Here is a 144,179-nt window from a genome sequence, read left to right as displayed (position 1 = left end):
ACAGCACACAAGCAGGAAGGTGGGATCCCTGGGGGACAGAGCAGCCTGCAGCGTGTCACCAGGCTGAGACACCACGCCCCCTGTTTCTCTAGGAGTCCGCATTCAGGCACTTTTCTGTGCCCAGAGTTTCCCTTTGGCTGTGCAAATAAGATAATCTCCACTGTCTCCCTCTCCCCTCTTGTGACCCTGGCTGCACAGGGAGTACGGAAAAGCCTTCAGAATTTAAAAATGGAGGCTTGAACCCTTGCAAAGCAGTATTCATGAGATAACTCCAGGTGACTTTTCTGGAAGGCTGTCACAGAAGGACTGAGTCTTAGCCAGCTGTGTGGGTGCACACGGTTAGTCCACGTACTAGGGAGGCCAAGGCGGCAGATCTCTGTGAGTTTGAATCCAGCCTGGTCTATATAGAGAGTTCCAAGGCCAGCCAGAGCTACATAATAAGATCCTGTCTTATGAAAGAAAAAACAGTAACAACAAAGACATCCAGCAGTATTTCACAACGGAACACAGACACTCACAGGGGCCCGAGGATGCAATGCTGAATCAACTCGTGGGGAACAGCAGCAAGGGTAGACAGTAGCTTTGACCTTCAACAAGTCATTTAACCTTTCTGACATCTGCTTCCTCCTCTCCGAAATGAAGAGCCTGAGCTACGTGATCCTTGAGGCCTCTTTGAGCACTAACATTCTTTGAAATAAAAGTCAGCTCACAGATTAATTGGATTTCTGAGCCTCGAGCAATTAATTCCGCCGTGGCCGCCCTTTGGCAGCCCTATCACAGGGGAAAATGAGACTCAGCCGGCAGAATGCAATCTACACCAACTCGCGTTCGTTTTGAGTTCAACCCTGTTTTTAAAACTTGTAAATTAACATGTTGGCAAGGAGTTCCAGGCAAGGAGTCGGGCCTGGTGGATAAATGGTGACGGCAAGTCCTCAGATCTTTCTGTTGAAACAGCGACTGTACAGACACAGTGTTCCCGACCTGGGAAGGCGCTTGAGAGGTCTGTAAGAAACGATACGGTGGCCTCCTGTAATTCTTCACCACTTTCTCCAGTGCTCGGGGCTACGGGTGCCCAGGGAGGCCAGTCCTCCTAAGCCTACCTTACTATGCTTTCCTTATTCTTTGCTTTTCTGTTTTGTCTGAGTGTGTGCTGTGTGGATTGTTCACGAGTGTGAGTGTGCAAGTAGCTGTCACTCCGCACACAAGTGGAGGGCAGGGTATCCGATATCTTCCTTTACCATTCTCTGACCAAGCTGCAGGCTTCCTGTCTAGGCGAGGCTAGACGGCCAGTGAACTCTCAGGGTTCCAGACACAACCAACTGTGCTCAACTTTTATGAGGTGCTGGGGATTCGAACTCAGGGCCTCATGATTTCACAACCTGCACTCTGTGAAGACCTAAAAATGTGAGCCTGATTCCACCCAGATAGACCTCAGGATATGCAAACGTGCTCCTGCTCCTTCTTTTGTAATGTGGGGTTGCCTGGGAATGGCTGCCTTCAGGATACTTGGTCTAGGGTAGCTTCATGGCCTAAACAACATAATAATGATGGCTTGATGTCTCAAAGTGTTAAAGCAATTAACTGTTAGAGTTGTCCTTTGTATCGTGTTAAAGAAGTCTTTTGATGCCTTCTTCCCCTTTTGTGTTGGAGTATAAAAGTGTATGGAAAATTAAATATGGATGATTTCATTATTCACTTAAATTATCCCATCTACCTTTTGCTTCTGGACTTTTCTCTATTTCTATCTTTTTTTGTTTGTTTGTTTGTTTTGTTTTTGTTTTTCGAGACAGGGTTTCTCTGTAGCTTTGGAGCCTGTCTTGGAACTGGCTCTTGTAGACCAGGCTGTCCTCAAACTCACAGAGATCCGCCTGTCTCTGCCTCCTGAGTGCTGGAATTAAAGGCATGTGCTACCGCTGCCCGGCCCTAAATTTTTTCTTTCCTTCTTATTCCATGTCTGGCTGGGTGGCTAGCCCCTATTTTTCTCACTCTCTGATCTTTTCCTCCCAGATCTCCTATTTATTCTCTCTGCCTGCCAGCCCTGTCTACCCTTTCTCCTGCCTTGCTGTTGGCCATTCAGCTTTTTATTAGCCCAATCAGGTGTTTTAGACAGGCACAGTAACCCAGCTCCAAAGAGTTAAACAAAAGCAACATAAAAAAATGTAACACATCTTTGCATCATTAAAACAAATGTTCCACAGCATAGACAAATGTAACACGTCTTAAAATAATATTCCACAACAGACTGGTATCATCAGTAAGCCGCTCTCAGCTTTGCTTCCTAGAGGAGATCCGTGTGTAATACGACTCCCTTGCATGCAATAACAGCATAGCATGGTGGCGCACACCTTCAATCCCAGCACTCAGGAGGCAGAGGCGGGCAGATCTCTGAGTTCATGGTCATCTTGGTCCACAATGTAAGTTCTAGACCATCCAGGGGTATACAGTTGCCCCTGATTTAAACACACACACACGTGCTTTATTAAATAAAAATGTGCTATCATCCACACTTTTACCATTGTTTCTTTTTGATGGTGGACAGTCTTGTCTTAGTGTTGATAGCTGCAGACTTGAAGGCTGGGATGCCAACGGCATCCTCGTGGGCAAGAGGGAATTACCACTCCTTTCAACTCGCCTAAAATCTATCATCAATTACTATTTTAGTAACTTAGTTGTATAAATTCAAAGTGCTTTCAGACTAGCCAAGGCTGGATGGATGCTCCACACTTACCCCAGAAATGGTACAAGTGCCTCTTGACATCATCCTATGCTTCTAAACTCAATCTTAGCAAATAACGACCCGTGTTGACTGGTTTTACTACTTGCTACCAGCAGTCCATCTTTATTATCTAATTTTACCCCCTAGCCAGGCTACGGTTAGGTAGCGTGGTTGTTGTCAGTTGAGAGTTGCAAAGAAAGACTGCAGATTTAGCATGTCTATGCTTACTCACCCATGAGGTGATAACGTTAGATTTGAGTGTCCGCATGGCAAGCCAGTGGGCCACACTGCCACCTAACAAAACACTGACAGCAGCGACAGGAACCGGAGGGAAGCAGATTAACCACCATCCTCATCTCCAAAAGCTTAGGGTGGTTCAGAGAGAGGAGCTTGGGATGAGGAAATGCTAGCCCAGATCAGAATTAGCTTTTTCTGGCAAGTAGATCATATCTTCACTGATTCTATGTCAGAAAGGAGCAGAATATACTAAAAGAAGCTACATAGGACTGCGTCAACAACCGATACGGAGTCTCAATACGGAACCCTGGGTGGCTTAGGTCTGAGGACTGCCCTCCCTGTACTGAAAGTGCTGTCAGCTGCCTCCAGACACTACCCTTGTTCCTGGGTGCTCTCTCACTGGGGGTCAGCTTACAACCAGTGATGTGAAGAACAAACACCCAGACAGAGCCAGCTCTGAGGGGCTGCTCGACTTTGGGGCTCCCACAGAGACGGCCTGAGGCTTTCACCGAGGCTGCACCGAGCCCAGTGTGCCTCCTTCCCATCCATGGACGCCCCATATTGCACATGTTCTGCGTACTCAGCTTCTTGGGAAGTCCAAATTGCTATTCTAGGCCAATCAGATTCTTTGTTTCTAATACATGTGTATGTTTCTTAATTACTTAATAATAGAATATGATACTGCTTGAATATTTTGGTATGGGTGTTCATGTGTGTTTTGCATACATCTGTGTGTGTGTGCGCGTGTGAGTGTGTGTGTGCGTGTGTGTGTGTGTGTATGGGTCAGAGATCAACCTCAAGTATCATTCCTCGGGTACCATCTAACTTGTTTTGGGGGGATGGAGTCTCTTGTAGGTCTGGAGCTCTCCAATTAGGCTAGGTTGGCTGGCCAGGAAGTCGCAGGGATCTGCCAGCAGGGTTCCCCAGCATTGAGATCACACCCACACAAGCCCTCTCTGTCCTCTATTGGCTTTGCACTTTTGTGGTCCACAGGTGTACATGGGAAGACATACATAAAGAAAAAACACCTGCAGTGTTTAGGGTAGAGGCTTGCAATACACTGGGTGCAGATTGGGATCATAGAGCATTTAAGACTGAGCCTGCATCTATCCTCAGGGGTTATGAATGAATAAGTTTGGGTTTGGATTGAACCCAAATGTTCAGATTTCAACTCCTCAGTAATTCTACCCTCTCTCCTTCAGTATGGACTCATGTAGCCCAGGCCAGTCTCAGACTTACTACAGAGCAGGGAATGTACTTGAACTTCCGACACTCCTGTCTGCACCTCCTGGCTGCTGGCATAGCAGAACATGCTACCACCTGTGTTGTGCCGAGGCTCAAACCCAGGGCTTCATGGATGCTAAGCAAGAATTCTGCCAGGTAAGCCATATCCCCAGCTCCAGCACGTCTCCTGTCAGAGTTCTCCAGTGCAGCCAAGGAGGAAGACCACTGGACTGTAGATGAGTGATGAAGCCCGATGGTTAGAACAAAAAAGATCCTTGAAGAGACAGAGAGAAAATGAGTACGGCTGTGTCCTGAGACTTTGAGAGGCCCGTGGAGGCCCAAAAATGTGAGCCTATTTCCACCTTGACCACAGGTCGGAGAGTTGGAACTTACCTCTATTCCTCCAAGGCTACTGTGTTCCTACCTCAAACAAAGCTCCCACCTAGGTTCAGAACAGAGAGGTCCGCTAGCTCAAGGTTATTGTCAACAGGTGTGACTAATAGCCAGACCTTGTATTTCAGGAATAGAGAAGTAGATATTTGAGTTCTACCTCAAACAAAAATCTAAGGATCCAACTAAAGTTCCAGTTCCTTATGGAGACAACACGGGATTCCACCCAGGGAGTGGGTTGCCTACAGAGTGTTTTGGTCTAGGGTGTGAGTGTGACTTGTTTTGTCCTAGCAACAGAATATTCAACTATGGATGTAGCTCGCGACTTTCAAGTGATCTGGTCTATCCACTTCCTTGTATTTTGTCAATGCTGTTTTTTATCTTACCCCTACCTCTTGGGGTAGGGGTATTTTAAGCAATTGGAAATTAAACGTGGGTGATTTCACTATTCCCCTCCCGGTACTATTCTATGTTTTTCTGTTTTATTATTTTCGTGTCTTCATATTCTTTACTATTATTTCTAAATCCCCACACCTCTACCCTGGGAAGTGGTATTTTTGTTGAGGCTGGTTTACAACAGAGACCTGTTCCATGGATAAAACGGTAAACAGAGCCAGATGTTGAGGAGATGCTAAATACAGTGAGGAGAAGGCCAGATGTTGAGGAGATGCTAAATACAGCAAGGAGAAGGTCAGGTGTTGAGGACACAGACATGCTTGCCTGACATGAACACAGCTGCTTTCTCTTGTGTCCCCTTCTGTCTCAGATCAAGATCACCTAAGTCCTGGACTCAGTTTTAGTTTCTCTGGTTGCCTTTAGTCCAAGAGCTTGGATACCCAAGTACCCTCAAATAAGACCATCTCAACAACTTACTCAAGCAACAGAAGTTTCTCAAACCCATTCAGAATGTTCAATTAGCTCATATTTCAAACTGCCATTGAGATATATATTTTCGGAGCTAGAAATGTGGCTCTACCGTTCAGAGAGCTTATCACTCTTGCAGAGGACCTGAATTAAGTCCCCAGTGCCCAGGCGGCTCACAACTGCTTGTAACTCCAGTTCCAGTGGATGTGGCACCCTCTTTTGGCCTTCGTGGCCACCTACACACAAGTGCACATATACACACATATAAATAAAAGTGAAATAACTTTAAAAAATAGATATACCTTTTTTGTTCTTATAATTTCCAGTTCACTGATACAAAACATAACAGCTAGAAGGCAATGATCTTGGTTCCATGCTCACTGCATATGCCTGTTCTCCACCCTCGTTTCCGCCAATCCATTTAGCAATGATGTCCTCACCTTCTGTTTCTATCCCCTCTGGCCTGCCTCACTAGTATAGCTAAAAAGCTATCGATGATTTCCTCTTTCTACAGCACAGTTTTGCTCATATAATTTTTTATTGAAGAAACATTAAGTGGGTACCTACTAAACACAAGAAGAAATTTTTAAAAATCTTCCCAATGTAGAGCTAATTTCTATTTCAAACATCTAAGTGTAATCAGATACAACCTTAGTAGGAATCTAGTTCATTCATGAATCTACTTTTTAGGAATCTCTTTGCAAATAAACATAATGCTAAATAAATGCACATCTACCTTAAACTGTACATGCAATGATGGGTATTTCCTTCTTTTTCTTTCTTTTTTCTTTATTGGAGACAGGGTCTCTCATAGCCCAGGCTGGCCTTGAACTCCCGATCTTCCTGCCTTCACCTTCCAGGCGTTAGGATTATGGGCATGTGATGCCACTCCTCACTCCATTAAAAAAAAAATCCCCTTTGGATCTGATGACAAAACTCAAGGCAGATGCTGCTGAAGCAGGCTCTGCATCCTCCCATCAGTAGAGCACAGACTCTGAATGGCTTAATCTGGAGAACTTGGCTGATCCAAGGACACTAGAGGGAGCCAGGGTACACAAGCTGGAGAGAAGGCTTCCAGCTCCGTGGGCCTCAGGTTCACTGACTCCAAAACATCCACTTAGATTGGCCAGGAAAACCCTCATTGTACATTCAAATGCTTGCTATTTGGGTCATTTTTATTTTCACTGGTGCTGAACCTCTTATGAGGAGACAAATGTTAACTCTTTGATGACTGTGCTGTTCATGATGGTTTGACCAATAGCTAAACCATCCTCCTGAATCTTAACCATCAACTAAACAGATATCAAACAACACCCTGCTAGGGGTTGTGAGGACTGGGAGCAGTCACTGTACCTCCCCATATAGACTAGCCCAGAGCTGGGCTATCCCAGTGTGCCTAAATCCTGGATGGCTGTACCCTGCAGCGCGCAACTCTGCCAGCAGAGAAGACGACCACAACAGGATTCTTCTTGGAACGTACTTTATTGGAGGGCAGAAGACTGAAGATAAGATGGAGGCGAAAAGACCCCGAGCCCGACCGCTCGGGGAATATATAGGCGCCTGGTCCGCCTATGATGTGTCATTGCTTGATTGGCTCGGCCCACACTGATGCGATCGCGTGAGCAAGACGTGTGAGCAACTGATAGGTGGATTCAAACCACTCTTGGGCCGGTAGCGAGCGTGCGCAGAAGTTGTTTACCACTAGGGACAACTAGCAAATGACGGCAACGGGCTTAGTGCCAGACCCTGAGAACATGACAGATGACAGCACCGTGGCGCGCTACAGTACCCTATCAAGCCGGGAGTCCAGGATGCATTCTGAAATGAAGCTTGCAAGACTGACGGCATGTCACCTTGCAGGGCTGGTGGCATGTCACCTTGCAGAACTGACAGCGTGTCACCTTTCAGGGCTGGTGGTGTGTTACCTTGCAGGACTGGCGGCATGTCACGCACCCCATTGCCTCTCCACACTACCCAAGCGCACAGACAGCCCTAGGCTATCAATGTTTCAAAGGACCTGGGCAGCAGGATGAGGTCAGCCTGTCCATCAGCACCAGACAACACTAATTCTGAGTCTTGATGAACAGCTGAGACCAAGGTTGAGGCTCCTCTTCATGGTCAAGTAACATAAGTAAAGAGCATTTGGGAGGGGAGGAAAATAATTGAGCAAATTATTGCCCTCCTTCAGAGTGCCACCTTAAGCAACAGGAAACTATATCTGCTGGAGCCTTTGATCATTATTTTTCCAACTGTATAATAAAGGCGGATTTGTCCTAAACCTTGAGACATAAAATAAAAGATAACATGGTACTCGGACCCAAAGTCCAGCTTCTTAAACTGTGGGCTGTGACCACCCACACAAGCGTAACTGAACGTGGGCTGTGACCACCCACACGAGCGTAACTGAACGTGGGCTGTGACCACCCACACGAGCGTAACTGAACGTGGGCTGTAACCGCCCACACGAGGGTAACTGAACATGGGCTGTGACCGCCCACACGAGCGTAACTGGGCGTGGTTGTGACTGCCCACACGAGCGTAACTGGGCGTGGTTGTGACTGCCCACACGAGCGTAACTGAACGTGGGCTGTGAGCAATGCGAGTTTCTCTTATGCAGCAGTCAAGAAATAACTCACAGGTAAACATATATTGCATCCACCTGCTTCCAGCAGTGATTGCCTTTGTTACTTCACACAACTTTGTCTTAGCCTCAGATCTGAACACACAGGGTGCCAGTCTGTACCAGGCGAACCTTATGCGTCACCCATAATTTCTGTCTGAGTCACCTCAGCTCAGGTCAGAGTTGTATGCTCTGAGTTGTGTTTTTTTCTGTACCCATACAAGGTACCCATAAAGGTCTCTTACAGAGACATAGCGGTTTGATTATAGGAAACAAGGACATTTAATGTTTTTGGTCCATAATACCTTACCATGCGAGTATCAAATTAGCATGTTGTTAGACAGTATTGTGTCAGAATGCTTGACTTTAAAACCTGTTCGTATCAATTGCTGGATTGAGTTTCATAAAAGAAACCGACAAAGACATTTTGGCTTCAACAACTTCTGAAATGGCCTTAATGATGCTTCTAACATTTTGGGCTACACATTTATGCAAAGTGACATTCTCAGCTTTTGACAATGATGAAATCAAAGGACTCACTCCACAGAGCAAAGCCTTCATGACAGAGTTCAGATACCACTGTCCCCATAAAATCAACCAAGTCCCTCGGCTGCTCTGTCATTTCCCTGCCTGAGCGCTCTCTGGCTGTCTTCGCCTTCCCTAGAGGGTTTCTCCTGTGGTTACTACATCCTTTTTGTCAAGCCTCAGAGAAAGGCCTGAGACCTTGGCTCTCCTCTCAGGTACCTCTGTATCCCAGCAGCACCCAGCAGAGAAACAGTTCCTCATGCTGCTAAAGGGAAAAGCTGCACAAACACTTCCACAAACGCTTGTGGAATGAGCACCAACCATATATTGGCCCTGTGTGTTTCGGACGTCAAACAAGGGACAATTCGATATTAAGACTGAGAAGAATAAAGGACTAAATGATCCAACCCTAAAAGGAGCCAGGAAACAGGAGCAAAGCAAGTAGTCCAAGGGAAGAGGCAGCTGCTGAGAGAAAGAGCCCTGAGCTGAACTTTTGCGTGTGGGAGCTGCGGCAGCCCTTGCCTCTGCTGAGCTACCAGTCCAGCGCTTCCCTGATCACTGATGCCCTTACCACTGAGAAAGTCGAAGGGCAGCCAGGAGCCCAGGGCAGCCCCTGGCAGAAGAAGACACCACATCCTCGGGCTGGGTAGTAAGCCCCCAGCTGAACTTATAGCCGTTATTGAAAGGGTCCAGCCTTCAAGGCTTTCTTGATTTCTCACACTGAGATCTTGAGGAAACTGGCATGGTCTGATACTTGGTCAGCACGATGGAAAAGTACCCAGCACAGGCTGCATCTTTGTCTGCAGTTCCTAGCAGGAAGCCTAGTCTTCAGGAAACAGCTTCTAGATGATACTGAATCCCAACGGAAATGCCTGGCAGGTGAGTGACACCCACCAACGCAACCTGAAAGGCCCTGCGCCACGCAATGATAAAAGTAAGTATCCTCTGCCTCACTTCAGACAGTAAATCTGAAACCTGTCTTCTGGAAAAGCATCATCTCCATTGAGAAGGGACCAATGGTCCTCTTTAACAGATTCTGCTGTGCGGGTGTGGGACGGGCACCTCCAGGTCACCTGTTTTCCCAAAGGAGTTCGGTCACGTCCAGTCACGTGCTCGGCTTGCAGCCTGTTTATCAGGATGAAGCCTGCTCTCTGGAGAGAGCCCGACAGCAGGATGGGCCAAGCTCGGATGACAGTTTGCCCTGTGGAGATTGACTTTAATGAAGCAAGAATAAACAGGAAGATTAAGTACAAGTACAAGCAGAGACCAGCGACACGCTCTGAGCTCACCTCTCTGCTGGAATTGAAGGGCTTTTCTGCAGCTGAGCTCGTCTCTGCTGGAGGGAGGCGTCGTGTGATGGGCACTAATGATCCCCTTATCCACATCGGCCCCTGTGCGAGCAAAGAGAAGTTTTCTCTCAATGTAGAGAGCAACTTCTGTGAGCTTTATTTAAATCTACCCACAAGGCATTTTTTTTTTAAGATCAGAAAGGTTGAGATTGATTAGGTTTGAAAATTTTATTTATTTTATTTTATTTCATTTTTTGAGACAGAGTTTCTCGTGTAACAGCCCCTAACTGTCCTGGAACTAGCTCTGTAGACCAGGTTGGCCTTGAACTCACAAAGATCCTGCCTGCCTCTGCCTCCCAAGTGCTAGGACTAAAAGCGTGAGCCACCATCGCCCAGCTGAGAAAATATTTTATAGACTGAAAATGACACCCTGTTAGGAATTAACAATCACTAGTATTACTCTGCTATCCACACATGCTTACTCCCGTGTTCAAGGCAAAAATGTGGCTAGTTCTGTAGGGACCCCTTACAGAGAAATGAATAGCCTTGAGTAAACAGACAGACCGGCTGATCTTCTTCATTAACAGTCACCTCAGAGGGACCTTACCCACCCCGGGACCCCACTGTTTGTGGCTCTTCATTTCATGTATGATTTTTGAAAAATAAACTTTTAAAAAGCTGTTTCAAGACAGCCAGTGGGCAAGTCCGAGATTCCCACCCACCTTTTGGAGCTTGAGGTTTCGCTTACCTCCCGAGTAGAGGAGGCCCTGTAGCTGGCGCTGCTTAGCGTTTGTGCCAGTAGATGGCACTCCGATCCAGACTGATGCTCTACCCTCCCTCTCAGAGGGTTCAGGGACGGCAGCTAAACAGGACTCTGTTAATCTGTCAGAGTGGACCTAACACATGTGGTAATCCCTACACAAATCAAACACTTCCCGACTCTTTTATAAACGCTGATGTGGACAGCCCTACAGTGCCCACATTTAGCAAGGTAACCAGAATGCCTGAAACCAGATGGGACTGGTCAGTATGCCTTTCCGGAAGGGCTTGGCTAACCAGCCTTCTCTGGATAGAACAGAAGGGACGTGATACTTCAAGGCAGACAGTCTGGGTAGTCAGGGCTTCTAGAAAGGTTTCGTGAAAGCCAGAGAAGTATGTGTGAGGAAGATGGAACAATTGGGGCCTGCTTTGAGCAAGCCATAGGGGACCTGCTCACAGTAGCCACGCTTCCACTAGTGAGAAATATGTGGAGAAGGGAAAGGAAATACACTCGAATAAAGTTTTGTCTTTCATTTTTGTTTTTGATTAGGAGGAAATAAAATTGAAATTAGCCAAAAGTACTTATATTTTTACAATATATAACTGGAATATATACATATACATATGTACATATGTGTAAATATATTATATTAAAAATTAAAATGTCTAATGAATGGCTGGAGATATATGGGGTTTTTTTTTGTTACCCTAACAAATGATTTCCTCTAACTGCCTCCTGCAATCTCCATGCTTTTTTCTGTGTGAGAGTACATGTGCATACATGCTCAAATGTGTTCACGTCTGTGATAAATATAATAAAAAAAAGTAATAAAACAGGAGCAGTCAGTCCAGGAAAATGGCAGATACACGGTTCCCTTCAGAGGACCCGTTCGTTCATTAGGAGAAAGCCAAGCTCAGACCTAGAGGTAGGGGAGAGCATCAGACAGAACACGTCAATATAGAGAGCTCGAAGCGTGATGGAGAGGGGCTTCCCTTTAAAGCTGAAAAGGGCAGGCTGGACGGTTGTTGCAGCATATAGGAGCACCTATTGCATCTGCAGAAGACCCAGGTTCAGTCCCCAGCACCCAAATGGTGGTTCACCATCCTTAATTCTAATTTCAAGTATCCAACATCCTCTCCTGACTTCAGTGGATACCAGGTGTGTCTGTAGTGCCCTGACATACATGTGGGCGAAACATTCACACATATAAAAGAAATGGTTTTAAGAAGCTTCATTACGAGTTGGTGGTGTGTGGGATGGATAGGGTGGGGGGAGGGGAGAGTGGACTCATTGGAAAGAGTCTCTAGAACGACTGTCCTGAACAAACTCTAAGAAAAATAATCACACTTTTATAAGTTTGGCGGAGCAGGCAGGAAGTTTCACATCATGTAATTTAGTTCAGCAAACTGTATGTGACGAAGACCGTGGAGGAGGCAGTTCTCACAAATTAAGATCTGTCAAGCTACTACACAAACTGTTTGTCACCTCTCTGTCCCATAGAGAGAGCCGCAGGGAGGTGTCCCCTGAGCTCCCCAGGCTGTGGATCTGGCCCTTTAAAAGCGACTATTGTCTCTCAGGGGCAGGTCTGTGTCCTAACAGTGTAGAGTCAGTGTGTCTGTGTGCACAGGCACCCGTGTGGGGAAGGGATGCAGGCCAGAGGTCAGTGCTCAATATCTTTCTCCTTTTCTGCTTCCTTCATTTTTAACACCAAGCTGTCCACGTGGAACGCAGAAGACAATCTGCAGGAGTCTAGTCTCTCCTTTCCACCATGTTTCTTCCATTTTTATCTCTCACATGCCAGGACGACAGACTTACCCCCCTGTGCTCAGCTTGTGTGGTGCTGGGGGTGGAGCCCAGAGCTTTCAGCGAGCCGGGCCAGCACCTGAGCCACATCCTAGTCTTGGAGGAACAGAGTTGGGACCTAAGCCACACAGAGTTTTAGTTTTGGCAGTTTGCTATGTATTTGCCAAAGCACTTGCAACCTAAAATTTTTATTTCCAACCGTAACCCACAAAAGAAATTGTACAGCCCCTAAAATATTCATGTTACTACCGCTGCTAGCATTTGATGGCTTGCTTTCGGCGATACCTAGCAGAAAAGACAACGACTGAAAATCATTGGCATGAAGCCATCCACTTGCTCATTTGCTGTCTTTCACTGTAAGACAATAAAAGAATTAAATGACGCCACATTTGCATTCTTAAATGTTTGGGTACTTCCCTGTTCAGTAAATGGGAGCCAGATAGGACAGAATGCTAGTGTGTAAATACTGAACATCCCCAAATGGACTCATTCTTTCTGGCTGTAGGTTATTAGTATTTTGAAGACAAGTGAATGGACTTTAAATATCCACTCTAGTCACCTGACGTCTAGAACTTTCTTACCGGTCGAGGCAGCGGTTCAGGGGTGACATGAGAGTTTTCTCTTCTCTGTGCTCAGCTGTCTGCTGGCATCCCCGTTCAGAGCTGAAGGATGACCTGTTCTGGCTCGTGAAAGGCACACATTCTTGTGCACACATGTGCGTACATACACTCACATGTGCCTATGCACTATGGTCTTTCTCCAGACTGGGTGGTAGCCACAAGTCTTACATGTAAGCAACTTTTAAACACTTTCTTGGTGGAGCCAGTGAGATAGCTCAGCCCAAATAAAAGTGTTTGATATGCAAGGATGTTGACCAGTTTGACCCCCAGAACCTATGATCCTGCATTCCTAAAGTGGAATGGAAGACAGAGATAAGACTACCCAAACTGTCCTCTGATTGCCACGTATGTGCTGAGGTACATGTGCACACACACACACACACACACACACACACACACACACACACGTTAAGCATATGTTTAATATCCTCTTGAACGCCCCTTGGAGACATTCAGTAAATCTTCTTTTTATCCCCTCCTTCCAAAACAAAAGACATAAAGCACATACCTCAATTTAGTGAGCTATCAGTGTAGCAGACTCAAATTGGATACAGGGGATAAAAATAAACAGAAAGAAAGTCAACTCCCTTCCCCACCTCTCAGCCCACAGCCAATGTTTTCTCCAATACTGAACTCTTGGATTGTGAGACTTAAGGTTCCAGAGGCCAACTTTCATTCAGACAAAAAATAATAATCAATATAAGGAAGACTCAAATAACAACACTAAGAACTTGAGTCTATCGACAAAACATTTGTGTTTGTTGGTCAGGTTTTGAGATAGACTCTGTACAGTGCTGACAGGCTCGGGACTTGCTATGTAGCCCTGGCTGCCCTGGAACTTGATTTGTAGTCCAGGGTGGCCTCAAACCTGTGTTGATCCTCCTGCCTCTACAGCTTGTGCTGGCTTACAGGTGCACTACCCCTGGCTTCAAGTTAGCTAATATGTATCTATTATCTCTAAAAGAAAATACACTTCTTTTTCTGTGTACATCTGAAACATTTACACATATCACTGCAGAACAGAACACAGAGAAAGCCATGATAAATTCCAAAGAATCAAATGATGTGTTACCTGACTAGAAGCAATAAATGCAAAATCAATATACATGCCTAGAGACTAAAAAAAAAAAAAGGTAACAAATCCCCTTGGAAAATGAAATAGTATGCACCAGAGAAAACCTGTAGGGCTCATCATATCATGAGTCAGAGAGAGATGTGTAGTTTAAGTGCTCATTTTGGGGAAACTGAAATGGGAAAGAGGGCGGAGTTGGCAATTAGTTGACCAGAATTAGCCATAGAGGCTTTGGAGAAGCCAGAATACAGATAGACATAGGAAGTAGTAGGGAGGGACTTAGATTCCAGAGCCCTTTGGATGGAAGAAGGAAAGAGGAGGTCACAGGTTACTTCTCTGACACTTCTCTGATCAATGATGTCTTTACCCTGAAATCGGACTCCCAACTTTTATTTAATAATAGAACAATATAAATAAATGCTTCAATGTGCTCCAGGTTTTGGGGTCACATGAAGTGTTGAAACAGAAATATAGCATGGTCTTTTTTCTATGTCACCTCAGCGTTAAGCAATGACAAGCCAACATCTCTATTCCTTGCCTCCTTTTCTTCCCCTGATGTCATTTTGGAGGACTGGGGAAGGCTTCCTGTCTCTTTCTGTGTTTTATACCAGCAAGACATTTCTAGGCAGACGGCTCAGTCTCGATGGATGTGTTCCTCACAGCGGGTGCAGTATAATGTCTGTCTGAGCTCCCTGGCAACCTTGCTCCCTACACGCTACATTCAGAAACTGCAATGTACTCTCTGGTCCATCAACCATTCTCAGGGTGGTGAAGCACATCCAGCAAGAACACACAGGTCTTAGAGGAAGATGACCCCACCAAAATCTACCCCCTGGACTTCCCAGCTTCACTTTCCTTCTGACAAAGTGGCCTTTTTTTTGTGTATCATATCACCCAGTCAGGGCAGGGATCAATGATGTTTTTACCCTGAAATCTGACTCCCAAGTTTTATTTAATAATAGAACAATAGAAATTACAGAAAAAGACACTCCATTCCACACTGCGTGGAGGGGGGGAGACGGTCACGTCGGGATCTCCTCTGTGTGTGCTCTACCTTAGCTTAGTTTTAGGGATAAGTCTTATCTCCCACAGCAGGAACAAAGTACCTGTTTTTCCCCAACACATCTGTGGCTCTGTCCTGTCCCTATCTAGGCACCAAGTGTTGCATACACCTGTCCTGGATAGATGTAAAACCCTCATTCGCTCCAAATAGGGTACCAGTGACAAACCAAAGGATTCAACCCAAGTCTGGCTTAACGAACCAGCGAGTTTTTTGGGTTTCCTTACAGGAACCAAGAGACCAAAACAACTGCATCACCAAAAAATCTTAACCCAGTATGGATAATGACTTCTCCACAGCTGTAATGGTGGCATTGTCCCCTCCTCCTAAATTAACTCCCACGCTACGTCAGTGGTCCTCAGCCTTCCCAACGCCGCAACCCTTAAAAACAGTTCCTCATGTTATGGCATGTCCCCTCCAACCACAAAATTATTTTTGTTGCTACCTCATAACTGTAATTTTGCTACTGTTAAAAAAAATCACAGTGTAAATATTTTGGGGGATAGAGAGAGTTGGCATAGGTGTCCCGACCCACAGGTTGAGAACCACTGCTCTACCTACTGTATAAGCACCTCCTGATACCTCCTGTAGCTGGGCCAGGATTACATAGAGCTGGACGCTGGGGAGGGACACGACAGAGGATCTGGAGTCTCAATTGAGGGCTTGATGGCCCTCCCCAGACTCTCCTAGGAGGAAATGTCAACAGGTTCAGATGTTGAGGGCCGCGTGTGGTAGTGATCACAACTGCTTTGATGACAACAGTAATTGCTGTGCTCAGAGGACAACATAACACATGACAAGGTATGTAGAACACAGGACACAACACTCATGACACATGACAAGGTATGTAGAACACAGGACACAACACTCATGACACATGACAAGGTATGTAGAACATAGGACACAACACTCATGACACATGACAAGGTATGTAGAACACAGGACACAACACTCATGACACATGACAAGGTATGTAGAACACAGGACACAACACTCATGACACATGACAAGGTATGTAGAACACAGGACACAACACTCATGACAAGGTATGTAGAGCACATGACACACAACACTCATGACACATGACAAGGTACATAGAACATGACACACAACACTCATGACACATGACAAGGTATGTAGAACCATACTGGGGCCTGCTCTTGTTACCACGTTACCTGGCTCTGAGTTGGGGCCCATGAGGGTTTACCTTGGAATTTTAGAGATGAGCCAAGAAACTTGTAGGGGTAGATGAAATAACGCCTGTGGGTGAGATCCATTTCTTTCCATGCTATGGGCAGCTGCTCTGGAGTTGCAGAACTGGGTGATTTCAGCAGAGACCATATAACCCTCCAATGCATAGAATCTCTCTTCTCTGACCCTTTGTGCCCCAGGCCTTATGAAAGTCAGCAGAACAGACAGGTGAGAGATGGAGCCTTGGACAGAGCAAGCCTAAGGAAACGGACTCCTTTTTCCAGTCTTGACATCACATAACAGAAGTCGGTGCCCTGCTGGGGACACACAAGTCTGTGAGGAGAGAAGCTGGGGTTCCTGGCCTGTCTGGCCCACATAGTGAGACCCTAAGACTGATCAAAGAGAGACTGAAGACAGCATTTCTCCCGACATATATGTTGTGCTGTGTAAAGGGGGTTACATTGTTTCATTGAGTCAGCCTGAATATATTTTCCCCAACCAAAGGGTGGAGGCTGCCACCAAGTCCAGGTCAGTAGCTAGGGAAGGAACGACAAGGCTATGAACCTTCCCAGGTTACTTACAGTGTACAAAACACCTGCCAGCTTGCAGCTTCTGAGACCTGATGGATGCCCTAGCGAGACTTCAAACCCCGTCTCTACTGTGCAGTTACAATGGGAATCTGATGAGGGCTGTACCCTAGAGGTCGCGGAGGGGAAGAGTCCATTTGCGCATCACAGAAGTGGGCATGTTTATTAGACTCTTTGCAAAGCATATTCAGAGTGGAATTGTGTGCAGGGCGTGCAATAGAGCAGAGTTTTAACCTGTTGGGAGCTAAGAAGGGGGGGCACTACCTGAGGAGTATGGGGGTACTTAGGAGGGAAGGCCAACAGGAGTAGAGAAGCACAAAGTAACTCATCCATGATGGAAAAACCAGGTGCGTGTTTGGGGGCTTTGCTCTGTTTACACTCCAACATTCCTGTTGTCTCAGTTTTCGTTAGCTGAATCCAGAATGCGTAGAAGCTCTGAAGAGCAGACCACAGAATCCAGCCTTCCTAGATACAAAAGGATGAAGTTGCACTGTGCGTGCTATGGAACCATGCGAGCCGTGACTGCAGGGCAGGAGACACGCCACTGTGTGTTGTGGGGTTGTGGAGGGGTGGGGGGTGGTGGGGGGAGTGGGGGTGAGGAGGTGGGTGGGTGGGGAATGGGGGTTCTACTGATTAGGAGACTCTCGTGAGGTTTTGTGAGATTGTTGCACAGTACAACATGCAGCAAACAAGCTGCTAATCCCAGAGGCAAAATCCTAGAAAAAGACGTTTCTAATCCTTTTCTTTCCTTCTCTTCCTCTCTTCCTCATCTCTTTCCTCCTCCATTCTCTGTCCTTTTCTCCCTCCCTAACTTTGTTTTTGTTTGTTTGTTTGTTTTGAGACAGGCTTTTGCTATGTATGCCTGGTTAGCCTAGCACTACTAGCTAGCTATGTAGCCCAAGCTGGTCTTGAACTCTAGGCAATCTGTTAATCCTAAAAATTTGAGGAGAAAGACTACCGACCCAAATCATCATGATCAAATTAATTAAGGCAATCAATTAACTAAAGAAAGATTTTTTTTATTTGCTTATACGGACTCCCTATCTCTAAGGTGGGGTTTGAGAGGCCAACCTCGGGTGTGAGGAAGACAAGGTTTTTGTAGCTCAGGGGTAAGGGTTTTCAAGTGGGGAATTTGTGGGTTAAAATAGACAGAGTTAGAGAAGCAGACAATAACAAGGTAATCTAACAAGGTGGTGGTAAGAATGTTTTGAAACAAAGGTAGGGTTGCCAAATGGTCATCGCAACTGTTTGAAACAAAGACACAGTTGCCATTCCCTATAACAGGAAGTACAGAACCATTTGTAGTTAAGGTTACAGGTGGGACATTGCCCAAATCTTGGGGGGGGGGAGATTTAATCATCAACAGGAATGAGCCTGGTTTGTCTTTACTATAAGATAACCTTTGAGCCTAAAATGGAGGCAGGCTGGTTCACCAAACCCTCCAGCCTCAGCCTCCTGAGTACTGCGAGTATGAGCATGTGCCACCATACCCAGCTTAAGACACGGGCTTCGGATTCCTGGTTGGATTTTTGTTTTCTGTTGCTGCTGAACAAATGACCACTAAGGGACGTAGATCAACAAGACTGTGTGGGCTCTTGGTCTGTGTGGGTTAGGAATCCAGGCACAGGTCAGCTGTACTGGATTTTCCTGCTCACTGGACAAATCAAGATGTTGACGCCAGCTGGGGTCTCATCTGGATCTCGGGGTCTTCAAGTTGTTGGAGATTTTCATCTATCTCCTTATGGAGAGAGAGCTCTGGAATGGCACCCAGTCCTCCCCTGCAGCTCCTGCATGTACCAGGAGAAAGGGCATGGATCAGAAAATGTGGCATTCTCTAGTTGCAAAGGATCCATGTTCTGGGTTGTCGTAGGTGTGGCTTCTTTGGCTGCTATGTCTGCAGCTCTCTGCTCAGCTTCTCTGGTATCTCAGGCATGTCACTGGCTCAGTACAGAGGGTCCCACAGCACCAGAGTCTAGAAGCTACAGCGACAGTGAAGAAATGGTTGTCACAGAATGATGAATAGCTGTCCTCTGACATTTTGATTTGATTCTGAAATGACATAGCCGGACCCACCAAGGCAACTTGGTCATTTTCTCCTCGGCTGCAGAGAGGCCTGCTGGTGAATACTGGGACACAGCCACCAGGCCTCTGGCGGTGGCTGAAACAGCAGCTGTAATTATAAGAAGCAGAGAGAAGACTCTAAAAATCTCTTCTGGGTGGCAAGAATTCTGAAAAATCAAGATAATTACAAGCCGAGCTTCGCCCTGATTTGCATGGCTATTTATAGCTGGGAGGCGCTGCTGGGGCGCTCTCCCTTCCTCCCGACTTTCCAGTTGCATGAAATCCTGTGTGGCTCTTCTCTGAAGTGTGTGCATATGCTGAGTCCGTGTGAGATGCCACCACGGGCACTTGTCAGAAGAATTAAATCCCTCTCAAGGTTGTTTACAGCTCAGTGCCTGTCATTCCGCTCCCTGGAGCTTCATGGCTGGCTGGGCTCTCCCCCACCCCCAGCTCTGCGGAAGATTTAATTTCTTTTTTTTTTCTTTTTTGTTTATGTGTGTACTTACCCTCGCAGGTGCAGGCTAGAAAAAAAAATTGCTGTACCCAGATGTTTTGAAGCTGCGGCAGCATACATACAATTCAGATTAAATAGAAAAATTGCGTAAGATACAGCAGGCATTTCTAGAACAGTAGCCTACAGGGTATTTAATAAGCGCATCGTGTTTTCTTGACAATAAGACTCTCAAATATAAGTTCAGCAGCAGAGGAATAGTTAAAGGTGTCATTACTTCTATTCATTTACAGGTGACTTTACAATGAAATTTGTCATTTCTGAGTGGGGCTCATTACACGGACCCCATTTTCACTTTGCAAGTATCTTCCCAGAACAGAACAGCCTGGGAATTGGGGGGAACCGAGGCCCATCAAGCTGTCGGAGTTCATTACTGCATTAGTTAGACCGCAGGGATCCCAGACCAGATTGCACCTTTGCTTTGGAACATAGCAAACATAATCCAAGCTCAAACAGCCCTCTTGCTGCTTGTTGGGATCTGCACTAATATGCAAGAGCCGCGGCCAAGCTGCAGATGGATAAAGCTGCAGTGGATCCCGCTTGGCTTCTCAGTCACCCAAGGCGCTGGGTTAACTTTGTACATAGCAACTGTCTGATAAAGGGTGAGACTCGTTCCGGAGGAGAGAGGCAAGTTTAGAATTCTCAAGGCGGTCTGCCAGCTTCCAGAACTTATTTCCCAGGACAGCACGGAGGAGGGTGCCTCAGCCCCGCAGCTAAGTGGTGGTGAATATTCCCTCAGGGCTGGACGTCAGGACATCGGAGAACCCCGTCCCTCCCCCATGACGTGCTACTGTATGGAATTTCTCCAAGGGGACCTGTTTAAGGTGTTAGTTTAAAAGATAGCTCTTTGCTCGTTAAGCAAGGCCCCTCAGGAGTCTTGGAGAGTGAGAATTTTGGACTTCCATGTGGCGGCGTAAATGAATGTAGAAAGATTATAAAAATATATACAGCTTTAATAAGGAAATAGACTTATAGGACCACAGGTTCCCGCGGAGAACAGGAAAGGCAGAGCAAAAAGGGGCTGCTGGGATCACGCCTGGCAGATTTATCAGTAAACATTAGCCCGAGGTGAACATGCCCCCAATGGGTGGGGCTATATCCCTACATCTCCTCCTTTTGTCTAAATAAGATAGAACTAAACCAAATACAACTATATACAATAATAACAAATAATAAATATAACAAACAATATTGAGAACAAAACTTTTGTTAAACATTTTATCTCAAGGAGTCTAAATAACATAGAGAGTAACTACAATTATATAATCTTTAACTTTGTTAAAGATCTGAGAAGGGAATAAATATTACTTAACAAACGAGAGATATCCAAAATGTGTAACAATTGACAGAGACAACTGACTACCTGGGCAATCACCCAAAGTCTCGTTTGTAATGTTGAGTCAACCAACTTTGGCTAAGGCCTAACATAACTGACATACCATTCTTAGAACTATCCTACCCTGTCTTGGCAGGATAAGACAATCCTGTTTTATCCATTTAGATATATTTTGTATCTTTGTTAGAAGTTGAGGTATGGGCTTTTTTTAACCCAAAGGCCAGTTCTGTCAAGAAGACAAGCTCCCAGTGGAGTGTCTTTGGTGCTCAACGTTTTCTCGGGAGTAGAGTGGTGTTGTCAGGAGTAATTGTGTCTCGTTGGCACAGAAATTTTAGGTTAGATTAAAGGCCATTTTTTATAGCTCTTCGAAGAGGCTGAAGATCATACTATCTATACTAAATATAATCTCTATGTAACTAAAAGACCTGATTAACTTAAAAATAAATATGACAAACATATAATTTTTAATACCTATCTAACTTGAAGACTAAAAGAATAAACAACTGTGCAATATATGAAGACAATGATCTTCAACTGTAAACAATGTCATAGTATCAGAGGTAGAAATGTACATTGTAATATGGTAGATGTATCAATACAATATAGACAAAGTTATAAGCATACTCATACAAAAATAGAGGTAGTAACATTCACATTTAATATTTAATATATCAATATACAAGAAACAGTACCAATACAATTTTCTATAAACAGTAATTTACAAAAACCAATCATCCCATAAAACCAGTTAGCCCGAGGCGAACACGCCCCCAATGGGTGGGGCTATATCCCTACACTTCCATTTCTTCATAGAAGAAAGGTAGTGGGAAAGGAGGAGAGAGCCGCTCACATTTCAACTTCAGCCTCTGTCCCGAGGCCCAGCTGGAAAAGTTGTTATTGTCAGTTCTTGGCCCACAGTTCTGCTTCTGCAAGATCAGAGTTAATTAGCATAATTTCTTACTGTGCCTCCCAGTTCTGCCAACCAGAGAGCACGCAGGGATCAGACTGCGGACTGAATGTTCCCTGACTGTCACAGAGCAGGTTTTCTGCTTGCACTGAGAGAGATCTGTAGTCCCCTTGGCATCCTAACAATGGTACAGACCCAGAATCTTTTCTAGGAATCTTCTAGAACTTCACTTGAGACTCACAGATGTTAGAAATCTCCATCTCCTGAGATGGCCACATGGGAATTATTATTTAGGGTTAGCCAAAGAAGGCAGGATGAGCCAGGCAGCGGTGGTGCACACCTTTAATCCCAGCACTCAGGATGCAGAGGCAGGAGGATCTCTATGAGTTCCGGGGCAGTCAAAGCTGCACAGAGAAGCCCTGTCTCAGAAAAAACAAAACAAACAAAAGTCATCAACAAAAAACCAAGATGGCAGGATGTGGGAAGCATCGAAATTCTGGCAAAAAAATCCTTCTGGCTGAAAACCATGGATCAAATATTGCAACAAAATCATCATATACATGTGTATGTTGTGTGCACATGTATGTTCAGATACATGCACCCGAGTTTGCGTGTCCTCAAGAGTTGCTCTCTACATTATTTTTGAGGTGGGGGTTCCCATACTGAACCCAGGGTTGCCTTTTTAGACTGGCTGGTCAGTAGCCTCCAGTGAGCCTTCTGCCTTTGCATCCCAGCACCGGGCTTACAGATCCACACCCCTGTACCCAGCTCGTTCATGGGTGCTGAGGACCCAACATCAGGCCCTCCTGCTTGCTTAGGAGGCATAATCACCCATGGGGTCATCTCTCCAGAGCTTTACTATAGCCTGAATAGAGCCCATTATAGGGATTTCAGACACAAGAACCTTTTACATCAAAGCCCATTCAAGCGTAAGTATTCACTGCCAGACAGGCTACAGGTGACTACAGTCTACAGGTGACTACAGGCTACGGGTGACTACAGGCTACGGGTGACTACAGTCTACGGGTGACTACAGTCTACAGGTGACTGGCTACAGCCAAATTAGACATCAAGATGGTAGCGGTTAGAAGGCGGCCCGCTCCTCACTGTGGCATGCACATCCAAGTGATGGATTCAGACCAAAAGTATCTGTTTCCCTGTCCCCAGAATATCTGCATGGCCACATGCAAAAGCTTGCATGCACCTAATTGCTACATCCAAAGTTTTATGCAAAGCAGCAAAGACTTCTGCTAAGATTCAAATGTACTGACTTCAAAGTATCACAGGGAAGCCACTGTGTTTCTTAATGCGCATCCAGATTCATTTCTTCCAGAGCAATGGAAGCCAGGGAAAGGGGGGTCTGCAGTTAGCTGACTCAGACCACAGAAGAAAAGGACCAGGAAAGTAAACTGGAGAGAGAGGACACGCTTGGGAGGATGGAAGGAAAGCAGAGTGGGGCAGAGGTCTCACTGAGCCAGGCAGGAGCTTGTTGCTTTGGCTAGTCTGTCTGGCCATCAAGCCTCAGAGACACACCTATCTCACCTCCAATGTGTTGCAATGAGAGGTGTGCTCTGCCAGGCTTTGTGGGCATGCTGGGGATCTCAAATCTGGTCCTTGTGCCAGCATCATAAGCACTGATCTTACTGACCGAGTCATTGCTCCAGCCCCCACGGTGCATGCCCTTTTTAAGAGACAGAGGATGAGGTATTAACAAGTGAGAAAGCATTGCTAAGGTGCCAATCAAAGCTCCAGCTTCTTTACTACAGCAGTTCAGTTTTTATCTCCAGACAGGTGATTCTCAACACTTCCTTCCACTTCCATGGCAGAACTCTATCCCTGGCAAGTACCACACAACCTGTAAAACCAGGGGAAAAGGCTTGAGATCCTAATAGCTTGGAGGTGGACGCAGCAGCATTGCCAGCTCACGTTGCTGCTTCTTGCATTTGATGGCGCATCTGCCCCTCACACCTGGCTGTGGCTTCGTCTCAGATCTCTTTCGTCCTTGCCTCAGCACCTGTTAACCACAATGGTGTGGTTCCTGTCTTGGCCTTGTCTTGCTCTCTGACTGTTGTTGCGGTGGTTTAACCACAGCTCTGCAGCTGTGATGCTGGCTGTCATCCCAGGTACAGGGATGCACAGACTTCAGGGCAGTAGATGTCTCCCTTCCTCTTTGTTCATTCTTACCCGGGATGCTCACCACACTTCGTCAGTTAGCGTAAGTAAACCTCCTCCTCCTTGACTGCAAATTGTGTGAGGGAAACAGCTTCTCTCACATGGACTAGTGCTGACATTGGGAGGAGGAAGGAAGAATGAAGAAACGGATAAACGAATGGATGGATGGATGGATGGATGGAGATGTCCTCAGAGCTGTTTGGTGAAACTATGATAACTCTCCATTTCTCCCAGCGAAATGCTATCGCAGATTGTCTTTAGTTGCTTAAGTTTTCCCTTTGCCCTTGCAAACAATCGCTTTTGATTATTGACTATTCATATCAACAGAATGAAGGACAAAGGCATGTGATTATCTCAATATAGACAGAGAAGGCATTTGATAAAAATTGAACATTTCTGTATGATAAAAAAATGAAGCAAAGCAGGAATGTAGCTCATCGCTTTAAACAAGGCCACATCCGGTAAGTCAGCATCCTGCTGAATACAGTGAAAAGCTGACTGCTTTCTTAACAAAGCCTGGACAGGCAGGGATGCCCGCTTTCACTGCTAATGCAAAACAGGACTGGAAGTGCAAGCCAGAGCAATCAGCAAAACAGAAAAGAAGGCATCCAAGGTGGAAAAGAAGCAGTCAAGCTGTCATGCTGCAGATGACAAGAACTCTGAGAACCCCACCAAAGAATTACAGAACTAATGCATTCCCCAACATTGCTGAAGGTGAACTATCTAGAAAAGACACAAGAAAAGCAACCCCATTTACATTATCTACAAAATGTATCCAGCTTTAAACTTAGCCAATAAGATAAAAGATGTCTTCAATAAAAACTACAAAAACATTGATGATTATTAGGAATATACATGAAAACATGGAAAGACCTCCTGTATTCCTGGGTTGGCAGTGTTGTTAAAATATTCATGCCACTCCAAGTGTGAAGCACAATTAATAAAAACTCAGAGACAGAAATTGGGGTTCAACCTTAAGGTCAGAAAAACAAAACAGCCAGCCACTGGCTCTTACCTCTACTTCAGTCTGAAAATGGCGATCCTGCCTCCAGGAATCACAGAATGATACTGAGATCTGTTTCCTCCTATTTTATAATCCTCTCTAGTTCTGGGATTATGGGCATGCAACACTACCATAGCCTGGTTTGAAGACAGTGTGGCTACTGGGATTAAAGGTGTGTGTTATTGTTGCCTGGTTTATAAGGCAGGCTAGTGTGGCTGTTTTACTTTTCTAATACTCAGGCAAGCTTTATTTATTAAAATACAAATGAAATGCCACTGCAGTTCCCCTTTTTGTCTAAAATAAAAAAGAAGACTATAACTAATACAAGAAAAATATATACAATATATACAGGCTGCTGCGGCCAGCGCAGTCTGGATAGCCAAGGTTGGCGGGGGGGGGGGGGGGTGGTGCCGGGATTGAGACACAGAGGCTTCTTTTCAGGTGGAAGAACAGCAACCTGTATTTTGCCCAGCAACCTTTTATACCTCTATTCCTTCTGTGGAGACCCACCAGCCAGAAAGAACACAAACATCCTTGTCAATTACAGACCACAAGGACGTTCCCCCGTGGGTCAGGGGGAGTGAGGGCAGCTGGATCACAACCACTCCCCCCATTTTATTTTATAATACCTTGCCTGTCGTGGGGAAGAGCCCTCTAATGTTCCCTGTCTTAGGTGCCCCCCAAGTATTGCCAGTCAGTCACTACACAGACACATAGCCCAAAACCAAGTATCCCCAGGACTGACAGTGCCAAGGAGCCAGACCAGCGCTGCAACCATCTAGCATGTGCTAACTGGGTGGTAAAATTAACAAAAGCAGTATTCCAAACCCTCTCATATGACGGTTGAGTTCCTTAACAGTAGCAGAAGCATGCAATACAGTCCCACGAGTAACACACATAACATGATTAATTGTTGAAAAGTCCAAAGATAGTCCACTTGCTCCTGAACCAGAGCCTCTTGTTGGTTCAAGGACAGTATGTCCAAATGAATATGTCCATTAAGATCATTTTTAATGTCCAAAGCATTGCTGACTCTTTCAGCCTGCTGGTTGACAGTCTCAGCCGTCTGCACAGTCTGTGAACTTCTGCCGATCTTCTATGGTTTGCTGATACTCCCACTGGGTCAGGGCAACATGCCTAGCAAAGCTCTGCTCCAGCTGCCTTCTGGCCCCAGACACACTCTCTCTGGGTCCAAACTGCTGCATGGAGTGGAGCAGAAGTCAGGGAAGCAGGCTCGCTGCTCCTGCTCCAGAACCATTGAAAGGGCCCCACTTTAAGAATCTTTTAGGGATGGGAGGCGGGGAGGAGGCGGAAAATTTTTTTTTCAATAAAAAAAAAAAAGAATCTTTTAGGGAATTTGGGCGTCGTCAACCTGTCTAGCTACTTCCTGTTGAGCGGGGGCGCTGCATTCTTGGGAGTATTTTACATCAACATTTCAGGGGTTCTCAGTGATTTAAACCACATAAATGTGCAATGAATCCACAGGTTCTCATCCTCTGTGGAGACAAAAGCAGAACCTCTTTTCCAAGGCATCAAATCCTTAGGTCTGTACTTTAAAGTCAAAATACCTTTCTTAGCAGTTCCCAGATCAAATGTCTTTCTCCAGTCCAGAACACAAAAGACAACACAATCAACACAATAACATATGTCTCTACACATTCTATCTTTTGAGGCCCTCAATTCACCCTCCTGCCTCCTCTTTATTTCTTCCCTACTGCCCAATCTTCCAGAGGGCATCCCTCAGAGCATCTCTGGGGATGAAGACACACATACTCCTTTAAATCTGACTTAGCTTGTTCCCAGTCTGGAACATTTAAACCCCTTCCTGTACAAAATCTTTGGCTGTCTTCCTTGTTGCTTTCGTGCCTTGTTGCTTTAAGAGTTTCAGTTATTTTTTGAGGCCTTTCAATTCACCCTCCTGCCTCTTTATACTTGCTTATCTTTTGGAGGAAGTCCCTCAGAATTATCTCCGGGGATTAATAATAAAAACACTTTACCTTCCCCAATACGCTCCTCAGACTGAGCGACCCCGTTCACGTGTCCCCACTTTCCAGATCTCGGTGGAACCTCCACTTGCTGCGGCCAGCGCAGCCTGGATAGCCAAGACTGGGGGGGTGGGGTGGGGGTGGGGTGCCGGGATTGAGACACAGAGGCTTCTTTTCAGGTGGAAGAACAGCAACCTGTATTTTGCCCAGCAACCTTTTATACCTCTATTCCTTCTGTGAAGATCCACTGGCCAGAAAGAACACAAACATCCTTGTCAATTACAGACCACAAGGACGTTCCCCCGTGGGTCGGGGGGAATGAGGGCAGCTGGATCACAACCACAGGCAATAGATATAACAACACTGTCTAGTCCATTTGCATTTGACAAATTCAGAGAAAATACTCCATATCTGTCCTATCTTGATGAGTCCAAAGTCTTGTACCTAATTTACTTGCTATCATAACTTACTTTCTGCATCAGGTGAACAAGGAAAACTATAACTGTCTAGTCTTCAATTCCCAAGAGAAGAGACCCAAGAAGGGAATAATATTAACTGAGTAAGCAGGAAGTGCAAACAAGTGACTTCCAAAAATGTGAGTAATGACAGAAACAGCTGGCTGTCTCGACAATCACCCAAAGTTCCTCTGTAACATTGGGGTATCTAAAATATATCTTTGACCTTGAAAATGTGACTACAAGTTCAAGTTCAATTATAATAGGAAATTAATTACTAACCTGCATTTCCTTATTTTTCTAGACAGTTGGAAATAATAACTTTCAAGGACTAGAAATTTGCATTATATTGTTAAATGAGCTGTATAGGTAAAATAACTTAGACAAGATTAGAAATGTATGTACAGTATGTTTTAACAACATTTATCTCAATATACAAAATTTGTGTACAATATACAAAAGTCAAATCCAATTTAAAACTAGTAGTTGCTTTTTAAAAGTTGATTCAATAATCTACCCTTTTATCCTATCATATCTGTACCCCCCCTTCTTTTCAAAACAAGAACCTTGAATCTAATTTCCTTTGTTTAGCTTTTTTCTGACAATTATCCATAACAACTTTTAACCAACACACTAAATAAAAACAAACATTCACAATTCATTTTGGGGGAATCGTGGATATAGTTTCCCAGGCTACTTCCTACTGATTGGGGGTGCTGATAATCTTATGGAGAAAACAAAGAAACTTTAGGATTATGGTCAAGTCCTGCCTGGAGTATTCTGTGAGGCTGGTCATCTCAGCCAGCAGCAGTCTTGAGGCTCTTCTGGATGTAGAACTCAGAGGGAACTGCAACAGAGGTGCTCTAAAATGTTGGATCATCTGGGCCATCCACTCCTATTAGAGAATTTTCAGGAGGTCTTCCTTGATCAAACCTTATTTTTCTTAACCCAGAATGAATCCACAGCCTCTCACTTCCTGTGAAAACAAAAGCAGAACCTCTTTCCCAAAGTAACATATCTTTTGACCTATATCTTGAAATCAAAATTTTTTTAAATATTTAGGTTGGTTTAATCCGGCAACATTTACAATCAAATGTCTTTGTTCCTTCCTTAGCTGTCAAACAATTCAAAGACAACACAATAACACACAGTATCCAGATTTTCTGTGTACTTTCCCTCTTGACATGGATGCTAAGCCGGGGAAAATGGGAGCTGGGAGCACTAGTTTTTCTCCTGAACCAGGTGGCTAGGTTTGGGTCCAGCTCTGGCCTGTGCCGCTGACTAAAAGCCTCAGGCAAATGCCTCTTTTCATGAATTTGTGCCCCAAAAGTTGGCCGCCAAGTGAAGCATGACTAATAAAAACTCAGAGACAGAAATCGGAGTTCAGCCTGAAGGTCAGAAAAGCAAAACAGCCAGACACTGGCTCTTACCTCTACCTCCGTCTGAAAATGGGAGTCCTGCCTCCAGGAATCTCAGAATGAGATGAGACTGAGAGCTGTCTCCTCCCGTTTTATAATCCTCTCTAGTTCTAGGATTAAGGGTGTGCACCACCTCTGTAGCCTGGTTTCTATGGCAAGCTAGTGTGGCTTCTGGGACTAAAGGTGTATGTCATTGCTGCCTCATCTGTAAGGCTGGCCAGTGTGACTGTTTTACTTTTCTGATCCTCAGGCAACCTTTATTTATTAAAATACAAATGAAATGCCATCACATAAATGATCTATGAATTCAATGAGATCTCTATCAAAATACCAATTACATTCTTCTCAGAGCTAGAAACAACTTGCTAAAAATTGTATGGCATCATAAAGCACCCCAAATAATTAAAGCAATCTGGAGCCAAAACAAAGAAGTATCATTATACTATCTGATTCCATAATATACTTCCCAAGATATGGAAATCGCAACATCATGGTACCAGTGTACAAACACTCAGGGCCCAACGGAGGTAAACCCACATCCCTGCCACCCACAGATCTTCAGGAAAGGTGGTAAGAATGTTCACTTAAGAAGGGCAGTTTCTTCAAAATGTGTGCTGGAAAATCAAATATCTAATCTAGATGGAGAAGAATAAAATTAGTCACCTATCTTTCATCACATATAAAACTCACCTAAAAAAGCTTTAAAGACTTAATCCTAAGTACATAAACTACCAGAAAAAAAAAAAACAAAACAAGAACTGAGTGTTTCAGAACATTGGAATGATTAAGAATTTTTTTGCTAAGACCCCATAATCTCAGACAACAAAAACAAAACTATACAAATGAAAATTTTTATCAAGTGGAAACCCTTCTGTATGGCAGAATAGGAGAAAATACCTTCAAGCTATACACTAGATAGAGGGCTAATATAGAGCATAAACAATACTCAATAGCAAAAATAAAAACAACAAATAATCTGAATAAATAATTATGTAGAACTAAATAGGTGTTTCTCAAAAGAAGTTATGCAAATGAGCAGTGGGTCCACTAAGACCATGTAAGACCCCCAGTGTCGTCGTAGGCATGCAGGGCTGGCCAGTGTTAGTGTAGACAGGAGAAACGGGCTCTAGTATTCTGTTGCGTAGAGTGACTGTAAGTAATGGTAGCATGCTGTATATTTATCTTTTTTTTTTTTTTTTTTGGTTTTTCGAGACAGGGTTTCTCTGTGGTTTTGGAGCCTGTCCTGGAACTAGCTCTTGTAGACCAGGCTGGTCTCGAACTCACAGAGATCCGCCTGCCTCTGCCTCCCAAGTGCTGGGATTAAAGGCGTGCGCCACCACCGCCCGGCGCATGCTGTATATTTAAAATAACAAAACAAAACAAAATAAAAACAATCTAAAAGATGGGGCTGGAGAGACACTTGGTGGTTCAGGGAACTGGTTGCTCCTGCAGAGGACCCAGGTTCAATTCCCAGCACTTACATGGATACTCCCAAGTCTCTAAGTCCAGTTCCAAGTGATCCAATGTCATCTTTTGTCCTCTGTGGGCACTGGGCACACATGTGATACACATACAATCATGCAGACAAAACACTTCTATGCATAAAATATAAAACATTAAAGAAAATAAAAAATTGAGTGTTTCTTCACCAGAGAGTAAGGAGTCCTGGGGACAGATGTGTGCCCTGCTTTGAATGTTATACAATGTAGACAAATGTTGAAGCACCATGTGGTACCCCATAAATCATATCAATTTTGTATACTCATTAAATTAAAGCTAAGTTCATGTTTGTAATCCCATCACTAGAGGCTGAGGTAGAAAGATCAGGAGTTCAAGGTTGTCTTCAACTACATAGTGAGCTTGAGGCCAGCCCTGGCTGTATGAGACACTGGCTCAACACACACACAAAATAAACACAAATCAATTACTTAAAGGAGAGTTATTGGTTTTCAGTTTGTCTAGATTTTTTCCTTATGTGGATTGAGTGATGTTGTCTAAGATAGTTCATGTCTTGCCAAAATGCTACATCTTGAACATTTTTATGTACTTAGAATCTATTTGCATATCTTCTTTGCTTACATTTTTTCTAATAAATATGTCCATGTTGCATTTCACTACTGAATTATAAAATTTTGCTCATTTTACATGCATTATTTAGAAATATTTTACCAAGCTTGTAGTAAGACTTTTTCTTTTTTAAATATTTCTTAAAGAAGAAAAGTTTAAAACATAGCCCACATGACCAGTTTTAAGATGAACTGTGCTTTAGTCATTCTTTCTGATAAGTCTTTGCCTAACTCAGCATCACAAGAATCCTGCCTATGCTTCCTTCTAGAATTCTATAGCTTTAGTTTGGCATGTAGGCCTTTGCCTCTGATTTCTTTGAGATGATTTGTGTGGGTGGTGTGGCTCAAGTTCTTTACCCAGGAAAGGAAATTGATGAATACAGATTGCTATTTAACTAGTTCAACTCCATTTCCTAAGGAAAAAAAGACCACCCTCTCTTCAGAGCACCGTTTTAGAATGCTGCTCAAAACTCAACTGACAACAGATACACATATCTATTTTGGGAACTATCTCTTCCTTCGCATTGATTTGGGTGCCTATCTATGCCAATATCACACTGCATTGACATAGATATAAAAAAAGAAGGAAGTGGACCAGACAAACAGCATCGGTCTCATTCACAGTGAAGCATTTCATTCTCATTCTGAATTCATGGCAAAGACAACTGTCCAGCCTTATGCAAATTAACAGAAGGGAAAGATGTAGTTTTGTCATTTTTTTCTTCTGTCATATTGGAACTACACTGGAAAATGGTAAAAGTCTGCATAATTATACTATTAGGAAAGGTCACATGGACAGACATCACACAGGTTGGACCAAGTAGCTGAGTAACCCAAGTGTTATTTCCAATTGGCTTCCAGGAGGCTCCCATGGATATTCTTACTAATGTCCCAGCCCTTTGAACTCCTTTGATGTTCAAGTCAGCAAGCCTTGGAATGATGTGGTCCTTCTATGTGTGTTGCTTTATTGGGTTGATGAATAAAACTGTTTTGGCCAATGGATTAGCGGAGTAAAGCCATGTGGGGAAATCTGAACAGAGATATATAAAGACAGTAGGCAGAGTCAGGGAGATGCCGTGTAGCTGCCAAAGGAAAAAAATGCCACCAGAACCTTACTGGTAGGTCAAGCCTCATGGTGATACATAGATTAATAGAAATGGGTTAATTTAAGATATAAGAGTTAGCTAGGAAAATACCTAAGCTATTGGCCAAGCAGTGTTGTAATTAATATTGTTTCTGTGTGATTATTTGAGTCTGGGTGGCAGGGAAACAAAAGATCAGTCTCTGTTAACATTGGAATCTCCACCAAACCCTCATGTTCATTCATAGTTGGCAATGGTGATACTGGGACTCTCTGCCACAGTCCTGCCACTTATTTATAGATGGCAGTGGGGTTGTGTTGTGGAGGCAGAAGGAACACAAGTCTTCATTTCTCTAGGATAAAGGACCAGGACTACAGTTCCTGAGTTGTATCTCTGTGCATGTTCCGTTTGTTGAGACGCTGCCAGGCTGTTTTCCAGCGGGGCTCCACCATGCTAACTCCCACCATGCTACTCCCTCTGGCAGTGGAGGGGCCAGGGCTCTGGTTGGCATCGGGATTTTTTAGCCAATGTAGATGCACTCTAATGCTTTATTGCTGGAATGTGCTGTTCACTACCAATGACTGGCGCTGAGCACACTGCCACTTGCTTCTTGTCACCCATGTATGTGCTTCTTGAGTGAAACGGTTCTTTACATAGATATGACAAGGCTGTGGCCTCGTGAATTCACAGCAGCGGTAGTGGCCTATGTAAGAATGAGTCTGTAAACTTTCAGCCCTGCTCTGGGAAGCGTGTCAGCTGAGGTGGGCTGCTAGAGGAGAGGAAGCCATCATCTTTAGTGACAGAGCCACTGTTGCTCTGGTGGGGGCTCCACACCCATGCCACTGTGGGTGGCTCTGGCTAAACCCAGCAGCAAAAACAAAAAAAAAAGAGAGACAAGTAGAATGGGGACTTGGGGGATGGGGATGCTGGAGAGTGAGGGGGCGGGGTAAGAGAGAGGGTGTGACCAGAATGCGTTATAGACATGCACTAAAATATTGAAGAATAAATCAATGAGAAAATAAAACCAAAAAACCAGAAGTATTCCTTTACGTGTTTGAGCCATTTCAGATTAGACACGTTCGTTGCTGACACTTGAGCATTCTTTATACATTTTAGGCACCGGTACATTGAGGGAAAAGCCGTCTCAAACACCCTCAGCTGCTGTTCTGAGGAGCGTTTCATTGTCCAGGTTTCAGAGTCGTAAAGAAGTCAGTTCAAGACTAGTGTCTCATACACTTGTAATTTTGTTCTTGTCATTATATCTCTTGCTAACCAACCTTTTCCTAGTGCCTGAAATGCAACCCTCACAATCCCTGTCCGCCTCTTGACATCTGAAATTGTTCCCGCCTTTGAACTGAAGTTTCCTCCCAGATAGTCAAAGCTGACTGTTGGCTTGAGGTTTTGATTCTTTATTGCAATGTTAAAATCCTTGTGTGCCCTTCCCAGATGTTGTACCTCAGCCTTCTCAATGTTTACTTTCATACAAAGGTTTTCACTTACTCCCATCACTCTGTTTACCATGGCCTGCAGCTCATTTGGACATCAGCAAGTGCATTATCAGCGAAATGCAAGTTACTGATTTGCACGCCACCTAGGTGCACGCCTATCTCCTTATCCTCCAGAGCTGTTGCTATTATTAATTCCAGGATTATATTAAAGAGTAGTGGTGAGAGGACGCATCCCTGCAACACTCCTACGGTTATCTTAAACCAATCACTTATTTCAGGTCTCTGGAGGATTCTAGGCGTCACACAGAGAGACAGGCTGTGCAACGATGACATTGAGAAATCTCCATCTACAGAAGGAAGCAAACTATAGGATACGGCAATGGCATTTGAGAGACTTTGGCCATGCTATGAGAATGAATGATGGCAGATACGCAAAGATAGCACTGCTTGGAGGAGTGCATGGGATAAGGCAAAGAGGAAAGCCCCCAAAAACGCTGGATAGACAGCATGAAGAAAGACCGTGGAGCCTTGGGTATGATAATAACACAAGCATCTAGGACTTCCCAGGATGGGAACAACTGGGGAACAGCCATAAATGGGCTGCTTAAGCATTGCTGGGTCATAGATAACGTTGAGGGACTTGAGGTCTGGAAATGACTCTCTTCCATTGTCATTTCTTCCTCGAGAGATTTCTAAGAATAAAACTTTTGCATTTTAATGAAATTAGGCTAATTTTCCCATCATGAATAATACTTTGGGTGGCAAATCTAATAACTCTATCCTACATGCTAAAGGGTTTCTCTTATTTTTCCTAAAAGTCTTTTAGATTGTGCTTTATATTTACATGTGAGATCCATTCTGCCTTAATTTGCCTGAGTTGTGAATTCATCACTATTTGTTTAAAGGGCTGATGATGTGTTCATTGAGTTGGCTTCACACATTATTCAGAGCCTTGAGGAAGGTGTCTGGATCTCTAGCTGGGCATTCCTTTCTTTCCTCTTAATCTAGGTGACTACCATGCAGCAATGCTATGAATCTTGATTGTTTTCACTAATCCATTTTTTATTCCACATAATTTCAGAAGAATCTTATCTGCTTCTAAAATGCATCTTGCTGAACTGTTGATAAGGACCAGGTACCCCTGCACTCAGACCCTCAGAAGACAGATAAGTACCAGGTACATCTGCACACAGACCTTCAGAGGATGGATAAGAACCAGATCCCCCTGCACACAGACCCTTGGAGGATGAGTGAGGACCGGGTACACCTGAATGCTGTAAACAGAAGTTTCTGTCCTTCCCAGACTGCAGCTGTTCAGTCCCAAAGAAACACACAGAGGCTTATAGTAATTATAAACTATTTGGTCTATTAGCTCAGGCTTATTATTAACTATCTCTTACAACTTACATTAACCCATAATAATTATCTATGTTTAGTCATGTGGCTTGGAACCTCTATCAGTAAGGCCTTCTCATCTTACTTCCTCTGTGTCTGACTGGCAACTGCTCCTCTGTCTTTACTCTTCCCGGAATTCTCTTAGTCTGGTTGCCCTGCCTATACTTCCTGCCTGGCTACTGGTCAATTAGTGTTTTATTAAACCAATATGAGTGACAGTGAACAAGATAGTGTAAAAGAGCTTTATTCCACAGCAGCACGCAGATCTTTGGGACAGATAAGGATCGGGTACACCTGCACTCAGATGTTCAGAGGACAGATAAGAACTGGGTACACCTACATGCAGATCCTCGGGGGACAGATAAGGGCCAGGTACACCTGCACACAAACCATCGGAGGACAGACTGGGTCACCTCTTCAAGTCAGGGACTGCAGCTTTACTCCTCACTTTTCAGCACTTTCGAATTCTCGGTCTCTAAGTTATATACATACTTTGTTGAGATTCCACACAAGTATTTTTCCTGTGGTTGTAAATAAAACTTTAATTTTTAAATTTAGTGTTTACATGTTCATCTTTGGAGCATAAAAATAGCTAATTTGTTGATATCCTAAACTTTGTTGATATCACACATTAGCACTTGATGGGATAAAGATACCCTTGCATGCACCCCACCAACAATGGATAACTAACGAGGGCATTTGGGGTCCAATCCCAAGTCCTCTTCAGGGCTCAGATTGGAAGCTACAAGAAGCAAAGGAACTGTTTTCTTATGGCATCTGAGGGCAAATGAAATCTCTCACACCGTGCTTCTCCAAACAAGTCTGTTTATTCCTCTGCCTATATTGTGATTCGCCTGTCCTAACTCTAATTCCTCCCAGCTTCTTCTCCTCTAGCCTAAAAACTCTCTTCTTACAGGAGCCTTGAAGTGATTAAAAATATTATAAGAGTTACCTCTCATTAGTCAAAAGCACCATTTCTAGGGTAAGCAATAAGGAGTCTAGCCATTTACCATGGCAACATAAAGGTTTCAGGAGTAAAACTCTGACCAGACCAGGGGGCGGGGGGTGCAGTGTCCAGTGACAAACTTGAGGTATAGGACTATTCTCAGCAAACTTGGCAAGCAAAGAATTGGGTTATTTTCTTAGGGTGCTTTGTGTAGTAACCTTCATTGGACATCTGCAACTCTGACCTTGTGCATAGTTGTAGTTTTAAACTTATGATCTATTTGCAAAAAGCCTTTGTTCTAGTTTGTCCTTACTCTGAGGTTAAAGTGAGCAAATTGTGTGCAGTTAGTCTGAGCCGAAGGAACAAAGCAGGCTTTTAAGTGTCTACAGTTCTGGTGGGACAATAGATCTAGTTATAACATGTCCTAGTATATTGTCTCTATATCACTCTTATACAGATAAATGAGAAGTCATCTTCCTGACCACTCACAGATATATGTGTGCCCAGCAAATTGGATATTTTCATGAGCTAAACACAAAAGCAGTGGGAAAACACTGGCTCAAAAAACAAAAACAATTATGTGTTGGATGAACACATAATTTTATTCATGCCATTTTTACATATAAAATGTTGCTGCCCATATTTCTTTCTTTAAGACTTATTTTATTTCGTGTGCATGTCTGTGCACCATGTGCATGGCCATGTTTCACAGACAGGAAGAGGACATTGGATCCTGTGTAACTGGAGTTACAATAGCTGTGAGTCACCATGTGGGTACTGAGAACTGAAACCAAGTGCTCTGGAAGAGCAGCCAGAACTCTTAAATGCTGAGCCACCTCTCCAGCCCCAACGTTTACTTTACTGTTGCTCGTCTGTGCACTCCAGGAGCCAGAGGTGTTAGATATCTCTGGAGCTGGAGTTAAGGCAGCTGCGAGCAGCCTGGCACTGAACCTTCTCTCCAGGGTTACGAGCCCTGCTATTGCAAAGACTACAAAGAAGTGGGTGAGAGTAAGAGTCACTCCTGGCCACAGAAATCTTTAGTTAGAGAGGAAAGATTTAAACAAGGCGAAGAGAAACCAGACCAAAACTGTGAAGTTCTTATAGGACTTTTAAAACTTTTTCTTACACTTGAATTAATCTTTCTTGTGTAAAATTAAGATTACTCCAAAATGACATGGAATGAACTGGGTCTTCCTGTACTTACGGAGTCGTTATCTTCATTATGTTTTACTGCATGTATGGTTTACTTTGGCATAGGTTGTCTGGCTTACCAGAGACCCCATCTTTTCCTTATAACCCATACTCATCCCATACTAAATTCCCATATTTGTGGGACCTTATTGAAGGACTTTCTTCAACCCCATTCAAGTGTTGATCAACGAGCATGCCTCTGCTCATATCTTAGAGACAGTGAGGAATTTCTCTGCTTAACTTTTTTTCTTCCTTCCTTTCCTTTTAAAATTTTGAGACAGGATCTCACTCTGTAACCCTGGATAGCCTGGAACTCACTATGAAGACCAGGCTGGACTCGATCTCATAGAGATCTGCCTGCCTTCTCCTCTGGAGCAACTAGAATTAAAGGCGTGGGCCACCACTCTTGGCCTAGCTAAATACTTTAATAAACTCAAAGCAAAACAGCAGCCTTTGAAATGTACTGTTCCATATCTAATTTTCATCATGTTCACAGGCAATGAAAGTAAAAAACTCTAACAGCAAAAACTGTAAAAACACACACAGGCAGTGAGAAAGCACTTAATGCCTGACATCAGCAAATGAACTGGTGGCATAGATTATTTGCTAGAGACCTCTAACATAACAAAATCTTTTTGTTGTTTTTAATGGACCCCTCCAGGGGATGAGAGGCGATTATGTTTAGTGCGGCAAATGGCGCTTCTCTGCTTTGTCACTCTCATCATTAGCACGGGGCTAGAGCGAGCTTATGCACTTTGAATTACTCTGGAAACATGCATTCAAGTAAGTGGACCTTGGCAGTTTTTCCAGACCGGTGTGCGAAAACCCCAAAGTGCCTTTATCCAGGACTGTTCCTTTACATACCAAAAACTTAGCCGTCTACCTCTGTCCTTGAGAAAGTGAAGGCATTAAAATAAGAACACAGGAGGAAAGAATCTTGTTCTTAATAAGGGGGTGAGAATATATGAATTCTTTGCCTGAAGAGCTGCTGCTTGGGATTTGTTGTTGAGTTTAATTGTGGTGGGGGGGGGGTTTTTTGCTTGTTTGTTTGTTTTTGTTTTGTTTTGTTTTTAAGACAGGGTCTCATGTAGTCTTGAACTAGTTGTGGCTCATCTTGGACTACGGATCCTCCTGCCTGCACATCCTAAGAGCTGGGATTAAGGCGTCACCTTAATTGTGCCATGCTGGGGATGAAACCCAAGGCTTCATGCTTGCTAGGCAAGTACTTTCCCAAGTGAGTCATGCCCCAGCACCAGCTCTATTACTGAAAGTAGACTGTTTCCTATGGTGTCACCACCACGGTGCCACCGGAGGTAGCCCCAGTATCCACTGGAAGTCCTATTGTGTTGGCATCCTGTGTTCTGTGGATTATTTTTTTTATAAAATATGTAACTAGACCACATTTTGAAATTCATTTGGCAATCTGTTGCAGAGAAAGGGAGCAGGCCCTTTGTTTGTCCTGGCCATCCAGCTAGCTTATACTCAAAATAATCACACAGAAACTGTATTCATTAAAACACTGCTTGGCCCATTAGCTCTAGTTTCTTATTGGCTAAATCTTACATCTTAATTTAACCCATTTCTACTAATCTGTGTATTGTCACATGGCTGTGGCTTACTGGCAAGATTCTAACCACCATCCATCTCAGACAGAAGATCCATGGCATCTCTCACTTTGCCCTTCTTCCCAGCATTCAATTCTGTCTTCTCTGCCTACCTAAGTTCTGCCCTATCAGGCCCAAATCAGTTTCTTTATTCATTAACCAATGAAAGCAAAACATGAACAGAAGAACCTCTTACACCAGCAATCTTTGTATTTCAAAAATCATTTTAAATCCTCATTTCTTGTGATTATTCATATCTTAAAATTCCCCACCACAATCATACTGTTTTCTATTTTATTTGATTTTATTTATCTATTGGTTTGGGGTTTTTTTTGGTGTTTTAATTGATTGAGATTTACTTTTTCTTCTTTTACTGATTCAACTTCTTGAGTTCTATGATAGAAAAACTAAAATCAGCCGGGCAGTGGTGGCACATGTCTTTACTCCTGGCACTTGGGAGGCAGAGGCAAGTGTTCTCTGAGTTCAAGGCTAGCCTGGTCTACAGAGTGAGTTCCAGGACAGCCAGGGCTACACAGAGAAACCCTATCATGGAAAAAAAAAGTAAAAAGAAAAGGAAAACTAAAAATCAGTCTTGTTTCTTCTTTTTAAATGATTTTAGGTTGATTTGGGCTTTTTTGTTTTTGTTTTCTATTCCCATGAGTATGAATGTCTTGCCTGCATTTATGTTCATGTACTATTTCCAACCTTGGAGGTCAGAAGAAGCCGTCAGATCCCCAGAACTGAAGTTAGGTTGGTTGTGAGCTGCCATGTGGATCCTGGGAACTGAACCTGGTTCTCTGGAGGGACACTGTGCTCCTCACTGCTTAGCCTCTCTCCAGCCCCTCACTAGAGCCTCTTAACAACGTAAGCCTCTGTTGCATTGTAAGTGTGAATGACCCCATATGCTCACTGTTTGCACATCTGGTCACCAGCTGCCAATCTGTGGAAAGTTGTGAAAACTGGAGAAGTTAGAGCCTTGTTAGAGGATGTCGGTCACTGTTGGTGGGTCTTAAGCCTTTATAGCTAAAACTACAATCTTTAACATGTGAATAAGTTTTTATTATATTGTTATAATCTATTTCATTGCCGGTTATTAAAATTTTACTGTGCTCAATGTATTAATTAAATTCATCATAGCTATCTACTCATGAGGGAAAAGAGGAGAAGGCAGAATCTGGAACTAAACCTTTGTGGCTTCAGGCATCCATTGTGTGACTGAGAATGTGTTCCCTGACAGTAAGAGAGGACTACTGTCCAGGGAGACATGAACAGACACAGAGAGAGGATTTACTCAGCACAGGATTCCTCTTAGAGATAATGGTTAGGGCAATGGCTATAATCCTGAAAATGTAGTTAACTGCCACTACATTTAACAAGGTTTTGCATACAATGGTAAAGTTTGTATGGCATATATTTTATCATGCACACACACACAAAATTATTAAGTTAAAAGCAAATCTGATTAAAGTCTAGACTGCATTGCCAAATTTTAAGAAAAACAAGAAACAGAGTAATGTCTTCATTAACACTACTGGGGATGGAATCATTTCACAGTTGAGAAACTCAGTACAACTCCTCCAACCGATCTGATTTCTTTCTTTTTTTTTTCTGGTTTTTCGAGACAGGGTTTCTCTGTGGTTTTGGAGCCTGTCCTGGAACTAGCTCTTGTAGACCAGGCTGGTCTCGAACTCACAGAGATCCACCTGCCTCTGCCTCCCGAGTGCTGGGATTAAAGGCCCGATCTGATTTCTTTAACAATAAAAATCCATGTCAGAAAAAGGAAGTTAAGCAGAAAATCATAATTTTTAAAAAATTATTTATTTTATTGTATGTGTATGAGTGTTTGCCTGTATGTACATATGTGTGTTGACAGAGGTTTCTGTCCCACCTGGTTCAACAGTTGTTCAGTCCCAAAGAAACACACAGAGGCCTACATTAATTATAAACTGGTTGGCCTATTAGCTCAGGCTTCTTATAAGCTAATGCTTATATCATACATTAACCCATTATTTTTGTCTGTGTTAGCCACGTGGTTTGGAACCTTTTATCAATGAGACATGCTCATCTTGCATCCTCTGCATCTGGGTGATGAAAGCAGACTGAACCTTTTATCTTTCCAGAATTCTCCTGTTCTGGTTGTCCCACCTATATTTCCTGCCTGGCTACTGGCCAATCAGCATTTTATCAAAGCATATAAGTGACAAATCTTTACAGGGTATAAGACCACTGTCCCACATCATATTATGCCATGTATGAAGTGCCCCAGGAAGCCAAAAGAATGTCAGATGCTCAGGGAATAGAGTTATAGACATGTGTGAGTCACCCTGTGGTGCTGGGCACTGAATCAAGATCCTCAGCAAGAGTAGCAAGTGCTCTTAACCACTGAGCCAACTCTCCACCCCCGAGCTAAAACTGTAAAGCTCTTAGAAGAAAAATTTTATGATGCCAGCTTTCACCATAATGACATAATGACATAACAGAGGCAACAGAACTAAAGACAGACAAACTGAACTATCAAAGTTTAAAAATTTCTAGTCATCCAAAAACACAATCAGCAGAGTAAAAAAATGAAACAAAACAAAAAGCTCAGCCCATATAATAGGAGAAAATAGTTTAAGTAAGTTATGTGATAAAGTAGTAATACCTACAATTCAGAAATAATAAGAATTGAAACAGACTTGAGTAGGGATGTCTCTAACAAAAATATAAAAGTGGTCAGGAGATACTGAAAAGATGCTCAACATCATTAATCATCTGGGAAATCATAAGTGCAGGGTAACACCTGATTCACTAAGGTAACCACTACAGGAAAAACATTAACTGGCTCTTACTTCTACCTCAGTCTGGAATGGCGATCATGCCTGCAGGGATCTCAGGATGAGACTGAGACTGAGTGCTGTCTCCTCCTGTCTTATATTCCTCTCTAGTGCTGGGATTAAAGACATGAACCGCCTCATTTCTATGACAACTAGTGTGGCTACTGTGATTAAAGGCATGTGTGACCACTGCTAGGTCTGTAAGGCTGACCAGTGGGGCTGTTTTACTCTTTGACCTTCAAGCAAGCTTTATTTATTAAAATACAAATGAAATATCACTACAATCATTAACAACCAAAAAGTGGAAGCCACTCAAATAGCCACATGAGTGAATAAAATAAACAAAATGTAGCGTGCCTAAAGGCATCTGTAGTGGTTTGAATGAGCATGTTCCCCCATCCCACATGGGCTCACATATTTGAATGCTTGGTCCCCAGTTGGTGGAACTGTTTGAGAAGGATTAGGAGGTGTGTCTTTGTTGGATGAGGTGTGTCACAGGGGGTGGGCTTTGAGGTTTCAAAACCCACACTAGGTTATTCTCTTCCTCTCCTCTATAACTCCTTTTTCTCTCTTCTTCCAACTTGTGGATAAGACATAAACTCTCAGCTATTGTCCAGTGCCATGCCTGCCTCTCTGCTGCCATATTCCCTGTCTCCATGATGGTCATGGACTCAACCTCTAAAACTGTTAAGCAAGTCCCCAAATAAATGCTTTCTTTTATGCATAATCTTGGTCATGAAGTTTCTACACATTAATAGAAAAGTAATTAGGATAGGAAATGAAACAAGCCACTCTGAAAGACAAATACATGAGGAATTTGGTGAAGTCACTCATAGAATTGTAAAGATAACAGGGTTTGGGGCTGGGGAAGATAATAGTTTGATGTGGGATTCCCCTCTGTATGCTATGAATCTGTTTTATTACCATTGGTTATTAAAGAAGCTGTTTTGGCCAATGGCTTAGTAGAGTAAAGCCAGGCAGGAAATCTGAACAGAGATATAGAGAGAAAGTAGGCAGAGTGAAAGAGACACCATGTGCTGCTGAAGATGAAAGATGCCAGATGCTAGCCATAACCTTACCGGTAGACCACAGCATAGTGATGGTACATAGATTAATAGAAGCGAGTTAATTTAAGATGTAAGAGTTAGCTAGAAATATGCCTAAGCTATTGGCCAAACAGTGCTGTAATTAATATAGTTTCTGTGTGATTATTCACATCTGGGCAGCTGGGAAATGAACAAGAAGTCTCTTACTACAAAATGGTGTGCCAACATGGGGCAACTGCATCTACATAAAACCTGAGAGAGCTGGGGAAGAAATTCTAGACACAAAGAACAGAGTTTAGTGCAGCTTCTTGATAGTCACATTTTTTTTTCAGATGGTTTTTGTTTGCTTGCAGTGAGCAAGGGTGCCATGACTCCTTTAAGAGAGGTCTTCCTGACTCAGTATTGGCAGCAAAGGCTGCATGGCTTTTTTAGGGGAGGGCTTCCTGGTTCTTGTTGGCATGAAAAGCTCTGGATCTTTTGGGAGGTTCAGCTATGGAGCGTTGGGGTTTGTGAGCAGACTTCTACAAGTTGTTTAATGGCAACATAGACCTGCTTTGCCCTTGAAGCTGGGGCAGTGGATATGGTTTGATCAAACAAAGATAGCCCAGATGGACCAAAATCCATGACAGCTTCAAGACTGCTAGTTGAGATGGACCTACCACACAGGATACCCTGTTGACAGAGATTTCTGTCCTACCCAGTCCCACAGTTGTTCAGTCCCAAAGAAACATACAGAGGTCTACATTAATTATAAAGTGGCTAGCCTATTAGCTCAGGCTTCTTATTAACTCTTATATCTTACAGCAGCCCATAATTCTTGTCTGTGTTAGCCTTGTGGCAGGATACCTTTTATCAGTGAAGCATTCTAATCTTGCTTTCTCTGTGCCTGAGTGATGACAACTGACTGAAACGTTCCTCTTCCCAGAATTCTCCTGTTCTCATCACCTTGCCTCTACTTCCTGCCTGGTTTGCCCACCCATACTTCCTACCTGGTACTGGCCAATCTGCATTTTATTGAAACAATACAAGATCATTGTCCTGCAGCAATTCCCCTTTTTGAAAAATCTGATTAACAGTGTCCCCAATCAGCAGGAAGTAGTCTAGAGAACAATGCCCAAATTCCCTAAGTGATCTTTACAAATGTTTGTTTACACTTAAAGGGGGATATGCTATAGAGATGAATACTTTGCATTGATATGGATCTTGGTTTATTGATACAAATTTAAAGTCAATTTTGTTATATGTACATTTCTGTTCTTGATTAAGGTATTGTGTTTGTGCAGCTCATTTAAAAATGTAATGTATAATTAAGAAATAACAGATTAATAGATAGTCATCTATAATAGTCAAACTATAGTCATGTTAGGTTTTCTAGATGTACAGGGATATATTTCAGTTAGATAGGTATTCTTCAAACTTTTCAAAGACTAAAAGAATATGGCATTTAAAATGTTTTAAGAACTTAGGACTTTTCATGACAATGAGACTCATCTGTTCCTGGCAGCACCAATCTATTTCAAGAGGATAATGGGCATCAAAGAGGCTCCTTATAGAGTTTGTTAGCCATTTGGGCAAGAGACTGCTCTCGCCTGGACTGCTTAATGGTACGCTGTATGAACCAGACTTGAAGGACCCACAGAAAAATGACTGCTGAATTTTCCTAAAGGTGAGACTATCTTTCAGGGTTCCTGCTTTATCAAAGAGTCTGCTAGACATTCTGCAGGATACAGAAGAAAGTGACTGACAAACTGCCAAAAGAGGCAAAACAGTCTTTCAAATTTCCTGCTTCATGGAAAAGTCTGCTGGATACTATGGGCCTGTAGGCTGAAGATGGATGCCCCAGTGTTACAGAGGAACTTTGGGTGACTGTCCAGGCAGTGAGATGTCTCTGTCAATTCTAAAGTTTTGTAAGTTGCTTACAATGCACTTCTTGTTTATTTAGGTAATATATCCTTCTGGAGTCTTTGATGGAGTTGAAGAATAGATAGTTCTAATTATAGTTTTCCTTAGTTATAATAAAAGATAAAGTAGATATAAATATTGTAACTGTAATTTGTGCTTGATACCTGTTTTGTTATATGTAATTTTACTATATTAAAACCTTCCTTTTTATTTAGAAAGAAAAGGGGAGATGATGTGGGATTCCTCTCTATATGCTATGATTGTGTTTTATTACCATTGGTTATTTTTTTTTTTTTTTGGTTTTTCGAGACAGGGTTTCTCTGTGGCTTTGGAGCCTGTCCTGGAACTAGCTCTTGTAGACCAGGCTGGCCTCGAACTCACAGAGATCCGCCTGCCTCTGCCTCCCGAGTGCTGGGATTAAAGGCGTGCGCCACCATCGCCCGGCTTTACCATTGGTTATTAAAGAAGTTGTTTCGGCCTATGGTTTAGTAAAGCCAGGAGATCACTTAGGATATATTGGAATTAGGCAATTGGACATATGGTCTTTAAGAATTTCAATTTTTTTTTATGTATCAAGAATATCTCACCCCAACCCTCCTGTCTTGCTTATTTTGAAAACAACAACAACAACAACAACAACAACAACAATTCAAATTGTTTATACTTTAGCTGTCAAGTACTGTCCCCAGCAGCCACCAAAGCTCCAGACAGAAGAGCATTTTTTTTGTTTGTTTGTTTTTAGATGCCTGGGTCCCTCTGGAGTGGTTTCATTGTTAAGGGCTTCAGTAATATGATCACAATGTGAATTTCAGAGCTTTCATTGCCTACAGATCTGGAAATGATGCTGGGGATACAGAAGGGGACAGACAGAAACCCTCTGTTCTAGGTCCAGTGTAACAAGAGCAACTGTGTGCAGCTGGGAGAGGACTTTCCTGTCGAAGGCTCTAAAACAGTTCCTCCACAAGGGACTTGTATTCCTGGGTCAACCCTGGCCAGGCTAAGGAAGCAGACAATTCTAATTTCTCTGTTACTCCTAAGAGGCACCAACCACCCAGTTTTAAGAATTTGGACAGCATGAATCTAAAGTCCTTCTGAATTTACAGACTCCAGCCCTCCTCAGCCTCACTTCCTTTCAATATTGGAATTTGGTTTGGATTATTTTCATCTCCAAAATTTAGTTCAACCTCAGGCTCATACTGGATTAGTATCCAGTACTGCCCATGCTATAGGTTCAGAAGGTGACGAATTTGGAAAAGAGTGACCATGACATGAAATTGCCAGCAATATGGAAAAAACCAAGCTGACAACATCCTTAAAGAGGGCTCCACGTGTGTCTACACGTGACCGCTTACCTAATATGCACAAAGTCCTGGGTTCCAGTCCCAGCACCACGTAAAACTGGGTTTAAGAGATCACACCTGTAAGCCTAGCATTTGGGAAATGGAGGTGAGAAAGTCAGAAGTTCAAGATCATCTTCAGCTATGCAAACCTACTATGGAATACACAGGTTCTGCCGTGTAATATTTGTGATAATCTCATGAGGTTTATACATCTATATAATGTATATATAACATGTGATTTATGCAATTATTTCCTTGCAAAGTTTTAATTATTCTCAGAGTTAGTTGATTCACACGGAGTGAGAAAACACTTCAAACTGTGCCTGGTTGGTGTGTTCTGATGCTTCTGTCCTTCCCGGAGCGGTCAGGTCTGAGTGGATGGCACCCGTCTTGATTGAGCTGAGAATATACTGCCGACAGTTCCCATTTTGTCTTGTACATCTCCTCAGTTAGGGTGGTGAAGAGGGTCTACCCTTGGCCAGCAGGAACCAGGACTGGCTCCACAGCTTGGCTTCAGTTCTTGACTTAATCCAGATGAAAAACAGATATAAATTCTGTATTTTGAAATTTAGGGTTGTAGGACAAAACATCACAAATTCAATAACTATGTTTATGTGTTGAGTTTATTTTCGTTGCCAAATGACGAAGAAAATGGCGATGATCATTGAGTTCGCACCAAACCAGACTTGGTGCTTACTTATTCATGAATGCTACACTGAGCTTTTCCCCAACTCATAAAACATTTATAAGCAATGAGAGCAGAAACATACTGAAATTTTTTTTAAATATTTAGTAATCGAATGGCAAGTTTTCAAACTGTGCTGGAAAATTAAAGTCATCTTTCTCGTTTCCTACACCAAACCTGCATTAGGATTCCGAAGTGGTTCTTTCGTTTATGTTTTTAGAATTTTACCTTTCATGAGGATATGCCACTAGATTCAAGAAGAATGAAGCTTCACTAGTTCACTTCCTCTGATTTCCTCATCCCAAATGATCTGTTCATTCATTCTTTAATTTCTACTTTAAAAGCCACCCAGTTGGGGCTGGAGAGATGATTTACCAGTTAAAAGTGCACACTGCTCTCCTTGTGAGTTCCGTTCCCAGCACTTGCAGCAGGCAGCTAACTTACAACCCTCCGGTAACTCTGGCTCTGGAGAACCTGAACCCCTCTTCTGGACTCTGATGGGCACCTGTATTCGATGCACACACCCCATGTGCACACATATACACATTTTAAAAACATGCATCTAAACATTTAGATAAGTATTGGCCCCTTGAAGACAGTTCAGAGCCACGTCCTTATCAAAGCCTTAATGGTGGTTCTCAGCATGGCTGATGGCAAGAACTAGTAAACAGAACTAGTTAATTTTAGATGTCAGTTTTACTGCCCATTAGGTACCAATAGCTTTGGTTGCACATTATTTCTGAGTGTGTCTATGAGAGAGTGCCTGGATAGGATCAAATTAGAATGAAGAAAGCCGGCTATTCTCCTGAAGGTGGGCAGGCCTCATCCGATCCAGTGAAAGCATGAACAAAAGAAAGTGAGTGAAAAATGCTCTCCCCTATTGTCCTCGTCTCAGATCAGACTGGAATTTTCTCCCTTAGCTACCTGGTTCTCACCCTTCAGATGTATTGTTGCCTCCGAGGGTTCCCCGACTTGTAGATCACAGATCTTACATTTGTCTGCCAACTAGTTCTAGTTTCTCAGTGTATATACGTACGAATGGGTGGTTGGGGTTGGGGTAAGATGGAAAGAAAAGAGAGAAGAGAGAGAGATGACAGAAAGCACTATATTCATGGTACCATCCTGGCAGCAGGTGCGGTTTGATGGTGGATTGCTTGTCTAACATGCACCAGGCCAGACCATGGGTTCAATCCCAAGCACTGAAAACAACATATATTGCAGTTGATGGGGCCAGGAAGCCTTTTATCCTTTGAGGGTGCTTAGAAAACCATGCAGTATATTTGTATTTTATCCTGTGAGATCAGGCGTGAGACTGCCCATCTAAAGTGCTCTATCAGCTCGGATGTTTGATTTTAGGCAAAGACTTTGATACAGAACTCCATCTGTATAACTGGAATTGTTGTATTTGTCCTCTGTGACACTTAACATGTCACTGATGTTTTCACAAATAACAAGATCACTCCTCCTTTGCAGTATAATGGATTGAAACCAGAGCACACTGTGTGCAGGTGCTCTACCACTGAGTTACTTCCCCAGTCTGAGAGAGTTCTTAAATTTGGCTTTGTTTTGTTTGAGACAAGGTTTCTCTGTTTAGCCCTTATCTGGAACTTGTTCTGTAGACCCGGCTGGCCTTAAACTCAGAGATCTGCCTGCCTCTGCCTCCTGAGTGCTGGGATTCAAGGTGTGCACCACCTGGCTAAGTCATTTAATTTTGAAAATGAGTATGTGCACACATGCCATAGTGAGTATATGGTTTCAGAAGAAAGCTTCTGTAAAGTCAGCTCTTTCCACCATTACATGGGTTCTAGACAGGAACTTGGGTCATGAGGCTTCAAAGCAAATGCCTTTACCTGCTGACATCTCCCTAGCCCAAGAGTTCTTTCTTTTAAAGGTTCAATAATATACCAGTGTATATCCACATTTCTTATCCATTCATCTGTCAATGGGCATTTAGGTCACCTCCATGTTTTCACCACCGTGAACAGTGTTGCAATGAACATGGGGGTGAAATTAGCTCTAAGACCATGGCTTTGAGTGCTTTGTGTATATGCTCAGAAATGAGTGTTGGGTCACATGGTAATTATGTTTTTGATGTTTTGAAGAAGCTCCATACTGCTTTCCATAAAGGCTGTAGAATTCACATCCAACAGTGTACAAGGAACCCTTTTTTCTTTTCCCTACACCTTTGTATTTACCCCTCCCCCAACATACATGCGGCGCTACCTCAAGTGGCTTTGACTTGCATTGCCCTGATGATATCTTAGTTGTATTTCTTGTTGCATTGATAGCACACTCTGTTTTTTTTGTTTTTTTTTTTTTTGTTTTTTTTTTTTGTTTTTTCGAGACAGGGTTTCTCTGTAGTTTTGGTGCCTGTCCCAGAACTAGCTCTTGTAGACCAGGCTGGCCTCGAACTCACAGAGATCCGCCTGCCTCTGCCTCCCGAGTGCTGGGATTAAAGGCGTGCGCCACCACCGCCCGGCTGATAGCACACTCTGACAAGAGCAACTGGAGGGAGAAATGGCTTTTGTGGCTCACAGTTCAAGGTTACAGTAAATCACTTTAGGTTAGTCAAGATGGCAGGAACTTGAAGCAGTTAGTCAGATTACCATCCCTAGTCAATAGCAGGAAATGCTTGTGTTCAGCTGGCTTTCTCCAAAAATATAATGCAAGATCCCTTGTCCAGGGAACGGTGTCACCCACAGTGAGCAAGTCTTCCCACTAATCAAGACCATCCCCAAAAGACATGCCCACAGTCAAAATCTAGACCATCTCTGATGACTCCCTTCCCACAGGCTTCTAGATTATCTCGTTGACAAACTAAGCATCACAGCCAGTGATATTTAGAGTATCTTTCCATTCCTCTGCTGATGAGTCAGATGTCTTTGTTCACACACTTTCCACTCAGCTACTCTGTGTAATATCTGGTCACAGGGGCTGACTTCAGGTTCAGGGCACTGGTTCTTCTTCCAGAGAACCCAGGTTTGATTCCCAGCACCCACATGGGCGCTTACAGCTGTCTCTAACTCCAGTTTCAGGGGATCTTGTGTCCTCTCTGACCTCAGTGAGCCCTGCATGCATGTGGTACACACACATGCAGACAAAATACCCATACATATAAATAAAACAAAAATAATTTCCATCTTCAGTAAATAGTATTGGTACTTCACTGTTGAGTTGCATCAGCTTTTTATTAGAGTCTTTCATTTTACTGTTTCCTGTGCTGTTTAGGTTCTAGTCTGATGTTATTTCACTTGGTTTTTATTTTGTTAACTGTGCTTTTGGTACCATACCCAAGAAATTCTGTCAAAAACCATGTCAGGAAATTTTTTGTCTTACATAGTCTAATTCAATAGTTTCAGATCTTACATTCCTATGTTTTTGAATATTTTATTAATTCTCTGAAAATTCTTATAGTGTATTTTGGAAATTGCTACCCCAACTTCCCCCTAATACACCCACTGCCCTACCCACAACTTTGCCTTTTTGAAATTTAAAAGCTTTTAAGCCCAATTTAAGCTGTTCACATACTTCTGGCTGTGGGGGTATCCACTGGAGTGTGCTTGACTTGCTAGGGCCTGTACCCTTAAAGAAAACTGAAATTCTCACACAGAAGCCGTCAACTGCCTACAGTTCTTCAGAGAGGGTGGGAACTTGCATTCAGTGAGGTCAGGTCCTGTGTCACGACTTTGCACGTGGATTTCCATCTTCCAAGCATGCTTTACTGAAGACAGTCTTTCCCCTTGCGTATTCTTGAGAGAAGATCAGTTAACTATATATAGGCACATTTATTTTTGAGTTCCCCATTACTTTGAGTTTACACAGTATATTATTTTGGTTACTAGCTCTGTAACATTTTGTGAAATTAGGGAGTGCAATGCTTCTAGCTTTTTTCTTGCCCAAAACTGCCTTGACGACTCAGTGGTATTTGTGGTACTATAGATTTTTAAATGTCACTGGGGTTTGGCTAGGGATTTCATTAAATCTGTTTGGGGATTATGAAGGTTTTGATAGCATTAACTAACTACTGAAGAACATACCTTTCCAGTTATTTGTGTTTGTAGGCTGAAGATTTAGCCCAGTGACTCCAAAATGTCACCTGCTGTATGGTTCTAAGACACCAAATATCCAGAAAACAACTCTATAGCATGGATACTGGCGGTTTCAAGATTGTGGAAAGTGGGCAATGGGGAGAAGTTACTTATTTGGTAAGACAGTTTCACTTTGGCTAGAAAGGTTGGGAACTAGATGACAGGGTTGCACAACCCAGGAAACACAGTATGTGCTATTTCCATGTTTCCACTGCTCACCTTAAAAAGCTTAATTTCCTGTTGTATGGTCTCACCTTAATTTTTTTTTTGTTTTTGTTTTTTGAGACAGGGTTTCTCTGTAGCTTTGGAGCCTGTCCTGAAACTAGCTCTGTAGACCAGGCTGGTCTCGAACTCACAGAGATCCGCCTGCCTCTGCCTCCCGAGCGCTGGGATTAAAGGCGTGCGCCACCATTGCCCGGCTCACCTTAAAATTTTTAAGGACAGCCAGGGCTACACATAGAAACTCCATCACAAAGACCAAACAACAACAACAAAAAGACACTCTGTGTGTATGTGCAGGTGTGTGCAAGTGGTCTAAGTGCTCTTGGAGGATGGAGACATAGGATCCCTGGAGCTGGAGGCACAGGCAACTCTAAACCACCCCACATGTGACAGCTGCTCTGGAGAGCAGCTTATGTGCTGGACCACTAGCAAGCCATTTCTTCAGTCTTCACCTTAAATTTTCAGTGCCACTCATTGTTGATGTAAGACAGAGTTGAGCTTGCAGAGTGTACCCCAAAAGAATAATGATGCATCACTGTCAAAAGATTATTGCTTCATTGTTCCTGGTTCATTATCTCAAGAGTGATGAAGGAGCACACCTACTTAACTGTCAAATTCAAATGCCCACACATCAATTCAAGGGAGTTGGTGAGGCGAGAAACTAATGTTTCTGCATTATATATACATATATATATGTATATATATATGTATATATATATATATATATAGACAGACAGGCCTTGCATAACTCATAGGTCAAAAAAATTTACAACAGAGTCTTTCCCTTCACAACAGTAAATGGGTGCTACATGTCCAACTATTTCAGAGAACCCATTTTGATACCTAGCACCCACTTTATGCAACTTACCTCCTGTAAATTCTAGATCGATGCTCCTCTTATAGGCTCAGGGGACGCACACACACATACCAACAATAACCTGCTTCTTTTTCTGAACTTTAGAAATGGGCATTTCATTTTTTAGCTGAAGAGGCACTGGTATTGTAATAATCTAGTCAAGTCAGAGGTTTGTGATCCCTCTTTAAAGCCTTTAATGCCTGATTTATAGTTAATAAAAGTGAATGGTCTTGAAGTTAACAAGTGTGTGTGTGCATACGTAGTGTGAGTACTAGCAAGTGTGCTTGTGGGTGTGTGCATGTGTGGAAGGCCAAAGAGCCTTTCAACTGAGCTCAATTGGACTAACCAATTTGGCTAGTCCAACTGGTCAGCTCACTCTGGGGATCCTATCTCTGTCACTCCATTCTGAGAACTAGAATTCCAGGTTGTGATCACATCCACCCTGCATTTATGTAGGTGCGAGAAATCTGTCCTCTGGTCCTCATCCTTGACCACAGAGTCCCAGAGGAACAATTTTGATGGGAACAGAAATAATCATGTTAACCACAAAAACTATATAACAGATGGCTATACTAGTGTAATTATGCTAAAATTTCAATAACCTATTCAAAGTGTATCTTTAAATTACATACTTTCTTTTCTAAATATAAAATTATATGCTAACCTCTCCCCTCGAGGAGAGGTTAATAATACAAAGTATCACCCTTTCTTTCATTTTAAGACTTGCTGCTCTTGTTTTGTGAGACAGAGAGTTAGGTTGGCCAAACTTGAATCTTGATCCTCTTACCTCCTACCTCAGATTTAACCAGCCTCTGCTACCATACATGGCTGGTTAAATCTTTGATTTCATATTTATAACTACTGTAGAATAATATATACAGTTGTAATGACTTGCCAGTAAGAGTTATCAGTAAGGAAAATAGCAAGAAAAATAAAAGCTGAATAAGAAAATATTTAGTGCTAGGGATCGTGGGTGTGGTGGAAACACCAGTTTTAGAACCAGGGACAGTTAGGGCCAAGTCCTAGCGTCATGACCCTATGCAATAACTGCCCGGGGCATTGGTTTCTTCACTTCTGTGTGTACAACCAATATGACATATCTTATTAGCTTCTTTTACAAATGTTTAGAATAATTCTTTAAGTATTCATGGGATAAGAATTGGAGAGATAGCTGGGCGGTGGTGGCGCACGCCTTTAATCCCAACACTAGGGAGGCAGAGGCAGGCGGATCTTTGTGAGTTAGAGACCAGCCTGGACTAAAAGAGCTAGTTCCAGGACAGGAACCAAAGCTACAGAGAAACCCTGTCTCAAAAAACAAAACAAGCACAAAGAAATGGAGAGATGGTTCAGCAAGGAGAGGGGCTTGTCGCACAAGCCTGATGACTTGTTTATTCCCGAACCCACATAAAGGTAGAGATCTACTTGAATTTTCCTGACTTCCACACTCCCACCAATACATGAACACCCCCCCAATCCTGCATCATACACACACACACTATATATATATATATATAATTCTTAAATTCATAAGACCTTACAAGGTCTTCTGTAAAACACTGAAAGGATGCAGAGGGGAAGAAATAACACAAGGTACTCAGTTTTAATATAAATTAAAAAGAAACCCCACAAAGCAATATAATGCTTCTCAATGTCATTGAACTGTACCCACAAGGTAAATGATCTACTGAACTTGAGTGCATCACTAGCCTTTACCCAAACTCAAAGCAGGTATAAGTGAACTTATGGCCCACATCTATCCAATATCCTTTGCAAAAAAGTTATACTGGCTCACAAACAGGCTCAGTATTTACATACTCTCCACTGCAGTTTCCATGCTATAAGCCATAGACCTCAATATTTACTGTGTTTCTTGATTGCTCACCACTAGTCAAAGGCTTGTTTTGTGTATCTGAATTGTTAGCTCCTGACTGGGGGGGGGGGGGCAGGTTATAGAAGGATGAACAGTTCTTTATTACCAAGTACAAGGCTCTTTGTCATTACCTTCCCTCCCTGGCTGTTTTACTTTCTCCACAAAGAAGAGTTCAGCACCAGTCCCTTCTTATCCAGGGCAAGCACAAACAGTTCACTCACCAGTGGCTTTGAATACTACCACTCTGTATATGAGACAGAAGTGCAAACTCTACAAGGCTTAAGGGGTTGGGGAGAGCTTTACTTTGATTCTAAGGGTTTTGTACACCAGAGTTTTATAGCATAGGGAAACAGGTTTGACAAGATACTTAGTGCTACTGAGAAAGTGGTCTTCATATAGACAAAAACTTCCTTCTATGTCCTGGCTTTTCTATAGGTTTATATTATTTCAAAGCAATTCCCTAAAGATTTGTTCAACTTGTCTGAGAAGCAAGAAAGATGAAAATATTCTCTTCAAATATTCAAGAAAACAATTCTATTATATGTTTTTTCTAATTATCTTCTTTTAAGCTGATGAGACGACAGTGTATAATACTACAGTTTCTCGTGATGTGAAAGAATGACTCTATAATGATTAGCAGTGCATCTCTTGTGTTTTCAGTTCTCGCTGTGTGTCAGGACAGCACATGGAATGGAGCCTGCAGTACAAAGGACTACCACATGTGACGCGCGTAAAAGCACCAAACACAGGCTGACCAAGTAGGGATCTGAAAATAAAATTACCCAAAGACAGGTTTTTATTGTAAATACTTATTCAAAAAACTACTATATACAACAGAATTTTAACAGGCGTTGAAAACATTAAACATTCAGTGAAACAGTTTAAGAATTCAAAACACATTTTAAGAAGTAAAAATGCAGCATTTAAAATAAAAATTTATTAGTACGTCAAAGTAAATTATTGTTTGCTGTATTCATTTCTATATCTTAAAAATCAATTTAGTAGCTGACTTAGGGATAAATCAGACTAATTTCCGCATCCAATTTTTTTTTTAAATCTGCTTTAGGATCGCATTTGAATTTCTACTTTTAAAATTAAGGAGTGCATGCCAAGGCATGTTTTCAGTTCAATGCTTTCTCCTACACCATACCATACTTTGGTTCGGCTTCCAGGCCATTTTATGGTTCTACTGCCAAAAATCATTGAAACAATATTAAAAGCATAATAGCTACAAGAGTTTCAATAACAGATTTCTACTTTATACAACTAGCCCAGGGGGCAAGGTAGGGTTCTGCAGAGCTTATACACTGACTAAAAGCACAAATATAAACTTTATTTTTATAAGTTCACTTTCACTGAAAGTTTTATAAAGGTAAGCTGACAGCCTGGCAGGCTAATACTTGTATGGAGGTGCACAGTTGCTAAAATTCTGTTTGCATGCTTCTGACAGACTGGAATGTTATATTAAATCCAAACTTAAGTTTATATTCATCCAAATTCTCAACAGGTCAATTTAGCACTCTAGGCATGCTTCATTACCAGGATCACATTAAAAAATAAAGCCTTCATTAACAGTAACAATTGATAGACGGTTTAAAAGTATTTCCAAAAAATGCATGGTTTCAAATCTCTTCCTTTAAGTTTATTAAAAGGAATATACAGGTGATAAGAATTTTAAGTTCAGGACTAATGAAAGTTTGAAAAGTCTGATTAACATAACTAATATTCTTATAATAATTTCATATTGGTAAACAAGATTTCTTAAAAAGTGCTAAGAGACCTTTGGATGGCAAACTTAGTTTTCACTAAAGTTCTGCTCAGGTTTTTAAAAAGTTGGAAATTCATACTAACCATGCTATTACTGGCAAACTGACTTAACAAGATAGAACATACAGGTGAAGTGTATGAAGGACCTCCCTCAGATCTCTCACTGCTGACCTCTGCCACGGCACTACCGTGCTCACCGGACAGCACTGCTCTAAGTGCTTTCTGCTGGGAACTAGGAATGACTACATTGCTTCATCTTCTTTCTTTCCATCCGCCGGGTCTACTGCTGTCTCTGCTCTACTTCCTCCAGGACTGCCACCTGTTTGATCAGACATCGTATCATTGATACTGGCTGAAGAACCATCCCCCTTATGAAGAATCTCCGTGGCTTCATACTCAAGTACCTCCGATGGAGTTAAAGGTTCCAAACGAACACTGCCTTGCTCACTAGCATCAGAACTCACAGTTTCAGGTTCGTCTCTTTGCCGTAGAAACTGATTAATGCCAACACCTCCTGACACTAACTGCATATCCTGTGCAGACTCTGAAGAAAACTCAGCTGCAGGGGAGTCATGCTCCTCACTCTGATCACATGAATCTGTGTTTTCTGAACTCTGGTGTGCCTTCGGCTCCATTTCCTCACAGGTGTGCTGTGTCTGTTCTTCCTTTTCCATATTATCTGTTCCAGCATCTGAATCGTGACTGAAGATATTCTTTGAACTGCTTTCCTGCTCTGTAGCTGAAACTGTTTCGTTTCCTGCACAGTCTACTACTGCTGCAGCTTCACATACACTTGCATCACGCCCAACGTCTTCTGATGAAGGAGCTTTATCCTGCTTACTGAAAAACAAAGCTGCTTATAATCCATTCAATAAAGCAATATAACTCAAAGCTATCAAAACCTAAGCAAACTCTAAGAAGTAAAACAACTTAAAGAGACTTGCCCGCCCAAACAGATAGCCCTGGCTATTCTTTCACAACTTGGGAGGGAGCAGTTTGCTAGCAAAACTGTAAGAAATGCTGAAGGCACAAATCAAAAGGAACCTGGAACCTGAGGGTCTACCAGCTGCCTTTGTCATAGCTGTGACTGTTGCTGTCTGGTCAAAGCTCTGCCTGTGTCCAGGTCAAATTTAAATGTCCCTAGTAGTAAGTAAAAGTATCTAACATAATGAATCTATGGAAAAGTTAATTTCTTTTGTTTTATATATTCTTTGCTTTCCTATATAAAATCAAGTGTCTTTCCTATATAAAAATCAAATCATCACTCACATTTTCCTGATTTTCAATAACCTCATATACTTGAAAACATGCAAAGAATACATACATGCATGAATACATGTCTATCTACATACATATTTAGGTATGTTTTCTCTGAGTTTAGTGTGTAAACTGGAATAATTCAATGAACCATAAAATGGTAGCGACAGCTTTGTGATAAGGACGATTGTTATGGATATTATCTGAAGATATACTTATGCTTTGGAACATTTGTTTAAAGATGCAAAGATGTGTTGTATTTTATGTTGGATTTGTTTAACTCTGTGAAGCTGTGTTACTGTGCCTGCCTAAAACACCTGAATGGTCTAATAAAGAGCTGAACGGCCAACAGCAAGTCAGGAGAAAGGGTAGGTGGGGCTGGCAGGCAGAGAGAATAATACAAGAGGAAAAATCTGGGAAAAAAGACCAAGAAGTAAAAGAAAGAGAAGAGGACATCGGGGGCCAGTCACCCAGCTACACAGCAAGAAGTTAAGAAAGGTATACAGAAATAGAAAAAGATAAAAGCCCATAGGCAAAGGTAAATGGAATAATTTAAGAAAAGCTGGCAAGAAATAAGCCAAACTAAGGCCGGCATTCAAAAGTAAAAATAAGACTCTATGTGATTTATTTGAGAGCTGAGTGGCAGGCCCTCAAAGAGTAAAGAGTAAAAAACAACCAATTGCAGATGATTACTTTAATAAAAGTGAATCACCACACATTCCTGTTTATAGTAATTAAACTATCTGGAATTTAGACTCTTTCTCAATGTGCTAAGTGTCTACCCCAGTGAGGGTCTAAGGTGTCATCTATTATGAAACCACTGAGCATAAAAGATAGTTTCTTTACAATTTACTTTGTTCTATTGATCTGCATTTAGACTGATCTCGGGGGGCAATTCTCTTAGTTTCCAAACAACACTCCACTGAGATTTTCAACTAAATATTGATTAAATGAAAAAATTTCATTTGGAAAATGGTCGACCATGAAAGCTAGCTTAGTAAACATTTGCTGTTCTCCATGAAGGTCTCATTTGTGTTGCTACGGTGAAGAATTTTTTCTGTCCACATATCATGCAATTATATGCTATTAGTTTCAGGAAGATTCTGACCTTTACATCCAACCATCTCAATTAAAACCCAATTAACCGCTCTGAGCTCATTTTCTTATATTCACTAGTCATAGATAAAACCCACCCTTTTCCTCTTTTCATATCTGTAAAATTAATTTTTTGTTCAGATTATATGGGACAGACTATAATTCACAGAAAGTCTGAGTAATGTATACATGATGCATTTATTTCCCTAACTGCTTAGATGACATTTTGTTTAACTTGTTTGCTCAGAACAAAGGGGTAAGGAGATTAGATCATTTTACTAGTGAAAGTGCAAACACCTTGACGAGGCTTTTACTCAACATTTTACTTTTTTGGGAGGGAGAATGATTATTCACGACAGATTAACAAGTAGCCTACTATAAAATATAATGATAGAAATGAAAAAACAATATAATCTAATGTCTAACTCATAATCTGTAGTATCTTATAACTGTTTTCATGTAACAGACATTTAACAGATATATCTAAAGGTTAACATTTTACTTACAATAAATACTTTAAGAAATTTAATTAAGATATCACAGACATTAGATTTAAAGATTTTAAAATGTCTTGCTAAGTTTGAAATTCCAATTAAAAGTCATTACTAAAGCTGTATCATATACAAAAATTCAAATAACTCTTTGCCAGATATCAGTGAAAGTATTAATTTATTTCAGTAAACTTGATCAAGAGACTCATTTGTCCCTTATTCTTACCCTTCAGAATGTGATGTTCCTGTTTCTCCTTCAGCTGTATTACGTCTTGCTGTTTCCTGAAACAATAACACTTTTACATTCATGGCTAAACTTAAGTAGTATCATAATACTAAACATCCTGGATAGGAGGAACTTATATGTACAAGCTAAAAAACTAAAGGAACAGAAAATAACTTTCTGATCTTAAGCGTACACTACAGTATTTTTAGAATAGATAATAAGCATTTTTTTTCAAATTCATAACAATTTCAGTATACCAAAAAATTTTGAGCAAAGTCAAGAAGCAGAATACAATTTTATTAAGAGCTATTTACTTCCCAGTTAAATGTAGTGATGCACATCTTTAATCCCAGCATGGGGGAGGCAGAGGCAGGAGGATCTCTGTCAGGTCAGGCTGACAGAGACCGCCTGGTCTACAGAGCGAGGTCGAAGTCACTAAAGACTACTAGTGAGATGTTGCCCATTTTCCTCACCAAGTTTTTTAAATGTGGACCATAGTTACTTGGGCAGAAAGCTAGATGAAACCTGAATATAAATTGTATGCCCCCCGAATCTTATATGACATTTTTATTTCATATTTAAGAATTATAAAAATTTTGATAACTCTACTGTCAAGTCAAAATTGAAGAAATATTTTGCTTATTTCAAATGCTGAGGGATGAATACTAAAAAACCTCGGTATACTGGAAGCCGCTCGGCATTCCCTAACATCTACCACTTTCCAAGCACATATGCTATGTGGAGTGTATTAAGAACTTTAATTTCGGGCTGGAGAGATGGCTCAGTGGTTAAGAGCATTGCCTGCTCTTCCAAAGGTCATGAGTTCAATTCCCAGCAACCACATGGTGGCTCACAACCATCTGTAACGAGGTCTGTTGCCCTCTTCTGGTCTGCAAACACACAGAGACAGAATATTGTATACATAATAAATAAATAAATAAATAAATAAATAAATAAATAAATTTTTTTTTTTTAAAAAAAGAACTTTAATTTCATTTAGCGCATAGTTGAGATCACAAATGATATCTGTACAAATGAGAAGTAACTGGACGAAGCAGAACATCCAAGCAATACAGCAAGGTGCTGACGAAAGTCTAGGTCTTGGTCTTGCTTTAAACCCACTGCAGATTGACTGTGACATGAATAGCAGCGTAACTAGTCACACACAATTAAGTTCTTATTCTCCCCTAATTCTGCTAAATAGAGCCAAGAAATAATAGATCGTCACTCATAAAAACAAACATGCAAACATATATTTCAAAACTGTTTTTAGAAGTCGGAAAGTGGCTGAAGTAGTGGAAAGACTTAAGATGGCAGAGGTGACAAGGAGATGTCTGAAGCAGGGCAGTGCAAGAAGAGAGTCGCTTTGGACAAAACCTCATCTAATGCTGAGCACATAAGAGAAAACCGAAGCACAGGACCTGCTCAGAGTCCAACTGCTTTTTCTCCAATGCACACAAAAGGTAGTGATTCCTTCCATCCCTTCCCACAGAGACCCACAGTCAGCTCTCTGAACCACCTAGTCAGGACTTAGGAGTACCAGGAGCAGCAAAGGCCAACATGAGGGACTGAGAAAAACAAACAAAATTACAAATAAAAAACAGATAGGTCTGGATTTCTCTTTGTAGAAAATAATCAGTCCCAAAGAAACATTTCCCATAACACTGTGGGGAAAAAAATCTCTTTATAGAATCCTTCAGCGCCAGCACAGTACACCTGACTGCACTTCAACAAAGTCTCAACAATACCCATGCATAGTGTGGAGATTATATGCACACAAACTCACATTAAAATTTATATCAGCGGGTCTAAAAGTGTGATTCACAGATACCCAGGGACTCCATATGACTTTTTAGGAAATAAGTTATAACTCTTAGTATAACATAAGGAGTGGGGAATAAAAATGCTGGCACCGTAACACAAACCAAGACAAAAGCAAAGAACTGTACCAGAAGTCACTGTATTCTCCATTACCACACACGCATAAGCAGAACTAACTTACTATTATTATAATACTATTATTATTACAATGCTGAGGGGCAACCCATGGCATTGTAGGTTATAGGGTGGTGCTCTACTGAGCTATTGCCCACAGCCTTCTTAGGTTTCAATCTCTGAACTCATGTCTCAATGTTCTGTGTATGTGTTTAAAGCACCAGGGTCGACGACTGAGTTGTGGATTGAATACAGGCTTTCCCCCATAGAAAATCACTTTTGCTTTTTGTTTTGTTTTTTTTTCTTTTTTGAGACAAGGTTTCTCTGTGTAACAGTCCGGATTGTCCTGGCATTTGCTTTGTAGACCAGGCTGGCCTCGAATTCCCTGAGATTTGCCTGCCTCTGCCTCCCAAATACTGGGATTAAAGGCGTGTGCCACCACCACCCAGATATTGCTTTTGTTTTCAATGAAAGCCAAACTACGCATATTTTGATTTTGGTATTCAGTAGATATTTTTATAGTAAAGTTTGAGTTTGTCATATGAAGGGGAAAAAATCATGTATTTACTGCTAGACATAAAAAAACAAGCAAAAACCTCCTACTTCTGGAAAACTTTGTGTATCACAAATAAACTTAGTGCTGGTATTAATGAACAAGACTGACATTATACAATGTAGCACGTTAACATTCTGTAGGTCTAACTCAGAGAACAAAAAATTTTCCAGTCAGCAGTACAAAATTTACCCATAGATAAAAGATCTATTCAAAATATAATAGAGGATATCAGGACTAAAAATGGCAGTGCTTTTAGAAGCAACCTACATGTGACTTTCTTCTTTTCATTATAAGATAATTTTATAAACTCTGTTGGTTATGATGGCTTGGACATGATTTTGACTCCATAAATGACAAGTAGATTTTATTCTAGAGAGAGGAGGAGGCAAAACATTAGGAATTAAAGATGGATAACTGTAGTGCTGGTGACACAAAAAGGCTACATAAATGACAGCAGCCAACATGCCCCAGTGCTAGCACATCCCTCAGGGAAGAGAGCAGAAGCTATATCCACAAAGCCAGCCAGGCAGACAGGCATCTTGTTAAAGACAGGTTGGCCTACTCACAGGGTAAGCCCACAATTCTCACAGGCATTAGCAAGATACAAACTCCTGTGTGGCAGACCAGCAGTAAATGGAGAAGAAATCCATTCACTACACCCCATACTGCATGACAATACAGTCATCTTGAGAGGGAACCTACTTTTTGGGCCTGAACTAGTCTGAGGACCTAAAACAATGGACAATCAATCACAAGTCAGGGTGAGAGGAGACACTACCACAGACAAGAGGATGGACAGTGGACATGTTAAGCAGTTTAGGCAGCAGGTAGCTCATGTTAGGAAGGGCCAAAGGTCAGAGACCCTCACCAATATTACAAGTTTGGGAACCTGCAATTACTGGGGAGGTGATAGTCCTCCGCCTGTGGCTGGCAGACTGCTCAGACTCTAGAGATGCCTCCTTGCTATATGATCTAGAAAGAATGAGAAACTTGAAGTTTCCTTTCCCATTCCCAGGGTGGCCCACTGCTACGCAGGCTCTTAAACTGTTGGGTTCTCTCAGATCAGTTTGATTGTTTCCTCTACTCTTTAATGCCCTTGAAAGAACTCCTCTGACATGGATGCTCCTCACCCAAAAGTACACAGAGCTGGGAAATCTCTGGAGCAAGCAAGAACCTGCCTAGCCTTTAGTCCACAAAGCCAGTGCGAGCAGTGGTTCTTTATGAACAAAGAAAGGAAGCTTCCAAGGAGAATGACGCACCACGCAACACTGGGCTCAGAATAGAGCAGTGGAAAAGAGAAGCTGTCCATACCACAGCTACCAGTCTGCAGGGTCAGAGGATCTAGAAGGAAGGCTCTAAAATTCTTCATTCTTTAAAAAACTTGTCTTTATTGTACTCTATTGTTCTATTTTTCATTCTTCTCTCATAGCCACTTAATTGTATTCATCTTTATTTTTTGCTGTGTAATCAGATTCTCTTATTTTGTGCTCTTTTTGCTTTTATTTACATTATTCCATCATTTGGTATAGGAGGTCCTTCTGTTTATGTGTTGCTTTTATAGGTTAATCAATAAAGAAATTGCTTGGTATGATAGGGCAGAACTTAGGTAGGCGGAGAAGACAGAACTGAATTCTGGGAGGAAAAAAGTTGAGTCTGAGAGTTGCCATGGAAACGCCAGGCCAGATATGCTAAATCTTTCCTGGTAAGCCATGACCTCGTGGTAAACACAGATTATTAGAAATGGGTTAAATCAAGATGTGAGAATTAGTCAATAAGAGGCTAGAGATAATGGGCCAGGCAGTGTTTAAATGAATACAGTTTCTGTGTGATTATTTTGGGTGTAAGCTAGCTGGGTGGCTGGGACGAAAAGCAGGCCCTCCCTCCATCAACAATCATTTTTTTCTTTAACTTAAGCCTACTGCTTAAGTAAAAGGTAAATTTTATTTACACTATTACATGTCCACTTTTTAAAAATTAACCCTTTACTTGCCTGAGTCTTTTACTTCATTTGTTTATTCTTATTAACTGACTATAATTTCTAACTTCAAGGCCTACTCAATACTTCCCCATGTGTATGTGCACGCATGTGTATACCATGATGCATGTGTTGAAGTCAAGAGGACAATTTGCAGGAGTCTGACCAAGGACAGAACTCAGGTTATTTGTGCTTGGTGGCAAGCACCTTTACCTCCTAAGCCACCTTGCTGATCTGTGCCATTTTATTTTCTATTAGTTAACTGGTGGCATAGTACTTGGCTTTAATTAATCTAAATTATATTTTCAGGCCTGGTTTTGTTTGCTGTTAAGGCAGTATTTCTTTTCTTGGAGTAGTACTACATACTGAGCCTTCAAAGAGAAGGCTGCTTACTTCCAAGTAAAACGGGCAAAGACACCCATGCCAATGGATACACAAGCCACAACTGAGAAACACAAGAAACATTAAAGAGCAAAGCAACATTAGAAATGCAAAACATAATAAGAAACACAATGCAACTTATCACAAATAGACTAGATCCAACAGAGGAAAGAATAGAAGGGATGAAAAACAAGACTTAGGAAATATTACAGTCAGATATCATTAAGAAAGAAAATGAACAAACAAAAAAGATAAAAAGCTTTATCACAATTTTCAGTAACTCTGGGACATGAACAAAAGACCAAACCTAAGAATCCATAGGTTAGAAGTAACTGAGATATAAACAAAAGACATAGAAAACTAGTCAATGAATTTATAGCAGAAAAAGCCACAACTGGAACATTCAAGTATAAGACAAGTTTAGAATTCCAACAGACAAGACCAGGAAAAAAAACAAAAAAACAAAAAAACAACTTTGTCACATTAGCCGGGCGGTGGTGGTGCACGCCTTTAATCCCAGCACTTGGGAGGCAGAGGCAGGCGGATCTCTGTGAGTTCGAGGCCAGCCTGGTCTACAAAGGGAGTTCCAGGACAGGCTCCAAAGCTACAGAGAAACCCTGTCTCGAAAAACCAAAAAAAAAACCAAACAAACAAAAAAAAAATTGTCACATTATAGTTGAAATGCCTTCACTACAAAACACATAAATAACATTAAATGGCTACTAAGAGAAAAATCAACTAACAAGGTTAAACACACAAGAATCTCTCAGTAGAAATTCTGAAAGCCAGGAAAGCATGACACATTATTATGCTAACCCTGAGAAAAAAATGACTACTAGCAAAGATTACCATGCCTAACAAAGTTACTGCATAAAATTAATAGGGGTAACAAGACCCTCCAAGAAATTCAAATTCTCAGCAGTCAAGAGAACTTGCTGTTCTATCAGGACTGGGGTTCTGATTGCAGCACCCACAATGAGTGACTCTTAAATGCCTCTAAGTAGTTCCATGGATTCTGAATCTGCCTTCTGGCCTCTGTGGGTACCTAAGCATGTGAGTACACACAGGCACAAACACACAGAAAAAAAAATAAAACATGACAAAACATTCAATATGCATATATAATTTAAGCATATTTAAGAAATATGATTTGTATATTTCAAAAGTGACTTCCCTGACATCAAAAGCAAGTAAATCAAATAAAATTTAAGAGTTTGATGATTTATTCGAATTAAATATGAATGCTAGCAGGATTGGATTGATAGAGTTTCTTCATATTTAGACCTTCACATGTTTGGAAAGGAAAGGAACAAATCCTGTTGCTCTTGAAAGACAGGGACTAACTATAGCTATGGAAAAGAAGAAAAGAAATCCTAATCCTCAAGGCCTCAAGAGCCAGAGTTACTTTAAGAATAATCTCTCCAGCCCCAAAACTACTTCTAGATGATCAGGAAGATCCATCCAGACTGTCTAGCAAAAGATGCTTACATGATGACTCTAGGCGTCTATCCATACTGAAAACATAATCGTCATGCAAGATACTTTTATTCTAAAAATGTTATATGCTCTTGCCGATTTAAACGTTCCAAAATATTAAGTCATCTGGAAATACTAATTTCTCACGGTGTCAAATGCCTGAGGGTCTCCTGATGCTGGGATTCCACTCACAAATTTATCACCATCACTTTACAGTTAAGCTAAGCAATAGACAAATCAAAATAGATGATCTCTTTGTCAAAACAGAAACATCTTACAATTTACTTTAAATGAGACATTTTCCGTCTCAATTATTTTCATCCTACTAACAGCAATAATTGTTACTTATATTCATTTGCAGTTGAAGTTTTTGAAAAACTGTGGCAATAATTCTTTTAAATTTCATTTTTCAAATGAAAAAATTATGAAGTTATAAAATAAAACAAACTTTACCTTAGACACAGATTCTTGTCCCTTAGTGGGAGCTTCAGTTTTTAATCTTAAAAACAAAATAAGTATTGATTATTTTATATTATACTTACAATTAGAAAATATGAAATTGGTTTTTGGCATGCTTAATTAATATGTAAAATCTAAAGCAATGTACAGTCTAGTAGAATGAATGACGTTGTAAATACTCAATGTAAAAATAAAATACTTAGAACAAACAACAGGCTGAATGGGTATGCAAAGTAAATGAATGACACATACTTCAGGATAGGACCCTGGCTAGGGGTAGAGTGCCTGCCAAGCCTTGTGTGGGGCCCTTGGTGTTATCCCCAAAACAAGAAAAAAAGACATGTATTTAGACATCTCTTCAGGAACAACAGAATTTAAGAAACTGTCTCTCTGATAAAAAGAAAATAAAATATTAGTAAAACAATTTCCAAAAAATAAGAATGAAAACAAGCAAAAGACCTGGGTGTGCAATTTGCACTAACGTTTACTGAGCTTAGGATATAAAAAGTGAGAGATGATTTTGATTTGTTGAAAAACTCAATGTGACAAACCTACTGCAATATATATTAATTACAATAACTTACTCTGAAGGCAGTAAAAAAAAGTCAAAGAAAAATAATTTTGATGGTAAATACTCACAAAACTGCTATTCAAGACACATTTAAAAAATTCTTGAGTGCCAAAAACACTTTAACATTCAATTTTAACAAAGGCATGTGTTATTTCTATCATCTTTTTAAAAAAATTAACTGGCTGAGGCAGGCAGATCTTTGTGAGTTCAAGGCCAGCCTGCTCTACAGAACAAGTTCCAGGACAACCAGTGCTACACAAAGAAAGCTTGCTCGAAAACGAACAAAATCAACTTAATATAAATTAAGTTTTTCTTAAGGATCTTTGTTTCAGAAACTTGAGAACATTGAATTTGATTTTAAAATAAGTAGGGTACCTGACTGACCTGAAATATATTATTAAGAGTTAACCGATTTGTAATTTTAAAAAGACTAGCTACATACAATGAATAATATACTTAACCTAAAGCTATTGTGAAAAATTTCATGTGTAAACATCAAAATATATAACAGAACTATCAACTACCCTAATGACCTTTGCCATGGTTATTCAATGGAACATGGAGTTAGCATACACCCTCCTTTGTAAGGATGCAAGTTAAAAACCACGGTATATGGAGATAGCTACAGTTAAGTGCAAAGAATCTGCTTCAGATACACAAATTTCTGCATTTAGTCCATAGTGCAAAAAAAGAGAAAGTTGTAATAGTTTTCCTAGATATTAGTAGCGAAGTATAGAACTTATCTATATTGTATTTATTAAGTAAAATTGTAACAAAATGGATAAAGAACTCTTTTTATGTACCACCATGTTAGAAGTATATTATAACAAATTATAATTAGCTTAAACTTGAAAAAAATTTGCAAAGCAAACTTGAGAAACTTAAATTTCTATTGTTTTTTTGGGTTAATAACTGTTTTAAATACTTAAATGTGAGCAACAACATGCATAAAGATACTGTGTAATTATATATAGTATAGCTACATTGTTTTAATGAAGTACATAGGAAAATACAAAGTTTTATGAAAACTATATAAAGATAAGAAAATGAAACAGTTGCCTGAAAAAAGCAAAAATTTATATTTATGAAGTTTTGAAATTAAATATATCTATTATAACTGGTTTCCATTTCTAAGCATTTAAACACCTTAAATTCAGTCTGAAAAACTGTTCAGAGAATATTTAAAAATATTAAGTTTTTTTCCATTTTACTCTATTATTGAAAATGCTAGCAAATATCATTGTTAATCACCTTGACAGGTCTCTAGCATTATACTAGGTCAAAATGAGTCCTCTCATAACTTTTGCAACAAAGGCTGGTGGAAGACTCACTATTCATTTTACTAGCTAAGAGACGACAAGGTCAGAAAACAAGAAGTTATTGAAATAACTGGCACTAAGAGGCTTATTATCTCAATCTTGTTTTGTACCTTTACCAAACTAGCTAGTGGTCTCTTTACAGGACAAAATTGCAACAGTTATTAGGATTCAGAAAAGAACTCTAAAATAAATTAGAAATGTACACTGTAAATTTCATCACTATAAACTTATCAATGAAAATACACTATAATTTTACAACAAAAGAATACTTTAAGATTCATAAAATTAAATAAACATACTAATATATTATTCACATTTATAGAAAAAGAATTATACCTAAATTAAATATATTAAAGATACTTGCTGAAATAGTTGTAATTTGAAATGTGATCATTTTCCTAAGCTCAAAGTTCTGAGCTAATGACCTGCTACTAGGCAATTACACGGCTCAAATGTGAACGTGCAATGTTTTTAGAGAATGTACTACAGTGTTTTAAAAAAAAAAACCATTAAGCCTTCACTACAAGGAACAGAAGCATTGATTTCATTATTAGTAACCAGATTTGCAAATAAGTAATTTTTATTCTCCATGGAAACACACTGAAATAGATCTCGTAATTTCTACAGGTTAACCCCCTTTTTCTATTTTCTGCAGATAGGGTGCTCAACACAAGGGTGCACATGAAGTGAATATTCTGGTTCGACTTACAGCATTACGCTCTTCCGAGATTTCATTCATATTATAAATATGCCACGAGGGAAGGGAGAACCCACGACAAAAACACTCAGGTTCATTCTAGGTGTGTCACACTCTTTGTTTCTAAAGTATTTTAAAACTCAATACTTTTATGCTAGTTTTATAAAAAGTAAATTTCAACGTGAGGATTTTTGCTAAAAGAGGGCTGTGGCTCAGCGGGAAGATGCTTCTGCCCAAGCAAGAGAGAATTGAACTCAGACTCCCAGCACTATGTTAAAAGCAAAGAAAAATGGGTAGTGCCGGACGGTGGTGACGCACGCCTTTAATCCCAGCACTTGGGAGGCAGAGGCAGGCGGATCTCTGTGAGTTCGAGACCAGCCTGGTCTACAAGAGCTAGTTCCAGGACAGGCTCCAAAACCACAGAGAAACCCTATCTCGAAAAAAAGAAAGAAAGAAAGAAAGAAAGAAAGAAAGAAAGAAAGAAAGAAAGAAAGAAAGAAAGAGGGAGGGAGGGAGGGAGGGAGGGAGGGAGGGAGGGAGGGAGGGAGGGAGGGAGGGAGGGAGGGAGGGAGGAGAAGAAAGAAAGAAAGAAAGAAAGAAAGAAAGAAAGAAAGAAAGAAAGAAAGAAAGAAAGAAAGAAAGAAAGAAAGGAAAAAATAAACATCGGTAGTAAAGTGAACCAAGTCAGTCAGGACTAAATGGGACAGCAGCAGACTATGGAATAACAGGGAAACACTATCAGAACATCTTTCTGATCATTTTCTCCAAGATGTGTCAACAAACAGATGTATGAACTAGATGTCTTAACATGACATTTACCATCTTGTGCAGAAACCTGTATGGTGCTTAAGGGTTCTGGTCACAAGAAACAGTCTCTCCTCTTGAGGAGGCCATTGTCAAGGAAACTACTGAAACAAATACTTTGAAAAATGCAAAGTTTTAGTTAGAAAAGAAATATCTATGTGATATACTGCTTCTAGCAAAGCAGAAGACCAAATTCAAAAGAGAGGGGGAAAAATAAAAGCAACATAAAACAAGATACCAGTGACATAACTGAAGCAGTGAGAGAGAAACGTAGGACAGAACATAAACAAAAGAGTAGTTAAAGGACAAAAATCGAAGAAATCGCAGAGGTTACTCACTTCAGGTTAAGTGTATGTACTAAACCTAAGATTTGGGGATCCAATAAGTAAATTGGAAACAACAGAATTTAAGTCAACCAGACAAAGGTAAGAAACACAACCCAGCACAAATGTCTGTCTGCCTTGACTAACCAGAACAATGATAGAGGCATTAACTAAGATAAGAAATTCAGAGGGTAGGAGTCATTTCTGCCAAAGAAAAATGCAGTTTTGGGCACAAAGCTATGATGCCTAGAGAACATCCACATGCAGGCACCAATCACTGCCAAGGTTATTTCTATCCAGGTAACTTCAAAATCAACACCCAGAGCAAGATGTCTCCATTTTTCTTAGTTTTCCACTCACCTGATAATTCAAATTAAAAATATAGAATATTATCCTGGAGTCCTAAGATTTCATCATACAACTGCCTTAATCGTACAGATGAAAGAATCAGAAGCTTAACATGCTAAAGCTACAAAGCCACAAAATCAGGTTAAACACATGGGCTGCACATCACACTCTCTGCACTGCTTCCCGACAATCCTCCCTACCCTAGTTAAGTAGGCTCTCTTATGGCCACACCAGGAAAAATGGAAAAAAAAATTTCTTAGCCTCAAACATTTTTGACCCTAAAACATGAGTGTGGCTGCCAGATTAATCTTGCCAAGGACTGGTTCTATGTGACTCTTTGTTCTCCTTTGTTGTCATGCACAGAAGTGCTGCCCTTGACATGGGGGGGGGGGGCTGTTACTGTCCAGGTGCTACAAATTTGTCACTTGTCAACTGCCCTTCTGTTGAAAGAGAAACTTCTTATCCAGTTCCTTGGCTAATCAACCAAGACAGAAGAAATGCACCTGGAATCATAAATACAACCAAATAAACAACAGTACCTAATAGTTTTATTTCTAAAGGCAGAGAGTCAAAACTGAAATTGAGATTACCTACTTGACAGTTACAAGACATTGGTAAACTATTTTGCTCATAATACCCCAGTTTTTCATAAGCTCAAGATACCAAGAACACTTAACAATTTCTCAGAATGACTAAGTGAATGCAAAACACTTAAAGACTGCCTGGCATACTTAAGGCCATCAATAAATGTTACCTATTATTACCACCATGGAGAAAGTCTAAAACCAATTTTATGGCTCAGAGCAGGAGAGTGTACAACAAAGGCTACTTTTGTTGTATCTCCACTGCTTGATTCTTTGGCAATGCTTCCATCACACCCTCAAACATATTAGGCATTTATTTTGATTGATACTCCCTAGGACTAGTCTTATTTTCTCTAGTACAAAATGATCTATCCGTGTTCAACATGAGGGTTTGATCTGACCATCTAAAGCTAGACCATCCCCTCAGCTACCCAGTAGGCGGGAACATGGCCAATGGTAGACTACTTTCTCTAACGTATGCTGAGTTGGGGCTAGGCTCAGTGGTAGAGACATGGCTCTGGTACTTGCCCGGGAAAAGTTGGCAATATAGCCAGCATGTTCCAAACTCTAGATTTGACCTCCAGCACAGAAATAAATACACGTTAAGGAGCAGAACTATCATTCTATGTAAGATTTTTTTTTAAAAGTAAGTGACATAAGGAACAAACAAAACAAAATGTGCACAAAAATGTAAAAAAATTAAGATTACCAATGTAGACACAGTTAATGCCAGGGCATAACTCCAAATTACTTTCCCCAATAAGTGAAATCCCATTTACCATCTATAACAAAGTCCTCTACCAGATGGCTAAGAGTGGACTGACCTCAGAATCAATGGTAGAGATGGGAAAGATTGTCTAGTGGCCTGACTACAAGGAAGTTCATTTATCTTTCCATCTAACATGGTCTCTCATTCTTCCCTGCTTATCACAGATACCAAGGCAGAAAAATGAGCTGCAGAAAGCATTTTACATTTATGTACATTTCATACTATTTCACCAAAGCCCATGTGCATTATATCTACTTTGATTAGGAAACATAGCTTGAGTTCCTGAAGATTTGGTTTCAGATTGAGAGCCGGAAGGAAGATCTTACAATATCTCCAATCACAGTCACCACAAAGAGGTAAATAGAAGAGAAGAACCCCAAATGACCTCATAGATCATCCTGGTTTGCTTTTTACCCCACACTAATTTAAATACATGAAGTGAATATGACATTTAAGCTCTACAATTTAGATTATGACTAGAGTCAGAAACTTCTGACCTCCAACTGAGGTTAAACATTAATAAGAAATAATGGACGAGCTCCGTACATATTATTCACCAACCACAGATTCAAAAAGACTGCTTTTTAACCAACTCTGTATTTTCAAATGTAAGTCTTAAAGAAAAAGGTTGCCTCTACCAATAAAAGTTCACTATTTGCACACATGAAAAATGATGATTACTGATTTAAGTTGACAGTAGTATAACAAAATAGCATTTCACTTTGGGTTCCTTCTGATGTAATATTACACAAAAATCATACATGTAACTTACATGTGGTATGAAATATTTGAATCAAGTCCAAATGGATTGAAGACCTCAACATAAAGCCAGCCACATTGAACCTTATAGAAGAGAAAGTGGGAAGTACACTTGAACGCATTGGCACAGGGAACCATTTTCTAAATATAACCCCAGCAACACAGACACTGAGAGAAACAATTAATAAATGGGACCTCCTGAAACTGAAAAGCTTCTGTAAAGCAAAGGACACAGTCAACAAGACAAAACGAATCCCTACAGAATGGGAAAAGATCTTCACTAACGTCACATCAGACAGAGGTCCATCTCCAAAATATACAAAGAACTCAAGATATTGGACACCAAAAGATCACATAATCCAATAAAAAAAAATGGAGTACAAACCTAAACAGAGAACTCTCAACAGAGGAATCTAAAATGACTTTAGGAAATGCTCAACATCCTTAGTCATCAAAGAAATGTAAATCAAGCCGGGCGGTGGTGGCACATGCCTCTTAATCCCAGCACTTGGGAGGCAGAGGCAGGCGGATCTCTGTGAGTTCGAGACCAGCCTGGTCTACAAGAGCTAGTTCCAGGACAGGCCAAAACAACACAGAAACCCTGTCTCGAAAAACCAAAAAAAAAAAAAAAAAAAAAAAAAAAAAAAAAAATGCAAATCAAAACAACTCTGAGATTCCATCTTACACCTGTTAAGAATGGCCAAGATCAAAAACACTGATGGACAACTTATGCTGGAGAGGTTGTGGGGAAAAGGGAACACTTCTGCATTGCTGGTGGGAATGCAAGCTAGTACAACCCCTTTGGATGTCAGTATGGCGATTTCTCAGAAAATTAGAAAACAACCTTCCTCAAGCCCAGTATGTACGTATGTATATACATATATATACATATACACACACACTTTTGGTATCTATCCAAAGGATGCTCAATTGTGCCACAAGGACATGTGCTCAACTATGTTCATAGCAGTTTTGTCTGTTATAGCCAGAACCTGGAAACAACCTAAATGTCCCTTGATCGAAGAATGAATAAAAATAATGTGGTACATTTACACAATGGAGTACTACACAGCAGAAAAAAATAACACCATCTTGAATTTTGCAGGGAAATGGATGGAGCTAGAAAACATTATTTTGAGTGAGGTAACCCAGACACAGAAAAATGTACTCACTCATAGGTGGTTTTAAATCATAAAGCAAAGAGAGCCAGCCTACAAACCACAATTCCAGAGAACTTAGACAACAATGCGGACTCTAAGAGAGACTTACACATATATAATCTACATGAGAAATAGAAAGTAGAAAAAGATCTCCTGAGTAAATTTGGAGCATGGGGACCTTGAGGGAGTGTTAAAGGGGGAGGGGAGAGGCAGGGAGGGGAGCAGAGAAAAATGTAGAGCTCAATAAATATCAATAAAAAATTTAAAAAGAAATATTTGAACAATTATGAATTCAGCTGACCATGGGTCCCTGTGAGGACATGAATTCAGTGTAGACTTCCTGTTGACTGTTCTGGCTTCCTTTTTCTATATTACCTTGTGACACAGTATAACCTTCAGTTATATTTCCAATTCCTGACAGTCTTGTGCATAGAAGGTGGGCCACTAGTAGTGCCATGAGTATTCTATCTGTATCAGCCCATGAAAGAGCTACTGAGTACCACTGGTCCTAAGCATAAAACTTAGCACTCAGTAATTCTAAAATTAGAGGAAGGAATTCAAGAAAAGTCAGTTTTCAATTTTCATTTCTTTCTAGTAGTATTTACATTTGAGGGGTTAAAAAAGTACAATAAACATATTTGTGTCTGCAAGTGCATTTTACTTCATTTAAATCGTCAAAACGAAAACAACTTTCAATATAATTTGAAGAAACTAAAGTAGCCTTCCCACAGCAGTAAGACAGTGGGGTTTCTGCTTAGCACAGACTCAGTAACCACACTCAGAACTAAGCAAGCCTAGAAAACTAATTCAAAATGTATTTTATAGGGCATTTTATTCAATGAACTAGACTCTCTTTAAGTTTGAGTTATAGACAATATTTTACTGTGGTTCTTCTGCTATGAAGAAGGATCCTTCCTTCCTTCCTTCCTTCCTTCCTTCCTTCCTTCCTTCCTTCCTTCCTTCCTTCCTTCCTTCCTTCCTTCCTTCGTCTATTTTTGAGAAAGAATCTCACTTAGGAGTCCTGGCTTCTCTGGAATTCGCTACGTAGACCAGACTGGCCTCAAACTCACAGAGATTCACCTACCTCTGCCTCCTGTGTACTGGAATTAAAGGCATGCACAACCACACCAGGTGAGACTCATCTTTCTATTCTTAATTTTTTAGCAAGGACAAACATGTCAGAAGAGAAAACAATAGCTGACATCAGTTGTGTTTTATAGTTAGCCTGTACCGGCACACTGGAGAACACAGGAGGAGGAGACAGAAAATGAATAAACAGCAGCAGCTTCGTCCCTGAGTCCAGTATTGACCCAACACAGGAGAAACATGTACTACATTTCAAGACCACTTCAGGGCTACAAAACAAAGAACAACACAACTGCTGCAAACTAGTACAATAAATGTATTTTAATAAAATTGGTTTGTGTAAGTAGCTAGGAAATCTTGAAAAGGTCTACTTGAAGTCAATTAATAAAAAAGGCTGTCTTTAAGGACGGAAATGTCAGTTTAAAAGGACTGTTGTCCTAAGCAGAGAGGTGCTGTACTAGATTTCAACAAGACAGTGTTGTTCCACAGTCTTCAGAAAAAAACAGGAAGAATCAATCACACTCAAGTCCGGTGTTAGATAATCTCACAATATTTAATTAAAGCACTGTGATGCCACTGACCAGTAGTTGAGAAGAACATATTGCAAGACTGAATTGTAAGTTAAAATTGTAAATAACTACAGTACAGATAGACTGTCACTGAAACTCTCAACCGTGAGATTCCACAGATAACCAGTCACCAGGGTCTCCTGTCATCAAGAGAAAACGGCAACAGCGACAGGAACAGCTGGAGCAGGAGAGGCAGCAGCAGAGGCAGCAATGTACATTTACTAAGTGCCTCGTCTCTCCAGCCTGTACCTAATAATTTAAATGTTTGACTAAATAATTAGTAACAGGGAGGCCGGGCGGTGGTGGCGCACGCCTTTAATCCCAGCACTTGGGAGGCAGAGGCAGGCGGATCTCTGTGAGTTCGAGACCAGCCTGGTCTACAAGAGCTAGTTCCAGGACAGGCTCCAAAACCACAGAGAAACCCTGTCTCGAAAAACCAAAAAAAAAAAAAAAAAAAAAAATTAGTAACAGGACCCACTGGTTTCCATACATTCTTTTCACTTGTTATAGAATTACTGTTTCTTTTAGTGATAAGAAACCTGAGACTTAGCAAGGGTTAAATTTTATTGGCGCTATAGAGTATTTAACTTGGATCTCAGTCTATATCTACTTTTATTTCAGGCAGACATTCCTTTCATAGCACCATCTGTCACAGTGGTGTGCATAAACAGATTTGCAGTGTGGGGGATTAAGATCACTAGGGTTTCATATTTCAGTCAGATACAAAGAGGAGCAGTAAGCCTCTCCAAGGAGTCAAATACTGAGCTGGTAAGAGTAAGGCTGAAGAAGGCTCTCAAAAATTGCAAGTGCATTGGAAGTATGATATAGGCCATAAAGTATCAACAACAAGGCAGCACAGTTTAGAAAGACTTGATCAAATTTAAAAAGACAAATGAAATCATGTGTGCTAATATAAGAACAGTAACAATCGCAGAGCCATTTTCACACTGCCTCCTGTCCTTTCAGAGGCCATAAACAGACTAATTCCTCCAATACTCTCAACCTCTGTAACTAGGCTCTTTTGTGATCTACATTTTAAGAATGGGGAATTGGGGCAGAGAGGTCAGGTAACCTGCCCAGAGTCACTTATATCTTAGTAAACAAGGCACAAATTCCAAACTTTGAAATCTACTACAAAGCCTATATTCTTCCCACATCATAGAATCTGTTTAACAGTCAGACAAAGTTTAATGTGGAGTTGTGCATGAACTCTGAAAGCCACTTAGGGAAGAAGCAGAACTTTATAAAGTTAAAAAAAAAAAGGGAAACCTCTTAATAGATGATGTAAAGTCTAGAAATAATAGTCTCAAAAGGTTACTAAAATAATCATGCCCTTGAATAACAGCATCTTTTGTGCCTACAATCAGAGGCAGAATTAGCTAATACTTGGTCTGCCTCTGTTACGCACTACTTTGATTTTATGAAGGAGGATATTTTTCCTGATATAAGTGGGAGCATGCACGTGTACTTGTTAGCAGTTAATTATACAATATACCCTATGTGATTCAGGAACATTTTTTAGGAATCCTAAGCCAACTATTTAAACAAAATTATTTTTAAGATGCAATTAACAAAAATGGTAAATCTATATATTAGGGTTTTACATGATTTACTAGATTTTAATGTCTGGAGACTAATGTCAAATAAATATTGATGGAAAAGTGGGTCAATATTCTCTAACATTCACCATAGAATTAAAAACATTACATTAATTAATTTTTTTGCCCTTCTTTTTTCTTTCATTTCTTTGAGACAAGGTCTTGCGATGTAGCCTTAGGACTCAGAGATTTCTTACCTCTGTTTTCCAAGGGCTGGTATTAAGGATATATGCCACTATACTAAGCTAAGTTTAACCTACATTTCCTTGATTTATTTGACTTAGGCAGATTTTCCCCCAGACCATGTATAAATTATGGACAATTAGTTATACAGTACAGATATGGAGCTAGTCACCTTTCATAAATATATAAGAGGATACTTTGTATAAAAATACATATTAGCCAGTAGTATTGAACTGATCCAAGACTAAAATGGGCATTTAATTTCAACATTAAGCATCCTGTAAACTATTCTTGGGAAAGGGGATTCCAGATGCTGAGTTCAACTCCTCTTAAGATAAAAAAAACACAGAGACATCACCAAGTTAGTGCCCAGACCTTATGCTTCCTCATCTCTTTTGTGTCTTTACTCAAATACTGTTTCTCAGTGAGGCCTTTTCTGATGGTCAAAACTAAAACGGCAACTCACTTGAAATGCCACTTCATATTTCCTTTATCCCCCTTACCCTAGTTCATTTTCTTCCTATTACTGAGCATATTCTAACATGCTGTTTGTTTTACTTTTTCACTGCCCGTTTTCACCACTAAAGTGTAAACTCCATGAGGACAGCAATTCCAGTCTATACTTCTGAGCACACAGAACAGAGACAGGCATAAAGTACATGTTCAATAAGTATTTTATGAATGAATAAATAAAGTCAAGAGATATGATGTTGTTCCAGAAACGTTGAGAATCCAAAGCTATACCAATTTAGGAGTGGCAATGGATTCCAAGTGTACAAACCACCTTTTATCCCGTAGTAATCCAAAAGCACACGGACATGAGATGGCTTTATGTGACCAGTATATAAACTACTTTTAAAAACTTAACAAAACAGGTAAGAATTAAGAAACGGCTGACTAATAGTAAACAAATTTGATTGTCTATAATGACATTTTATGTTGCCTTAAAACATTTATTAAGAACAAAGTTACAGTTGTCAAAGCTTTGAGAGAAACTTCTGGGTATCATGGCCATGCTTATAATCCCAGTGCTTGGAAAGTTGAGGCAGGACCATGAGTTCCAATAAGCTACATAGCAAGACTGTTTCATTTAAATTGAAAAAGAAGAGGGAGGGAGGGAGGGAGGGAGGGAGGGAGGGAGGGAGGGAGGGAGGGAGGGAGGGAGGGAGGGAGAGAGACTGAGAGAGACAGACAGACAGACAGACAGACAGACAGACAGACAGACAGACAGACAAAGAAGTGAATTTGGTGAACATTAAGAAAACCAGTAATGTGAAAGAGGGGATAATATACAAATACTCAACCATGACTAAGAACAAATTCTCTTGTCTGTGAATGATAGAGAATTATTGTTAAAAATAGAAACAAGTCATTTTAAAGTAATTATAAAGTAATAAAAACTAGTGTATCAAATTCATGACAACACAATAAGCTGTTATTAGCATTCTGGAAATGCTTTTATGTATAGTATAGAACTAATAAAGTTTTAATAAGAAGCTTAAAACTAATGGAGTCCTCTTTTTTATTGTTAATTCCAAGGAAAACAATAAAACAAAAAGGCGGACATCTGAAAATGCCTTTATCTCTGCTCCAAAAGCAAATACGAAGCTCTGATATTGGGATGGGTAAATACATATTTTTAAGATGCAAGAAAAATAGGGTTTAATGGTAATTTAGAGACTGCTGACTCTTAACTGTTAAAATCATAAAAAGCACTTTATTTGTCTCCAAAATCCACGAAATCAGTGCTGTAAGAACAGAGACATTTTAGTTGGGCTAAGGGAACACAAATGTACTAAGTGGAAATATTCTCAGTAGATATGTCAATCCACCAGATTCCATCCAGTTAATGCTATTTGCAGGATAAATAAGTTTTATATAAAATTATTAGGAAATAATTTCTAAGACAAATACAAAATTTACTAAATAAAAGAGCAAAGCAATTTATTTGAACTTAATGTAGCTAAGATAAGAAGTGACAAGTTTAATATTTAAGTAGAAAGAAGCTCATGCTGGTTCATACTGTATAAATAATATTACCTTTATCCAAAGGGATGATATTAATGACTTATCAGAGCTTACATATCAATTAAATGTTACTTTAAAACCTGTTTTTAGAATCTTCAAAAAGTCTCGCTAGTTTGTTAAAACTCACAATTACTTAGATTAATAATCCTCAAATGGAGACAGAGGGCATAGTGTTGTAAGCAATACCTTAATTAAAAAGCTACAAACAGGCAGCCTACATGAGCTTTTGAATTTCTTGACAAAAATGAAACACACATTAAAATTTTAGAGAATAGAAAAATAGACATCAATAAATTCAGAACAGAAAATCAAGCTATGAGAAGTAACTTAAATTTTATCTGAATTAAATTATATTAAAATTATAGTTAGTATGGGGCAATATATTTTCAATGACAGTGTAATTTTAGAACATGTCACTGAGAAATGTTGTCTGAGGACTAGCACAGTTATTATCTCCCAGCACCAGTGTCCTGGACTGCCTGCCTGCCTTTCTGCTGAAGCAACATTAAGGGCAGCAGTCAAAATGGCTACATTTTAATTTGGCTATCAAAAGCACTGATTTCATGGGCTTTTCTTGTTCACAATTGGCCCATAAGATTAAGATCAAGAGCCAAAGCCACCAATGGGAGCCATGCTCAATTTGGTGGGCTTTGAGGCTGCCTCTGGCCAAATCAGTCAGCCTCAGCCTGATGTAGGCCAGAACCTAGAGCAGGTCCCACAGTCAGTTCATTCTCATTCCTGGGAAAGAGAGAACAGGCAGCACTTGTGTCCATCGAAGGGGACACTGTCCAGGTACACCCTGGACATGTTTTGAAATCTCTGGGCTGCTTCTGCATCTGAAAAATAAGAAAAATAGCACAATGACAGACAACGAATGAGGAAAAAGACAACCATCTGACCTAAAAATTCAAGGCATAAGGTATGAAGAAAGCAGACAAAACAAAAAAATAAACAGCTATATTATTTGGAATACATTATTCTGGAGGCAAAGCAAAGAAAAGACCACGGCAATAAAGTTATTTTTAGAGAGCCAACTGGAGGGGGAAGAAATATATGTTAAGACACGTGAATCTTGACACAAAGATAAGGCAGAGCGAGAATCAAGATGCATGCGAAAGCTGAAAAGAGCTGAGTAACGAGCACTGGTGTCATGGACTTGTGAAACTGCCTCTGTGTAAGAAACATCTCAGAACTTTGAACTTAGGAAATCCCAACTTCTCTTGCACCAGGTCATGAGCTCCACAGAGCAGGAACCTATTTCAACAAGCAGCTTAAAAATAAAAACAAAAGACTTCAGTACTTTTTCACTCCTATTAAAGGCACACTAAGAATGCAATTGTGCTAAAAATCCAAGAAAAACACACTTAATAAAATTTAGACTTACTCAGAAAGGCGTTCAGAAGTTGGGATACAAACAGAAACTGAAATCAGAAGAAAAGTTTCACTTTTACAAGAGTGTATAAACAATGCTGAGTAAAATAAAATGACTTAGTAAAGAGTCCGTATTTTGGCTGACCAAAAAATAATGATAAATACAATATCTGAAACAGTAGTTACGTATACGTACCTTTCTCTATTAAAACTTGACAAGTATGAGTTTCATGTTGACTTAAGTGTGTGGCCATATTATCTAAGCCAGAAACATCAGTTAGGAAATCACAATTAAGGCACACTAGAGAAATGCCCCTATTAAAAAAAAAATAGCAATAAAAGGTTTTATTTTTTATGAAACTATACACAGGTACTATACTATTTTTCCATGTTTTTTGTCATAACTTACATTTTGTTATATAAATTTAACATAACTTTTAGAAAATGGTGTAGCCATATCCAAATTATGATGTCATTTAAAGTATTCGTGTTTAAAATATATGGAGAAAGCTTAGTGGTAGTGAAGACCTAGAATACTCAGTCTTAAGTTCATTCCCAGTCCCTACTCCCCCCAAAAGTATTTTTTAGGAGCATTCACCTTTTGTACCAGCTGAAAAAAAGTCTACTGCTAGATAGTCTTGGCTCTGCTAAGTGCTTGCATTAATACAGGTAAGCAGCACGTTCCTCCATCATCAGGTGAGGATACAGCATTCATTTACTTAATATGCATTTAATAAGGCTCTCTTTATATATCATCCAATAGGTGTTATGAATATAACAGTGAAAAAAGTGTAGTCCACATTCTAATGGAATTTATAATATAGGGTTTCATTTAGTCAAAGATAAAGTCAGAAAAACGATGTAAAGTCTAAGAATGGATCACATGACAGCTACTATCAAGTGCATGGTATGTTTAAAGTTCTCACAACTGGTGCTATCTTCACTTAATATAAATTAGCTAAAGTAACTAATTAGACCCTAAATCATACATGCCTGAAGGCAGCATCATTACTAGCCCACCTGCCTATCTGCTGAACTCTTAATGAAATGTGTGATGATTACAAATTATTAATGTATAAACAAACTTCTTGATTTGGCAAAGCATGGGAGGTTTGAAATGTTACATTTGGGTCTTTAATAGAGAGAGTTGGTATGCTGAAGGTAAGAAAATCTAGACAAAGAGAAAGACAATGCTCAGAGGTCAATCTAGAGACTTTGTTTCCCTTATTAGATCTTGGTGTGGGAAAATGGTCTTTATTCTGTCAATTATATTTTAAATAAATGCTGATTGGTCAGTAGCCAGGCAGGAAGTAGAGGCAGGTCAATGAGAACAGGAGAATTCTGGGAAGGAAGAAGCCCATTCCTCTGCAGTCCTGAGTCCACCACAGAAGATGTGACTGCCTCACTGAAAAAGATATCGAGTCATGTGGCTAACATATACTAGAATAATATAAGTTATAAGAGTTAATAAGAAGCATGAGTTAATGGGCCAATCTACTAATGCAGACCTCTGTGTGATGTCTTTGGGGCTAAACGGCTGTGGAACCTGGTGGGAGGCCAGAAACCAGGCAGGACAGAAACCCTGACAACAAGATCTGGCTGTAATTCTTCTGCTATGAGGGAGACAGTAACATAAGATTTTTTTAAATTCCCTCCCCCCCTTTCTTTCTTTCTTTCTTTTTTTTTTTTTTGGTTTTTCGAGACAGGGTTTCTCTGTGGTTTTGGAGCCTGTCCTGGAACTAGCTCTGTAGACCAGGCTGGTCTCGAACTCACAGAGATCCGCCTGCCTCTGCCTCCCAAGTGCTGGGATTAAAGGCGTGCACCACCACCGCCAGGCATCCCCCTTTCTTTTTTTGATTTTTGAAACAAGGTTTCTCTGTGTAACAGCCTTGACTGTCCTGGAACTCATTCTGTAGAGCAGGTCTGCCTCTGCCTCCTAGGGTACTAGGACTAAAGGTATGCGCCACCATGCCCAGCCTGACTGTAAAATCCTTAAAGAATCTCCTTAATAAATTATTTTTGCTTAGGTGAAAAAAAATGATCACGCAATGTGATCATTGTTACTATCATTTTTTTTTTAAAGTAACAAAACCAAAAAAGCATGAAACTAGTGGCAGCAGAGACAGCTCAGCAAAGGCACTGGCTGCTCTTCCAAAGGACCTGAATCCAATCCCCAACACCCATATGGAACAGACACCATCTTCTGGCCTCTGTAAGAACCAGGCATGAACATGGTGCACAGACATACATGGAGGTAAAATATTTATACACAGTGTAAAATATTAATTTTTGGAATGTGAAAATAGGTCACACAATTTCCCCTGAAATTCTAATATACTATGCATTACACATACAGGTTACTCTGGTCAAACAAACTGAAACCCCCAAATTAGTTCTTCCTGGCTAATCTTTTTTAATGATATTTTATCTGACAATGAGGCTCCAACTAGACTCTGACTCTCTGCCTTCCTAAAATATTTACTATGAAGCACTTCATGATATCTGTGTACAGCTGATTTTAGACATATCATCTCATTGAAATATTACAACAACTTGAAGAAGCAGATACAATAATTACCATTTCTTTAGCTAGTATTTGCTTAAATACTTGATCTTAGCTGAAAGGTCAAGAAGTGGTATTACTGGAATTTTAATAGAAACAAAATGCTTTGTCACTGTCATTACTATCATTAGATCATAATCTCCCAAATGTAGTACATTCTGGGTGTTATGTGGAACCTGGTGGGAGGCCAGAAACCAGGCAGGACAGAAACCCTGACAATGCTTTGTCACTGTCATTACTATCATTAGATCATAATCTCCCAAAGACAAAGCTGGTAAGGATAATTAGGTTTGAACTAAAGCACAAATTCAGTCCAATAATTCATATCATTACAAACTCAGTCCTAAGTAGTTGACAGCTCCAAATTACATTACTGATGCACCTACAACTAACCTCAAATACAGCTGAACTCAACCACCTTCAGTATTTGAGTAAGAAAAGTAAAAAGACTATATTATATATTGATACAAGCATTCCAGTGCTTTAAATTTACTAAAAACTGAAGCAGGTTGATGAGATAGTAAATAAGAGCATTTGCTGTGCAAAACCAATGACCTGGAAACCACCACAGGAGAGAATCAATTTTTGAAAAGTCTCTTCTAACCTCTACATATGTGCTATAGTATGTGTGCATGTGTGTTTTTATGCACACACAAAAATATATAAAATAAAAAACATATTATTTACTTTCATATATCTTTTTGTTTTGCATTTTTTTTTCTGAGTCGGGATTTCTTTGGGTAATGTGGAAAAGCTTTATTTTTGTTCTCACCATAAAATGAAAATGTACTTTATATGGTCCCCCTCTGAAACTACTACAATGAATTTACCATGATACTATGACATACCTATGATCTAATGATAGTAACACAATCCTGTAACATCTAGTCACAACCACTCAACTGACACACTGGCACTGGGTTAATTAAAAAGATACAGCAAACACAATGGCAAAGCATTTTGTACCTATTAAAATGACTGTAGTACTACTTCTTGGCCTTTTGGCTAAGAACAAGTACACGATGCCTATAATTAAAAAACAAGTAGCAAGTGCTAGAAAAGATGCAGGAATTTGTAACTCTTACACAGTACTAGTTGAGTATGTAAAATAGTGAAACTATGGTGAAAAACAGTCTATCAGCTTCTAAAAATGCCTAAAAGGGAATAAAACTAGCAAACCTAATCCTAATTACATACAAGAGAAATGGGTCTTTGAAAGAACTTATACAAAAATGTTCATATCAGCATTACTTATAATGACCTCAAAATGCAAAACTAACCAAATGAATAATCTACAGTATATCCATAAAGTAAAATAGTATTCATCAATTATTTTAAATAAGTATCGCTATATTCCACACCATGGATAAACCTTGGTAGGAAGTCACTAAGGGCCCCAGATAATACCATCCCATTTATTGACAAAACACCCAGAATGTACTACACAAACACAAAGTACATTTAGAGCTACTTGGGGATAGGCGGAGTTGAAAGGAAATGGGAATGATTGCTAATAAATGGGATTACTTTTTAAGTACTGAAAATGTATGCATACTAACTATAACTGATACACAACTGAACGTTCTAAAATTTATTAAAATTACATGTTAAACATGTGAGGACTATGGCATGTGTGATGGCTAATCTTGATTATTAATCTGAGGGGTTTAAAAAACCTCCAGCATTTCTATGAGGGAGTTTCTAGGTTAAGTGAACTAGGAAGTTCCCCCACCCCCTAAATATAGGTATGCCATCCCACAGATTGTGTCTTGGACAGAGTGAAAAAAAACAAAGGGAATCAAGTGGCAGTATTCAGCAGGCTCTGCTCCCTGGCTGCTGACACAATGTAACCGGTACTCCAATATCTTGTCACCTGACATCCCTAAAACAGACTATACCCTTGAATTGAGCCAAAATAAACTTTTCCTTCCTTAAGTTGCCTGTCAGGTATTTATATCATAGCAACAGGAAAAGTAACTAACACAGTATATGAATTCTAGCTTTAAAAAATTATCACATAGGAAAAAAGTTACAATCACTGCTCAACAGAAAGATTTTACAGAAATCAATCATTTACCTGAGATTTTCCGAATGCTTCTTAAATATACAAAACCTTTTACTTGGACGGTTACTATGAAAGCTGGAAAGACAAAAATGATTACAATACTTTTATTGGACAGAAAGTCACACTGATTTATAAATGCATCTAAAGTCTATATTTAAGCTTCTAATAAAATAGCATGATGAGAATACTATTCTCGTTTCTGTTTAACTCATTGTGTCCCCTTTTTTACACACTGGTCTCAAACTTATGAGCCATGGGGTCTCCTACTTTGACTTCTGGGTAGCTGAAACTAAAAGTTTGTACCACCATGTGTGACTATATCCTTTGCTTCATTTTAAGTTTTTTAGTTTATGCATATGGACATTTTGCCTGTATGTATGTCTGTGAACCATGTGTGTGCCTGTTGCCCATGGAGGGCACTGAATCTCCTGGAAAGGAAGGTATAGATAGATGATTGTAACTGCCATGGATACTGGAATCAGAACCCTAATACTATGAAAGAGCAGTAGGTGCTCTTTACTGCTGAGACATCTTTCCAGTCCTGTGGGTATCATCTTTGTATTTTCTCTATTAACATCTATTTTCCCTAAGCATATTCAGAATCAAAAGCTCAAGGTTATATAAAAAGGGAAATAAAAAAATACAGAGCAATAAACTCAAGTTTTATCTATTAAACATTAAAAACAAATTTGAATTTCTGCAAATGGTATTTTTACTATAATACGAACTGTTACCAATCATAATTTACCACTTTTTAGTCTTAGCAAGCTTACATAAATTGAAGGAGATTCAAACAAATTTCAAAAAATTTAAATGGTTTACATTTTTAAAGCCATATATTTCAATAGGTCTTTTGAGATTACCAGCAGCAGTTTAAAAAACAAAATGAAAATAAGGACTCCTAGGTTAAAATGATGCCCCTCTTAACACAGAACAGAAAAATCCCTAACCATACTTTCAGCCATATGAACAGAGGTCTTCTATGCCCTTTATCTCTTACTTGTACTAAAAGCCAGGGCTGGTTTAGCACAGTTATTTCTAAAAGTAAGGTCACACACAATAGTCTCAGTATCACCTGAGAACTTACTTAAAAACGTAAGTCTTAAGTTACCCACAAACCTACTTAATTCATCTCTGGCAATGAAGTTTTAACATACTTTGTCAGTGATTATAATGCATGCTTAGGTAAATTTAATACAGGCTGTGAAAACAAATAACTATTCTGAGTAGCTGCAAACTTAGGAAATATTCTTCAAAGTTTGCAAAGATTTTATATCCTCAGAAGAGTTCAAATGGTTAATTCTTCAATTTGGGAGTAAGTATTACTAAAGAATTTACAAGTATATATATGATGGTATCACAAAAATCTTGTTTTTAACATCAACAAGTTGAGAATACTCAAAACTACTTGCAAAAATTAGTACACATGATTGTTCCCTTGAGAAAGTCTTAAGATTCCATCTGATTCATAAAACATATGAATCAAATATTACCTTAAAAAATAAAATTCAAAAATTATCTTTCTTTAGATAATACTATTTTTGCTTTATTACCTATTAGGAAAGTGAGATTAAAATAACATTATAAGGTCTTTCTGATGCTTTCAAATATGTCTACAATTTGTACCATTAAAATATTGATAATAATTTTGAGGTTATCTGAGCCCTAGCTATAAATAAAAATTTCTATTTCTTCTCTTTGTATTATGTAGATTTAAAACACAAATTCTGATGCTGGTGATAGCTCAGAGGTTAAGAGCACTGACTGTTCTTCCAGAGGTCCTGAGTTCAATTCCCAGCAGTTACATGGTGGATCACAACCATCTATAATAAAATCTGATGTTCTCTTCTGGCCTGCAGGCATACATGCAGACAGAACACTATATACATAATAAATAAATCTTTAAAAAAATAATGAAAAAAACCCCCAAAATTCCATGATTTTATAATTAACAAAAAGTGGGGAAAGCCAGATGTGGTGACACACACCTATAATTCTATTACTTGGGAGGCTGAAACAAGGGAATTCAAGTTCAAGGCCCATCTGGGCTACACAGTGAAACAAATGCCTTATTAAAAAAAAGAAGAGGAAGAAGAAAAAGAAAAGAATGAAAAATGTGCTGGGTAAAAAAGAAATCAAGCACAGAAACAATTTTCCTGAAAGCCTTAAAGAAACAAACAAAAATCTTAAAATAACATAACAAAAGAACTGCCAAGACCTCTCCAATAAAAACTTGCAAATACAGAAGAAATGGAGGAAGAAACCTGAAGATGGAAAGGTTTTCCATGGCTAATGAACTGGAAAAATTAATATTTTGAAATGACCATCTTACCAAAAGCAATATACAGACTGAATGCAATCCCAATAAAAATTCCAATATCATTCTTCAGAGAAACCAAAAAAAAAAAAAAAACCCCACAATCTTAAGATACATTTGGAAGCACAAATAACCTCAGATAGAGAAATAATTCTCAACAAAAATAGAAAACGCTGACTGTATGACTGCACCTTAACCAATGCTCCCGTGAGCAACCTTAGTAAAACTCCCTGGTGCACCCATGCATATGTGTGTACATATACACAGAGACAATAATTAAAATTTTATATTATGAAGTGAAACTAGTATGAATGTCACATACATTTCAGAACTGAACATAATACAAAGAAAGGGAAAAGGATAAAAGTTATGTTGGCCTTTATGACAAGTGAATATGACTAAAGAGTACATGAGAAAACAAAACAGCATTGAAAATAATGACCTTGATGACCAGTGACAACAGAGCTCAGTAGATCCTTAACATCACAGACTCAAAGGAATTCAAAGCAATGAAGCACAGACAGGTATTCAAATGGTCCTATTAGGTAAGAAAGAGGACAAACACCATGGAAGTGCTGAAACTGTATGACAGGGTACCAGGAGGCCAGGCTGAAACCTACTGAAGCCACCTTAAAGGTAGGATGACCTCTGAAAGTAGCATCTGGCAATAATCAAAAAGCAACAAGAAAGACAGGCTATGTGGATGGGGGCTGGAGAGATGGCTCAGAGGTTAAGAGCATTGCCTGCTCTTCCAAAGGTCCTGAGTTCAATTCCCAGCAACCACATGGTGGCTCACAACCATCTGTAATGGGGTCTGGTGCCCTCTTGCCTGCAGGCATACAGACAAACAGAATATTGTATACATAATAAATAAGTAAATATTTAAAGAAAGAAAGAAAGAAAGAAAGAAAGAAAGAAAGAAAGAAAGAAAGAAAGAAAGAAAGAAAGACAGGCTATGACCTAAAAGGAACTCAGTTACACATGAATTTTATAAAAAAAAAAACCAAAAAAACAAAAAAAAAACAAACAAAACCCCAAAACAAAACAAACAAAACAAAAACTCACAACAGCATCATTCCGAATAGGCAATATTAGGTTTATTTATACAAGGACAACTTTGGTTCTTGTTTCTCTCCAGAGAACCCAGGTTAAGTTCCCAGCACCCATAAAACAGCCACAACTGCCTATTACAATTCTAGCTCCAGACATCCTCTTTTGGTCTTCACAGGCACCCATACACATGTGGCATACACTTACAAAGACAAACACACATATGCATAAATAAAAACAAAATCAACCCTGGAAGAGTAACGTGTTCGGTAACAGTAATATCCAAATGTAGTTCATGAGAATCTATTATAGAGCAAATGACAGGTACTCAATGTAGAATGAATGCATTATTGGAAAAATTCCCGTGGTGGCATCATGACATTCATTGAATAGATGCAAGCACATACAGTTTCAAGATGGACAGACACATGGCAAACAAAAAGATGGATTACAGAGAAAGACGTGGGGGAAACAAATCCAATAAAGTTCCTAACATCACTGGAAATCCTCAAGACTCTGACTGCTTTGAAGAGAATGACAGTCATGGACGTGCATGGAGTTGTTAGTTAAAACATTTAGACTTGTTGGGAAATAACCATTTTAAAACATTTTTGGGGAAGAAAAATAAATCTGACACAATAATTACTCCTTTAACAAATATATCTTAATTTCATTAGCTTAATTAACCATTTCACACAGTAATTTCTTGATTTGCTTTATTATAACAGAAAGGGCTACTAGGCTTCTAATACAACTTGTTTTCAAAACAAAAGCTTCTTCAATTATAATTATAATAAGCAAAACACTGAACTCATCTTACCTCATCATATGATTTACATAGGCTTTGCTACAGCTAGTGTTGTATCTGCAAAAACTACAGTGGACATATGTAGGAAAATGGTTTGCAAAATCTTTTATTTCAGAACAACACTCAATACACTCGTGAACACCTCGACGTAACCTTGTGGAGACATAAAAAAGATATTTAAAACAAAAGCAGTCAGAGAGGGCTATTAGTAAACAGAATGCTGCTAGACTTGAGTTTGACTGGGAGTGTGCGTCAGAAGCAAAGCATACCTTAGGTTCCTCAATGCCGTGTTCACCTTACTTTTCTTATTACTATTAGCGAGTGTGCTTTGTTTCTTCTGAGTAGTAGAGACTTTTGACCTGATTTTAGATTTATTTCCATTAGACTTGCTTTCATTAGGTTGACTGGGATCAGGTACGGTTGTATTCGGTGTACTTGTATTCAATTTAGTGGAATTTTTAGGAGTTGTATTTTCAGTCCTTGGAGGTGAGAGCTGGAGGGTAGAAGTGCTTGCGCTGATAGAAGGTATAGCTGAAGATCCTGGTTGAAGAGGTCCAACTGAAGCTCGAATAGTAACCTACAAAAATGAAGGAAATACCTACTTAAAAAAAAATTAACCACTGTATAAAATAAGATAAATCTTAAGTATTCTTTAAAAAGCACAGATAACTAACTAGGTTTAGTTATCTATTTACTTTAGTCAACCAATTAAATAAATTCAAGTCACATAAAATATCTATTCACATATCTCATATTATAATTTATTGTATGTTAACATTGTTATTAGTAAATAAGATTAAAACAAATTGTATGACTCTAAGAAGATCACATTTCATAGCTACCTTTATGATCTGATATAACTAAATGTAATTTCCGAACACAAGGAAACAAAACTTACATAATAAAGACTGAAAAAATAACTCTAAAAAGGCCTGTTACCCTTTAAAATTACTAGCATTAAACAAATATTGGCAGCAAGAGTGACTTGTTCTTTTTGGATCACACTTCCTAGGATTTAGACAAGTGGTTTTACCAATTCATTATACTATAAGGAGATCATAACATTTAAAATTCTTGCTCGGCAGTGGTGGTTGCACACCTTTAATCCCTGAACTCAGAAGGCAGAGGCAGCGGATCTCTGTGAGTTCATGGCCAGCCTAGTCTACAGAGCAAGTTCCAGGACAAGCACCAAAGCAACACAGAGAAACCCTGTCTCAAAAAAAAAAAGGGGGGGGGGGGGAGTTCTTTAAAAGAACTAATAAGGTTTATTATTTATTATTCATGAAACATTTTGTTCTATCTGTTGGTTTACAATGCAAATGTCACCTACCAACACCTGCTTTAATCATTTGACTATACTCTCCTCACATCTCAGAAACTGCTAATGCTGAGTCCTAACATGTGCTTATATGATGTACAAAAACACTGTGCCAAAAATCCAAAGACCTGAAGTTAATCTGCCTTCCTAGCTATGTGACCTTGCAAAAGTAGCTGAATCTTAAGCCATTTCATATCTTTCACACACGGTAATGCCAGCTTTATGTACATAATTTCTATTGTATGGATTAAACTAAAGAATACATGAAAAGGCACATTTAGAAATAGGTAATTCTAAGGTGCTAGAAAAACATTTAGTATCATTAATATTATTACTATTAACATGGGAAGAAAGGAGAGGACTGCACTGCTTACATTAGTATCTGCATGTGTAGTCCCAGCATGAAAGGAATGGTGTGCAGGGAAGGATGTTGGCTAGCTCCTCTTGCTCTAAGTCTTCAGAGCAGGGCTTTATATTATTTAGTCAATTCAAATAAAAGACATACCCACATTCAAAGGTAAGTACCCAAAGGCAAATATAAATGTTTTGGGGATTGTTTCACTTTGGATTATCCATGCCTCTGTTTTCCCTCCACTGGAGCAAATATTCAAGAGCTGACTGTATATAAAGAAGTCAGAGAAAACAGATGTATATAAGGCAAAAGGGGAACAGTAAATTACAATCATCAATTTACAGTCAGACAAGTGCTTGCTCACAATGCTGTCCAGCAGCAGAATTTGTTTCTTTGAGAGTAGACACAGCATTAATAACTTCAACAAACATTTGAGAACCTGTAGCATTAGGCACTCTAAAAAGATACTAGAGATACAAAGATAAATGAAAGAATATGATTCCTGATATCAAATGCCTTAGTGTACAGCTATTAAAACTAATAATGCATATAATACTAACTAAAAAAGTTGAAACAGTAATACAGAATTGAAATAACCCACTGATCAAGGGAGCAGTTTATTCAATTGTACTTTTTATGAAGGAATATAACCACACAGGAACTCATAACAATGGTTAGATATTTTTCTTTCTAAGTATAAAAGCAGTAAAACCTAAAATTAGTCTTAATAAAAATCAGAAGTAATTTTCTAACATATTTTGTTCCATAGATAAAACAAGGCAGGAGTTAGTTTTTAGTATACAAATCAAATAATACCATATACTTGAACGTACTTTTGTTCCAGGAGGCAGTCCTTCTAGCTGCTTGGGTTTTACAAATGTTCGATGATGTTGAGTCTTGTGATCCATTTTTTCCTTGCATGTCAAAAACTGCAATCTGCATTTGGTACAACGATGTATTCCCTTTTTCTATTAGAAAAAAGGAAAATAATTTCTATAGCTATAAATTCTGTTCTGAAACCTTTAGTTTTAGTGATATTTTAAAATAAATACTATCAAAGAATCATTTCATTTTTAAAACATGTATTAATTAGTATTGGATCTCAAGAGTGTATCTGTTATGTGGCAATCAAACACGAGGGTTGAGGAAATGGCTCAGTGGTTAAGAGCACGAGCTGTTCTTCCAGAGAACCTGGATTTGATGGCTACCACCCAAAGCTACAGAGAAACCCTGTCTCGGAAACAAACAAACAAACAAACAAATAAAATTATGATCTGAAATGTCTTTTAGTCTTAAGCCAAACATCTAACCTGACACTGTAAAATTTAGTTATTATGTGTTTTTATGTAGAAAAAAAATGTTATTTGGAGGTTAAAGATATGGTTCAGCAGTTAAGTGTTCATACTTCTCTTCCAAAAGGACCCAAGTTCAATACCTACCATATGCACATATCCACACACATACATATAATTTTTTAACTGTTATTTTTTAAATTTTGCTATTTCCGGGCTGGAGAGATGGCTCAGTGGTTAAGAGCATTGCCTGCTCTTCCAAAGGTCCTGAGTTCAATTCCCAGCAACCACATGGTGGCTCACAACCATCTGTAAAAAGTTCTGGTGCCCTCTTCTGGCCTGCAGGCATACATGCAGACAGAATATATAGTATACATTATGAATAAACATTTTTTAAAAAATTGCCATTTCCCGTTGGTCTGTATGTGGATAAAATGACTAACATGACCTCTCTAAAACCAAATAAATTTAACGGGACATTTCGAAGAAATGAAAGCAGTATTATTCAATAAACTTCCTATAGTAAGAAAGCATTCTGTGGCTGTGCTGCCCAACATGATTGCTATTAGTCACTCATGATTGCTGAGTACAAATAAGCATAAGCAGTAATATTAAAGGACTGAGGAGAATGTTATTACTCTGACCTGCTTACTGCACACTGTATATTGTATCAAATTAGCACACAGTATTTCACAAAATACACAATTGCTACACGTCAACACAGCATTTTAAAAGGAGTTGAAGAGATGTCTTCAGTTAAGAGCACTGCCTTCTCTTCCAGAGGACTCACATGGTGCTCACAAGCATCTGTAACTTCAGTTCTAGAGGATCCAATGGAAGGCTTTTTTTGCTTTCTGCAGATGCCAGGCACACACATGGTACACGGACTTTGATACAGGCAAAATAACAACACACATTAAAGAAAAAGCTTTTTTTCTCTCACAGAGATCCACCTGCCTCTGCTTCTCAAGTGCTGGAATTAAAGGCATGAGCTATCACCGCCCAGCTAAGAAAAGATTTTTTAAATGAATTTTAAAAAAAAAAAAAACAACAGACAACAGTTACAATGCTCAAAGCAGTAAGTAATAGTAAGATGCTATAGTTCTAACTTCATCTTATGATTATTTTATAAGCATGATTCACTGAATATTTTTCACAGATGCATGCAACACAAATTCATTTATTGTGTACTCAAAGAGGATGAATTAAAACAGAAAATACGGCCAAGAATCAGAAACTAAACAGGCTGAAAAAGACAGTTCACATGAGTTCATCTCCCAGAAATGTTTTTCTGTATACTCACTCACATCAGTTCACAATTTCATGATTTTCTAACTGAACCCAACAGACAAGTACATGACAATGGGAAATACCTGGTGGGCAGACTTTAAAAAGTACAAATACACTGAGCTTTGCAGTGAGCTGACAAAACCTGACCACACCATCAGATCCAGTGTAGACATGCGTTTCTGATTCCAAGAAAGGCATTGTTGCTAAGACAGGTTTCAGTGTTTCAGCAAAATTTTTAGCTTAAAAGATGGTTTAATTACTCCAGGAAAAGAACCACTAAGTATCACATCAGAGAAGTAAGGAACAATCAATGATGAGTTCCAGACATTACATAGCTAAAGCTAGCAGAAGTCACTCAGGAAACAAGCTATGCTCTGGCAGAGTTCCAATGCTGAGGGAGCATTGTCATGATACTGTGAAATGTTACCCTAGGTCTGTAATGACAACACCTCTTATCATAACACCAGGGTCTGGACAATGGGGTGAAAACACAAGACAAAGATACAAACAAAATTAAGAATTCTCTATCTTGATTCTTTCAATTCTAACTCACTTTTCCTCGAGAGGGTACTTCAAAATCATTCCCACATCTACTGATACCCTGAAGTAGCCAATCTTTCCCATATTCCATTTGCCTTTTGTTTTGTCTAAATCCTAGGCTTCCTATTCCTTGTCGTCTCTGAGACTCATCACTATTTATAGGCCATGAGAAAATTAGAAAAGAAGGAAAGACATGGAAGCTTTACAAGTGATTCTAAACATAATTTAAATCACTTGTATACAAGGAACAACTTTATTTCCTTTGAAGAACAAACTGAATATTCTGAGTGATAATCAAGTAACATGAAAAAGTAAAAATTACTAAACTTACCTGATGCTTCATATAATGATGCATATAGGGTGTGGCAATTTTAATAACTTTGAGGCAAAAGGGACATAGCAAATTCTTAGTATTTTCATGTGATGTTCTAAAATGAGATTCTACATCAGAAAATAATGATGATCTATAATTGCAAACCTAGAAATAAAAAACATTAAGTTGAAATGGAAAGTTTGTAATTGACTTGAAAGTACAAAGTGACAAAGAGTCACTTGTAAGATTATATACTACCAATATCCAGCTCTGATGCCTATCCATGTAAGAAGCTCACTAAAGAAAACACCAAAAGTCAGAATAGGGTGATCCTTCAAAACTCAAGACTGCTTCCCAAATATAATAGATACCTTCTTTTTTATCACATCACTTCCCTGCCACCCCGTCTTCTCTTGAATTTTGAAGCTTTGGAACCTTCTGGAGGTTGGAGTCCTATAAAATACTTTATCTCTGCATAGAACAGTACTTGCCATAAGATTATAAATACAGCCTCCAAGCTGTGGAAAGTGGCAATTCATCTCCCTCCAGCTTTCCTATTTCTTCAAATTCTGAAGAAATACTTGTACCAAAGCACATGACAGGCTCTGTATAACTAAGCATTTTCACATTGGTCATATGGATGCACTATTCCCTCTAGGGTAAAGTAAATCGTAAATCCACATCTATTTTTCTGATCAGGCTCCTCTCTTTCTAGTGCTCAGGAGCAAACAGCAGCCCCTGCCAAATAAAGTTCACTATCTTCTCCTCATGTAATGTATGAAATATGCAAGAGACTCTACATTCGTAAACTAAGTAGGAGGGACTTTAATTTTAGCTACCCTTTTTACCTAAGTGGTTAAAAAAAAAAAAAAGACCAATATATTTCACCACACATGAAAATTAGCTAAAATTCAAAAATCGTAATCCTTAAAGTTTTATTAGAACATGAACACATCCATTCATTCTCCTACTCTCATTTTGCTGACTTGCCACTGGCTGTGAGAGACTATAATCTCTCTAAAATCAAATGTTTACCGTTGGTCCCTTAACTAAAAAGATTTCTAACAATTTATATAACAACTACAAATCTTAACACCAAAACAACAAATAGTTAAAAACACTATAAAACATGGATGGATGTACCTGGCAGATATACGGCATTTCACCAGGTTTATGATTATCCTTCATATGTTGTAAAAGAATCTGTTCAGTTTCAAATGATAGCTCACAGATTTTACAAATGGCTATAAATAGAAGGAATAAAGTTATTACAACATTTTAATACATAAATATAAAGGTTCATTCATTTTGGCTAATAGTAAATGGAGCAGCAGTGAGAGGTCGTGAGCAAATCATACACACACAAAAAAACCCAGTGCAAGTCCTCTAATTCCTCTTTTAGCACTACTGCAAATGCATGTTCACCATCCTATTGTCTCAGTACCAAATAACCTGCCTGAGTTCATGTAGCAATACATGACACACATCTGGGATTTCAACTGAAACTGTTGAAGTAAGTTAACTTTTTCAATTTTGCCCCCAAAATTCAAAGTCTGTTTCTTGTTTCTATTTTTGCAATAGTTTTCTCAAGACTGCGTAACTTCAACAGTAAAGAAACACTCGACACTGAAAGGCAGCTCTAACTCACTAGAAAACTCATGAAGCGTGTGTGTGCTCTCGATGTGGCACTGCAGCTGGAAGGGCGTGGGAAACTGGCGGTAGCAGTGCTGGCAAGTGGTGTGCTTCTCCCAGCTCTCACTGCTCTGCTTCTCAAGTTCCAAATGGTGTTTCATGTGGTTCATAAACCTGTAAAAGATTGTCAACAGGTGCAAAGATTCAAATTAAAACACTCGAAAGAAAATCTCAAACCCCATTATAAATAAAATTGTGAATATTATTCAAAATCTAGAATCTTCAATTTCTCTAGAAAAGTGCATGTCTTAAATAATGACCTCAAGTGGACACTTTTTAATCTTTGTTCTCAAATGTCACTAGTTTCAGATGACTGTTTTTTAGATAAAATGGCAGGCTTATCTACATTGTTAAGGAATATTCACACTGTAAAATTTAATAGTGGAAGAGAATCCTATCAGCAAAAGCAGCTAGAGTCATGGGGAAAATCCTTTAAGACCTTGAAGATACACAATAAATTCCAGCTACTAGTATTTTTTACTTTGTTTTAAAATGTATAAGAGCAGTTTTAATGCCTGCAATTGTAACTTTTCATTTTATTTAGTGACACTGTTTACCGTTCGTACAAACTGTTCATTTTGCATACTGTGCCCTTTGTAAAACAATCTCCATTTTTTAGTTTTACACTTTGCTATTTCAGCATCCCTACAAGGCTTCTTATGAGCAAAACTATGACCCTAAGTGCAGAGTATATGGTATACCTATTTAAAAGTACTTACTTAAGCTTTTGGCTGAATTAGAAAGTAATATTACTTGAGCAAAATAATTTTCAGAATGGGTCAACTATTAGTAAATTATTCAGTCAGTTGGAGGCTTCAAAAGAAATGATCATGAAATTATATGATAATGTTATCAATCCAGAGAACTATCAATCATGAAGGCTGTGACATCCTTTTTCCCCCCTATCTCTAAAACATAGTATCTCTTCAAAGCAGGTTGAATTACACTTTGAGTCCACGGTGATTCCCTCTCCAAAGGGCTGACTAGTGCCCCTTTCAGGAACGCAGCAACTTGGAAGAAAATCTGGCATGCCTGAGGTCTGGGGAACAAGGGTTGCTTGTTGCCTTTGTCCGCCTACATGTATGCCTAATCAGTCTGGGTAGATTATCTTTTGTCAGCTCTATCATCTTCCTTGACCTAGGCCAGAGGCACTGATATGTGCAGTAGGTCTCCCTATTCATCAATTACAACCTTCCCACCAACAGGGAAAACTACATCCACAGAATTGGCCACGGCGGTCGCTTTGACCATAAAGGTGTGGCCATTAACATGGTGACAGAAGAAGACAGTTTATACCCTTCTCCTGACAGAATACGGAACTCAGTGGTGGAGGTCTACTTCAAGACTGCTTCAGTATTACATCCAAAGCACAACTTCCCTGCTAAACTACTGGGACCACTAGCTCTTGAAGAAGGTGAAGTAGTTTAAGAGCTTGGGGAATATACAAAATCACACACACACACACAAAAAAAGCCTGTGAGCATCATTGTATCAGCGAGCCACCACAGAAGCATAAAAATGAATGAACCCTGGAGCTGAAGAGGTAACTGTTGGTATATAAAATGCTAAGTCACAAGATTTTTAATAAATGTAAAAGATATGGCAAATGTATGTGTATTTGTATACAATAACCTTTTCATTCATTTTTGAGAGTTGAGTTTTGTGTATGTTATTATTATATTCTCATCTCTCTCCAAATTTGTCCCATATCTACTCATGAAGTACAACTTATCTAAAATAAGTATACTCAGGTCTGTATCTTTTTTTTTTTTTTTTTTTTTTGGTTTTTCGAGACAGGGTTTCTCTGCGGCTTTGGAGCCTGTCCTGGAACTAGCTCTGTAGACCAGGCTGGTCTCGAACTCACAGAGATCCGCCTGCCTCTGCCTCCCGAGTGCTGGGATTAAAGGCGTGCGCCACCATCGCCCGGCTTCAGGTCTGTATCTTATTGTGAAATGTACATAAAAGAAAAAAAATCAGTCTTCCATCAACAGCTTAATTTTTAAAAAATAAAATTGTTTAAAAGAAAGATAAAGGAAAACAATAAAACAACTATAATAAGGGTAGAAGACACAAGGTGGCAAGTGTCCAATGTAAAACTTTAAAATTCTTGGTGAATATTTGAAAGTTTTTATGAAAGAGTAGAAAAAAGTCTTACCTAATAAAATAAAAAATTTAGACTATATAATAAATGAAAACCATCATTCAACATATCTCTTTGCTTTTTTCTTCTTTTTGGTTTTTTTTTTAAATATTTATTTATTTATTATGTATACAATATTTTGTCTACATGTATTCCTGCAGGCCAGAAGAGGGCACCAGACCTTATTACAGATGGTTGTGAGCCACCATGTGGTTGCTGGGAATTGAACTCAGGACCTTTGGAAGAGCAGGCAATGCTCTTAACCACTGAGCCATCTCTCCAGCCCAAAACAGGGTTTCTTTGTGTAGTTCTGGCTGTCCTGAAACTTACTCTGTAGACTAGGCAGACCTCGAATTTACAAAGATCCGCCTACCTTTGCCTCCCAAGAGCTATGATTAAAGGTGCCTGCCTGTCATCACTGCATGGTGACTTCTTGTTATTCTTCTAAGTTTTTTTGGTTTTGTTTTCTGTTTTTTGAGACAAAGTTTCTCTCTGTAGACCTGTGGTTGTCCAGGAATTCATTCTACACACCCATGCTAGCCTCGAACTCAGAGATCTGCCTGCCTGGCAAAACACCAATGTTTGTCACTCAAAGAATACAAGTATATATTCCTAAAACTTAAAAACATTTGTATGTAAAACTTTTTAAATTCCATTGAGAATGATATATCTAATATTTATTTAAATTTTAAAATTAAGACAGACACGGTTTTCTAGTAGTACTTCTCTAAAGCGGTCAATTCCTGTAAGATATATACAATAAAGATGATAAATATAAAGTGGGAGGTTTGAGCATCAAATAGTATTAATAAGGAGAAAGTCAATCTGAAACCTTCTGAAGAAGTACTTCTTGTATGGTGAAGAAATTATACTATTCAGAGACATTAGAAAATTCAAAACCCACACAATAAATTCCTAAATCACTAATAAGTTCATTTTGATTCAAATTAAAATAATCTTTGTCCTTTCTTAAGCCATATGAAAGAAAGACAAAAACAGCAGGATTTAAGAGGAGAATCTGAAAATACAACAAAGGCGAACATACTGAAATTGCTATCTAGAATGGCAAGACAGTGTATGATAAAGACACAATAGTAACATCTCTAACATTTCAATTTTCATTAAATAGAAACTCCTATTTACATACCTAATATTATTTTTGAGAACTTTCAAACAACTGAAGCATTTAAAGGTTGTGTGAGTCTTCAGTTCTTCTTGGACATCTCCTTCATGTTTTCCATAATAAAAGTCATTAACTAACATGATCAATTTCCCTTTCTCTGAATCAAGAGCTTTAGTGTCATTTGTTGTATTTGAAATTTCTATTTTAGTCAATCCCAAAAAGTTATTTATCATGTCTGGACAACAATACTAGAAGAGAAAAAAAAGATGCCTTATTAATTACAAAATTATAGCAAAAACAATTATGTTTTCAACTAAGGGTAAACCACATAAAACTATGCTTGATAAGATATCTGGAAGAAACAGTAAAATTCTGTGGTGAATATTCTAAAACGTTTAGAAAAGTAAACATCTTTTTTTTTTTTTTTTAAGAGTAGACTATTTGTTTAGTGTGTGCATTATGTATGGACGTGTGAGTGCCACAGTGCACTTGTGGAGGTCAGAGGACAACCTGCGGACGTCGGTTCTTTCCTTCCACCATGTGGGTTCCAGGGATCAAACTCAAGTCGTCAGGTTTGGCGGCAAGCACCTTTAACAGCTGAGCCATCTTGCCAGCCCATAAACATTATCTTAACAAAACAAAAATTTAAAAAGAGATGAAAAAAACCTTAACACTAAGACTTGGCTATAGCTTTTAAACTTTTCCCATGCAATATGCCTGCTTAGATACATGTTTAATAGTCATTTGTTTCTTAACCAAAATTCATTCATTTCATAACCATGTCAGTAATACAGGAGGAAGGTTAGTGGTACATGCTTTGATGTGTCCGGTTATATGAAATCTTCCTGCTGGACAGGGGTGGTGTATCCCAGCACGCAGGAGGTAGAGGCAAGCCTAATGAGTGCCAGAAGAGCCAAGACAGCCAAGGATACACAGAAAAACCTATCTCCAAAAAAAAAAAAAACAAAAAAAAAAAAACCTAGGCTGCAACTTCCTAAATTAGCTAAAACTAGACTTTTACAGAGCTCAAATGCCATTCCCTAATTTCATGGGTACTAGAAATGGTTTGGGACACAAAGACAAATGCATCTGGTACATCTTGGAATCCTGAATGCTCAAATATTTGAAGATGAAATTTAGTTCTCAGTAATAAAATCAAGTTATCGCATAAATAGTTATAATATGAAAATTTCCATATATGCACATTTTAAAAATATGTAAGTTACTTATTGTATATAATTTTTAGTTGTAGGGCTTTTTTAGTTCTTTTTTCAGTTTTTTTCTTCAAGGGCAAACCTAGAAAAATCTGCATCAGAAAATTCAGAGGTGCTCATTAAAATGGTAATTCCTGCCTAATGAGGGCACATGCCTTTAATCTCTACACTTGAGAGGCCTTTACTCTACACTTGGAAGGCAGAGGCAAGCATTCAAGGCCAGCCTGGTCTAGAGTTCGAGGATAGGCAGGAACCCTGCCTCAAAAATCCAATTAATAAATAAATAGAAATGGTAATTCCTGGGACCACAATGTCTACAGGTAGAAGCTGTTTCTGCTTTTTGTTTTTTAAGAAACATAGGTAATTGTTTTATAACAAAAGGCTTCTTAAGTGTGCTATTGAATCAGCATCTGAAAATCTTAACAATTATTCTGCCCTGTGGTTACAACATCCACTTCCTCTTTTGTCACATGTAAGTCTTTCCATCGTTGTCATTCATGAAACATTCAGTCTAACATGAGGAGCCAGGCCTGTGATAGACAGATGTACAGCATCTTCGGCAAGGTTACATTATTCCTGCTTCATTTCATGGTCAACATTTATACTCTGTGTATGTAAATGCAGGTGTGCACATGTGGGTGTGAGCATTTACACATTCACATGTATATGCAGGCCAGACAACAAGCTTGCTGCCATTCCTCAAGCACCAGCTATCTAGCTTGGCACCTCAACATGACCACCACCTAGATCTTTTTAAATGTGGGTTCTGGAGATTAGGTACTCCTGTAAGGAACAGATTGCTTAAACTATCTTCACATACCGTAACTTTTGAATTTCTATACCTACAAAAGTAAAAACATCAAAAAAAAATTTTAAAAATATCTAGGAGGTAGGAAAAATACTGAATAAAACTGACTCAGACAGGAATATAACTAATTTATACTCATGAGTTAAAGTTGTACTCATAAACAAAATTAAAATAAGTACATTTTAGCTGAGCATAAAGGCTTACACCTTTAATCCCAGCACTCAGGGGGCAGAAGCAGGTGGATTTATGTGAGTTCAAGGCCAGCCTGGTCTATACAAAGAATTCCAGTTCAGACAGGGTTATATAGTCTTGAAGGATAAGTGTATTAGTATCCTAAAAGATGATCTTTTTTTTCCGTTGATAAAATGGAAGCACAACCCCCTGCCCCAATTTCTTTTAATTTACAAAGTGAGGCAAGAAAGGGTTTGTTATGTTTCTGTATTTCTTTTTTGAGACAGAATTGGCCGGCAATTTTCTAAATAAATCAGTCTGGCCTTGATTTCACAAAGATTTACCTGCCTCTGCTTTTGAGTGCTGAGTCTAAAGTTCCAGCCTTATTTCTAGATTTTTCCTAAGGTACATGTTAAAATACATGAACTCAAAATTAGGAATATCAAGCTATTTCTAAGGACTTTTATAAGACTAGTAGGATAATGCTACTTTTAATCCTAAGGAAAAGAAGCACGATATGGAGCAATCTGACTCTACTATAGAAAATCACTCAAGAGCTGTGGCTGAAGTCAATGATAGAGAACTTGTCCAGCATGCACAAGGCTCTGGATTCAGTCTCAAAAAGACAAGTGTCAGGAGGCAGATTAAAAGAATGAACTTACTTAAAATTTATATATTATAAATATGTATCAATGGCATTATTTTGACAAACAAAGCACTATCTTATTTAAAACTCCTATGGGGAAAGAAAATCACAACTATCACAGGAAAATTACTAGTGGGTTAATGTTATGCCCTACTGTGCTATCTTCTTAAACAACGTAAGAACTTCCCTCCGATATAACTACAATAGAGTACTAGCTGTTAACCTCTCCAACTCCATCTTTAACTCCTTAGACTCAAAATAGTTCTACTTCTGAGATAACTTCTTTACATCATGTAGTTTTTGTCTTTCTGTGACAAAATATTGCCCCATGGTTTTAAATTTACCCTTCCTAGATTTGATGACTGTGTATATGCCCATTATGAAATAAAGAATATATACAAGAATAAAATATACAAGAAAATACATAAATACACATTGTATGAATTATGTTACTTTCATAAAATGCTCTGGTGTTCTACTATTTGAATATTACATGGCATTTGGCAATTTCCAATAAAAGTAATCATAAATAATTCTAAAAGATATTAAAACACACACACATTTAGGACAGAGGTGCAGGATTAGCTTTTTGTAAACTTGACACAAACTAGAGTCATCTGGAAAATGGAAACTTCAATTGAGAAAATGCCTCCATGACACTGGACTGTATGAGTCTGTGAGGCAATTTTCTTTTTTTATTAAGGACTGATGTGGGTGTGCCTAGCCTACTAGGGGCAGTGCCATACATGTGCAAGTAGTCCTGTGTTGGATAATAAGGTCAACTGAGCAACTCATGTGAGGCAAGCCAGTAGGCAACATTCTTCCAAGGTCTCTCCTTCAGTTCCTGCCCTGACTTCCCTTCATGATAGACTGAATGTAAGCTGACAGACAACCTTTTTTTTCTACATTACTTTTGATCATGATGTTTCCATCACAGCAACAGAAAGCCAATTAGGCCAAGAAGATTATACAGTATAATATAATCTGTACATATAATAGGGGAAAATAAAAACATTTTATATTTACCTGTAAACACAAAAAGAAAACCAGAGTACATAAAGCAAACTAATATGAAGTTATTTTCTTTAAGGACTACCTTATGAATCAGGCAGATGTGAATTGGGGCCAGATTCCTCACTAGCATCCCTGTGTAGGCTTTTATGAATCATATGATTTATAATAACTGGTCAAAAAATGAGTAAGCAGAACTAATGTACTCCCTTTTGCCCCTCTATCTTTAACATCAAACATATAAACTGTCATTAAGTCTCATCAAAACATTACAAAGAAAGTGGAAATTCCATTAATTTTCCTGTATGAGTGAAACATGAAGGACAGTTTATAAGGCTACATTCTGGGAGCTGGAAGTAGGATAAATCAAATATAATTCTGAATAAAAGAGACTAGGTTTGGAATTTTTAAAGTTTTTTTCTATTAGTCGTTCATAAGCATGCGTTTCAATATGACATTTTCATATTTGTACATAATATATTTTGATCACATTCAACCCTCATTATCCACTCTTGTCCTTCCTACTTTGCCTGTTCCCAATAAGTAGTAAGTCATCCTCCTGTCTTCAGCTTTCTTTTTGCTTACTTTTCAAGCTCAATAAGTTTGATTAGGATTACTTTCATGAGTAAAGGGTTATGTACAGTAGTATGGGCAATTTAACCAGTGGCTATACCATTGACCAATGTCTCCCTTTTCCCCATAAACTGAGAGTGAATTCCTCCTGGTTTTGTTTCTGAAAATGATGAATAAAAAAATGTTAATAGATACTTAATTCTTTTCCCTCTTTCACTTCCTTTCGTACTCTATATTGCTGTTCTTCTTACCTTCTTTTGCCTTCTAGTCATTTATAGTAGGAACAAGATTACATAATATTTTTATAAAGGCACAAAAGAGCATAGTAAAAGCTAATATTTGAAGGAAGTCTTAACTAAAGTTTATACTTCATAAATACTTCCAAATTTCCTTAAAATCTAAATCAAAAGATTCCTATTAAACTTGAAACAAATCTGTAATAATTGTGCAAACTATATTCTGAACTTTACCAGAACAATATTTCAAGTGAAAAACATGAGCATTTGAAGTTTATATCTGAATACTGACTATATATGTGTATCTTAGATCTTCATCATCTAATGCAGAATACACACATTGGCATATATACATACACACAGTATAGAATTTTTAAATTAAAGTGTTTTACAAATCTGAATGACTTGATCAATATACTGTGTTTAAAATCAGAATACAATAAGCAAATATTATAAATATATGAAATAAGGAATTTTACTATCTCTCTTTGTTTGTTTGTTTTTTGAAACAGGGTTTCTCTGTGTAGCTCTGTCCTGTAGACCAGGCTGGCCTTGAATTCAGAGATTCATCTGCCTCTGTCTCACAAATACTGGAATTAAAGGCATGTGCCACTACATGCCTTTCTTATAGAATCATTTTGAATATTAATTTTTACCTAAGCACTCACTATGAATATATCCAATATAAGATTTCATAACTAAGTGTTTAAACAAACCGAAATTTACTATAAATTGGTCATTAACATTTTTAGAGATTTTCAAACTTTTTCAAATTAGAATCTAAAAAAATTTTACCGTCATGTGATTTTTCAGAGGATCCAAAAGATTGAAGTGAATATTACACTTAGGACATGCTCTTGGAAAAGTTGTTCCATTTTTAGATTGATTTGATGAGCAATTTGCACCTAAAATGAATTCAGATCAATTATGAAATAAAACGCATCACTTTTCAGGGTTTTTTTCCGAATTATTTTTAATTAATTCTGGGTACACACACACGTGTACATGAATGTCACATTTGTGTTGATGGCTGTGGGGTGGCCAGAGGACAATGTTTGGCACCCTGAAGCTCTATGGAATTAGCTGATGGTTGTAAGCCACTCAATGTGGATGCTGGGGATCAAACCCAGGTTTTCTGCAAAAGTTGTAAGTGCTCATATCCAATAAGCCATCTCTCCAGGCCCCAAATTCAGCACTTTTTAACTTTAAATAACCACTATTAGTCTCTGAATTTGTAACAGTTGCAAAACTTACCTTTAAATATTACAGTAATTTTATTCTCATTTACCTTGTGATGGTGTCACCTGCAGAGACATCACTGATGGAGGCTTTTCTAAAGAGACTATAGAAGAGGCATCTGCTCCAGAAATATTGTCAGTGGGTTTAGGCTTTTTTGGGTTAACACTGCTTATGTCAGAACCAGGACGTTTTGATGAAAATGAACTTTCATTCAAACCTAAAATGATTTAAACAGTAGAAAAAGATTTTAAAATATTATAAAATGCTGCTCATAACTAGTTAAGTTTATATGTGGGAACTAATATATATGATATAGTGGAACTATACTATATCAATGATAAAAATTAAATGATATTTCTAGGCACAGTGGCACACACACCTTTAATTCCAATTCTTGGGAGGCAGAAGTAGGCAGAGGTCTGTGAATTTGAGGCCAGTCTGATCTACCTAACCAGTTCCAAGCCAATTATGGCTACATAATAAGACCTGTCCTAAAAAAAAAAAAAAAAAAAAAAAAGCAAATTATATGATACAAAGTTAGAGAGTCTAAGGAAAAAGCATAAAAACTTACTAAGGATTACATTTATTCAATCAATTTGTGAAACTGCCTTCCTATGCAAGTACATTCTCAATATGGCTTGAAAAAAATAATGACACTGAGGAAAGATATTCAGAAGTTCCTAAGAACCAACAATAATCTTCAGATGTTTAAATACATTTAAGTTTGTACTACACACACACACACACACAAACACACACACACAGAGGCAAGCATACCCAATAATTTGCTCCAAACATTTACAGATCCTATAACTTCTTTCATTTTTTTCCCAAGACAGAGTTTCTCTGTGCAACCTGGGATGCCCTGGAACTCACTCTGTAGACCAGGCTGGCCTCGAACTCAGGGATCTGCCTGTCTCTGCCTCCTGAGTGCTGGGATTAAAGGTGTGCACCACCATGCCCAGATAAAATTTTGTAACAACCTAAAATGCTTAATGTGATTAGTCCTTTCCCACCTAACAAAGTGATCTCTCATAGCTTATGACATTACACACTTATTGCTATACAAAGTTGAAACTTCTATACCTGAATAATATTCTACTCATTCAATAGAAGGGGCACAAGAAAGGGAGCTGTGTCTCTTTTAAGGGACTATATTAAGGAGTGTCTGACCAAAAGTAAAAAAATAAACAAAAAAACTCTTCTATTTGATTTATTAGACTTCTGCATGAATCTTTGTTTACATGGATATTTCATTATTAAAAATAATTTCCCATTTAGCTAAATCACCATAACGCTAAAGGATTAAACCTTAGAGTTTCAGCAAGAGAAAGAGGGACAGTTAGACTCTAACTAGGCCAAACGAAGTCCTTTTTAAAAATAAAGTATAATGTACATTGTAGGAAGGACTCTCAAACTGCACATTAAGTAGCCCCGTCTGTACACTAACTGTAGAAACAAACCCAGAATCTGTCAGTCTCTACTTATGCATTCTTATTTAACTTCTGAGTTTCAATTTCCATTTTTGCTACCTTATTTTACAGTTACTTTAAGGTCAAACAATGTATTCAAAGAACCTTAAAATATCATTACTAACAAGACACTTTATACCTTAACTTGCTTTAAAGGATAAAATTATTCCAAAAGATCTATTAGTATTTTTAATGAGGACAAACTTGCCAAGAAAATAAGAATATTATACTAGTTCATTTCACTGTTTCATCTTTTTAAAAATTTTTAAGATTTTTTTAAAAAAGAAAACAAACTAACTTTTTGCATTTTACACACCAATTTCACTTCCCACTCCCTTCCCTCCTCCCATCCCTTCTACTTTGTCCCCTACCCCACCCCACATCCACTCTTCAGGGTAAAGCACATTGCTTTGAGGAAGGACCAAGGCCCTCCCTATATATGTAGGCTGAACAAGGTATACATCCAAAGAGAATGGGTTCCAAAAAGCCAGTACATGCAGGATAAATCCTGGGGCCACTTCCAGTGGCCTCACAGTCTGCCCCAGTCACTGTTTCATCTTTTAAGACAAAGTAATAATGGTTTCTCTCACAATCTTCAAAACACTTGATCAGAGACAAACTGCACATATATGAAAAAGATCTGGTAGTGTAATCATACTGACATGTTTATGTTACTTGAAAAACATATAGGTGACAGCATTTTTAATTAATCAATTATAAAATAGATTATAATGTAAAAATAGACTTCTTCAATGCAAGAATTTAACATGAGAAATCTCAACATTAAATAAAACCACTGCATTCATTCCAATCTTTTTTACATTTATTTATCTCTGTGAACGAGTGAGGGTATGCACAAGTCACTGCATTTGGGTGAAACTCAGAACAATTTGTGAGTCTGTTCTCTCCTTCCACCATGTAGGTTCCAGGAATCAAACTCAAGTTGTCAAAACTTGGAAGTAAATGCTTTTACCAACTGAGCCATGTCAATTGGTCCTGCTTGTTTTATATTCTGACCCTTTATCTGTTTTGCTAGGCTTGTGCTATTCTCCATCCCCAAATAATTCTAGCTCTGCCAATAAAAATCCTACTTTCTTTCATAGTCAAACTCAAACCCCATAATCTCCACGGACAGTAATCTGTCAGTCAATCATGCTACTGAAAGATCAACACTGATTGATACTAATATTTGTTATAAATGTAATTCATGTTTCACTTATCTTGTGTGGGCATTAAAAAAAGCCCTGTGTGAATTAGAGCAAGAATCAAAATGCTATCTTCAGGTGCCTTGCTCCATGTGGAGAACTGAATGAATTATAGAAGAAAAATGAATAGCCCCATCTCTTAATATGAAGAAAATCGAAACTATGAAGAGGTCAGCTGATCTGATAAAAATTAAATCTTAAGAGCAGAGTTTCAAACCTAAAACTTCCTAGTTATCCCACTTAATGAAGTTTCACTCACTGTAGTAGGAAGCTGAGAGGGAGAATAGGAGTCTTTATTGGTTCTTTCTTCCCAGAAGTTTCAAGACTGTAGACTTTTTCTATGAGTAAAGTCTATGAGCTTCCTAATGCCAGATTTAATACAAATATTTTTTCTCCGTTTCTTTTCGCTTGTACCTATTTTATTAACAAGATATTAGTAAACATTTTAGTAAACTATGTATGTGACATTCAGAGACGTGTTTATCAAATAAGGTATTTTTAAAATGGAAAAGCACCTTAAGCCCTATTATGAAAAAAAAGTGCAGGAAAGTCTGTTAAACACCTCATTAATCTATTTATTAAACAATCTGAACATTCCAAAAAATTTTGTACATCTTAGTTAAAATACTTCAATAAATACAAATAGCTATTGTTTAAGAACTAACTTGCCTTGATGATGAGGAATTTTCACAAAGACAAAAACTTCTCCATGGTATGCTAATATATTTCAAATTGATGAAGAATGCTTATCATATGCACTAAAGGAACTTTAAATCATCAATAGATAAATTTTATTATTCTTCTAAAGACCATTTTTACTATGTCTAAGTCTTTGTCTTTCTATTTTTGAGACACAGTTCCACTATGTAGCACAGGATAGCTGTGAAATCATTACATAGTCCAGCTTGACCTCAAACTGATAATAACCCTCTGCCACAGCCTCTCAAATGCTGAGATTATAGATGTGCACCGCCACATTCAAAAACTAGTTCTTTGCCTTTAATCCCAGCACTTGGGAGGCAGAGGCAGGTGAATCTCTGTGAGTTTGAGACCAGCCTGGTCTACAAGAGCTAGTTCCAGGACAGGCTGGCTCCAAAGCCAAAAAGAAACCCTGTCTCGAAAAACCAAAAAAATAAAAATAAAAATTTAAAAAAAAAACTAGTTCTTTAAATTACCTTTTAGTTACAAGAGGAGGGGAGGGAAAGGAGAGCATGGTAAATACAGTCATGCCACAGCACACATGTGGAGGTCAGAGGGCAACTTGCTAGAAGTCAGTTCTCTCGTCCCACTATGTGAGTTCCAGGCATGGAACTCAGGTCAATATGCTTGGAAGCAAGTGCCTTTGCCTGGTGAGTCATGTCACTAGTCCAAAATCTATTTCTTTATTATGGCTACTTTACAGCACCATAAAATCATACTTAACTATATAATGAAATCACTTAATGAACTAGAAAGATGCTAACCTAATTAAGAATTCAATTACAGGCCGGGCGATGGTGGCGCACGCCTTTAATCCCAGCACTCGGGAGGCAGAGGCAGGCGGATCTCTGTGAGTTCGAGACCAGCCTGGTCTACAAGAGCTAGTTCCAGGACAGGCTCCAAAACCACAGAGAAACCCTGTCTCGAAAAACCAAAAAAAAAAAAAAGAATTCAATTACAGCCATATACTTTTTTTATACTAGGGGCAACATAAACTGAATTTTCTTAACAATGTTTATATTATCTGAAGCCTTCATTGATTTTTTAAAGAATTTTTAAGGTTGAATTCATAGGAAAAATGAGTACAATGTGACTTTGTGAAGATTTTACATAAAACCTGAAAAAGACACTTAAAAGCTATTTACAGCAGTCTATACAATAAATACTTTTACATAAAGATATGGGTTCCAAAACAAAGGTGATTCCATATGATTATCCAACAAGTTTAACTATTTTAAGGAAAAAAATAGTGACACCAACCTGCAATAGAAAGTGATGGTCCCGCTTGGTAATGTGATAATCCTGTATCCTGGGTCAGGTCAAACAGTAACTCTGAAGAGTTGTTAGACACAACTCGTGGAGAGTTTGTTATATAACCCTGTTAAATTCCAAGAAAGAATATTATGTGTACTGGATATAATTATAATTATTGTTTTAAACACATGTATAAAAGCAATTTAATGAAATATTTACATCATTAAAATAAAAACCTTTGATGGTTCAACAAGTTAAAAAAGCACAAAAGTAGTTACTAGTGGGCAAAATTGTCAACTATCAAAATTGAAAACAATAAAGCTCATTTATTCCTGTCTACACAGCTAAAAATTGATCACCTAAGTAGCAAACTCTAATCCATTGTTTTTAAAGTAAAAGAAATGCAAGCTTAGAGGTTCTAAAATTGCAATATTATCAAGAAGTAAATAGCAGAACTTAGTAAAAAAAAACTGCATAAATAATAAACAAGAAAAAAGAAAATAGAGCAAACAAGAATGTGGGGGGTTTTTTGTTTGTTTGTTTTCTTTTTTAACACAGGGTTACTCAGGGTAGTTCTGGGTGTCCTGGAACTCATTCTCTAGACCAGACTGGCTTTGAATTCACAAAGATCCACCTGCCTCTGCCTCTCTCTATAAATTCAAGGCCAGCCAGGTTTATAAAGTGAGTTCTAAGAAATCTTATGACTACACAGAGAAACCCTGTCTCAAAAAAATAAATAAGTAAATTTACAAATGAAATAATTCATACTAATTAGTCATGAATCATATTGATTTTATTGATGATATTAACAGCAATATATCCCAATCTTTCCTGAAAAAAATGCTAAGACACAAAGCTATTCTATGAAAAATTAAACAAATAAAATGACATTAAATGTAAACTATACTTATAACTTAATAAATTAAAATCAAATCAATAAAAATAATTAAAACCAGTAGTTTCTGATATTCATGGTGAAAGCCCCTAAAATAAGACCATTCATTCCAGAACACAAGTCTGTGATTTTAGTTTTGATCACAAAGATAGCTGAGATTTAAATGTATGATTTCTAGGCTCCCATACAAACAGACAAAATGGCTTTTTTCCACTAAGATTCCAGGACTACAAATCATCAATTGAGGTGATTTATGTCCAAAGAAATAAAATATTCTTAACTGAAAAGATTCTAGTTTCTCACTTTTATAAAAGTTAAGATACCATCCCTCTGCTTTCTTCTTGAGACTGTGAGATTTTATTTATCTAACTATATTAGTCAACTTTTTTCTCCAGTTTTCTACTCTAAATGCCAAACAACGAATGACAAGTAGAAGAAAACAAGTTAACTGTAACATTTCCTGTATTTAAGAACATGAATAATAATAGCCTTTGGAACCTTACAGGATCCAAGATAGAAAGTGAGTAGTCTCTTAACTGTTTTTGTCTAAAGAAATAGTTTAAGGATATTTACTATTCACTAAGGCAATACTCACTTAACTTTCCAACATCAAAATGATCTTACACATTTATTTTTGTTATCTGATTAGATTTAAGGTCCACACCTTTAGATGGAACCCATGCCTGACACTTGTTCAGGGAGTCAAGAACCAGTTACCTTGTTCTGTTATGTTTTTTGGTCTTTTTTGCTATTTTGTCTTTTTTTTCCCCTCGGAGCTGAGGACGGAACCCAAGGCCTTAGCAAGGACTCTACACAACTGAGTTAAATCCCCAATGATCTCACACATTTAAAAATAACTAAACCCCCAAACACTTTTTACATTTACAAACTAGAAATTAAAACAGAAATATTAAATATTAGTTTATTTTTTAATTACATTAAATCCATTATGGAGCAGCATGAGGATTTTATAAAAAATTACTTGCAGATACATAAAAGTAGTTAGTATTAGTTTTTATTTTTGTAATTTTTATTTTCATTTTGAGAGCCAGGGCCGCCGGTATCCCAGGTTAGCCTCGTAAAGTGATGATACTGATAGTGAAGATTTCTGTACTAAACTGAAGACTGAATAACTGAATTCTAAAGTGGACTCCGTGATACTATCTCCTGTATGGATTCCCTTCCTTTTAATGTGGCTCGGACAGCTAACCTGATTCTTAACAAAATAACATGGTAAAGATGACAAGGTATATAACATCATTTTATGAACAGAATTATTTCTTAAGACTAATAAATCATGCCGGGCGGTGGTGGTACACACCTTTAATCCCAGCACTCGGGAGGCAGAGGCAAGCGGATCTCTGAGAGTTCGAGGCCAGCCTGGTCTACAAGACCTAGTTCCGGGACAGGCACCAAAGCTACAGAGAAACCCTGTCTCGAAAAACAAAAAAACAAAAAACAAAACAAAACAAAAGACTAATAAATCATGTTGGGCAGTAGTCCCAGCACCTGGGAGGCAGAGGCAGGCAGATCTCTGTGAGTTGAGGCCAGCCTGAACTAGACTGAGTTCCAGAACAGCCAGGATTACACAGAGAAAAGCTGACTAAAAACAAAACAAAAAACACCATCACCTCTACCAACAAAGAACTCTCCCTTTCTTTAAGGAGGCAAGCAGTCATTTTGGGAAGACCCATATGGCAAGGAATTAGCCAAAACCCAGGATACTGAGACTCAGTTAGGAAACCAATGCTACCAAAAAGCATCTGAAACTTGGGAGATAGTTCCCCAGCAATGCTCCTGATGAGACTGCTCTGAGAACCACATCCTGAATGGTAGTCCTATTAAACTAAAGCAGAGGATCCAGCGAAGCTATGATCTGCCTCCTACCAACAGAAACTATAAGACTATAAGATAATTAATGTATGTTGTTTGTGTTTAAGTCACATAGCTTATGGTAATAATGATATGAAGAAATAATGTACTACAGTTTGTCAGCCATAATTTCAAGTAAAATGCAGAGGGTATTTCAGCTTACTAATCATGCTAATGCTTTTCCTAAAGACAAACATGAAGATACTTCAGACACAGAAATGTTGTACGTATACTACCCACTTTGCCACATAGAACGTTTAAAAGATACATATTTAAGAGTATAGTTAACAAAATAACATTAATGGAAGTTTATGTTTAATGTATTGAAAAATTTCATTGTGACACCGCCTGTAAGTGAAGTACTTCATTGAGAGTGCATGGTAGGTGGCTAACCTGCAAACACTGTGCAGATGAGTCCTGGCTTTGACTCACACTAAGCCATCAGTGGCTTGGTCAATGTTGTTTATTTAATCAACACTAATGTCAAATAGTGAAAAAGAACAATGGTGTTGAATTCCAAACACTTGAAAGTGTCTTGAGAAACTCTCCAGAATTGCACACCATCCTTAGAAATGCTAAATTGAGGCAGTATTTCCATTTTGGAAACAATACACTCATATACAACATACACACATGCATATATGTGTGTGTGTATGTGTATATATGTATATGTATGTGTATATGTATATATAATGAATTAGCCTATCCTGAGATCTGAGATCGACCCAGCTACGGGTCCTCAGTGAATCATTCAATCACTGTAAACCTCAATATTTATTCAACTACAAAAATGGGGTAAAAATGCCTACTTTTTAGGTATATTTAAGAATTAAATGAGATTAATTTATGCACAGCACTTAGTACAAATATTTATAATCATTATTAGCTTAATAAATTTTAATTATCACTATTACTTTTACTAAAAATTTTTAAAGTATGAAGGTACATTTCTCAGAATAAAATGATATCAAGGCTTCTCAATAGTTTCGAAATTAAAAATACCTGGCCGAGTTTGCAAGCATAAATATTTTTCTATCACGTGATATACATTATAATCCTTTTATTTACACTTTGACAGTCTTGGTTTTCAAAGCTATACCTAGTCAGTTTACGCATATTCCCCATCTTACTAAGGTCATAAAGATGGTGACCTTGAGATACCCATTATGCTAACTTAATAGGTGCTACTTGTTGATAAGTGATAATTTTACTTGAGTATTGTTAATATTTCCTGAGCTGGCTAAGGAGTTTCAAAAACACTTACAGGTTTAGAAAATGGTTGAACAATAACAGAGCTATCTGAAGATCTAGATTCAGGATGAAAATTTACTGGCAAGGCAGCCACAGGATTTGATGCTGGATTTGAGAAGCGTTGACTTGTAGGCTTGAATGAAGTAGTAAAACCTGTATTTTAAAATTACACAACACATTGAATGTATTTCTATATAATGAACTTCTCAAAATATTTAAGCTTAAAATTAAAGCAATAAAATAATATTGTACCTCGGTTAAGTGCACCATTCTTTATTCCTCGTGAATGTGAGCTAGGGTTAACTCTGTTCAAAATATCTAAAAAAAATACAGAGATATTTTAAATTTGAATGAAATATATACTGAGATATTAAAAATTATGAACTGAAAGTAGATATTAGGAATATTATCACTAAAAAGTTTCAGTATTAACTGTTTTATAGAATAAGCACAATCTTTCTTATTATAACTAAATGTTCAAAGGCCAGAATTATATTAATAAACCCAAATGCATATAAGCCAAACATTCTGCAAAGAAAAGGCAAAAAAAGTTTTCTCTCTATAAAACCTTCCAAAAGTCAGACATGGTGGTGCATGCCTTTAATCCCAAAACTCAGAAGACAGAAGCAGGCAGATTTTGTTAATTTGCGGTCAGCCTGATCTAGAGCTCTAGGAAAGCCAGGGATATTACACAGAAAAAAAAACTTCAAAACAAAACAAAAAAAAAACCTGTCTCAAAAAGACAATAATCAAAAAGAAACAAAACAAAAACCTTCTAAAAACACATTTAAATGTGGGTGCATGTGCTTTCCTTGGGAAGGTGACAAAACTGTACCTATATTTGGATTCCTACGACTTAAAATTAAACCCTGATCTAGCCTCCATATTCTATTCACAATTCTAAAAGCCCTGAAGTTTAAGTTGTATAAAGAAGAATCTCCATAGACTATTTACAGTTATCTCTGAGTTTCAAAAGGGAAAACTAGAAGTTATAGTTTACTAGTATTCTATAATAAGACAGTATAATACGAGAATCTAAAGTTACCTGAATATCTTCTAAGAGGATTCAGATCCATTATCACATCAGAAGTTAAGATTGGTATGACTTTGAGGGGATAATTTAAAGTTCTTACTCTTATATACATATGAATGTGTAAAGTTTTGTTTTTCTTTTGCGAGACGTTTCTCTGTGTATCCCTGGCTGTCCTGGACCTCTCTCTCTGTAGACCAGGATGGCCTGGAACTTACAGAGATCCACCTGCCCCAGCCTCCGGAGTGCTGGGAATAAAGGCGTGTACTACCTCTGCCTGACTCATTTCAATTTTTCACAGTTCAGGAAAAAAAAAAAAGTATACATTGTTATAGTTGAGTACCGTTAATAGTCATCTATAATCAGTATAAATTCAACTAAAATCCTGTCATATTTTCATTAAGAGAATTTGAATAATAATGTTGCATATAATAACATTCAAGTGTAAGATAATCAATACCTAGGAAACAATAAATGAGAAAACAGACCATTCTGATATTAGCCAAATGTACACTAAACTCATCTTATAATCCAAATAGCATCCCACTTAGCATTGCATGAGAAATTACCTATCTCTCACAGGAAATGATACTGACATTTCAGTTGGTTAAATTATTCTCTCAATAAAAACTGCATAAAAGTGCCATTCTAATACTACAGACAAGAAAAACAAGAAGGAGGCTTTCAGAAAATTCCATAGTACTCTCTGTTAACCTAGGTAAATAAGAAATACTAATAAGCCGGGCGGTGGTGGCAAACACCTTTAATCCCAGAACTCGGGAGGCAGAGGCAGGCGGATCTCTGTGAGTTCGAGGCCAGCCTGGTCTACAAGAGGTAGTTCCGGACAGGAACCAAAAAGCTATGGAGAAACCCTGTCTCGAAAAATCCAAAAAAAAAAGAAAGAAATACTAATATGCTGGACACATTAACATTCATTGATAAATTTTTCTGGCTTAAAACAAACATATAATTAAAATGAGAAAGAATCTTTTAATCTTTGAAATTTGTACAGTTTGTGATTTTTTTTTCCATCAAGACCAGGTCTAACCATCTAGCCCTGGCTGGCCTGGAACCCAGAGATTTACCTGCCTGTCTCCCCAGTGTCTCCCTAGTACTGTGAATAATGGTGTGTGCTATGATGCCTGGTTGCAGTTTAGACATCTTTGAATAGACAGCTTAACAACTATCAGTTTTCTTATCTTAACACTTTGACAATGTTAAGTTCAAGCACTCTAACTGAAAGTTAACAATCCAAAGGCTGTTCTACTAAAAAGCCTGAGATGTGAATGTACTAACTGTGACATGGTAAAAATACAATGGCTAGAGACAACACCCTCCATATCACATATGTAACTAGCTGCTGAAAGACAGCTGTGGTCAGAAGCTATAAGACACTGTCACACATTCTCTCTACATTTTGTAGCCAGGTGGAGATGACACTACAGTAGGGCCTGGATATGAGATTCTCATCTCAGACTAACACAAAATGTATTTAGTACATCTCAAAAGTTAAAACTAAGAATTCTAAATTTTTCCTTTAAGCTATTCTGGGTTTAAGAAAGAAAAAAAAAATCAGATAAACTGGGTTTTCAGTACCACTAAAATTTTAATTTAATTCCTGCTCTCAGAAAATCTCCAATGCCACCAGCAAATCACTTGTATTTCCCAGTTTGCTCTGCTGATATTTGGTGTCTACCCCTTCTTAAAGCTCCAGCCAGTCAACCCTGATCATTCTCCCCAGGTCGCATCTCATTCCTAACTTCTTATGGTGGAACAGGGACATTTTCATGACAACCCTAAGAAATAACCTCATCCTACTGCCTTTTTACGTTAAGTAAGTAGCAAATGCTTACTTGAAATTGCTGGTTTTGAACTTGCTATCTCTGCAACAAAGATGGGCTCATCATCATCATCATCCTCTTCAACTTCTTTTACTTTCTTCTGCCATGGTTCTAGTTCCTCTTCTTCACATTCCATAAAGAGTTCTGCCATTTTTAAATTATCTAATTTTTAAAAGAAGCAACATTCTTTTAATTAAAGATTATTTGCAGGCGGATCTCCGTGAGTTCGAGGCCAGCCTGGTCTAGAAGAGCTAGTTCCAGGACAGGAACCAAAAAAGCTACGGAGAAACCCTGTCTCGAATATAAAAAAATAAAATAAAATAAAAAAAAAAAAGATTATTTGCTATATATATTTTGAATCTACTTTAATAATCCTAGTAACAATTTCTGAACTGATGTTTATGGTGAGTATATGGGAACAGTAAGAAACTAAGATCTTACTTTCTAAGCTATAATAAACCAATAGACTTCAGACAAGCAAAGGTAATTTACGGTACCTAGAAAACCCAGTCAGAATGAGTTTCGGTCATACATCTAGAATGATTATCTCCACAAAAAGGATTATATCCTATCCACTGTCAAAAAAAAAAAAAAAAAAAAAAGACGTAACTAATAGGGAGGTGGACTATAGCAAGAGCCATAGATGGGAAACAAATTAGAATGAACCAGATTTAGAAATGCAAGGCAAAAGAGCAAAAATGAAGGGAAGTAGTACTAGAGAATTATTGGAAAGGACTGCGGCTTATCTCAAGTAGAACGAATTACACATTATTACACATTTCTCCCTAAAGAAACTGAATTAAAGCAATGCATATAGTAAAAACTACTTAGAAATTCTGACCAAGTAACACCTCTCTCTTAAGCATGAATGGATAAGCACCAGGAATGTTAGGAAGGAAGGTGTCCTACCTAAAGATCTAAAGACAGAGAAAAAAATTAAAAGGATTCTAGGAAAAAGATGACACAAAGCAAGAAAAGTAGAAAAGAAACTGGTATATTTAGAGGCATCAAACAAAAAAATTAATGTTTGAATAAGAATGAAGCTAACAGGGCTTAGTGGGTGGGTAAAGGTACTCGCTGCCAAGTCTGATGATCTGAATTAGATCCCCAGTCCTTAAGTGGTGGAAGAAAACCAACTCCCACAAATTGTCCTCTGATTTCCCACACATCTTTGTACATATGCATACTCATAGACATGCGTGCACGCACGCGCGCGCGCGCGCACACACACAGAGCCTAATAAACAAAAGGTGAGACATGGGGAGCAAAGGGCATGGCATTCAATATAAAATAAAGTCCCAGAAAAGAGTAAGTCAGTAGGTCTAGAGAACAAGCAGATGTTCTTTCTAGTTGATAGATGAAGGATAGCAACACTTCAAAAGGATTAAGTTAACTTTAAGAGCACTTCACAGGTCAAGAGATAGCAGAGCACACCTTTAAAGGTGATCTCAGAGTTCAAGGCCAGCCTGGTCTAGAAAGCAAGTTTCACAACAGGCAAGTCTACACATAGAAACCCTGTCTCTCGAAAAATAAAACAAAACAAAATATAAAAAATAAAATGGGCTGAAGAAGTTGCTCAGCAGTTAGGAGCATGTACTGTTCTTGCATATGACCCAACAGATCTGGCACCCTCCCCTGGAATTTGTGAACACCTCATTCATACATGAACATAACCACCCTCCCATACACACACTACACTTAATTAAAAATAATAAAATAAGAACATATATAAAAAGAAAGCTAAAAGAGGGCTGGAGAGATGGCTCAACAGTTAAGAGCACTTGCTGTTCTATCAGAGGACCCCAACCTCTATTCTGGATATCCATACTGGGTGGCTCACAGTCTCCTGTAACTCCAGCTCCAGAAAATGTCAATGCCCTCTTTTGGTCTCTGCAAGCACCACATACACAAGATAAAAACTCAGACACACACATACACATAAATTAAAAATTGTGAAGAACACATTTTTTTAAAAGAAAGCAAAAATATCCATCTTTAATTATATAACATTCTTAGTAAAATTGATGAAATATTATACACACATACACACACACAAACAAAACTTCAAAAAACTTTGGCAGAGCCAATTAAAACCTTACAGTCTGATTCTTTAAACTACATGCATATATTGATTCACACTGTAATGCAGAAAGAGGAAATACAAGAACAGAGGGACGCAAGGTGGGGAAAGAAAACAGTGTTAATGGCCTCAACTAATATAACAGGTATGTATATGAACATAATTGGAGCTTGTCCAGACATGAAGATAGTAAGACTACTAAAGAAATAATCTGAGGTTCTAGTTTAAATAATATCTTTAATTTATCATTTCTAAGTATTTTTTCTATTATACCAAAGAGTGCCATTTCTGCTTTTAAGCCAAAATTAAGACAACATTCTACCATGTTCTTAATATGTTCATAATTAATCACAGATTTAACGTGGGCTAGAGTATTTCTTTCAGCATTCACAAAAGACATCAAGCCTAGCACTACTTTGGTCCTGACTTTCTACCCTCAAAAATTATCCAAAAATAAATTTCTACCAAATTAAACCAGCTAGTCTGTAACAGTTTGTTATGGCAACCCTTGTAAACTAATATAGTTTATAGCACATGCATGTATATATATGTTTATGTCTGTGCGTGTGTATTTAACAAGGCTAAGCCATTGTTAATATATCAAAGACTATTAAGAAAAAAGCTATTAATTCTTTTATATAATTTTTATAAATGTTTGTACAAGCATAGAAGAAAAATATGCAATAATGTATACCAAAGTGATAAATAGTAGCCATTTCTATTAGTAGAGATAAAATACTTCATTTCTACTTGACTTGTTAGTTATCTGTTACCTCAGCAATACCAAAGTTTAAGGCATACCCCACCTCTCACCCTTCACCACAATGTATAAGAGTACCCACCTCACCCGTCACCACAGTGTGTAAGAGTGCCCACCTCACCCTTCACCACACAGTGTATAAGAGTGCCCACCTCACCCTTCACCACACAGTGCACTTACGCACCCGTTGCCTATGAGCATCAATCATTGAAGAAGCACTCACCTTTCTGTTGAGAGGAACTGTCACCCATCAAGTTGCAGATCTGACGTTCTATAAGTTGTCACCTAAGCATTGACATATGACATCAGTCAATTTTGAGTCATTTTAACTGCAAATATTGATATGTAAAGCTTGCAATCAAGAAATTCTCAGCCAGGGGCTGGAGAGATGGCTCAGGTTAAAAGTACTGTCTGCTCTTCCAAAGGTACAACATTCAATTCCCAGCAACCCCATGGTGGCTCACAACCATCTGTAATGAGATCTAGTGAGATCTGGTGCCCTCTTCTGGCATGTAGGCAGAACACTGTATACATAATAAATAAATCTAGAAAGAAAGAAAGAAGGAAGGAAGGAAGGAAGGAAGGAAGGAAGGAAGGAAGGAAGGAAGGAAGGAAGGAAGGAAGGAAAGAAAGAAAGAAAGAAAGAAAGAAAGAAAGAAAGAAAGAAAGAAAGAAAGAAAGAAAGAAAAGTCTCAGCCAGGCAATAGGGAGGGCAAGGACAGACAGATCTCGAAGTTCCAGACCAGCCTAGTCTACAGAGGGAATCCAAAGCCACCCCCACATCGCCAAAAAAAGTAGAAGAAGAAGAGGAGGAGGAAGAAGAGGAGGAGACAAATTCTTGATGAAGAAGTTGGGGAAATGGAACAATAGCTAAGAACATTTGTTGTGCAAACAGGAAGACCTCAGTCTGAATCCCCAACACCTACATAAGCCAGGCATAGAAACATGTGCCTGGTACCTGTACCCTCAGTGCTGGGGGACAAAGGCAGGTATATCCCAGTAGCTTGCTACCCAGACAGTCTAGCCCAAACAGAAAGCTTCAGAGCCAGTATGGTACTGTATAAAGGGAGTAAGGCAGAGAGTAATCGAACAGGGACCCCATGTCATTCTTTGACCTTTGCCCAAACACACAGAGCATGCACCTGCACTCACACTCCATAAACAAATACATAAGAAACTGTTGGATCTAATTGAAATATTTAAACTTACCATGTGACCACAAAAGGCAGCAAGTTATCTCAATTTGCCTTTCTAGAAAATAAAGATATCTACCATTAGGGCATATTACATAAAAGTATATACCATTTACCCTTTATATAAAAATCTGTTAGAGTTGGATGTTTGTTATGCACCTAATTTATTTAAAATAACTGGTTCGTTCCTGAATAATTCCAAATTTCAGAAATAAAATGATTATATCAAGTACTTCCAATTTCAATAAATTGGATAAGTTAGTAAATTAAAGCTAAATTATTTGTGACAAGCATGTGAAACATATCTATAATTGTGACTGAGGCAACAGTTTGATGCCTGAACTACACAGTGAGAAACTGTCTCAAACAAACTCACAACAAAATATATGCATAAAAAGGAATAATTTCCTCATAATCAGTTTTAGTAAATGTTACTTCCCAAATGCTAACTGACGCTAATCTGTTCCTATTCACACTCAAAAATATATTTCAATAACAAGACATAATTTTAAGTATATTTTAGTGTTGTGGAATATTTGTACACTGTGTGAAGATGTGTTGCTCTGATTGGTGTAATAAAGAGATGAACAGCAATAGCCTGGAAGCCAGAGATAAGAATGCTGGGAAGAGAAGAGACACCAGCGAGACATGGAGGAAGTCGGACATACAAAATGGAAGAGAGGGGCGGTGGTGGCGCACGCCTTTAATCCCAGCACTCGGGAGGCAGAGGCAGGAGGATCTCTGGGGTTCGAGGCCAGCCTGGTCTACAAGAGCTAGTTCCAGGACAGGAACCAAAAAGCCACGGAGAAACCCTGTCTCAGGGAAAAAAAAAAAAAAAAAAAAAAAGGAAGAGAGGTTAAAAAAGTCACGGAGCATAATGTAGATTGATAGAATCAGGTTAATTAAGTTACAAGAGCTAGTTGGAAAAAAGCTAAGCTAAAGGTCAAACTTTCATAATTAAGTCTCCGTGTCATTATTTAGGGGTCAGCAGTCTAAAGAAAGTCCGACAAGAAAGATCTGCTACATCTGGTACCCTACTTTGGGCACCAAATGATGTTTTTCATTGGCTTAGAGAGGCTGTGCATGAACTTACTGATACTTTAGCATCTGTGGGCCCATGGCCACTCAGGCTACCAATAAAGACTTCAGAGTCAGATGTAGGGGTGAAAACCTGCTAAATCAGAGAAGCTGAGAAGCAACCAGCTACGCATGCTCTTGGGCCGGAAAAATAGCAAGAGACACGTCTCTTCACTCATTCCCAACAACTAAAGGAACATTGGACGGTGGTGGTACAAGCCTTTAATTCCAGCACTTGACAGAGGAAAGTGTATCTCTGTGAGTTCGAGGCCAGCATGGTCTACAGAGTGAATTCCAGGAAACCTGGGCTGTTTCAGAGAAACTCTGTCTCAAAAAAATAATAACAACAACAAATCACAATTATACTATCTGCTGTGGAATATTATTTTAACTAAGCAAAAATATATTACATTCATTTATGCTATATTTGAAAAAAATAATAACGAATCACAATTATACATTCTGTTGTGGAATATTACTTTAACTAGGCAAAAATATATTACATTCATTTATGCTGTATTTGAAAAAAAATAATAACAACGAATCACAATTATACATTCTAGGCAAAAATATATTACATTCGTTTATGCTGCATTTGTTTAACGATGTAAAAATGTGTTGCTTTGCCTGCCAAAGGCACCTGACTGGCCCAATATAAAGCTTGAATGGCCAATAGCTAAGCAGTAGAGGGCTAGGCAGGGCTGGCAGGCAGAGAGAAGAAGTAAGAGGAACCTAAAACGAGGAGAACAAGAGAATGAAAAGAGAAATTCTCAGACCCAGTCAAGCAGCCACTAGCCAGTCAGACACGGAATAGGACATACAGAATGAAAGAAAGGTAGAAAGTCCTGACACAAAATGTAAACAAAGAGAAACAGGTTAAGTTATAAGAGCTAGTGAAACAAGCCTAAGCTAAGGCTAAGCATTCATAATTAATAATAAGTCTCGTGTCATGAGTTGGGGACTGGTTGGGAGCCCAAAAGAAAGTATGCTACAACTATAAGACTCATATAATTCTATTAAGTGGTTATATGAATTCCATGAAATATGCTTCACAATTTAGGAGTGAAGGCATTTATTTCAATGAATAAGTCACCTGAAAGAGAAACAGAATATCCCGCAGAGGCATCAGCTTGGATTTTACAGCTCTAAAAGTTTTCTTGCCTCTTCAAGTTGCTTCTGAAATAACCAGAAAAAGATTACTCTACTTCAGCTACAGAGTCAGGCACAGATTTCATGCTCATGTTGAAAAAATGAATTCCAAGTAACTGATTTAGTGAGGATCCTTCAGAGGCATAATGGTTTGGTGCAGAAAGGGGCTTGGAGCAAATCTACAATCTTCAACTCGATCCCTGGAATCCACATGGCCAAAGAAAAGAACTGACTCATGCAAGTTGTCTTCCTACTTCCACAACATGTGTGTACAGGCAGACAGGCAGGCACACGCGAACACACACACACACAAAAGGGAGGGAGGGAGGGAGGGAGGGAGGGAGGGAGGGAGGGAGGGAGGGAGGGAGGGAGAGAAGAAAAGGGTAAAAAAGGTTAAGACTTCAAAATAAACCTAACCTTTTGTAGATAAAAATAATTATAATGTCTATTTTATTAATTTTTCAGCTTTTACATAAATAAGATTAAACTATGCCTTAAAAGTTTTTGTTAGAAGTCAATGGAAAATTTAAATACACATAATTTCTTATTAATGTTTGGCAATTTATGAACTTCTGGATTAGAGATACAGCTCAGGGGTAGAATGGTGGCCTAACAGGCAGAGGGGAGTAAATTCAATCAAACCAAAAAAAACTAAATCTCTTAATTATGAAAAATTACCAAACACTGAGTTATGAAAAATGTGATTTACTGTGGCTGAGAGTAAAGCGGGAAGAGTGCTTGCTAAGCATATTTCACACCTTGTGCTGGATCTCCTACATCCTCCTTCCTTCTCAGCTTTTAACAGTAAGGTAAACTCTGAAATCAGTTCACTTTAATACAGTTTTGTACTATCAAGGTGCCTCAGAAAGCAGAGTGCTTGCTATGTAATACTGGCAGCATGAGTTAAAACCCTAGAGGCCATATAAAGGTAGAAAGAGAGAACTGACTCTGCAAGTATATACATGCCATGGCATGCAGGCACACATGGTACACACACAAACAACAAATAAAAAAGAATGTCATAGTTATAATTTTTAAACAAACCAAAAACACCAAATGTAATTTTAAAAAAGTATACATTTGGAGATCTTAGCAGCGATAAGCAAACAGAAAAGAGGAAAAGTTGGGACTCAGTCCTTACAAAACTATAATTATAATCCACTTACCTCTGTCAAGTGCTAGGATGAAAAGGCATGTGCCACCACCGCCTGGCCATGATTGTAATATACCATTACTTGGGAGGTTGAGGAAGAGGGATTTTAAATTCAGTGCCAAGCCTGAGCTACAGAGGAAGGCCTTGTCTCAATCATTATCATCTTTGGGTAAACTATACAATTTCATTCTTTTGTTTGGTTGGTTTTTGGTTTTTGGAGATAGGTTTCTCAGTGTAATCTTGGCTGTAATGGAACTTATGTAGACTAGGCTGGCCTAAAACTCAGAGATCTGTCTGCCTGCCTCTGCCTCACAAGTGCTTGAACTAAATGTGTGTGCCACCACCACCCAGCTACAAATTTATTCTTAATGTCAAGTTTTAACACAACTACTTACTTCCATTCATTATATTTTTACTACAGATTATCGTTGTAATTTGTAGTCATAAAATAATTATAATCATTATACAATTATAGTTACCCTAATTAAAAAATTATTTCATCTAATGCTCAAACCATATCATTGTGAAAAGTGAGTTATAGAGGAAGGTAAGTACTTTATAGAAATACAACTAAGTGATGATGGGAGGAGATTCAAAGGTTGGGGAGATTGTTCGGCAGTTAAGGTACTTGTCTTGCAATCGAGACCTGAATTCCAGTCCCCAGAACCCACACCAGTAGTTCCTGAGAAAACTGACCAATGGAGTACTAGACTAGCTTATCAGTGAGCTCTTGGTTTGGTTGGGAGATTCTTCCTCAGAAAATAAAGTAGATGAGCAATCTAGAAGATTCCCAACATCAACCTTAGACCTACACACGAGTGCACATGGAACTCCCCCCCCCACACACACACACAACACACACAAATATATGAAATTCAAGCACATTCATTTCAAAGGCCAAAGATTTCAGAAACAGCACTATTTCAATATTCATGAGAAATAAAAGACAAAAATTACAGGGAGGAGGCAGATTTCATTGTAACATAGCAATTAAAAGGTTTCAAAAGATGAATTCTAAAGAACACATATCACCAAATGGAAAAATATGGAAAATTTCAACCATTATGAAATTGACAATGTCCACTTTCAAGATAAGATCCCCTCATGGTCCATGCCAATTCTAATCTAGTACAGGAATATAATTTTTTGCCTAAACTGACAAATAAGGAAGGATCTTTCATTTGATCACTTTTAAAATGCCATACTTAGGACTTAAACATTTGGTTATCAAGCTATTACTTTCAGTTTTTTTCTAGAAGCTTCTAGGTAAAACATAATGAATGAATAAGTAGAGTTGAAATCCAACTATACCTAAATCTATTGAAAACAAGCAAATTCCTGGTGAAGAGGAAAAAAGATAATTCATAATCTCAAGTAAGCAATACATATTTCATTTTAGCAAAGCTGTGATAGTTTAAAGTACAACTCTCAAAAGATACAGATATAGAACACAGAATTTCTCCATCAGGCATATGGCTAGGGTTAATGGCTTTATTAAATACTGTTCAGAGTATTAGCTTCCTAGGTCTTGTTCCAAGTTCCACTCAGGAGTTGGAAGTAGGGTTTTGAGTAGAACTGTTAGCTGTTAAGCCCTTAGAATGACACCATCAGATCCTTCCTTTGCTTCTCTACTGCTACCCATTCCCCTTTTTCGTTAAGTGCAAGACCCTTCTAAGGGCTGTGACCCTTTTTGAACCTGAATCACTCTAAAGAAACTACTCTAGCAGCAATAATCAAGGTCTCAATGCTGCTGAAGCCACATCTGTTTCATGTCCAGACTTGCTGCAGCCATGACTATGTAATCTACTCTAGAGTTAGAATTTCCCACTGCAGAAAAGAGAAAACTTGGTGAGCTTTTGAAGACCTTGCTCATTCTGCAGTTATCATTTGGGATGGGAGATGTACTACTCCTGTGATTCAATAAAATTAAAAAAAAGTCTATCATTGGTGATGCAGGAATCTTCTGTTTTGAGTTGATTTCATTGGTTAATTAATAAAGAAATTGCTTGGCCTGATAGGTTAGAACATAGGTGGGTGGAGTAAACAGAACAGAATGCTGGGAGGAAGTGAGTTCAGACGCCTTGCCTCTCCTCTCCAGGGCAGAGGCAATGAAGCTCCCACCCAAGATGGACGTAGGCTAGAATCTCCCTGGGAAGTTACCACCCTATAGTGCTACACACATTAATAGAAATGGGCCAAGCAGTGTTTAAATGAATACAGTTTGTGTGCTGTTATTTAGGGTATAAAGCTAGCCGGTGGCCGGGAGCTGGGAGGCGGGAAGCAGCCCGCAGCTCCTACTACACATTGGTGCACCAAGAGGCTTTGTGCCTGGTGGAACTGGCATCCATGCACATGCAAGACTGTATTTGATGAAATTACAATCTGAGCACAAACATGTAACTATATAAGCGGCTTTTTCTAACAATATAAGCAGGCTATGTTTTAGTTTGACAGGCTGGTCTGGTCTGGTCTGGGAGATGTCTACTCCAGTGTTCTAACATTAGACCCAAAGCCTTTTTTTTTTTTTTTTTTTTTAATCAAGAGTAGATCAGGTCAGCACATGGTAGCACACACCTTTAATCCCAGCACTCAGGAGGCAAAAGTTGGTGGATCTCTATGAGCCAGTTCAAGACCAGCTAGGTCTGTCTTCAGGACAGCCAGGACTATACAGGGAAACCCTGCCTGGAAAAAACAAAATAAAACTTCTTTATAAAGGAACTTCTTTACAACAACAGGAAATCCCTCTGTATCAACTAATAAATAAATAAATAAATAATCTTGCTTGATCTAGGCTATAAGCCATTTGTTCTTTATTGCTACTCATCAGCCAGAATTGAACTGAGCAAGGCAGCCCAGCTACAATCCTTTCTACTGTACACTACACTGCTAAAAGTAACCACCTGAAGACTCCCCAAAACTCTGTAGCTATTTTGCGAACTCCATTTCTAGAAAATAGTGCACTCAACTCTCAATCATTTACTCCTTTGAACCCTTTACAGATTCTCCATATCTTTTCCCCCTTAAAGCATGTAGAAATGGGTTTTCTGTAGCATTTGAGACCTCAGACTGATACCCAAAAGACAGTCAATAAATTCCATAGCTTCAGCTGTAGAATTATCAAGTATGAGCCTCTAGCCCTGTCATCTCGCCTGTGGTTTAGTCCCTACTGAAAACTGTCATCTGGATTTTATTTATTTATTTGAGACAGGGTTTCTTTGTGTAGTTCTGGCTGTCAGGGAACTTACTCTGTAGACCATGCTGGTCTTAAACTCAGATCTACTTGCCTCTGCCTACCTAAAGTGCTGGGATTAAAGGGATATGCTACTACCTTCCCATTTGCCATCTGGATATTTAAATTCACCTGAATTCTGTTTTTCTCAATCCTTCCCTCATAATTGAGGTTTGAAGTCTACTATGTATTATTCATTCACAATAATCAAATAAGTGGTAACGGCTCCAATGTTCAACTGTTGGATTTTTAAAACTGTGGTGTTCCATACAATCTATTATCACTCAGCAATTCTTTAAAAAAGTACTGGTATATGTTACATGAAACATTGAAAACATGTTAAATAATGAAACAATTCCTAAGAGAATATATTGCTATATGCACAGATCAGTGCATCACTCAACCCTCATTAGAGAAGCTTCTTGTAGTAGATGATAATTAACAAACCCATAACTGACACTGTGTAGGATGAGACTTTTGAAACAGTCAGCCCTCAATAGGATATCTTTATCACAACTCTCCCCTCAAGGCTCACGGATCTATGTAGAAGAGGAAATGAGGCAGAAAGACTGTAAAAGGCAAAGACTATGTCAGGAAACAGCATTTTCCAGAAACAATTTGCGCAAGATCTGCACACACTCAAGCCCAACAAAATCCCAGCTTGGAGAAGGAGAAATAAAGACTGAGTTCTGCCTGAACCAAGAAACCATTTGCAATTGATAGCTGCTAGGAGAAAATCAGTTTTCATCAATGGAGTGACACTGAGTATATCAACACCCCTGGGCAGACCCCATAATCAGCAGTTAACCAACAAAAATCAGACTCCATGTGGGTTTTTTTTAAGTAATTTTTGTTTTGTTTTTTCCCTAAGAGAAAGAACATGAAGGTGGTTGGGTAGGGTCGTGGTGAAGAATCTAGGAGAAGTTGGAGGAGGGAAAGAATATGATCAAAATATAGTATACGGAATTCTGAAAGTCTCTTATGCCTATCTAGTCAATTTATTTAGTTTATTTTTTGAGACAGAGTTTCTCTGTGTAGACCTGGCTGTTCTCAAACTCAGAGATCCACCTGCCTGAGTGTTGGGATTAAAGGTGTGCACCATCGCCACTCAGCATCTACTTGTCAATCTTACAGCTGTCCTTCAAAATCTGTATTCACTCAGCCATTTTCAAGTGCTTAGAATTTTTATATCAAAGGTAAACAGATTTACTTTCTAAGATTCACTTTATACTTTGTCTCTTGACATACAGATCACACTGTGTGGATTTCAGTCATTTAGTACAGAATCTCAACCGGTATCAAACATGGAGAACTTTACACCAACCCAGGCACAGCTGGGCTGTCTTACTGCTAAAGTTTCCAGTGTGCAGTGAGTAGTAGACCAGAACACACACTCCAAGGGACCAGACTTTCAAAAGTGACTTATACTACTAGAATACTAGACTGTTCAGATGAAATGAAGAAAACCCAGCCTCACAAAAAGACGGAGGGCATGACAGTTAATCTTCACTGTCAGTTTGAGTGGATTCAAAATCTCCAAGTGTGTCTGGTGTCTGACAGGACCAGCGGAGTAGGGAAGACCTATCCAAGATGTGAGTGGCAACATTCCAGGCAAGCGAACTTGAATAAAGCATAGTCAATTTCCTAGCCTGCCATGAAGTGAAATGTTGTGTGCTCTACACTCCCTCGGCCATGAAGGACTCAACACTCTGAAATCATAAGCCAAAATAAACCTTTCCTTTCTTGTAGAGTATTTGGTTATAGCTACACAGAACTACAAGTAGTAAAGGAACAAAGTCAATTCCTTCCAAGTGCCTCAAGCTTCAGAATCCCTAGCACTCCTTGTTCCATGTAAACACAAGTCACAGACTTTGTGAGGGGGTTGGGGGCTAAATTTACTATAGTGGTCAAAAATCCAAGGAATTGAAACAATAATGTTGTAAAACATTAGAAGAATACATAGATTTAATTAATTCTCAAAAAACAAAGACAACCAAGTGGTAAAAGCAACACTCTACTATTATAGGTGTAAAACCATAGTGTGAGTGATTAAGTGTATATCCAAAATCATTTGTGTTCATCACTATAAGTTAAGTCAAAGTACAGTATTGTTTAAACTAAAAATGACTTTAAAATATTTTGGCTTAGTCTCATTAATCAAAAAGCCTAAATATAACATCTTGAGTCTAAGACTTCAGTTTATCATCTTTCACTACAGAAGACTTTTGACAGTAAAGTCCATTTATCTTCAGAGGTAAATGAAGGGAAGGAAGTACTGCTAACAAGAAAAATATTTTGGAACACATCTCAAGAACAACTTTCTAATACTGCTTGAATTTGTTAGAGATGTAACAAATTAGAAAAAAAAAGCTAACATAGAAGGTCAGACAGACAGGTTTAAGTCATGCATTAGAGAGGTAGAACTCTGTACAATTAACTACTAATCATCCCCACACTATAAGTGTCCATAGAACACTTTAAATTTTTTCTCCTTCTTCAAGTATTTCAATTCATGACTTTTGTTGTTTCCTAGAGATGTTCAAACAAGAAGGGGAAATTTGCTGACTGATTTAAAATAAAATTTATTGCATTTGTTTGTGTATGCACATGCATCACAACATACACAGAGGTCAGAAGACAACATACAGGGTCAGATCTCTCCTTCCACCATGTCAGTCCAGGGAATCAAACTAACATCAACAGGCCTGGCAGCAAATACTTTTACCCACTGAGCCGTCTCCCCAGGCTTTACTAATCTTAAATAGAATCAAACTCACTCTATCTTACATTGTTCTACAGAAGTATCTTTTTACATATTAAAGTACATTGTGGGAACTTAACTGATTTGTATTTTTCCTACATCTTGAAATCTTTTTGCTACTTCCACCATTCTAGGTTACCACTGCTCAATCTTAACTATGCTAAAAACAAAACAAAAATTGAAGAATAATTCAACTGCCTAGAAAAAGGACAAGCCAGGCAGTGGTGCCACACGCCTTTAATCCCAGCACTCGTGAGGCAGAGGCAGGTGGAACACTGGAAGTTTGAGGTCAGCCTGGTCTACAGAACTACTTCCATGACAGGGAGGGCTGTTAAATAGACAAACACTGTCTCAAAAAAACAAAACAAAATGAACAACAACAACAAAAAGTATTAGAAAAGACACAAGAGTGAACTAAATCTGATTAATGCAAGATCTTTCACTTTTTTTTTCAGTTTTCTTATCGGTTTTCACAAAATATTATATTGTTTCTCTTCTCAGTAGGTATAGAAGACTGACTTGATGATCATCCTTGTAGTCAGTGTCTGAGAACACAAACTTTTCTGCTAGTCATACACAGACTCAGTACCTAAAGGCCTGCAAATTAAACTTAACGAAAAATTAGGAAAAGGTACACAAACTTCATGCTCAAGAATTCACAGAAGATTGAAACTCACAGAAATGGCTAGATTTGGAGAATTATTTATCATCTTAACAGAGAAGTTTAGGATCTGAGCAAGAATAAATCACTGGGAAGCTGGATAAGGTATCACATGTCTCAAATTTCAGAACTCAGGAAGCAAGGTCATCTTGGGACATACTACCAGTACCAGGCCAGCCTGAGCTACATAAGACTCTGCCAAACAAAATAAAAAACTAAAAACAAAAAAACTGGAAAGAGACTAACAAAGAAAAAAGCTATTTTAGCAAGGTATGTTTTTGCAAACTAACCTCCTTCAGATATAGGAAATTTAAGTCCTGCCCTTAGCCAAAGAGAGCAGAATTCTTCATGCATCTTTTCATTCTCAATTGCCTTTTAATTCAAAATACTCTTTACACCAAAGTGACATTATTTTGTGATAGTATGTCCTGATCCTCATCTGTTGTTAGTTTTCACTGAATGTGGTTAAAATTTCTGGTTTACTACTCTTTGCCTATATAATGTGAAAAAATTGACAATTCACAATGAGATAAACCAGAAGAATGAAAAGAGAGCAGCAACACAGACTCTGACTGTGATACGTAAGTGTACCATATAAAGGAAATCTTGGAGGCTTCCTAAGAGGTACCCAAGACAGACTTTCTCAAACTTAACAGTCAATAAATAAGTAATATTTGTTTTAAGAAAGAGAGAATATGCCAGGCAGTGGTAGTGCACAGTTTTAATCCCAGCACTCAGGAGGCAGCAGCAGATGGATCTCTGGTCTACAGGGTGAGTTCCAAGACAGCCACAGCTGTTGCAAAGAAACCCCCATTTCAAATAAACAAACAACAATGTGTAGTTATAATTTTTCTATTGAATAAATACAACAGGTATGCTAAATACTTATTGTATTACTCTTTTCTACTTTTAGTCTTTCGAGGCAGTGTTTCTCTGTGTAGCTTTGGTGCCTGTCCCAGAATTCCCTCAGTAAACCAGGTTGGCCTTGAATTCACAGGGATCCCTCCAACTCTGCTAGGATAAAAGGTGTGCTCCACCACCATCTAGTTTACTCTTCTCAACTAAAAAAGGTAATGTTGAGAAGAAAAACACTCAGCTGAAGGAGTGCATACTAGGCTTAACTAGAGAGAAGTGAGATACTAAGATTTATAGTTCTCCCACAGCAAGCTACCTTAGATCTAACTCACTGTGGCTCACTATTGCTACACAGCTCCAAACTTTCCAAGGCAAAATGTTTTCCAACTATTCTCTTTACCTCTTACAGGGTAGAAACAATTCCAAGGGTTTTTGTTTGAGGCAAGGTCTCACTACGCCACCCTGTTGGCCTAATCACACAGGAAGATCCACTTGCCTCTGCCTCCCAAAACACCACACTTGGCCAATTCCAAGTTTCTTAAATTGAGCACATTCTACTCTCCAAAACTGTTCCTCTTCTTCTAATTCTTCTCATTTCTAGAGAATGTCTCCCTCTAAATACCAGACAGATGCTGGTAAATTCATACTAAGCACTAAAACCAAGCAAACTGCAAAAGGAGGTTTCAAAAGTCAACATCTGAACTAGAGACCAAAGCTATGATTACTAAGTCGTCTCGCACTTTATGATATGGACTACATATCTGCATGATTTGTAAAATAGTGGAAAAATATGCAATACATACAAATAGTCTTATTTTTCTTTGGTGTGACCATGGTAATGTGCTATAATATAGAGGGAAACGGCCTCTATCTTTTATTTACCGATGTACATATCCAGTACTTAGGGGAGAGCTGTCACATCTGCAACAAACACGTTCAGCAGGCTGAGACAAAGCAAATGTGGCAACATGTTTACAAAATCTCACCCTCGGTAGACATCTGGATGCGCCATACTCAAGTTTCCAATATGAACAAAAAACCTGACCACTAATAACATCCCAAGGAAACATGATCTCAAAAATTAAAAATGTAAGAGTATGGAAAATTGAAGGCTATTCCTTTAATATGGAGGCCTAGGCCTCCTTCCTGCTCTCAGCCATCTCACTTTAATGAAAATGGGACACACAATGGCGAGGTGAGTGCTGAATGCGGAGTCAGAACACGCCAGGCTCTGTAATCGGCCCGGGAGCCCAGGGTTCTCACTGAAGCCATCTCTGAGGCCGACCCTCCAAACAGCCCTCCCCTTTGGAAAGGGGCCCAAAGGAATACATTAAGTGACATCAGTGACAGATACAAATACAAAAATAAAATAAAAAAATTACAACAGCGTTAGTGTGGATGTAGGACAATCAAAAGCACAAGGTCCTCAAACCCAAGCCTTCGCCGTCATATTATTTACATCCAAATAGCCAGAGTTGGTTGAGTCACCTCCCAGAGCAGGAGACCTTACAAATGCCCAAGGGGGGCTTTTGGACTTCCTCCTCCCCTCGGGTGATTATGTTTAAGGGCACTAAAAGACGTCCAATGATTCAGACGACTCCGTCCAAATTTGGAAACAACAAAGCCGAGTATCTAACTATGGAAGACTGAATAGAAAAACAGATCTTCGCCAAGCCAAAGGCCTCCATGCTGGCAGCAGGTTGCCGTCCATTTTTCTCTCTAGAACGCTTCCTAAGGCTTTTCCAACGGCAGGTGAGTCGTGAGAGCATCGCTTGAGCAACCTAAAACCTCAAAGGGCGAGCACTCGCTCGTGGTTTACTAAGGTCTGCAAAGCTCGCTGGAAAATCTGTCCCACTCGGACTCGCTTCTGCTCAAAGCCCTTCTCGTGCAGACAATAACGGGACTCGTATGACAGAGTGGGGACATCCCTTTGACAAGAGAGAAGGCTGTGAGCCTGCAAAGGAGCGGCCGTCTAGCAAAGGCAGGGCCTCTGGGGCTGTTACAGCGGACGCCATTGGGGTTCGGCTCTTGCTTGAAGAGTAGAGTGGGTTTGTGTTGTGAGGAGGTCGGGTCTCCGCCACACACCCGCGGACAGGGTACAAAGGACCGAGGGGGAGTCGCCTCCTGAGAGCGAAGCCCGGCCGAGGAGAGCGCGACGCTCGGGCGGGCCTGCGCTGCCGTGTGGCGGCGAGCCGAGGCGAAGGCCGGGCGGCCTGGACCGTGGGGGCCGCCGCTCTGCCGTCCACCTCGCCTCGTCGCGCCGGGATCCCTCCCGCGCCAGGCCCGGCAAGATGGCGGGCCAGTCACACGCGCAGCCGGCCCGTGCCCGGCCCGGGCGCTCCTGCCGACGCGCCGCGGCCCGAGACCCCCACCCTGCGCCCCCGGAGTGCGGCGGCGCGGCCGCGCGGGAGGGCCTTCGCGGGCGGGCGGGCGGGCGGCCGCGCGGGGCGGGGGGCGCTTACCGTGAGCGGAGCGGCTCGGCCTGACTGGAGCCCTGAGGAGGAGGAGAAAGAGGAGGAGGCGAGGGAGGAGCGCGGGCCGTGCGCCGCAACCGCCGCGGCTCCCATCGCGGAGCGGGCTGCCGAGCACCGCGATGGGGGAGGGGGCGTCGCGAGCCGCGGCGCGCTGCCTCATGGGTAGGCTCCGAGTCGGCCTCACGCGTCCGCGCTCCTCGTCTTCCCGCCAACGCGGGAGGCGAGCACGGGCATGTGCGTCGCGTCGTGGGCCCTCGAAGGCCACGGGCCGGCTGTGCCCAGGCAGCCAGCCCGAGAGGCCGCTCGGGGACGGGGCTGAGGTAGGCCGTGGTGCCCTTGGGCCACCTCAGGCCTGGGAAACCCGTGGGTACTCAGCCGTGGGTTCCGGGCTCCCGAAAGCGTGAACCTGAGAGGAAGAGGAATTCGGTTTCCATGATGTTACCAGATTTTTTTTTTTTAGCATAACTCTTTTGTTTGGATATCTCTTACATTCCTTCCGTCTAAATAGTAGCCTGTAATTGGAGAAGGAAAGAAAAATAGCCAATGCAGTTATGAGAACACTTTGTAAGTCAGATCTGAAAAGAAACTGCCTCGCGATTGTCAGAAACGTAGATCGACGTTTGGGTGTTTTCACGATGTCAGTTTTTTTAAATAACGATAAATTCACGAGGGATGAAGAGATGCTCAGGGATTAAAATCCTTGTTGTGGCTCTTCCAGAGGGCCCAGGTTGGGGGTCTCAGCACCGGCATGGCTGCTCACAAGGGCTTCAAACTCCAGTTCCGGAGGATCTGCCTCCCTCTTCTGGCCTAAGTAGGCACCAGGCACTAAAGTGACGCACAGACAATTATGCAGGCAAAACACATAAATATAAAAATCAATTCAAATACTATGAGACTTTCATTAGTTACTTTCTACTAAGTAGCCTATATTACCATAGATAGCGATCTGTTGGCATTTACAACTTCTTTTATAACAATATATTTCACACATGAAGGCTACAAAAGGTTTAGAGGCCACAAAAGATTTTAAAGGAGACAAGAGCGGAAAGCCGGTATCTATGCAAAGTGAGTCGCTGCAGGTGGTAAGGAAAGGTGTCCAGAAACCCAGCAGGAGGCCCACAGAGCTGGGGAAGCAGAGCGGGTCCACCGAGGCAAAGAAGGAAGCAAGGAACTTCCTGCAAGTAGGCCGAATGCAGCAGGAGAAAATAGTTATGAACAGTTAGGAGTTGCCCGCCTGGCACACCAAGCTGTCAGTGGACAGGTGGACAATCCAGTCCCGATCTCAGTGTTAGGTACCTGTATTCATCAAGGTTCCCTAGAGTAACAGAAATTATAGAGCGAATCTCTCTATGTGCAAAAAAAAGGGATTTTATAGAATGGCTGTGGACACAAAGGTCAAGATTCCAGGCCGTGTGGTTCAGCTGCTTTGTAGTATGCCCTGGAATTCCGAAGAAGCAGGCTGTAATGCAGTGAGGGAATGGGATTGCTGGAAGGTGAGGGCAAGCAGACAGAGAGCAAAAGCTTTTTTCTTCCCTGTCCTTAGTGTAGGCTTCCAGCAGAACGTGCGCTCAGGGTAGAGATGGGGTTTCCCACCTCAAATGGTCAGGATTAAAGGTGTGTCTTCCCATCTCAAAGATAAAGATTACAAGTGGATCTTCCTACTTCAGATTAAGCAAAAGGTGTGTCCTCCATTTCTGCACTTTAGTTAACTCCAGTCGTAGTCAGGTGGACAACCAAGGTAAGAACCAGCACCGTGCCCCTCCTTTTATGATTCAGGTGAGACTGTTGCTGCCTATTGACCTGGTGTGTTCTATAAATTCTCAGGACTGCTATTTTTTATTGACTTTTAATTGCTCATCTGCCCACACGTTCTTAATCCAATTTATAGGACCTGCCTTTTTGGGGTTTTGTTTTTGGTTTGATTGGTTTTTCAAGTCGGGGTTTCTCTGTGTATCTCTAGCTGTCGTGGAACTCACTCTGGCCTCAAACTCAAGAGTTCCTCCTGCCCCTGCCTCCTAAGTGCTGGGCTTAAAGGTGTGCCCTCCCACCACCCAGCTATGGAGATGCCTTTTTATTTGCATGTACCAATTATCCTTCCACCACAGCGGGGCAGTGGTAGGGCACACCTTTAATCCCAGCATTTGGGAGACAGGCTAGGGATGTCTGAGTTGGAGGTCAACATGATCTAAAGACTGAGTTCAGGGCATGGAGAGGTGGCTCAGCGGTTAAGAGCAAGCACTTGTTGCTCTTCTTAGAGACCCAGGGTTCAATTCCCAGCACTCACATGACAGCTCACAACTGTCTAACTCCAAGTCCATGGAATCCAACTCTCACACACAGTCATATATGCAGACAAAACACCAATGCACATGAAATAAAAATACTAAAAAAAGAGACAAACAAAAAAGATCCCTGAGTTCACTCTGTCTAAATATGGCAGCCAGGGCTACACAGAGAAACTGTTAGCATTCACCCATTATGCTGGCCTGCATCCTATTACCTGGCACTCAGGCAGTATCCTAGCCAGCCCAGGGTCCTACAACTGCTAAGTCACTATGGAGTCTTGCGCATGCGCTATGCCCCCTTCCTCCCCTCTTTCCCTGCAGCTCCTCTTGCGCCTGCTCCCGCATCCCCCCTAGTCTGTCTCTGTCTCTCTCTCTCTCTCCCTCTCCTCTACCTCTTTCCCCCTTCTACCTCACCTGTCTCCAGAGATCAGTCTCTCCCCTCCCCTGCCCCCTTTTCCATCCCTTTCCTAATAAAAACTCTTCCACGTGAGCTCTGTCGCTTGATGACATCTCTTTCTCCAGTCCTTTTTTAAATTATAACAAACCCTGTCTCAAAAAACCTTAATAAATAATAAGTTAAAAATATCGGTCAGCCTCCCAGTGTCTATCAATATGTACAAATAAAACGTCGTGTCATTCTGCTGCTGCATTCGTACTCAAGACGGAGCCAGTCAGGGCCGGTACAACGGGATCAGAACTGCAATTTTCCTGGATGATCAATGACATTAGTGGCCTAAGGTTCACGCTTGAACATACATTCTTGGCTCCCACGTATTCAGGTGGAAGTTCCATCCCAAGCCCCCTCCCCTGGGAGTTGCCTCAGTCCAGACTCCACCTCCGAGAAAGCCCGCCAAACGATTAGCCCTCCCCCCAGAAGCTCAAGACCACTCCCACAGGGTATTTAAATTGAACTCCATCGAAAAAGAAACGCTTATTTTTCTGGTCTTTTTTCCTGGCTCCTCTGGGGATGGAAGCATTGTTATCCATTAAATCTGGACTTTTACTGATTTGGTTAGACTGGGTCTGACTTGAATTATTGTGTCGGTAGAGAGGTTTATCAGGGTGCAGACACTTCACCACACCTCTCAAACACCAGATCTTGCAAACCTATCTTCCTAGGTTAGCTTTCTTCTCCAGCTCCAAACTTTTGGCTAGTATTCCTCATTCCTGTAGCCAATATGATGATTACCTTCCCAGATTAACCTTCCCAGGAAACTTTCAAATAATTTTGATTACTGCATCCTTAAAATTTCTTCTTGGCTTCCAGTGGCAGTAACAAGGGGGCACTGGGGATACAGGCGGGTGAAGGTGTGATTTTTCAATTTGCCCCCCGAAAAAAATTCAGTCTGGCCCAGTATAAAACAGAACTTAAGTTTTTTTGGAAGAAAGTTTAGCACACATTCAATCATGGGGGGGGTGTTAAGAGAAAGAGGAGGACTTGGGGGCAAATGGCACTGTTAGTGCACTATTGCAAGGCATGACTTCTCTTTGCGGCGTTTTTTTAAATTACAGCTAGTATTGGAAATAACATAATAACAAGCTCAAGAGACTAGTGGGAAAGCCATTTTTTAACAGATTATGCAGAAGGGATGTTGGTTTAGAGAAAAGGCCAAAAAATGACCACTAGATTACGAATTTGGCAGAAGACAGTGGTTTTTAAAATCCTCCAATCATGAGAAATTCCTGTTCTCTTCTCCAATCCTGAACTTGTTCTTCTTCCAAACTCCCCATCTCATTGGCCCAGGACACAAAACCTTATTCAATGAACAATTTGAAACTTAGACTGTACTTCTTCAGTCCTGGTTCAATTACAGAACTTCCTAATGGAGTTCTTCCATAGTCAGACACACCTATGGAGAGTCCTATTGAAAACGGACTGTAACAATCTATTTCTTACAGTAGTGTGTACTATGAGCCCCACACTCCAATGCCAGGGAAAAAGGGTGTTATTTGAAATTGGGAGGTTAAAAAGAATTCAAGGAGCCGGGCCGTGGTGGCGCACGCCTTTAATCCCAGCACTTGGGAGGCAGAGGCAGGCGGATCTCTGTGAGTTCGAGACCAGCCTGGTCTACAGAGCTAGTTCCAGGACTGGCTCTGAAGTCACAGAGAAACCCTGTCTCGAAAAACCAAAAAAAAAAAAAAAAAAAAAGAATTCAAGGAGTTGCAAGCAGATAAGACAATTTATTGCTGGGTGGTGGTGGGACACACCTTAATTCCAGAACTCAGGAGGCAGAGATTCCTGTTATTCGCCATAGTCCCCTAAAGAACACTGAAGTAACCGGATGGTGGTGGTGGCGGATCTCCATCAGTTCAAGGCCAGCCTGGTCTACACTGCAAGTTCCAGGTCAGGCTCCAAAGCTACCAGAGAATCTAACCCGTCTCAGAAAAACAAATAATAATAAGACAATTAGACAATTTACTTACCAGCACATAGGTCTCTAGGCACGCAGCTACATCAAGCACTCAGGCACACACAAGCACACATGGACAAGCACAGGCAGAGAGAGAGTCTTACACAAAGTCTTACAGGCAGGCTGGTCAAGACAAAGGTCAAGTCGGGCGGTGGTGGCGCACGCCTTTAATCCCAGCACTCGGGAGGCAGAGGCAGGCGGATCTCTGTGAATTCGAGACCAGCCTGGTCTACAAGAGCTAGTTCCAGGACAGGCTCCAAAGCCACAGAGAAACCCTGTCTCGAAAAACCAAAAAAAAAAAAAAAAAAAAAAAAAAGACAAAGGTCAATGCTCAGACATGAAGACAACATTTATACAGAATCACACGCGCACACAAAACGGCATCCTGCCAGGACTAGTTATGACAGATGGCATCCCTTCAGCGCTGTTTACGTCCCATATGCGTCATCTCCTGCTGATTCCCTCCACTAACACCTCACACCCTTGCTACAGTGGAACGCTCGCCATCTTGGCCCACACTGAATATCTACACCAGTTCTGTGTGGTCTAAACCGGACTGGACAGTCCTCTGTTAGTAGCACACAGACAAGAGCAAAAGCCAGGAAAGTCACGATTGAGTGTTTTACAGAAGCCATGTGTATCAGTTTAGTGAAATTGCATCTGGAGAGCTTGCTAAGGAGCCTTTTCTTCTTTGGGCAAGTGAGTTCCTAGGGTGTTTCTGACAGGAGTTGATAGGATCACAGCTTGATAAGGTGACCAGGTCGATCAGGTCACCTGGCTTGTAGGGGAAACTAGAATAGTTTTACTGTAAACAAAGGATTAAACTTGTTTGTGAGATCCCAGGAAGTCCTTACTGAAAGGTCACACAGCCTTAGACCTTGAGTACGGCTCCTCCCTAGTTCAAGATTCCTAGTCTTCCTATAAAAGGAATGTGCGGTGGGGCCCTGGTGGCGCAGGTCTTCAATCCCAGCACTCACTCAGGGAGGCAAGGGCAGGCCTGGCCTACAAAGTGAGTTCCAGAACAGCGAGAGATAGAGAAACCCTGTCTTGAGAAACCAATAAATAAATAAATAGAGAGGTGGTGGTGGAAATGTTGTATTTATGGGACCAGCCTTCCTAGAAGAAGCTGTTGCTGTTATGGAATTGTCGATTCTCAGCTGGTGAGAAGCTCCAGGCTACGAAGCCCCTTTCCCTCCCCTGCCCCCATCTTGCTTCACTAGAAAACCTCTCTCACTTCCCACACCTCTTCTTTCTAAGAGCTCTGCTTCCTCTAACCACTACACTCACACACTGTGTAGTCAACTCCAGGTACCCGAACAGTACTCTCTCCTTATGTAACGTCATGCTGCACCCCTTTTTCTAATCGATTGTGACAGATACAGTTTTCCAGCTTCCATCCCACAATTCTTTTTTCTTCAGCCCATGAAGTTTTGGAGTGGAATTAATGCTGTTCTCATAAAACAAGTTTGCATATGGTCCTGTTGTTTTTAGGGTAAAAACCTGGGATCCAGCAACACCAACAAGGTAGGTGTTTAGGAGGAAGCCCCACCTAACCTCACTCCTCCCATTCCAGACTGTGGCCCCTGAGAAAGCCCGCCAAGGGTCAGCTTTTCCCTTAGATGCTCAAGACAACGCGCCGACAGGCTATTTAAGATGTGATCTCCCAACCTACCGCATGGTTTTTCCTCCCCTCCCCTCCCCCAGACCACCCGGGAGTCATTTTGCTCATTAAAACTGGACTTTTAATTCAGCCTGATCTAATTTATTGCATTGGCGGAGAGACTTAATATCGGGTACGGAAACCTTTCACCAGGCTGACCCACCCACCCTAGAAAGCAAATCAGAGAGATTTGTTGTGTGGCCACACTGGGAAGAGGAACAGATCAAGGAGTCCAGGGACCTCCCCACACCCAAGTCCATCTTTGTAGAACTGAAATGAAAGTTACTCTTAAATATCTGGTAGGACAAGGCGTATACATAACTATGCAGTCCTAGAAACGGTCTTCCGGTCCTTGTTTGCACTAGCTCAATGTTTCTCAACCTTCCTAATGCTGTGACCGTTTAACACAGTTCCTCACTTGTCATGACCCCTATATTAGTCAGGGTTCCCTAGAGTTACAGAATTCATAGAATGAACACACACATATATACATATACACAACATATACATACACACACACAATATGGATTTTTTGGAAATGACTTACAGTCTGCTGTCCAACAATGGAAAGTACAAAAATCTAGTAGTTTCTTAGTGCCACAAAGCTGGGTGTCTCGGCTGGTCTTCTGTATATTCTGGAGTCCCAAAGAAGCAGTCTCCAGTGCCCGTGACAAGGCCAGGGGAAGCAGGTGAAAGACAACCCCTTCCCTTCCACTGTCCTTTTATAGGCTCCCAGCAAAAGGTGTGGCCCAGTTAAAGGCGTGCCTTCCGGTCTCAAGAGGGTATATCTGAGGCTTTGTTGTCCCTAAAATTCAACAATAATGACTTACACCTCTGCCTTCAACATTAAGGAGAGTGAGAAATGTTAAACATTAGGCTGTTTTCTGTCTCTGTCAAAGATTACAAAACTTTTCTTTTTTAAAAAAAAATTATTTATTTATTATGTATACAATATTCAGTATGTGGATGCCTACAGTCAGGAAGAGGGCACCAGACCCCATTACAGATGGTTGTGAGCCACCATGTGGTTGCTGGGAACCAAACTCAGGACCTTTGGAAGAGCAGGCAATGCTCTTAACCTCTGAGCCATCTCTCCAGCCCCACTACAAAACTTTTCAAATTCAAATCTTTATGCAAATGTTTGAATTCTGCCCCACCCACTAAAACCGTTGTTTACGCTAAGACCCTACAGAATTCAGCAAACAAAAAACAAGACAGCAATGCATGCTATTGACGATCTATTTTCCTCTTCCGATGCTATTGACGATCTGTTTTCCTCTACCATCCTATTGACGATCTGTTTTCCTCTTCCGATGCTATTGACGATCTGTTTTCCTCTTCCGATGCTATTGACGATCTATTTTCCTCTTCCGATGCTATTGACGATCTGTTTTCCTCTACCAATCCTATTGACGATCTGTTTTCCTCTACCATCCTATTGACGATCTGTTTTCCTCTACCATCCTATTGACGATCTGTTTTCCTCTTCCGATGCTATTGACAATCTATTTTCCTCTTCCGATGCTATTGACGATCTGTTTTCCTCTACCAATCCTATTGACGATCTGTTTTCCTCCTTCCGTCCATTAAACGCACATTTCCTACCACTCTCAATCCATCTCAGGCTCTTTGACTTCTAATAGCCAGCAAAAATGTAGGGATCACCCAACATAAACCTATTCAGAGTTGTGGTTTGATTTTCAACGTAAACCAGAATATAAAAGCATGCAAAGCTAGGAGGATGGCAGCAACACTGAGTGTAAGGACATTAGGTCTCTGAATGGTTACACTGAACTCATTGGACTGACTACAGGAAAAAATAGTCCTTTACTGGTTTATAATGTTAATCCCACAGGTGAGAATAAGACCACTACCACAGTTGAAAGCCAAATTTGAGGGTAGTGGTGGTAGCTCACGCCTTTAATCTCAGCAGACAGGTTGTTCTCTATGAGTTCAAGGCCAGGCTGGTCTACAGAGCAAGTTTCAGAACTAGCTCCACAGATACTGAGAAATCCTGTCTTAAAAGACAAACAAAAAACCCAAAGATATCCAAGTTATGGGTTGGAGAGATAACTCAGAGGTTAAGAGCACTGACTGCTCTCCCAGAGGTCCCGAGTTCAATTCCCAGCAACCACATGGTGGCTCACAACCATCTGTAATGAGATCTGGTGCCCTCTTCAGCTGGGCAGGGATACATGAAGGCAGACCACTGTATACAATAAATAAATAAATAATCTTAAAAAAAATAAACAAAACAAAAGCCACATTTGAAGCAAGTTTTTATTAAATACTGGTCAGGTGGGTGGACTCTGGACAGGTCCATACCCAGGATCCTAGGAAAATGGCCCAGAATCAAGTATGACAAGGGCTTTAGAAGGAAAACCCATAATTCATTGTATTTCCCATCAGGTCCAATCAGGAGCAACCACACATCCTGAAGTACTTCCAGCCTGTGAACCTCCTGCCAACATGTGATTACTTCCAGCCTGTGAACCTCCTGCCCACATGTGATCAAGCATATCTGGTGTATATGGATCAAGCAAATTTGTTTGGGGGGGGAGTATGAAAAACATGTGGTTTGTTATCTCCCGTAAACAATAGCCTCCAGCATTTCAGGAACTGTCTGTCCTTGGGCAAGGGGCTTGCAGATCAAAGGCACGTTTGCTTCAGGGATCTCTTGGGCACAGTAATTAAAACTACTCACAATAAGACTGAGATTTAAACTGGGCCGTGCTGGCACACGCCTTTAATCTCAGCACTCTGGAGGCAGAGGCGGGTGGATCTCTGTGAGTTCAAGGTCATCCTGCTCTACAGAGCTATTCCCAGGACAGCTAAGGCTGTTACACAGAGAAATCCTGTCTCAAACAAACAAACAAGCAAAAAAAACCATATATAAGGCTGAGATTTAAGAGACATTGGCTATGATAGGCACAGTGACTAATCCTGGTAAGACGTAAACGTGGTGGCGTGCCGTGCACACTTGCACACACAACATAAACACAGCATTGCAGTCACTGACTACAAGCAGGTGTTGCAGACGGGGCAACTGAAGACAGATGTCAACAGTGGCTAACCTGTTCCTTACATTACTTCAGAAGGCAGATACCCCCCTTGATAAAGTATGACTCCAAAAGAAACACTAAAAATAGCAGATGCTGGTGTTCTGCACAACAGCACATGTACTGAAATTGAAATGACAGAGATGAGCCTAGCCCTTGTATGAGGCTGAAAGTCGAATTTGCAAACCATTCCGTAGATTTTAGAAATGCATTTATGTTGCATATGGCAGGGTTGGGGAAGTGTATATATGTGTGTGTCCAAGTCTGGAGGCCAGAGAACGCCACTCATGATCTCTCAAGACCTGCTATAATGCCAGTTTCGGAGGATCCAACGCCCTCTTCTGGCCTCCGCAGGTGGTGCGCACATGTGTTGCAAAGACAGGCTGGCAAAACATCCAAACACATAAAATAAAAATTAAGCAAATCTTTTAAAAACCAGAATGAAAGCTATGCCTACAACCTACTTCCCTGAGTAAAATACCACCTGAAGCAGCTGCAGGTACTGGGTTGTAAATACAGGCCTATGGTCTATTTCTTAGGGGAGCTCAGTTGTTTGAATGTGGGTCTTTCTAGGTAAGTCTCCATGTGACTTCTTCACACAGGGGTAGATTTCAGTGTACCAAGGAAATGGATGACTGTAACCCTGCAGGCAGCTCACCTCAGTGTTACTTTCAACTGAGTGTTGAGAAAATACTGTCAACTCTGAATTTGAAAATCACCCCCAAGAAAAATCTAGATTACCAAGGTTCATTATTGTTAATTGAATATAATATTTTATGTTTTAATAATCACCAGGACTAAAGGAAAGATGTTTTCTACTGAATATTAAAACATGCAAAAATCTAACTGGATAGAAATCACTCCACCAGGTACCTGGAATCATGCCAGGGTAATCAGTGCTAGGAATAAGGATGAGGTTGTCTTCAGAAAATAATTTGTGTACCATTGTAAACTACAGATGGGCTGCCAATGTTCTAGAGTTTAATACCATAAACCATAACTATTGTAGGAGGTTGCTTGTTTGTTCCCTGCTGCTTGGCTTCAAAATAACCACACAGAATCCATATTAATTAAATCACTGTTTGGACAATTAGCTATAGCTTCTTATTGGCTAACTCTTACATTTTAATTTAACCCATTTCTAGTAACCCATGTATCGCCACGTGGCTGTGGCTTACCAGGTAAAGTCCCATCTGGCTCCAGTGGGGCTACATGGCTTATCACTGATTCCGCCTCCTTCCTCCCAGCATTCAGTTTAGTTTTCCCCGCCTAACTCTGTTCTTCCCTATCAGGCCAAGCCAGTTTCTTTATTCATTAACCAATAAAAGCAACACATAAACAGAAGGACCTCACACACCACATAACAGCAACAATTTAGCCTAGAAAATATTAAATAACTCTTTTTCATTAAAATCTGAATGTCAGAAGTATCTGTGAAACACCAAGATGCTAATTTCTTATTTTGGAGTGACCCATTTGAAACCAATGACAACTTTGGATACAATTTATCTAGTGTTAAAGTACCCCCCTACACACACACACTACACACACATTTTGAGCCAAGGGTTGAACCCAGTGCTCAGAGTTAAGCTTATACTTAATTCTCTGTATACACTGTATGTCTGTCCCAAAGGTGACTCAAAAGTGACATTTTTAATGGTGGGTAACAACATATAAATGAAGCTTATTTTCAGAGCATGAGGATATTAGGTTTTGGGGGTTTTGTTTGTTTGTTTTTGTTTTGTTTTGTTTTCAAATAATTTATTTACTTTTATTTTACATACATTGGTATTTTACCTACATGTATCTCTGTGTGAGGGTGTCAGATTTTGGAGTTATAGACAGTTGTTAGCTGCCATGTGGGTGCTGGAAATAGAACCTTAGTCCTCTGGAAGAGCAGTCAGTACTCTTAACCACTGAGCCATCTCTCCAGCCCCTTTGT

At 39.6% G+C, this 144,179-nt stretch overlaps 1 protein-coding gene and 1 non-coding gene across 7 annotated transcripts; one reads left to right on the top strand and one right to left on the bottom strand.

The window, feature by feature from the left end:
* Positions 1 to 54,125: 54,125 nt before the first annotated feature.
* On the bottom strand, positions 54,126 to 132,946 carry Znf280d (zinc finger protein 280D). Of its 6 annotated transcripts, none has more exons than XM_057767237.1 (23): positions 132,811 to 132,946; positions 125,417 to 125,524; positions 119,480 to 119,521; positions 118,494 to 118,555; positions 115,443 to 115,592; positions 112,812 to 112,877; positions 112,573 to 112,712; positions 108,548 to 108,665; positions 103,961 to 104,128; positions 103,468 to 103,577; positions 98,038 to 98,261; positions 94,707 to 94,864; positions 94,202 to 94,302; positions 93,077 to 93,223; positions 90,457 to 90,591; positions 88,223 to 88,530; positions 87,966 to 88,106; positions 83,791 to 83,853; positions 79,347 to 79,465; positions 79,164 to 79,200; positions 64,976 to 65,021; positions 58,200 to 58,255; positions 54,126 to 55,970 (listed from the first exon to the last, which is right to left on the bottom strand). In XM_057767237.1, exons 4-23 carry the CDS (start codon positions 118,519 to 118,521, stop codon positions 55,373 to 55,375), a joined length of 2,913 nt encoding a protein of 970 aa, XP_057623220.1. In that variant the 5' UTR covers positions 118,522 to 118,555; positions 119,480 to 119,521; positions 125,417 to 125,524; positions 132,811 to 132,946; the 3' UTR covers positions 54,126 to 55,372. The 6 variants fall into 6 exon arrangements, with proteins under 6 accessions (XP_057623220.1, XP_057623219.1, XP_057623218.1 ...); XM_057767236.1 differs by lacking the exon at positions 125,417 to 125,524 and adding an exon at positions 121,634 to 121,716; XM_057767235.1 differs by lacking the exon at positions 125,417 to 125,524.
* LOC130874008 (small nucleolar RNA SNORA67) lies at positions 95,703 to 95,832 on the top strand. Its single transcript, XR_009057059.1, has one exon. It is a non-coding gene; the product is annotated as a small nucleolar RNA SNORA67 (small nucleolar RNA).
* Positions 132,947 to 144,179: the final 11,233 nt, after the last annotated feature.

Source organism: Chionomys nivalis, chromosome 4 (genome assembly GCF_950005125.1).
Source record: "Chionomys nivalis chromosome 4, mChiNiv1.1, whole genome shotgun sequence".
Lineage (NCBI taxonomy): Eukaryota > Metazoa > Chordata > Mammalia > Rodentia > Cricetidae > Chionomys > Chionomys nivalis.
This window is presented reverse-complemented; position numbering and strand designations above follow the sequence as displayed.

Bases quoted from the DNA above. Each gene is read 5' to 3' on its own strand.
- Znf280d (XM_057767237.1), bottom strand. From the start codon at position 118,521: ATGGGTGACAGTTCCTCTCAACAGAAAG. The intron at 83,854-87,965 runs GTAAGATGAGTT...TTGTCTTTCCAG, and splicing joins TATGTAAATCATATGATGAG to CTTTCATAGTAACCGTCCAA. The intron at 79,466-83,790 runs GTAAATGATTGA...TTTTTTTAATAG, and splicing joins AAGCATTCGGAAAATCTCAG to GGGCATTTCTCTAGTGTGCC.